The sequence below is a fragment of the Chiloscyllium plagiosum genome, unplaced genomic scaffold, assembly GCF_037043375.1.
Source record: "Chiloscyllium plagiosum isolate Xiang-an unplaced genomic scaffold, Cpla_swu_hap1 HiC_scaffold_35, whole genome shotgun sequence".
Classification (NCBI taxonomy): domain Eukaryota; kingdom Metazoa; phylum Chordata; class Chondrichthyes; order Orectolobiformes; family Hemiscylliidae; genus Chiloscyllium; species Chiloscyllium plagiosum.
In genome coordinates this window covers 47412340-47556518 of record NW_028270173.1, presented here as the reverse complement: position 1 = coordinate 47556518, position 144179 = coordinate 47412340, and the positions used below count along the sequence as shown (strand labels likewise).

The following is a 144179-nucleotide window of genomic DNA, read 5'->3' as shown; positions in this document are numbered from 1 at the left end:
CTGGAGAAACAGTAATGAGGCACAAGGAAATGGTGGGGGAACTGAATAGATACTTTGCATCAGGCTTCCCAACGAAAGGCTCGACCCTCTCCACCTCAGCTCTGTTAATGTAGATAAGGGCATGTCCTCCTCCCTGCTTCAGGAAGTCAATGATCAGCTCATTAGTTTTGCCAACATTGAGAGAGGGAATGTTCTCATTGCACCATGGCACTGAGCACTCTAACTCCTTCCTGTGTTCGGACTCCCCACTGTTTGATACCCATCCTACCACGGTGGTGTCATCAGCAAATGTGCAGATGGCGTTTGTTGGGAATTTGGCAACACAGCTATGGGGGTACAGGGAGTATGGTAGAGGACTGAGTACGCATCATTGTGGGGTGTCAGTGTTAAGGATTATCATGGAGGAGGTGCTGTTATCTATCTTCACTGATTGCTGTCTGTAGGTCAGGAAGCTGAGGGTGGTGGTGAGACCTAGCTCTTGGTGTTTTGAGATCGGACTGGAGCAGGTTATGGTGTTTAAGGAGGAGCTGTAGTCACAGGTGTCCTTACTGTCCAGGGATGAGTGTCGGGCTACGGACCTGTTTTGCTGGTAGGAAAATTGGAGGGGATCAAGGGGGAGACTAGAGTTGGTGTGAGTCATAACCAGCCTCTCGAGCACTTCATGATGATGGAGGTCAGAGCCACTGGGCAGTCCACATTAAGGCACATTGTGTGGGTTTTCCTTGGCACTAGGATGATGGTGGTCTTCTTGAAGCAGTAACATGGATTGGGAAATGGTTAATATAACACCCCTGTTCAAAAGCAAAAGAAATAAATACTTGGCCCTTTAGCCTGCCCTTGGTCATTGGTGAGATTTGAGAGTCTATAATGAAGGATGAGAATGTGGAGTATTGGAAGTGAAGGTAAAGTAAGGCTGAGCCAGCATGTCTGACAGATCCGTTAGAATTCTTCGAGGAGGTAATGAGCAAGTTTGACAAGGAGAGGCAGTGAATCTATTTGGATTTCTAGAAGACCTTTGACAAGGTGCCACACAGACGGCTGCTCAAGACAACAAGAGCCCACCCTGTTAGGGGCAAGGTACTGGCACGGTTACAGGATTGGCTGACTGGCAGAAGGCAGAGAGTAGGGATAAAGGGATCTTTTTAAGGATGGTAGAATTCTGTAGGACTCAGTGTTGGGACCACAACTGTTCACGTTGTACAATAAAAGGATCTGGATAAAGGTAAACAATCAGTGGAGATATAGCCCAAAGAGAGAGAAAACCAGTTGTACAGACAAAGGAGTGGATAACAGAGCCTGGGAGAATGGGTCACTGCTAATGGGGATTATTAATGGCTTACAAGGGTGTGTGTGTGTGTGTGTGTAACATGGAGAAAGGTACTCAAGCCTGAAATTGTTAAACTCTGTATTGAGTCCACACGGCTGCAGGGTTCCCAAGCAGAAAATGAAGTGCTGTCCTTCAAGCCACTGCAGCAAGCCTGAGACAGAGATGTTGTCCAGGGAACAGGGTGATGTGTTGAAGTGATAGGAACTGAAATCTCCAGGTCGTTTCTGTGACTCGAGCATGGGGTTGTGTGGAGCAGTCCCGCAGTGTATGCTTTGTTTCCCCAATGGAGAGGGGACCACAGTCTCAGCAGTGAATACAGTGAGTGGAATGCTTCACCTGGAAGGTGTGTTTTGATTCTGGGATACGGAGGACAGTGGAAGTAAATGGGTAGTGTTAAGACGGACCCGCGGGGTCCCGTCTTTGCGTGTTCTTTCGGAAGGAGAGACTCACACTGGCAACTATGGTTAGACGCAGACAGCAGTTTATTCACAGAATCTTAACTGGTACAACGAATCTACAAGCATGCATTTGTTGGAGAAGGCGTTCTCCCTTCTCGTTCAAACTTGACACAATTATACTTCGCGCTGCCTGGAGTCCCCGGTCAGTTCGCCTTCCCCATTGGTCCATTCATCTGCGCGCGCTGGGGATCCGTCCTCCTATTGGCCGCATCGAAGTGCCTGTCCAGCTCCTGCTGTGCTTGACAATGGCTCAGCCATCCCCGGGAGCGGTTCCGATACCGTATTCAATAGTTCATTGTTTCAAGGAATTACTATGCGTCTGACAGGCTAGCCATTTTCAATAGTTTCAGTTTAACTAAATTGACAATTACACTTATCAACTTTAGACTTAAATAGAGCCATTCACACTTAACAGTTACAGGTTCCGATAGAGCAATTCACACTTGTCTAACAGTTACAGATTCCGATCGGTTTCTTTATTAATCCCGAGTTTCGATGGGGCAATTGATACTGGCTGGTATTTACAGGCTCCAAGATTTAATTAACATTATGCATATCCCTTACAAGCTCCAGCCAGGTAGTCATGCAGTCGCCAGCAGCAGCTCGCTTGGCTGTTGTTAACCATTTCAGGGCTGGAACTAGAAGTGTCTGTTGCAGAACTAGTGTCACCCTCGCTAGCCCTACATTAAACACCCCAGTGAAATCTCCCCAACAGTAGGTGACATATCTTCTGCCATTGCAGGGAAAGGTGCTGTGGGGCTGTGGGGGGAGGGGGATGCAGAGGTCAGTGGGGGGATTGGGGAGGGGGTTGGGAGTGAAGAAGGAATGGACCAGGGTTTCCCAGAGGGAATGGTCCCTGTAGAAGGTAGGGAAGGGTCAGGCAGTGGAATGTGGGTTTGGTGCTGGCATCCTGCTGGAGGTGGAAATGGCAGCTAATGATCCTCCGGATGTAGATGGTGGTGGGACGGTGGGTGAAGACAAGGGAGACCCTATCACTGTTGTGGGAAGGGGGGGGGGGGGGGGAGGCGGTGAGGGCCGAAGTGTGAAAGATGGGTCAGACCCGGCCAACTGCCCTGTCAACCATGGTGTTGGGAATTCCTCGGCTGAGGAAGAAGATGGACATTTCTGAGGCCATCTTGTCGAAGCTGGCATCATTCAAACAGATGCAGTGGAGACAAAGTCGCTCAGAGAATAGAACAGTCTTTACAGGAAGCAGGATGTGAGGATGTCCAGTCAAGGTACCTGTGGGACTCGGTCGGTTTGCAGTGGGTATTGTCACCAGGCTCTCCCAGAAATGGAAACAGGTGTTAAGGAAGGGAAGGGAGGAGTCAGAGATGGACCAAGTGAGGGTGAGAGCAGGGTGGAAACTGAAAGGGAAATTGATAAACTTGATAAACCAATTCTGGATAAGAGAGGGAAGCAGCATTGGTGATATCATTGACCTACCGGAGAAACAGTTGTGATGGAGGCCAGAATAAGAGTGGGACAAGGAATGTTCCAAGAGGCAGGCATGTGGATATGCCTGGTACACATACCTTAGACCTGAAGAAAGAGTTGAGAGAAGTTGTAAGGATGGGCTTGGCCAGGAGGAGGTTGGTGATGGATGGAGATGGTTCAGACCATTTTACCAGGAAGACGCGGAGAGCCCTGAGACCATCCTGATTGGGGATAGATGTGTAAAAGGGGATAATACATCCAAGGTGAAGAGGAGGTAGCCAGAGCCCATGAACTGGAAATTCTAAACTGACATAAAGCAGAGGAATGGCAGGTGTAAGGGGGAAGGGACTGGATAAGGGCAGATCACAAAACAAAGTTGAGGAAGGATAAGGTGAATTGGCCATACTAAATTGCCCGTAGTGTTAGGTAAGGGGTAAATGTAGGGGTATGGGTGGGTTTCGCTTCGGCGGGTCGGTGTGGACTTGTTGGGCCGAAGGGCCTGTTTCCACACTGTAATCTAATCTAATCTAATCTAATCTAATCTAATCTAAGATGGTTCCTGTGCAGCTGGAGCAGTGAGTCTGCCCAGGCAGCCCAGTGTGGGGATTTTGGGAAGGAGGTAGAAGTGAGATGTGTGGAGTTAGGAGACTATGAGCTTGGATACACAGAGGGTGAGATTCTTGGATTAGATGAGGTTGGTGACCATTGTGGACACAATGCACTGTTGTGCCAATGGTAGAGTCATGGGTCAGGGGGAGATAGGAGGAGGGACCAGAGAGCTGGTGCTCATCCTGTGCAATGTAGAGATCAGTACACCAGGCAACAACCACAGGTCTGAGCCAGCATGAGGCGCTGCTGTTGGACAGAGGTTGGGAATGTGCATATGACAATGTATGACACTGAGTGTGGATCTCAGGAAATGATGAGAACAGCTGTCAGGGGCCCGTTGAACAGCACAGAGATCCCTGTGATGCTGGATGGATTCAACACAAAGGATGGAACTGGAGTTGGAATCCACGTGGGGGGAGTCTGAGCCGGAGGCAGTCCCTGGGAAATATGATGTGATTGTGGATAGGGGTTTTCACAAATACCTTGTCAAACCCCAGGAGTGACAGCAACATTAACGGTGGTGAACAAGAAATAAGAAAGATTGGAATGGAAATCCTGTCAGAGAGAGGAGCAGCACTTCTTCAAATTGGCCATAACTAGAAGAGACGTGACAGTGAGTTAAACAGTTTAAAAAAAACCTGAATTAACTGTGTGCGGATGCTGGAAATCAAACAAAAACAGAAATTGCTGGGAAAACTCAGCAGGTCTGACAGCATCTTTTGAGATAAATGTCGTGGGGGATGGGGATGGATAAACAATAGGTGGAAATAGTCTAAAGAGAGAGATAAACAGTTAGACAAACAAAGGTGTGGATATGGTTAGTCTGGGAACATTAATAGCTGCTACTGGGACTATTTGCATCTGACAAAGGATTATGTACAATAGCAGCTGATGTGATAACAAGGCCTGGTATGTGGGGGTGGGGAAAAGTGACATTTAGCTTGGATCCATTTATGTATCTGAGACATTTTCACTCTCTCAGAACCCTGTTTCACCCTCCCAGACTCTTAAACCTGTCAAAATAATTCCTTCCCCCCCCCCCCCCCCCCGAAGTGATTGCCTCGTGTCTGTCCAGGCTGGTTGATGTATTTTTTTTGTCTTTATTGCACATTGACAGAATGCATACTGGCTGCAAGTTATGTGACAGTCCTTTAATGACTGTCCATTGCTTATGTAGAGTCATGCCGTTTATTGTATTTTTCAACTTCACCAAAACTAATTTGGAACTCAGGTTTTCATAATTTACCTTATGTGAAAATTAACACCCTTGCTAGTATGCTACCATGATTTTAAAGATTATATAACATTCTGTCGTTTTCAGATCACTCATTCTTGAAGTTTTTTTTAAAAAATAATGACAAGATTACTAATTAATAATTTCTTCTTACAAAATACTAGATCTAGAATAACACATCCTCTCATTGGCCCTCCAACACTGTGTTTGAGAAAACCACCCGATAAAGACTCCACAATCTCGTTCTTCACAGCTTCGGCGTTCAACTGTGTTGTGTTTTCTCATTATATATGCGGATAGAAGTCACCCATGGCAACTTAGATGTCCATGTGACATAACACTCTCATGTCCTGATGAAAATCATGCCACACACCCCCACCGCTATTTGGTGGCCTCTAAATGAATCTAACTAACGTCTGCTGCCCCCCTGCTATCTTTTAGCAGCATCTGAACAGATTCCACATACCACTCCTGATCCGAGCTGTTCCCTTGGTCATCCATTCATCGCATCCCGTAATACTGTTCTAACACAACCTCCCTTTACAACTTGTCATTTGTTCCAAATCTTCGAATTTCCTTGACTATTCACTTCCCAGTTCTGCTAAACATGTGACCTTTGTTTGTGTAATAGCAATAGCTCATAGTGAGCTCTATTCGAGCCTTTTGCTTGATTGCCTTGCTGTGAATGTTCCATCCATTCAGGGGGAGTGCTATTAACTTTACCTTTTTGACACCATTTCACTTTCAGACCATGCTCGATGTTCAGCTCTCTGTCCTGACTTCTCGTCTTCCTTCCCTTTGTTCTGCTTCCTGTTATCAAAATTACTTCCTCCCAATTAGGTTTGTATCCCCGAATGAGCTGGTTTAAACCCACACCAACAACTCTCGGAAATCTCGCTGTGGGGATATCAGATCCGGCACAGTTAAAGGTGTAATCCGCCCAGCAGCTGCTCGCGGAACATTTACACTTCATTGTTCTTTACACTACCGCTATTCAAGTATAATTTGGTTCCAAATTTTATTAATTAAAAACCACTATCTCCCTGCCCACACTCCATATCCAACGAAGAGAAGTTACACAGCAATGGCTGGTCTACCTACCCAGAAATCCCCGCGGTTGAGAACTTCCCCTATACAGGCCACAACAGGGATGTACGCAGACGCAGTAACGCTCTCACTCTGGAGCATGCGCATTGTGACAGAGGGCTGGGTGATGCTGGTGGTGAGGATGTGGGAACGAGAAGGTGAACCTTGGAGCCGGAGGGTGGATGGGGAAATGGTTCAAAACATTTATTAAAGGCTGCAAACCTCGATTAAAGTCCTGCCTCCGACCGAAGGAAGGGCAGGAAAAAGGAGTAGACCCTGAATGGTCACTGTCAGGGGAGCACGGGAGCTCAGTGGTTAGCGCTGCTGCATTACAGCTCCAGGGACGGAGGTTCGATTCCACACTCGGGACCATTGTCTGTGTAGAGTTTCTCTGTGGGTTTCCTACCACAGACCAAAGATGTGCAGATTAGCTGAATTGGCCATACTTTAAATTACCCACAGTGTTCAGGCCGTGGGGAATGGGTCTGGGTGGGATGCTCTTTGAAGGCTCAGTGTGGACTAAATGGAATTCTATGAGTTTGAAAAGCCAGCAAAAGCTGACAGTCTCTGGGAATATTCAAGTTTCCAAAGAATCCAGTTAAAAGTTTATTTCTTACCTTTTTTTGTTGTATTTGAATAAAGTGTCTGCATGCTTCACTTATGGTTGGCTGCTGGTGTGTAGTCCTTTCCTGATTACACTGAAAAATACCCAGGTAAGGAAATTTTGCTAATTTTTCCCCAAGAACTTGAACAATTGGGGCATTGAGTTAATTGCTTTTGCCATCTTGAAATATTGTTAATAGTTTTTGATGGCTTGCTAACAGTGACCTGTTTGAATTGTTTACTTTGGGGACTGAGTGTCCACCTTTTGAAACCAGAGTATGCACCTAATCTTCTGATTTATTGAGGCATATCTGCCCCATGTGGTGACTTGTTTGGAAGGAAATATTGAGTTGCCCTTTACACTTTGTAAAGCAGTCTTGAATCTCTCTACTTTTGAGTTGTCTGGGCTTGAATCTTTGCAAGGACCTGTTTGGGCAAAATTGTCTGTGTCTTGACTTCGGTGTTGCCACCATACCTTGGTTTTTGGCCAGTGTTTCTGCCCTGTTTATTTCAGTTGCTCTGATTGTATTTCTGGCTTTCTTTTCTTTTTTAATGACTTTAGTTTTCTTGAACAATAGCAGGCTACTAAATCTAAGATGGGCAGATTTTTATTGAGCAAAAGTATCAAGATTTTAGTATATAGATTTAGGCCATAGGCCAGCCATGTTTTATTGAGTGATGGAACAGCCTCGAGGGGCTGAATGGCCTCTCCCTGTCCTCAGTTTATATGAGCTGCAGATTTGGAAATATTGCATTTGATCCTTGCCTCCAAATCACTGATGTATATTGTGAAGAGCTGGAACTAAATACAGATCTTTGTGTTATCCCATGAAGCACAACCTGCCAACATGAGAATGACCTGTATCTCTGATTCTGTCTGTTTGCCAATCACTAATCTGTGCCAGTCCTATCCAATATATTTAATCTTTCTAACTAGCCTGCACAGAGGACTTCATCAAACATATTCTAAAAATTAAGTTTATTCACATCATTGGCTCTCTTAAAATTCTGTTTTAAGGAAACTCCAACGATTTTGTCCAACACAGTTTCTCTTTTGCAAATCCACACTGACTATGCCCAAACCGTTCTTCAACACCTAGGTGTGTATTATCCCATCCTCCACAATAGATTTATATGGTGTGGAGGTGCCGGTGTTGGACTGGGGTGAACACAGTCAGAAATTAGACAACACCAGCTGATAGCCCAACAGGTTTATTTGAAATCACAAGCTTTCAAAGTGTAGCCCCTTTGTCAGGTGAAGTGAGTGAGAAAAACACAGAACACAGTTTATTGGCAGAGAAATCAAGGGCAGAGAAATCAGATCATAAAAATGGTGTGAGTCAAGTGTTGCACAGTCGGCCTCTGCAGGTGACGAAGAGTAGTATACAGTGGGAGTAAAGTGTCAACAGCTGAATAACAGCTGAAAGGATAACCTCTAATCAGTTTAAATGAGATAGAGAGATAACTACAAAAAAAAATAAAGTGGTGCTGGACACAGCCCAATTGACTGGAGTAACAGAGAACACAAACGGAAGCTACTGGAAAAGCACAGCAGGCCCGGCAGTATCTGGGAAGAAATCGCAGAGGAAGGATCACCGGACCCAAAACGTTAACTCTGAATCTTTTTCTCAGATGCCGCTAGACCCACTAAGCAAACCCCCTCCTCATTTACAGTATCCGTAATTCTTTTGGTTTTGTTTGACTGGAATAATATGATCGGTGTAAGAATCGCATGTTACAGGTCTAACAAAAGTAATAAATCTAAAACTATATGACGTAATTAAGATAGAGAGATCATAATTTATCAAGGTGATTGTGTCAAAACAGGACAGAAAGGAAGGTTTTACAGATACAGAACTGTGTGGTGGGCTCACATGTAAATGACATGAACCCAAGCTCATGGTTGAGGTCATCTTCATGGGTATTGAACTTGACTATCAGTTTTTGCTCATTGATTCTGTAGATTTGTAGCATTTTTTCCTGTTACTGATGTCGGCCTAACATGTTTGTAATTCCTTATTTTCTCTCTGGCTCCCTTCTTAAGTAATAATGACATTCACTCATTTCCAATCAGCAAGAACAGACAATAAAAATGCATCAATTATCCCTATAGCCATCTCCTTCAACATGTTGGGATGAAGACTATCAGGTCCGAGAGATTTATCCATTTCCAGCTGCATTAATATCTCCAGTATAACCATATCATCTCTCAAATTTCTGGAGATCTCTGGTATCTTGCTTATTGAAAATATATATAAAGCTTCTCTGCCATTTCTATATTCATCAATATAAATTTTCTGTAATATATTCAACTTTATTTCAGTCGTGTTTTCTGTTTACATCTCTATGTAAGCTTGTACAGACTATTTCCATATTTAAGTTGCTAAATTATGTTAAAGTTCTATTAGTTTATCAGACTCTCGGGTCTCTGTCATTGTATTCTATGAACCTTGCAAACCTGAGAATTGCTGCTATTTCTGGCAACTTTACAGATCATTCCTTTTAGTGCAAGGCAACTCTGAACTTTATTTGTTAACCTCCGTTGACTGGCTTTTTTTCCCAGTTTTTGCAGCATGAACAAATGGATAGTTGCTGTAAGTCATGTGACCAAGCTTTTCAAATAAACCCATCCATTACTTTGTACAGTCATGCCTTATAAAGTCTTTTTCCAATTCACCTGAACCATTTGTTACTCTTGCCTCCTTCATTTCCTTAATTAGAATGAACTTCTTCACTTTTAAATATAACGTAACAGTGTCTGAGTGACAACTCCATTTGGGTCTTGAAGAATGAGATTACTTATTAGCATTTTTGCGTTACAAAATACTGGATCAAAAATGACACATGATCGAGTTGGTTAACCAAGATATTGCTGGACAACCTCATCCCAAATACATTCCGTTGAGGTGAGGATTAGCGCACCAAGTAACTTCTAACTTCCCAAAGCCTAGCCACTATCTGCAAGGCACAAGTCAGGAGTGTGATGGAATACTCTACACTTGTCAGGATGAGAAAAGCTCAAAGAACACACAAGGAGCTTGAAGCCATCTCTCATAAAGCAACCAGCTTGATTGGTACCTAATCCTCAAATATCCACACTCTCCACCACCCACTTAGTTACATCAGTGTATACTAGCGATAAGATTCACTACAGAAATTTGCCAAAGATCCTGAGACAGCACCTTCTGAACCCATTACCACTTCCTTTCAAAAGGAGAAGAGCAACAGATGCATTCCAAGCAACAGATACTTAGGATCACCACCACCTATAGTTTCCCCTCCAAGCCATTCTCCATTCTGTGTTGGAACTATATCACCGTTACTTTATTGTTGCTGAATCAAAATCCTGTAATTCCCTCTTCAATGGCATAATGGCTGTAACTAGAGCAGATGGACTGCTGATGTTCAAGAAGGCAGCTCACAACTATCTTTTCAAGGGTAGCTAAGGACAGGCAGTAAATTCTGGCCCAGCCAGTCTCACTCTCATCCATGAGCGAATTGAAATAAAATATTGTCCTTCCCTGCATTATGCATAATTAGTTTACCCAGTGCATATGCAGATTGAAGTCACCCAGCTGTATTGCCCATGTTAGAACATAATTTCATCTCCTGATTAATACTACACCCCACACCATTACTACTGTTGGTGGCAAATAAACAAATCCAGCTGATATTGCTGCCCCTTCCTGTTTCTTAGCTCCACCCAGACAGCTGACACACATTTACTCTGCTGAGCTGAAATCCTCCCTCATTACTGTATTGATCCCATCTATTATTATCAGTACAACACCACTTCCTTTTCCTTCTATCTGCCTTTAAATATTGCATTCCCAGTCCTGGTTACCATGCAGCCATTGTTTCAGCAGCAACATTAGATCATACCCATGATCTTTATTTGTGCCTTTAAATTGATTATATTGCTGTGAAAGCAGTGTGCTTTTAGGTCAAGTGCCTTTAACTTTAGATTTTTGACATCATTCTATTTTCAAACCTTAATTAGTGCCTCTACTTTGTTCTCCTACCTGCTATTCTTCCAAGAATCTTTTTGCTATCCTTTTGCCAACTTCACTGCTTTCTAATTTGGGTTACCCCTCAAGTTTCCTTTCCCTGACAAGGTGGTTTAAACCCACCCCTATCAGCAGGAACAAATCTCTGAGAGAATATTGGGTCAGGTCCCATGAAGCTTTCACCCATCCAGCTTGACCAGGTTCCACGTGCCACAGAACCAGACTGAATTCCTCAGAAATCTGAAACAAAGACTGAAATATCAACCCTGGCTGATATTTTTGCATCATTTTTAGCCATGGGTGAGGTGCTGGAAGATTGGAGGGTCGGTGTTCACTAGTGTTGACATAACCTCCAAAGCTGAAAACTTAGACTTTTGTTCACCATCAATATTCCATTCCATTTCTGTTGAAAGGTAATCAACACCATTAGTAAATGTTGTTTTTCTTGCTCCACAGATCCTGTTGACTTCAGCTGAACATAGCCAATATTTTCTATATTTGTTTCAGATTTCTAGTGTCGGGGTGGAATGACCAAATGATTCACTCGACACCCAGGAGTTCACTGCCAGCACCAAAGAGTTTATTCCATTGGGGAAGAAAAACAGCTGACAATCCAAAGAAGTCTTCACTAACAAAGGACAATGTACATTTTTATACATTTGTTTCATCCGGCCTTTAACGCTTACAAACTAATTGTTAATTAATTACATATATTTTCAATTAAGGTAATTGTCTGTCTAAACAGCTACAGATGGACATGCTTGTGGTCAGCCCCCAGTCCTCCATGGTCTCATGATGTTTCCCAGACTCTCCTCACTCCCTTCTTGGGACTTTTCACAATGGGCACTGTATTCAAGTACATTCCCGCCCAGATATTTGTCAGCTGCACCATGTTAACTGTAAATTAATTGGATATTCACCTATCATTTAAGGACTTTTTAAGTTCCTCATTAACCTCATTACATGAAATGCAAAAAATATTTTTTACTAGTTGTTATAATATCAGTTCCAATGAAGTTATATGGTTTCCACCTAATGTTAGAATTCTTTAGCTACTGAGTTGTGAGCAGTTTCTTTCTCGCCGTGTTTATGAGACACCCTGATCTTTACCCTTGGGTGTCTTACAATATGTTCATTTAACCTGCATTCTAGTTTCTGTACCTGTTCTCCCTGTAATGATATAGAGGCTGCTTTTACTCTCTGACACTGGTTTTCCCTCATGATTTTATTTGGATCTTTCCCCTTAATGTTTTCAGTGTTTTTTTGGTATATAGATGAATATATAACCACTTCAGAATACATACTGATGATTATTTGAAGGATCTTAACGAAAACCTACTATTAGTATTGTAACAGATTGATTAAATAATTCAAGACAGACTCACTAATTAAGTGTTAAAATTTCTTATCTATGTCTTATGGTTAAACAACTGCAGCTGCATATTCTATCTCAGTTCTGGTACCTTGGGTCCACAGAGCGACGAGGTTGTGCAGGCTACATTCAGCAAATATTTTTCCAAGCTCTCAGACAACTGTCAGCCATGTTCTGCTGTTTCACTCAGGTGTAGTCATTGGCCGTTTTGTGCTGCTCAGTCATGGTTACCCGAACAATCCCCCTTTTGATAAGAGCCACCATCCAAAGACTCTTAAACCCAATTTAGTGAACAATTTATCACTTGGTATTACTCGCCTCATTTGTGCTCACCACTCATATGATTTGAAGAATCCATGTCACTTAAATCAAATCAAATTGCCTGGATGTAGATGTCTTCCACGGTTTTTATTGTTCCTTTAGTAAGGTGGAAGCATTTTCTTCAGCCAGACATGCCAAGTGAATGATCTTGGCACTGGATACCATCAAAGTTTATGCCCAGACAATATTCCAGCAACAGCAGTGAAGACTAAGCCTCCAGAATGAGCCATGCACCTAGCCAAGCTGATCTAGTGCAGCTACAACATTAGTATTTACCAAGAATGTGGAAAATCATCCAGGTAGGTCCTGTGCACAAAACTCCACCCTGTTTCCACCCTGTAATTCTACTCTCAATCATCAGCAAAACTATAAAACGTGTCATTGACAATGCCATCAAGTGGCACTTTCTCCACAATAACCTTCTCACTCAGTTTGGGTTGCACTTGGCCCATTCACCTCCTACTGTCATTACAGCCTTGGTACAAAATGGACAAAAGAAAATTCAAGAGGGAAAGTAAGGATGACTGCCAATGATTTCAGTGTTTTATTTGACCGAGTGTAACCTTAATGAGTCCTGTAAAACTAGTCAATCGGAATCGGGGAAAACTCCCCACTGGTTGGAGACACATCCCGCACAATAAATAATGACTGTAATTGTTAAGAATCACTCACCATATCCAGAAGACATCACTGTATGAGTTCTTCAGGGTGGTGTACTTCGCCCAACCATCTCCAGCTGTTTTGTCAATGATTTCCCCCCCTCCCCCCATCATAAGGACAGAGGTGGGGGTGCACAATATTCAGCACAATTCATGATATTTCAGATACTGAGCAGTCAAAATGCAGCAAGGCCTGGACATGATCCCAACATCTACTATTCAGTAGCAAGTATCATCCAGCTGACACATGTTAGACAATGACCATGCAGCTAGTCACCCCAGCTCCAAGCCTGCTGACTGCTGTCCCACCACACTCTGGGCCGGTAGCCAGTGGGCCCAGAACAGGGGCAACTCGTGGGCCCACAGTGGGGAAGCCAGCAGCCCAGAGTGAAGTGGGGACAGTAGCCAGTGGGCCCAGGGCAGGGGCAACCAGCCTCTCTATTGTGGGGAGGCCAGTAGCCCGGAGCAACGATGGATACTGGTTGGTAACCAGTGGAAAGCCCTTGTGGAAAGACTAATGTCTATCTTATTAGCTTTGTTTTGTATTTTCCTGATTTATATTATGTATATCTCTAATGGAGTATAACGTTTTTTTTATTTTCTCTTTTTTGTACTAAGATTTGTACCTAAGCTGGCGCGGTGTGTTGGTGACATTGTACACTTTACACTGAACCCCTGGTCTTTTGTAACTTGAACACACAGGACAATAAACCTAATTCTAGTCCGATTGAAAAGACACAATGTAAAATCCTTAAGGAACAATAAGATTGACTTTTCAAAATCTCAGTCTAAAACCTGAAACTGTACTTTCCCTATTCAAATGCTGACTCGCCTATCATGTACTTGTACTATTTTCAATTTGTATCTGTTTTATTTTAGCTTCAGAGAAGAAATTTATTTAATAATTCCATAACAATTTTCTTATTCTTGAGTTATCTGTCCATACTGCACACAGCGATGATCAGTGCCATGGATAGGGCAAGGAGGAAGGTCATGAATGTATCTAAAGAAAATCAGGAACTAACTTCAGAAACAAATAGTAACGATCACACATTCCTAAAATATCAGTTTCGGGAGGTTAAACACTACATTAACATTTCTACTCAGTTATTCCTATCGTTACATGTTATGATTTTACTCTTTCAAAAATGTTTCTGGCAATGTTGTCCTTTTGTAGGATTTTATAATCTACGATAAATAAATTGTTTAACATTCTATTTTGAAATAATTATTGCACTGGTTTAGAATGTTAATTTCATGGTGAACAAAGGCTTGAATTCTGTTTGAAAGTGTTTGAACATAATTGGATTTCCCATAAAGTCTGAACAAATGGTCCTCACTTCCATTAGTTAACTAAACTTTATCAAGCAATCGGGTTTGAAACTATCCAAAATTTAATCAGCAATTAATCACTTTACAAAAAAAAAGAGTTAATACAACTTCATGTAACCTTTAATAACAACTAAATTCTTGGTTAAATCTCCGCAAAGAGTAATTGGAGGATGGGTGTCTCACTTTACCAAGTAATGTTTCACAATACTATTTGAGTATTATGTGTTTTAGTATGTTTCAAACTCATGCTTCATGCCAAACATCACTTCATTAGTGAACATCTTATTTCCCCGAAAAGACCACTCCCTCTGTGACTCCCTCGTCAAGTCCACACCCCCCACCAATCCAACCTCCACTTCCGGCACCTTCCCCTGCAACCGCTAGAAATGCAAAACTTGCACCCACACCTCCCCCCTTACTTCCCTCCAAGGTCCCAAGGGATCCTTCCATATCCACCACAAATTCACCTGCACCTTCACACACATCATTTATTGCATCCGCTGCACCCGATGTGGCCTTCTCTATATTGGGGAGACAGGCCGCCTACTTGCGGAACATTTTAGAGAACACCTCTGGGACACCTGGACCAACCAACCCAACCACCCCATGGCTCAACACTTCAACTCCCCTTCCCACTCCACCAAGGAAATGCAGGTCCTTGGACTCCTCCATCGCCAGACCATAGCAACACGACGGTTGGAAGAAGAGCGCCTCATCTTCCGCCTAGGAACCCTCCTACCACAAGGGATGAACTCCGATTTCTCCAGTTTCCTCATTTCCCCTCCCCCCACCTTGTCTCAGTCAAATCCTTCGAACTCAGCACCGCTTTCCTAACCTGCAATCTTCTTCCTGACCTCTCCGCCCCCACCCCCACTCCGGCCTATCACCCTCACCTTGACCTCCTTCCACCTATCGCATTTCCAACGCCCCTCCCCCAAGTCCCTCCTCCCTACCTTTTATCTTAGCCTGCTGGACACACTTTCCTCATTCATGAAGAAGGGCTCATGCCCGAAACGTCGATTCTCCTGCTCCTTGGATGCTGCCTGACCTGCTGCTCTTTTCCAGCAACACATTTTCAGATCTTATTTCCCCCCTCCACCTTGGTGACTGGGCCATGATAGCTCCCAGTTAAACAATGCCTTGATTTTGAAAATTTTCATACATGTTTTAAAATCCCTCCATGGTCTCACTTCTCTCTGTCTCTGTAACATCCTCAAGCCCACAACCCTTCAGGGTCTCTGTACTCCTCCAACTCTGGCTTCTTCAAGTTGCCTCTGTCTTAGTACCTCCACCAACAAAGTGTGTCTCTCCAACTCACTGGACCCTGAAGTAGGGAATGCCCTTCCAGAACATCTCTATCTCATTCAATCTTGTTTTAAGATGCTCTAAAACCACCTCTTTGACCAAGCGTGCAGTCACTTGAACAAGCGTGCAGTCACCTGAGGGCATCAACAGCTAGGCCAGCATTTATTGGCCATTCCTAATTGGAATAATTCAGAAGCATTCATCAAAAATGGTTTCATCAACATCACCTAGTAGCTGCTTAAGTGATTTGGTCTTAAATTGTGTTTGCTAATTATTCTTCTGAAGTGTCTACTTCATCAAAGATACTATATAAATGCAAGATATTGTTGTTGCTTAGATATATTTTCGAGGGTGTGATGTGCTTACCATTGCTGAGACAAATAACAGCTGGATTGTAAATCAGACGCTCTGCCCCTAAGCTAATGTGAAAGGTGATGTTTCGAAGTTAGGTATGCAATTTGCGTCACCCTATTAGTTATCAATAATATGGAGGATGCATACTGTGTATATTATAAAATATAACCGACAATTATAAATGTAGTGAGGCAGCTCAGAGAGCCACAGACTGCACTGAAAGGATGTGACTGACTTTGTACTTTGTGTCATGCAAATTGGATCCAATGTGGAAATTTGTTTTACAATTTTTAGACAGTAAATATGCAAATAGGAAAACAGTCTTTTCCTATTTATATCATTAAGCTGACTATAAATGCTGATAATTGTGGTTAATCATCAATAAATAATTGTTCGTTGTTGATTGAATTCATTGCTAATAATTTCACGAGATTTTCACTCAGCAGCTTGTGGGTCCTCGTGTCAGCAGTTTTTGAGGGTCAGTTCAATGCGACCTGGGAGAGGTAAGGCCATTCATGGGTCACAGGTCAGTATCAGTCACTGCTAACCCTCGGCTGGCTGGGAATCCCATGGACCCCAGTGTTCTTCCTGGTACTGAGCCTAATTCAGGACACAGTCACAGGGGAGACACTCAGACCCTGGGGGAGGGAGGGGAGTGCAGAGAGAGAAATAAAGAGTTGTGGTGTGGGGTCTTCATGGAGTGGATTAATGACAGAGAGTGGTGTGGGACGTTTAGTTCCAGAGGCTCCAGTATGGGAGTTGATGGTGAGAGTCTGGTACAGAGAATCCAGCATGGAGATTCAGCTGGTTCCCTGCAGTCATGGGAGAGCCCATCTCCCCAGTGATCCTCATGGAGCATTCCATGTGCTGGAGGCAGACCCACAATGTCATTAGGGAGGAAGGGAATTCCAAGATTTGGAGCCAGTGACAGTGAAGGAATGGATGGTCAGGATGGTGAGTGGCTTTGAGGGAACTTGCAGATGATGGTGTTCCTCGGTGAAGCTACAGAACAGGCCGAGGTGTGCAGAAACAACAGGAGCAGCAGAGACAGAGCTCAATGATTCCACAACCAACAGATCAGATCTGCTGTCCTACCACATCCAGTCATGATCATTCAACAACTCAATGTAGGAGGAGGAGGCTCCACTTGGGTTGTTGGATTCCTGCTCCAGGGACAATCCCGATGTACCGTCACCTCCCCCAGTTGGAAGGACTGAGCCATATGTTTACTGTGAGAGGGGGATCCCAGGGTCCTAGTACTGTCCTGATGCTCTTTGAGCTGGTGGGGGAGGCCTCTTCTCAGCCCCAGCCTTACTGGCACAGAGCCTGAACCTCAGCCTGGCTGTGCTGGAGCTTCCCCGTCACTGGGACCGGGTCATCACTTAGCACTTGTTCCATTTTTCTGCTTCTGCAGCTTCACATCAAACAACGGATCAAATTTCTCAACAAATAGGGTGCAGTCTCCAAAGATTGTTGTGTTACTGGTTTTTCCAGTTTGTAAACAGAAGCTGTTTCCCCTCAGAGTGTTTAATTCCCAGTCCCTGATTGGAATAGGGACAGTGTATTCCCAGAATGTTGCTGATCCTTTCCTTTACCTCCCTGTGTTTTCCCTGAGTCCCTCCCGATGAGTACAGAATTCAGCTTTCCATTCTGTCTCTCAGTTCTGCAGCTCAGGATGAGGACAGGAACTTTCCTGGGATTTTATGAGAGGGGGTTAACAGTGTTTCATGAGGCAACTGGTCTCTCACCAGTCTGGGCCTCTCACCAGTGTAACAATCCCTGAGAGACTGGGAGCTCAGGTTGATAGCTGTCCCTGGAAGGCAGGGAGATGAGCAGATTCTTCATCATCTCCGGACTGCTATTGAAAGCAACCAGGAAGATGGTAAAAGGAAAAGGCTCCCAGGAATGGACTCCCAGTGGGGGCAGGGTGCCAGATGAAAGGGTGATGAGTGATTGTGTTGATAAGCAGTATTCCTAATCAGGGGCAGGGGCAGGGTGCATTTATATAGCAGCCAAGGACTACATTGTGCTCATTGCTGTCTGGCCTGTGTTATACAATGTTCACTGACACTGATCCTGAGAGTGAATGAAGCTCGAGTCTATAAAAAGAGAGGTTAAACAATCACAACTACAGCCAGTACGTCTGGTCAAGCAACATGGCCAGCATCACTGGCATCACAATTAGCATTGCTGGCTGCATGACTGGTATTGTTGGTACCATGTATTACTGTCACCACAGACATTGTGACTGATCATGCCCAGTCACACAGATACCCTGGGCCGTATTTCCTGTGTTACATCCGTTATTACTGATATACTGGCACCCATGACCACGTCCATCTCAAAGGGCAAGGGTAATAGATCGATGGTAACACTACCATCTGCAAGTTCCCCTCCAGGCTACTCATCATCCTGACTTGGAAATGTATCCAGGATGAGGAGGAACCAGTGTGGGGCGGGGATGGACAAAGTTAAAAATCACACAACACCAAGTTATAGTCCCAAGTTATAGTTTATTTGGAAGCACTAGTTTTCAGAGCGCTGCTCCTTCATCAGGAAATATATCGCCGTACCTTCCCTGTCACTGGGTCAAAATCCTGGAATTCCCTCCCAAGAGTATTGTGGGTCTACCTATAGCACATAAAACATGGAACATAGAACAGTACAGCACAGTACAGGCCCTTCGGCCCATGATGCTGTGCTGAACATTTATCTTAATCTAAGATCAACCTTAAAAATCACACAACACCAGGTTAGAGTCCAACAGGTTTATTTGAAAGCACTAGCTTTCGGAGCGCTGCTCCTTTAAATGGTGGTTGTGGAGCAGGACCAGAAGACACAGAATTTATAGCAAAAGGGTTACGGAGTTGTACTGACATATTAAACAAACTTAGATTAAGTCTTGCATCTTTTAGGATGGGACATGTTGGTTTCAGCTCTTTGATATACAAATTCGAAAACTTTGAAGGTACATTCTCAAGGTAGCTTCAGTTTATCTAACAATAGACGTTATCCCAGCTCAGACAATGTATTAAAGGTGTGAACTTAAAGTCTGTCCCTGTGTTGAGTCAGTTTTATTTCTAAAGTGGGACTTTTAGATTCTGACATGGATTTATGCAGTTTTTGAGCAAAAAAAAAAGTAATTCTGCAACTGCAGATCCACTCCATAAATGTATATGTGCGCACATGCAGGAGAGAGAGTGGGTGTGTGTATGTGAATGTGTGCATGTGGGTGTGAGTGTATGTGAAAGACTGTGTGTATATGTGTGTGTAGGTTTGGTCAAGTGTGTGTCTGAGTGTGAGAGGGTGTGTGCATGTGGGTGTGAGTGTATGTGAAAGAATGTGTGTATATGTGTGTGTAGGTTTGGTCAAGTGTGTGTCTGAGTGTGAGAGGGTGTGTGCATGGGGCTTTGTTTGGAGGAAATGTTAGATTTTCACTCCCCTCCCCCACCCCCCCCCAGCAGCCTGGGCCAGGCATTAAGTGAAAGTGCGATATCTTCGGGGTGTGGGTACATTTTATTTTGTTCCAAAACTGCAGACTTACAGACATTGTCAACCATCCAATTCTTAACACACATTGATTAAACCTCACTTTGTGCTTCCTGGTTAGTTTGGGGAAGGCTTGTTGGGGAGTTGGATGGTCTTAACTCCCCCAGTTCACATTGAATTGAAGCCCAACATCTGCTCATTCCAACAGCCACAAGCTGCTGAGTGAATGAATTAAACCTTTCTTGTGAAATTCATTAATGAAAAAAGTGGACAAATCAACCACTGACAATTATTTATTAATGACACACTACAATGATCAGTATTTGCTGACACTGACTCCCCCCTCCTCCCCAACCCCCTCCAGCCAGTGTGTCCAAAGGCAGCACCTGTCAGAAGGAAACATTGACAATGCAGGTTCCTCTCCATCTGTCCCAGCCCAGAGGCTTGTGTGCTCAGCCCTGGGTGAAACATTCAGCTGGTGAGCCTGCCCTTTCCTCCCTCCAATAGCTGCTGGGACACCAGTCAGTGCAGTATTCCTGACTCCCAGCAGCTGCCCAGCCCCCTCTTCACACTCATTCAGATCCTTCGAAAAGGATGCACGGAAGCACGGATGGTGTTTCCATGTTCACACTGGAACACGAGAATCCCGCTATTCCTTAATGAGACTCCTGGAATGTCCTGGAGTGGATCCCAGGAAACCCACGAGGTCAGGATAGGACAGAAACAAGGTAATTGCTTCAGTGAGTGAAGGGGAGGGGAATTAGACTGGCAGGTATTAACAGTGTCCGGGAAGGTGAGGCAGGGCCAGGAGGAGACTGAAATCAGTCTGACAGCATTTAACAGTGTCTGGGAAGGTGGGACAAAGTCTGGAGGGGAGTGAAATGGGACTGTCAATTGGACTGCTACAGCTGTAACAGTATCTGTGAGGGTGAGACAGGGCAAGGAGAGGGATGAAATTAGTCAGACAGGTTTCAAAGGTGTGTGGGAGGGTGTGACAGGGTCAGGAGGGGAGGGGAATTAGTCTGACAGGGTTTAACAGTGACTGGCAGGGTGGGACAGGGTCAGGAGGGGAGGGGAATTAGTCTGACAGGGTTTAACAGTGACTGGGAGGGTGGGACAGGGTCAGGAAGGGAGGGGAATTAGTCTGACAGGGTTTAACAGTGTCTGGGAGGGTGTGACAGGGTCAGGAGGGGAGGGGAATTAGTCTGACAGGGTTTAACAGTGTCTGGGAGGGTGGGACAGGGTCAGGAGGGGAGGGGAATTAGTCTGACAGGGTTTAACAGTCTCTGGGAGGGTGGGACAGGGTCAGGAGGGGAGGGGAATTAGTCTGACAGGGTTTAACAGTGACTGGGAGGGTGGGACAGGGTTGGGGGGAGGGGAATTAGTCTGACAGGGTTTAACAGTGACTGGGAGGGTGGGACAGGGTCAGGAGGGGAGGGGAATTAGTCTGACAGGGGTTAACAGTGACTGGGAGGCTGGGACAGGGTCAGGGGGAGGGGGATTGGTCTGACAGGGTTTAACAGTGTCTGGGAGAGTGGGACAGGGTCAGGAGGGGAGGGAAATTAGTCTGACATGGTTTAACAGTGTCTGGGAGAGTGGGACAGGGTCAGGAGGGGAGGGGAATTAGTCTGACAGGGTTTAACAGTGTCTGGGAGGGTGGGACAGGGTCGGGGGGAGGGGGATTAGTCTGACAGGGTTTAACAGTGACTGGGAGGGTGGGACAGGGTCAGGGGGAGGGGAATTAGTCTGACAGGGTTTAACAGTGACTGGGAGGGTGGGGCAGGGTCAGGAGGGGAGGGGGATTAGTCTGACAGGGTTTAACAGTGTCTGGGAGGGTGAGACAGGGTCAGGAGGGGAGGTGAATTAGTCTGACAGGGTTTAACAGTGACTGGGAGGGTGAGACAGTGTCAGGAGGGGAGGGGAATTAGTCTGACAGGGTTTAACAGTCTCTGGGAGGGTGGGACAGGGTCAGGAGGGGAGGGGAATTAGTCTGACAGGGTTTAACAGTGTCTGGGAGGGTGGGACAGGGTCAGGAGGGGAGAGGAATTAGTCTGACATGGTTTAACAGTGTCTGGGAGGGTGGGACAGGGTCCGGAGGGGAGGGGAATTAGTCTGACAGGGTTTAACAGTGTCTGGGAGGGTGGGACAGGGTCAGGAGGGGAGAGGAATTAGTCTGACAGGGTTTAACAGTCTCTGGGAGGGTGGGACAGGGTCAGGAGGGGAGAGGAATTAGTCTGACAGGGTTTAACAGTCTCTGGGAGGGTGGGACAGGGTCAGGAGGGGAGAGGAATTAGTCTGACATGGTTTAACAGAGGCTGGTAGAGTGGGACAGGGTCAGGAGGGGAGGGGAATTAGTCTGAAAGGGTTTAACAGTGACTGGGAGGGTGGGACAGTGTCGGGGGGAGGGGGATTAGTCTGACAGGGTTTAACAGTGACTGGGAGGGTGGGACAGGGTCAGGAGGGGAGGGGAATTAGTCTGACAGGGGTTAACAGTGACTGGGAGGCTGGGACAGGGTCGGGGGGAGGGGGATTGGTCTGACAGGGTTTAACAGTGTCTGGGAGAGTGGGACAGGGTCAGGAGGGGAGGGAAATTAGTCTGACAGGGGTTAACAGTGACTGGGAGTGTGGGACAGGGTCAGGGGGAGGGGAGTTAGTCTGACAGGGTTTAACAGTGTCTGGGAGGGTGGGACAGGGTCAGGAGGGGAGAGGAATTAGTCTGACATGGTTTAACAGTGTCTGGGAGGGTGGGACAGGGTCCGGAGGGGAGGGGAATTAGTCTGACAGGGTTTAACAGTGTCTGCGAGGGTGGGACAGGGTCAGGAGGGGAGAGGAATTAGTCTGACAGGGTTTAACAGTCTCTGGGAGGGTGGGACAGGGTCAGGAGGGGAGAGGAATTAGTCTGACAGGGTTTAACAGTCTCTGGGAGGGTGGGACAGGGTCAGGAGGGGAGAGGAATTAGTCTGACAGGGTTTAACAGTCTCTGGGAGGGTGGGACAGGGTCAGGACGGGAGGGGAATTAGTCTGACAGGGTTTAACAGTGTCTGGGAGGGTGGGACAGGGTCAGGAGGGGAGAGGAATTAGTCTGACAGGGTTTAACAGTGTCTGGGTGGGTGGGACAGGGTCAGGAGGGGAGAGGAATTAGTCTGACATGGTTTAACAGTGTCTGGGAGAGTGGGACAGGGTCAGGAGGGGAGGGGAATTAGTCTGACAGGGTTTAACAGTGTCTGGGAGGGTGGGACAGGGTCAGGAGGGGAGGGAGATTAGTCTGACAGGGTTTAACAGTGTCTGGGAGGGTGGGACAGGGTCAGGAGTGGAGGGGGATTAGTCTGACAGGGTTTAACAGTCTCTGGGAGGGTGGGACAGGGTCAGGAGGGGAGAGGAATTAGTCTGACAGAGTTTAACTGTCTCTGGGAGGGTGGGACAGGGTCAGGAGGGGAGGGGAATTAGTCTGACATGGTTTAACAGTGTCTGGGAGAGTGGGACAGGGTCAGGAGGGGAGGGGAATTCGTCTGACAGGGTTTAACAGTGTCTGGGAGGGTGGGACAGGGTCACGAGGGGAGGGGAATTAGTCTGACAGGGTTTAACAGTGTCTGGGAGGGTGGGACAGGGTCAGGAGGGGAGGGGAATTAGTCTGACAGGGTTTAACAGTCTCTGGGAGGGTGGGACAGGGTCAGGAGGGGAGAGGAATTAGTCTGACAGGGTTTAACAGTCTCTGGGAGGGTGGGACAGGGTCAGGAGGGGAGAGGAATTAGTCTGACAGGGTTTAACAGTCTCTGGGAGGGTGGGACAGGGTCAGGAGGGGAGGGGAATTAGTCTGACAGGGTTTAACAGTGTCTGAGAGGGTGGGACAGGGTCAGGAGGGGAGGGGAATTAGTCTGACAGGGTTTAACAGTGTCTGGGAGGGTGGGACAGGGTCAGGAGGGGAGGGGAATTAGTCTGACCGGGTTTAACAGTGTCTGGGAGGGTGGGACAGGGTCAGGAGGGGAGAGGAATTAGTCTGACAGGGTTTAACAGTCTCTGGGAGGGTGGGACAGGGTCAGGAGGGGAGGGGAATTAGTCTGACAGGGTTTAACAGTGTCTGGGAGGGTGGGACAGGGTCAGGAGGGGAGAGGAATTAGTCTGACAGGGTTTAACAGTGTCTGAGAGGGTGGGACAGGGTCAGGAGGGGAGTGAAGAAGTTTCACATCAGTCTACAGAGAGAAATTGCCATATCATTGACTAAATTATGAAGAAGCTGAAACAGAGATGTCCAAAGCTGAGAAAATAAAAAAAGAATGTTCGAAATGGAAAGAAATATAAAATGACACACTCTGAAACATTCACTCACTCATTGGACCCAGGATTCATTCACCCTCAGCATTTACGAACCACATTCACACAGCACAGTGCAGAGGGAGTCAAGGGTGAAGGAGTCATAGAGTCATAGAGTCATCGTGATGTACAGCATGGAAACAGACCCTTCGGTCCAACCCGTCCATGCCGACCAGATATCCCAACCCAATCTAGTCCCACCTGCCAGCACCCGGCCCATATCCCTCCAAACCCTTCCTATTCATATACCCATCCAAATGCCTCTTAAATGTTGTAATTGTACCAGCCTCTACCACTTTCTCTGGCAGCTCATTCCATACCCGTACCACCCTCTATGTGAAAAAGTTGCCCCTTAGGTCTCTTTTATATCTTTCCCCTCTCACCCTAAACCTATGCTCTCTAGTTCTGGACTCCCCGACCCCAGGGAAAAGACTTTGCCTATTTACCCTATCCATGCCCCTCATAATTTTGTAAACCTCTGTAAACCTTTTTACTCAGAGAATAGTAAGGGTATGGAATGCTTTTCCTGCAACGGTAGTAGATTCGCCAACTTTAAGTACATTTAAGTCGTCATTGGACAAGCATATGAACGTCCATAGAATAGTGTAGGTTAGATGGGCTTCAGATTAGTATAACAGGTCGGTGCAACATCCAGGGCCGAAGGGTCTGTACTGCGCTGTAATGTTCTATGTTCTATGTTCTATAACATCACCCCTCAGCCTTCAACACTCCAGCAAACACAACCCCAGCCTGTTCAGCCTCTCCCTATAGCTAAAATCCTCCAACCCTGGCAACATCCTTGTAAATCTTTTCTGAACCCTTTCAAGTTTCACAACATCTTTCCGATAGGAAGGAGACCAGAATTGCATGCAATATTCCAACAGTGGCCTAACCAATGTCCTATACAGACACAACATGACTTCCCAACTCCTGACCAACAAAAGAAAGCATACCAAACACCTTCTTCACTATCCTATCTATCTGTGACTCCACTTTGAAGGTGCTATGAACCTGCAGTCCAAGGTCTCTTTGTTCAGCAACACTTCCTATGACCTTACCATTAAGTGTATATGTCCTGCTAAGATTTGCTTTCCCAAAGTGCAGCACCTTGCATTTTGCTGAATTAAACGCCATCTGCCACTTCTCAGCCCATTGGCCCATCTGTTCAAGATCCTGTTGCAATCTGAGGGAACCTTCTTCGCTGTCCACTTCACCTCCAATTTTGGTGTCATGCAAACTTGCTTACTGTACCTCTTATGCTCACATCCAAATCATTTATGTAAATGACAAAAAGTAGAGGACCCAGCACCGATCCTTGTGGCACTCCACTGGTCACAGACCTCCAGTCTGAAAAACAACTCTCAACCACCACCCCGTGTCATCTACCTTTGGGCAAGTTCTGTATCCAAATGCTAGGTCTCCCTGTATTCGGAGAGATCTAACCCTGCTCACCAGTCTCCCATAGGGAACCTTGTCGAATGCCTTACTGATTCCATCTACCGCTCTGCCCTCATCAATCCTCTTTGTTACTTCCTCAAAAAACTCAATCATGTTTGTGAGACATGATTTCCCATGCACAAAGTCCCTAATCAGTCCTTGTCTTTCTAAATGCATGTGCGTCCTGTCCCTCAGGATTCCCTTCAACAACTTGCCCACCACTGAGGTCAGGCTCACCAGTCTGTTGTTCCCTGGATTGTCCTTACCACCTTTCTTAAACAGTGGCACCACATTAGCCAACCTCTAGTCTTCCGGCACCTCACCTGTGACTATCGATGATACAAATATCTCAGCAAGAGGCCCAGCAAACACTTCTCTAGCTTCCCACAGAGTTCTCAGGTACACCTGATCAGGTCCTGGGGATTTATCCACCTTTAACCGTTTCAAGACATCCAGCACTTCCTCCTCTGTAATCTGGACACTTTGCAAGATGTCACCATCTATTTCCCTACAGTCTATATCTTCCATATCCTTTTCCACAGTAAATACTGATACAAAGTACTCATTTAGTATCTCCCCCATTTTCTGTGGCCCCACACAAAGGCCGCCTTGCTAATCTTTGAGGGGCCCTATTCTCTCCCTAGTTACTCTTTTGTCCTTAATATATTTGTAAAAACCCTTTGGATTCTCCTTAATTCTATTTGCCAAAGCTATCTCATGTCCCCTTTTTGCCCTCCTGATTTCCCTCTTAAGTATACTCCTACTGCCGTTATACTCTTCTAAGGATTCACTCGATCTATCCTGTCTATACCTTACATATGTTTCTTTCTTTTACTGAACCAAACCCTCAATTTCTTTAGTCATCCAGCATTCCCTACACCTACCAGCCTTCCCTTTCACCCTGACAGGAATATACTTTCTCTGGATTCTCGTTATCTTATTTCTGAAGGCTTCCCATTTTCCAGCTGTCCCTTTACCTGCGAACATCTGCCCTCAATCAGCTTTCGAGAGTTCTTGCCTAATACTGTCAAAATTGGCCTTTCTCCAATTTAGAACTTCAACTTTTAGATCTGGTCTATCCTTTTCCATCACTATTTTAAATCTAATAGAATTATGGTCGCTGGCCCCAAAGTGCTCCCCCACTGACACCCCAGTCACCTGCCCAACCTTATTTCCCAAGAGTAAGTCAAGTTTTGCACCTTCTCTAGTAGGTACATCCACATACTGAATCAGAAAATTGTCTTGTACACACTGAATAAAGTCCTCTCCATCGACACCCTTCACACTATGGCAGTCCCAGTCTATGTTTGGAAAGTTAAAATCCCCTACCATAACTACTCTATTATTCTTACAGATAGCTGAGATCTCCTTACAAGTTTGTTTCTCAATTTCTCTCTGACTCTTAGGGGGCCTATAATACAATCCCAAAAAGGTTATCATCCCTTTCTTATTTCTCAATTCCACCCAAATAACATCCCTGGATATATTTCCGGGAATATTCTTCCTCAGCACAGCTGTAATGCTATCCTTTATCAAAAATGCCACTCCCCCTCCTCTCTTGCCTCCCTTTCTATCCTTCCTGTAGCATTTATATTCTGGAACATTAAGCTGCCAGTCCTGCCCATCCCAGAGCCATGTTTCTGTAATTGCTCTGATATCCCAGTCCCATGTTCCTAACCATGCCCTGAGTTCATCAGCCTTCCCTGTTCGGCCCCTTGTATTGAAATAAATGCAGTTTAATTTATTAGTCCTGCCTTGTCTTTGTCGGCCCTGACTGTTTGACTCGCTTCTGTTCTCAACTGTACCAGACTCAGATTGATCTCTTTCCTCACGATCTCTCTGGGTCCCACCACCCCCTCCCCCAATCGTACTTGTTTAAATTCTCTTGAGCAGCTCCAGCAAATTTCCCTGCCAGTATATTAGTCCTTTTCCAATTCAGGTGCAATCTGTCCTTCTTGTACAGGTCACTTCTACCCCAAAAGAGATTGCAATGATCCAAAAATGTGAATCCGTCTCCCATACACCAGCTCCTCAGTCATGCATTCATCTGCTGTATCCTCCTATTCCTGCCCTCACTACCTCGTAGCACTCGGAGTATTCCAGATATAACTACTCTCGAGGACCTCCTTTATAAATTTCTGCCTAATTCTCTGTAATCTCCCTACAGAATTGCATCCATTTCCCTTCCTATGTCACTGATTCCAATGTGGACAATGATCTCTTGCTGGACCCCTGTCCCCCATGAGAACATTCTGCACCCTCTCTGAGACATCCTTAATCCTGGCACCAGGGAAACAACACACCATTCTGATTTTTCGCTGCTGGCCACAGAAACGTCTGCCTGTACCTCGGACTACAGAATCCCCTAACACAATTGATCTCTTGGAAGCCGATGTACCCCTCGTTGCATTAGAGCCAGTCTCAATACCAGAAACTTGGCTGTTCGTGCTATGTTCCCCTGAGAATCCATCACCCCCTACATTTTCCAACAGCATACCTGTTTGAAATGGATATATCCACAAAATACTCCTGCATTAGGTGCCTACCTCTCTTACCCTTCCTGGAGTTAACCTATCTATATGATTGTATCTGAGACATTCCCTCCTTCCTATAACTGCCATCCATCACATACTGTTGCTGTTCCAAATTCCTTATTGCTTCTAACTATTTCTCCAAATGATCCATTCCATCTGATAAGATTCGCAGCCAACAGCATTTATGGCAGATATACTCCACCATAAACTCTCTTTATACTCCCACATCTGACAAGAAGTACTTATCACTCTATTAAAGGCCATTTTTGCTCCTTCGCAATCTACAGACACAGAAAATAACACCGACTTATTCCTCTACAAACACTGCCCGGGTTAAATTAATAGTTATGGCTTATATTTTAAGCTTAATCAAGAGACATATCTCCAAAAACATATAATCAAGAAAGAACCCACTCTACTCACTACTGCAGATTCTCTGTCAGCCACACTTAAAACAATGATTAACTTATCTGATTCTGTGCTGTAAACTTCGCTCAACAGATCCTCCAAGATTAATTGTGAATCTCACTGTTTGATCATTTTCCCAGATGCACTTTGATGTCCAGCGATACACAAATTCAAACATCAAAGGCACTAACTGTGCAGGTTCTCTCTCTCTCTCCTGCACTGTCCTCACCATGTGCTTCCTATGTCTGTTCTTCTCCCTTTTAAGTTCAAGTCTTAGATAGATAGTGTTGTGATTAGCTAGGGAGTCAAAAGTTATGAGGAAATGCAGATTATCCATCATCCTGTTGAATGGAGACAAGGCCAATGGGCCCAACAAGTCCATCCCTACCCTCTAAACAATAGCATGCACAGTCCCCTATCCTATTACTGACTAACACACCTACACATCCCTGAACACAAGGGGTCAGTTTTACATGACCAATTCACCTAACCTGCACATCTTTGGACTGTGGGAGGAAACCGGAGGAAACCCACGCAGACACGGGGAGAATGTGCAGACTCCACACAGACAGTCGCCCGAGGCTGGGATTGAACTCAGGTCCCTGGCACTATGAGGCAGCTGTGCTCGCCATTGAGCCACCCACATCAACATCAGCCCACATTAGGGGCTGTACCTTCAGTTAGCTGGGCTTTCACCAACTCCCTCCCTACACCTTTCCATCTGTCTCTCATAAGCTCTTTCTGAAAAAGGGTCATTGGACACATAACCTAAACATTGTTCTCTCTCCAAAGATGCTGCCAGACCTGCCGAGTTTCTCCAGCAATTTCACCTTTTGTTGATCCCACTCTTGTAACCTGCCCAAACATGTTGTTTCTCAGCCCATCAATCTTCCCAATCCGCCTGATGGCAGTCTGTGAGAGAGGGGAATCCTTCACAGTGAGGACATCCTGCAGAAGGCAATGTCAGAGCACTGCAGCCTTTTCCCCGGGAGTAACCAGGGACCCTGTTCATCCTGTGGCTACCCCTCAGCAACACGGAGGGTGGAAAATGAGAAAATGTGGCTTGGTAGCATCCTCTGTTCGGTCAAATACTCCTTGAAGAGACAGGAGATGTTTAGCACTGCCTGAAGGGGACAGTATCGATGTGTGTAGTTGTTACTGACTGTAACCTGACTGAGAGACATCTTCCCAGAAACTGTTGACGAGTGACTGCTTATCTCTTTAATTGGATGTTCCTCTGAGACTAACCAGATCTCCGCTTCTGCAATCAGGAAATGATCGAGGATCAACATGAAATGCTGCATCGCGAAAGTTGTCTTTGATGATTTCCGGTTTATTAACAGCTGTTGAGCTATTTCTCCTCGGAGTAATCAATTCCCTGTTTAGGAAACAGGGTCACTATATTCCCAGAATGTTGCTGATCCTTCTGTCCATCTCCCTGTGTTTTTCCCGGGTCTCTCTCGGTAAGTACAGAATTCAGCTTTCCATTCTCTCTCTCTCTCTCTCTCTGTGTCTGGGGTGAATGTGAATCTCTTGGTGGGAGTTTGAAATGGGAGATGTTTGATCAGCCGCCTGTTACACAGCCAGCCTGATCTTTCAGACCACCAGGAGGCTGGAAGAACACAGCAAGCCAGGCAGCATCAGGAGGGACACAAGTGGACGTTTCGGGTGTAATCTCTCTTCAGGAATGGAGATAGAGATGGGAGGAGCTGCAGTTACAGGAGGGAGGGTTATGGGTGGGGAGAGGGGCAGAATGGTGAGGTGAATACAGGTGGTGGGTATGACCTGGTTGGTCGATGGGAGGGATGAATCTGGTTCGTAACTGGAAGGAAGGCTGAGGTTGTTGAGTCCTCCTTGGCTGTGGGCTGCCCCAATGGAAGTGTCGTTCCTCCAGTTTGTGGTCTGATTCACTGTGGCAATGGAGGGGGCCAAGGGTAGACATGTTGGAGAGGGAGTGGGAGGGGGAACTGAAATGGGCAGTGACTGGGAGGTCAGTTCGGCCTTTACAGGCCTGGCTGAGATGCTCCACCACCAAGAATATCTTCCCCTCCCCACCCCTCTCTGTCTTCCGTAAGGACCATTCCCTCTGTCACTCTTTGGTTTGTGCAACTTCTCTCCCCACCAACTCCCTAACCTCACCGCCCCATACCTTCCCCTGCAACCGTACAATATGCAAAACCTGCCAGTACACTACTTCGCTCACCTCCATCCAGTCCTTCGGGGTGAGACAGAGATTCACCTACCTCTCCTCCAACCGAGTTTACTGTAAGGAGTGCTCCTGCTGTGATCTTCTATACATTGGCAAGACCAAACGTAAACTAACAGCACAACTCACCGAGCATCTCAGCTGGGCCCATAAGGACCAGCCTGACCTCCAGGTCATTGCCCATTTCAATTCCCCTTCCCACTCCCTGTCCGACATGTGCATCCAGAGGGAAAAATGGTGGCCTGGAGTTCTGACGCTGTGAGGTACGAGGCCAAGAAAGAGAAGAGGAGGAAAGAAAGGCTAAAGGTGAGAAAAAGGAAAATGAACAGATGAAGCTCTGGCTGAGGTATCCCACTCTGCCGCCATCTTGTTTAGAATGTTGTGGATGTAGTGCCAATCAAGCAGCTGCTTTGGATGGGGTTATGGACCAGACCAAATCCCCCCAAAATATTTTAAGAAGGTATCCTAGACCCCAGCCTTTTCTTATTTTAAATGGAAATATAACATGTTGTGTTCCAGATGAAACTTGATTGATCAATCTACTCAATGTTAAGCAAAAGGCTTTGGTTAAAATACGACAAAAGAAAGATGAATTTTGAGTAACAACTCTATTGGAAAACTTCACAGAATAATAGATACACTATCTATTACTAATTAACTATTCCAATGTAGTAGCATCCCATACACACACCCCTTGGCAAAAAGGCAAATTATCTGTCTCCCAGGTAACTCAGCAGCAGAGAGAAACCCCAGCTTTCAGCTGAAACTGAGAGACAGAAAAGATATCTGCTACTTCTTCAAAACTCCAGCAGCCTCTGTCAAATCTAAAAGCTAAAAATAACTAGCAATTTTGGTCTGTGACAGCTAGCCACACCCAGCCAGGCTGCTTCTATTGTTCCAACTTTTAAAAAACCCAAGGCCCCCCAAGTTGTATAGTTTATGGATCTTCACTAGCCAGCTTGGTACCTGTGCCCTAAAGCCTCTCTTTAAAAAAAAAGCAAAATAACCTCTTAAAGCCACAATGTCATCATTATGGTGTCAAGCTTCTTGAGTGTTCTTGGAACTGGACTCATCCAAACAAGTGGGGAGTATTCCATCATACTCATGGCTTGTGTCTTGTAGATGATGGACAGGCTTAGGGGAGTCAGGTGGTGAGTTACTCACCAAAGTATACCTTGCCTCTGACCTGAACTTGTAGCCACTGTGTTTATATGGCTGTGGTCAATGGTAAGCCCCACGATGTTGATGTGGATGATTCAGGTGAGGGTAACACCATTGAATCTCAAAGGATCGTGTTTAGATTTGTATCTTATTGGAGATGGCATTTGTGTGGTGTGACTGTTACTTGCCACTTGTCAGCTCAAGCCTGGATATTGTCTAGATCTTGTGGCACTTGAACACTGACTGATGAACAAAAGCGTAATCAGCTGCGAACATCCCCCCTTCTGACCTTATGATGGAGGGAAGGCCATTGATGAAGCAGCTGAAGATGGTTGCCCCTGGGACACAACCCTGAGGAACTCCTGCAGAGATGTCCTGGATTTGAGATGACTGACCATCAACAACCATATCAATATTCCTGTGTGCCAGGTCTGACCCAAACCACTGATACACATTGATTCCAGTTTTGCTAGGGCTCCTTGATCCCACACTTGGTTTAGTGCAGCCTTGAGTTCAAGGGCTGTCACTCTCACCTTCCCTCTGGAATTCAGCTCTTTAGTCCATGTTTGATCCAAGGCTGTATTGAGGTCAGGAGCTGAGTGGCCCTGGCAGAGCCCAAACTGGGCGTCACTGAGCAGGTTATTGCTGAGCAGGTGCTGCTTGATAGCACTGTTAATGACCCCTTCCATCACTTTACTGATGATCGAGAGGAGGCTGATGGAACGGTTATTGGCCAAGTTGGATTTTTGTTCACTCTGATTTTTGGGTGTCGGACATACCTGGGCAGTTTTTCACATTGTCGATAGGTGCCTGTATTGTTGCTGTACTGGAACAACTTGGCTAGGGGAGCACACGTCTCCAGTCCTATTGCTGGCATGTTGTCATAGCCTTTGCAGTATCCAGTGCCTCCAACCATTTCTTATTATCGCCTGAAGTAAATCAACCTGGTTGAAGTCTGCGATGCTGGGGACGACTGGAGGTGGCGAGATGGAACAGCCACTTGGTATTTATTGCTGAAGATTGCTGTGAGAGCTTCAGCCTTACCTTTCGCACTGATCTTCTGGGCTCTTCCATCATTGAGGATGGGGCTATTTGTGCAGCGTCCTCCTCCGGTGAGTTGTATAATTGTCCACCATCATTCACAACTGGATGTGGTATGAATGCATTATGGCTGTTGATTGTGGGTCACTTAGCTCTGCTGATCACTTGCTGCTCATGCTATTTGGCGCAAGGAGACCTGTTTGGTAGCTTCACCATATTTGGCATGCAAGGAGACCTGTTTGGTAACTCCACTATAATTGGCATGCAAGGAGACCTGTTTGGTAACTCCACTATAATTGGCATGCAAGGAGACCTGTTTGGTAACTCCACTATAATTGGCATGCAAGGAGACCTGTTTGGTAGCTTCACCAGGTTGACACCTTTATTTTTAGAAATGTCTGGTGCTGCTCCTGGCATACCCTCCTGCACTCTCCATTGAACTAGGGTTGATGCCCTAACTTAATGGTGGTGTGACAGACCAAAGAGGCTGCAAATTCTGAGTAGGTGTGGAATACGATTCTGCTGCTGTTGATGGCTCACAGTGTCTCCAGGATGCCCAGTTTGAACTCTGTCCCATTTAGCGTGGGGATATTGCCACACAACATGATGGAGGTTATTCTCAACATGAAGTCTCCACAAAGACTGTGCAGTGGTCACTCTTACCAATACTGTCAAGGACAGATACATATATGGCTGGCAGATCAGTAAGGATGAGGTCAAGTATGTTTTTCCCTCTTGTTGGTTTCCTCATCACCTGCCTAATAGCTATCTCCTTTGGGACCTGAACCAGCTCAATCAGTGGTGCTGCTGCCAAGCCACACTTGGAGGTGGACATTGAAATCCCCCGCCCAGAGGAAATTATGTACCCTTGCCACCTTCAGTACTTCCTCCAAGTATTGTTCAACGTGGAATGGGGTTCTCAGACGAGCTGAGTTTCTGGGTTAACAGACTAGCAATATTACCACTTGCATCGCCTTCCCTTCGATGTTCACTAGGTGTGCCCCAGGTCACTATTCCAGGCTGCTGACAGGCTATGTTCCAGTTAGTAATAGACCCGGTGTGTCCCAGGTTACTGTTCCAGGTTAGCAATAGAGTCATAGAGTCATAGAGATGTGTAGCATGGAAACAGACCCTTCGGTCCAACCTGTCCATGCCGACCAGATATCCCAACCCAATCTAGTCCCACCTGCCAGCACCTGGCCCATATCCCTCCAAACCCTTTGCATTCATATATCCATCCAAATGCCTCTTAAATGTTGCAATTGTACAAGCCTCCACCACATCCTCTGGCAGCTCATTCCATACACGTACCACCCTCTGCGTGAAAAGGTTGCCCCTTAGGACTCTTTTATGTCTTTCCCCTCTCACCCCAAACCTATGCCCTCTAGTTCTGCACTCCCAAACCCCAGGGAAAAGACTTTTCCTATTTACCCTATCCATGCCCCTCATAATTTTGTAAACCTCTATAAGGTCACCCCTCAGCCTCCAACGCTCCAGGGAAAACAGCCCCAGCCTGTTCAGCCTCTCCCTGTAGCTCAGATCCTCCAACCCTGGGCAACAACCTTGTAAATCTTTTCTGAACCCTTTCAAGTTTCACAACAGTTTTCCAATAGGAAGGAAACCAGAATTGCATGCAATATTCCAACAGTGGCCTAACCAATGTCATGTACAGCCACAACATGACCACCCAACTCCTGTACTCAATACTCTGACCAATAAAGGAAAGCATACCAAACCTGTTCCAGGTCAGTGATATACCCGGTGTGTTCCAGGTTACTGTTCCAGGTCAGTGATATACCCGGTGTGTCCCAGGTTACTGTTCCAGGTCAGTGATATAATCGGTGTGTCCCAGGTTACTGTTCTAGGTCCGTGATATACCCGGTGTGTCCCAGGTTACTGTTCCAGGTCAGTGATGTACTCGGTGTGTCCCAGGTTCCTGTTCCAGGTCAGTGACATACGCGGTGTGCCCCAGGTTACTGTTCCAGGTCAGGGATACACTCGGTGTGTCCCAGGTTACTGTTCTAGGTCAGTGACATACTCAGTGTGTCCCAGGTTACTGTTCCAGGTCAGTGATATACTCGGTGTGTTCCAGGTTACTGTTCCAGGTCAGTGATATACCCGGTGTGTCCCAGGTTACTGTTCTAGGTCAGTGACATATTCGGTGTGTCCCAGGTTACTGTTCCAGGTCACGGATATACTCGGTGTGTCCCAGGTTACTGTTCCAGGTCAGTGATATACTCGGTGTGTCCCAGGTTACTGTTCCAGGTCAGTGACATACTCGGTGTGTCCCGGGTTACTGTTCCAGGTCAGTGATATACCCGGTGTGTCCCAGTTTACTGTTCTAGGTCAGTGATATAGACGGTGTGTCCCAGGTTACTGTTCCAGGTCAGTGATATACTCGGAGTGTCCCAGGCTCCTGTTCTAGGTTGGTGACATACTCGGTGTGTTCCAGGTTACTGTTCCAGGTCAGTGATATACCCGGTGTGTCCCAGGTTCTTTTTCCAGGTCAGTGATATAATCGGTGTGTCCCAGGTTACTGTTCCAGGTCAGTGATATACCCGGTGTGTCCCAGGTCAGTGATGTACTCGGTGTGTCCCAGGTTACAATTCTAGGTCAGTGACATACTCGGTGTGTCCCAGGTTCCTGTTCCAGGTCAGTGATATACTCGGTGTGTCCCAGGTTACTATTCTAGGTAAGTGATATACCCGGTGTGTCCGAGGTTCCTTTTCCAGGTCAGTGATATAATCGGTGTGTCCCAGGTTACTGTTCCAGGTCAGTGACATACTCGGTGTGTCCCAGGTTCCTGTTCCAGGTCAGTGACATACTCGGTGTGTCCCAGGTTACTGTTCCAGGTCAGTGATATACTCGGTGTGTCCCAGGTTACTGTTCCAGGTCAGTGACATACTCGGTGTGTCCCAGGTGACTGTTCCAGGTCAGTGATATACCCGGTGTGTCCCAGGTTACTGTTCCAGGTCAGTGATATACTCGGTGTGTACAGGTTACTGTTCCAGGTCAGTGATATACTCGGTGTGTCCCAGGTTACGGTTCTAGGATAGAGACATACTTGGTGTGTCCCAGGTTACTGTTCCAGGTCAGTGATATACTCGGTGTGTTCCAGGTTACCGTTCCAGGTCAGTGACATACTCGGTGTGTCCCAGGTTACTGTTCCAGGTCAGTGATAAACTCGGTGTGTCCCAGGTTACTGTTCCAGGTCAGTGACATACTCGGTGTGTTCCAGGTTACTGATCCAGGTTGGTGACATACCCGGTGTATCCCAGGTCACTGGTCCAGGTCAGTGATACACTCGGTATGTCCCAGGTTACTGTTCCAGGTCAGTGACATACTCGGTGTGTCCCAGGTTACTGTTCCAGGTCAGTGATATGCCCGGTGTGTTCCAGGTTACTGTTCCAGGTCAGTGACATACTCGGTGTGTCCCAGGTTACTGTTCCAATTCAGTGATATAGCCGGTGTGTCCCAGGTTACTGTTCCAGGTCAGTGACATACTCGTTGTGTCCCAGATTACTGTTCCAGGACAGTGATATACCCAGTGTGTCCCAGTTGACTGTTCTAGGTCAGTGATATAGACGGTGTGTCCCAGGTTACTGTTCCAGGTCAGTGATATACTCGGAGTGTCCCAGGCTCCTGTTCTAGGTGGGTGACATACCCGGTGTATCCCAGGTCACTGGTCCAGGTCATTGATACACTTGGTGTGTCCCAGGTTACTGTTCCAGGTCAGAGACATACTCGGTGTGTCCCAGGTTACTGTTCCAGGTCAGTGATATGCCCGGTGTGTTCCAGGTTACTGTTCCAGGTCAGTGACATACTCGGTGTGTCCCAGGTTACTGTTCCAGGTCAGTGATAAACTCGGTGTGTCCCAGGTTACTGTTCCAGGTCAGTGACATACTTGGAGTGTCCCGGGTTACTGTTCCAGGTCAGTGATATACTCGGTGTGTCCCAGGTTACTGTTCCAGGTCAGTGATATACTCGGTGTGTCCCAGGTTACTGTTCCAGGTCAGTGACATACTCGGTGTGTCCCAGGTTACTGTTCCAGGTCAGTGACATACTCGTTGTGTCCCAGAATACTGTTCCAGGACAGTGATATACCCAGTGTGTCCCAGTTGACTGTTCTAGTTCAGTGATATAGACGGTGTGTCCCAGGTTACTGTTCCAGGTCAGTGATATACTCGGAGTGTCCCAGGCTCCTGTTCTAGGTTGTTGACATACTCGGTGTGTCCCAGTTTACTGTTCTAGGTCAGTGATATAGACGGTGTGTCCCAGGTTACTGTTCCAGGTCAGTGATATACTCGGAGTGTCCCAGGCTCCTGTTCTAGGTTGTTGACATACTCGGTGTGTCCCAGGTTACTGTTCCAGGTCAGTGATAAACTCGGTGTGTCCCAGGTTACTGTTCCAGGTCAGTGACATACTCGGTGTGTTCCAGGTTACTGATCCAGGTTGGTGACATACCCGGTGTATCCCAGGTCACTGGTCCAGGTCAGTGATACACTCGGTGTGTCCCAGGTTACTGTTCCAGGTCAGTGACATACTCGGTGTGTCCCAGGTTACTGTTCCAGGTCAGTGATATGCCCGGTGTGTTCCAGGTTACTGTTCCAGGTCAGTGACATACTCGGTGTGTCCCAGGTTACTGTTCCAGGTCAGTGATAAACTCGGTGTGTCCCAGGTTACTGTTCCAGGTCAGTGACATACTCGGTTTGTCCCAGGTTACTGTTCCAGGTCAGTGACATACTCGGTGTGTCCCAGGTTACTGTTCCAGGTCAGTGATATACCCGGTGTGTCCCAGGTTATGTTCCAATTCAGTGATATAGCCGGTGTGTCCCAGGTTACTGTTCCAGGTCAGTGACATACTCGTTGTGTCCCAGATTACTGTTCCAGGACAGTGATATACCCAGTGTGTCCCAGTTTACTGTTCTAGGTCAGTGATATAGACGGTGTGTCCCAGGTTTCTGTTCCAGGTCAGTGATATACTCGGAGTGTCCCAGGCTCCTGTTCTAGGTTGGTGACATACTCGGTGTGTTCCAGGTTACTGTTCCAGGTCAGTGATATACCCGGTGTGTCCCAGGTTCCTTTTCCAGGTCAGTGATATAATCGGTGTGTCCCAGGTGACTGTTCCAGGTCAGTGATATACCCGGTGTGTCCCAGGTCAGTGATGTGCTCGGTGTGTCCCAGGTTACTATTCTAGGTCAGTGACATACTCGGTGTGTCCCAGGTTCCTGTTCCAGGTCAGTGATATACTCGGTGTGTCCCAGGTTACTATTCTATGTCAGTGATATACACGGTGTCTCCCAGGTTCCTTTTCCAGGTCAGTGATATAATCGGTGTGTCCCAGGTTACTGTTCCAGGTCAGTGACATACTCGGTGTGTCCCAGGTTCCTGTTCCAGGTCAGTGACATACTCGGTGTGTCCCAGGTTACTGTTCCAGGTCAGTGATATACTCGGTGTGTCCCAGGTTACTGTTCCAGGTCAGTGACATACTCGGTGTGTCCCAGGTTACTGTTCCAGGTCAGTGATATACCCGGTGTGTCCCAGGTTACTGTTCCAGGTCAGTGATATACTCGGTGTGTACAGGTTACTGTTCCAGGTCAGTGATATACTCGGTGTGTCCCAGGTTACGGTTCTAGGACAGAGACATACTTGGTGTGTCCCAGGTTACTGGTCCAGGTCAGTGACATACTCGGTGTGTCCCAGGTTACTGTTCCAGGTCAGTGATAAACTCGGTGTGTCCCAGGTTACTGTTCCAGGTCAGTGACATACTCGGTGTGTTCCAGGTTACTGATCCAGGTTGGTGACATACCCGGTGTATCCCAGGTCACTGGTCCAGGTCAGTGATACACTCGGTGTGTCCCAGGTTACAGTTCCAGGTCAATGATATAATCGGTGTGTCCCAGGTTACTGTTCCAGGTCAGTGATATACCCGGTGTGTCCCAGGTCAGTGATGTGCTCGGTGTGTCCCAGGTTACTATTCTAGGTCAGTGACATACTCGGTGTGTCCCAGGTTCCTGTTCCAGGTCAGTGATATACCCGGTGTGTCCCAGGTCAGTGATGTGCTCGGTGTGTCCCAGGTTACTATTCTAGGTCAGTGATATACTCGGTGTGTCCCAGGTTACTGTTCCAGGTCAGTGATATACTCGGTGTGTCCCAGGTTCCTTTTCCAGGTCAGTGATATAATCGGTGTGTCCCAGGTTACTGTTCCAGGTCAGTGACATACTCGGTGTGTCCCAGGTTCCTGTTCCAGGTCAGTGACATACTCGGTGTGTCCCAGGTTACTGTTCCAGGTCAGTGATATACTCGGTGTGTCCCAGGTTACTGTTCCAGGTCAGTGACATACTCGGTGTGTCCCAGGTTACTGTTCCAGGTCAGTGATATACCCGGTGTGTCCCAGGTTACTGTTCCAGGTCAGTGATATACTCGGTGTGTACAGGTTACTGTTCCAGGTCAGTGATATACTCGGTGTGTCCCAGGTTACGGTTCTAGGACAGAGACATACTTGGTGTGTCCCAGGTTACTGGTCCAGGTCAGTGACATACTCGGTGTGTCCCAGGTTACTGTTCCAGGTCAGTGATAAACTCGGTGTGTCCCAGGTTACTGTTCCAGGTCAGTGACATACTCGGTGTGTTCCAGGTTACTGATCCAGGTTGGTGACATACCCGGTGTATCCCAGGTCACTGGTCCAGGTCAGTGATACACTCGGTGTGTCCCAGGTTACAGTTCCAGGTCAGTGACATACTCGGTGTGTCGCAGGTTACTGTTCCAGGTCAGTGATAAACTCGGTGTGTCCCAGGTTACTGTTCCAGGTCAGTGATATAGCCGGTGTGTCCCAGGTTACTGTTCCAGGTCAGTGATATACTCGGTGTGTCCCTGTTTACTGTTCTAGGTCAGTGATATACTCGGTGTGTCCCAGGTTACTGTTCCAGGTCAGTGACATACTCGGTGTGTCCCGGGTTACTGTTCCAGGTCAGTAATATACTCGGTGTGTCCCAGGTTACTGTTCCAGGTCAGTGATATACTCGGTGTGTCCCGGGTTACTGTTCCAATTCAGTGATATACTCGGTGTGTCCCAGTTTACTGTTCTAGGTCAGTGATATAGACGGTGTGTCCCAGGTTACTATTCCAGGTCAGTGTTATACTCGGAGTGTCCCAGGCTCCTGTTCTAGGTTGGTGACATACTCGGTGTGTTCCAGGTTACTGTTCCAGGTCAGTGATATACCCGGTGTGTCCCAGGTTCCTTTTCCAGGTCAGTGATATAATCGGTGTGTCCCAGGTTACTGTTCCAGGTCAGTGATATACCCGGTGTGTCCGAGGTCAGTGATGTACTCGGTGTGTCCCAGGTTACTATTCTAGGTCAGTGACATACTCGGTGTGTCCCAGGTTCCTGTTCCAGGTCAGTGATATACTCGGTGTGTCCCAGGTTACTGTTCTAGGTCAGTGACATACTCGGTGTGTCCTAGGTTCCTGTTCCAGGTCAGTGACATACTCGGTGTGTCCAAGGCTACTGTTCCAGGTCAGTGATATACTCGGTGTGTTCCAGGTTACTGTTCCAGGTCAGTGACATACTCGGTGTGTCCCACGTTACTGTTCCAGGTCAGTGATATACCCGGTGTGTCCCAGGTTACTGTTCCAGGTCAGTGATATACTCGGTGTGTCCCAGGTTACGGTTCTAGGACAGTGACATACCCGGTGTATCCCAGGTCACTGGTCCAGGTCAGTGATATACCCGGTGTGTTCCAGGTTACCGTTCCAGGTCAGTGACATAATCGGTGTGTCCCAGGTTACTGTTCCAGGTCAGTGATAAACTCGGTGTGTCCCAGGTTACTGTTCCAGGACAGTGACATACTTGGTGTGTCCCGGGTTACTGTTCCAGGTCAGTGACATACTCGGTGTGTCCCGGGTTACTGTTCCAGGTCAGTGATATACCCGGTGTGTCCCAGGTTACAGTTCCAAGTCAGTGATAGAGCCGGTGTGTCCCAGGTTACTGTTCCAGGTCAGTGACATACTCGTTGTGTCCCAGGTTACTGTTCCAGGTCAGTGATATAGACGGTGTGTCCCAGGTTACTGTTCCAGGTCAGTGATATACTCGGAGTGTCCCAGGCTCCTGTTCTAGGTTGGTGACATACTCGGTGTGTTCCAGGTTACTGTTCCAGGTCAGTGATATACCCGGTGTGTCCCAGGTTCCTTTTCCAGGTCAGTGATATAATCGGTGTGTCCCAGGTTACTGTTCCAGGTCAGTGATATACACGGTGTGTCCCAGGTCAGTGATGTACTCGGTGTGTCCCAGGTTCCTGTTCCAGGTCAGTGATATGCTCGGTGTGTCCCAGGTTACTGTTCTAGGTCAGTGACATACTCGGTGTGTCCCAGGTTCCTGTTCCAGGTCAGTGACATACTTGGTGTGTCCCAGGTTACTGTTCCAGTTCAGTGATATACTCGGTGTGTTCCAGGTTACTGTTCCAGGTCAGTGACATACTCGGTGTGTCACAGGTTACTGTTCCAGGTCAGTGATATACCCGGTGTGTCCCAGGTTACTGTTCCAGGTCAGTGATATACTCTGTGTGGACAGGTTACTGTTCCAGGTCAGTGATATACTTGGTGTGTCCCAGGTTACGGTTCTAGGACAGTGACATACTTGGTGTGTCCCAGGTTACTGTTCCAGGTTAGTGACTTATCCGGTGCATCCCAGGTCACTGGTCCAGGTCAGTGATACACTCGGTGTGTCCCAGGTGACTGTTCCAGGTCAGTGATATACCCGGTGTGTTCCAGGTTACTGTTCCTGGTCAGTGACATACTCGGTGTGTCCCAGGTTACTGTTCCAGGTCAGTGATAAACTCGGTGTGTCCCAGGTTACTGTTCCAGGTCAGTGATATACCCGGTGTGTTCCAGGTTAATGTTCCAGGTCAGTGATATACTTGGTGTGTCCCAGGTTACTGTTCCAGGTCAGTGATATACCCGGTGTGTTCCAGGTTACTGTTCCTGGTCAGTGACATACTCGGTGTGTCCCAGGTTACTGTTCCAGGTCAGTGATAAACTCGGTGTGTCCCAGGTTACTGTTCCAGGTCAGTGATATACCCGGTGTGTTCCAGGTTAATGTTCCAGGTCAGTGATATACTTGGTGTGTCCCAGGTTACTGTTCCAGGTCAGTGATATACCCGGTGTGTTCCAGGTTACTGTTCTAGGTCAGTGATATACTCGGTGTGTCCCAGGTTACTGTTCCAGGTCAGTGATACACTCGGTGTGTCCCAGGTTACTGTTGCAGGTCACTCATATACTCGGTATGTCCCAGGTTCCTGTTCCAGATCAGTGACATTCTTGGTGTGTCCCAGGTTCCTGTTCCAGGTCAGTGATATACTCGGTGTGTCCCATGTTACTGTTCCAGGTCAGTGACATACCCGGTGTATCCCACGTCACTGGTCCAGGTCAGTGACATACTCGGTGTGTCCCAGGTTACTGTTCCAGGTCAGTGATATACTTGGTGTGTCCCAGGTTACTGTTCCAGGTCAGTGATATACCCGGTGTGTTCCAGGTTACTGTTCTAGGTCAGTGATATACTTTGTGTGTCCCAGGTTCCTGTTCCAGGTCAGTGACATACTCGTTGTGTCCCAGGTTCCTGTTCTAGGTCAGTGACATACTTGGTGTGTCCCAGGTTACTGTTCCAGGTCAGTGATATACTCGGTGTGTCCCAGGTTCCTGTTCTAGGTCAGTGACATACTTGGTGTGTCCCAGGTTACTGTTCCAGGTCAGTGATATACTCGGTGTGTCCCAGGTTCCTGTTCTGGGTCAGTGACATACTCGGTGTGTTCCAGGTTACTGTTCTTGGTCAGTGATATACCCGCTGTGTCCCAGGTTACTGTTCCAGGTCAGTGATATACCCAGTGTGTCCCAGGTTACTATTCCAGGTCAATGACATACCCGGTGAGTCCCAGGTTCCTGTTGTAGGTCAGAGATATACTCGGTGTGTCCCAGGTTCCTGTTCTAGGTCAGTGACATACTCGGTGTGTCCCAGGTTACTGTGCCAGGTCAGTGATATACTCGGTGTGTCCCAGGTTACTGTTCCAGGTCAGTGATATACTCGGTGTGTCCCATGTTACTGTGCCAGGTCAGTGACATACTCGGTGTGTCCCAGGTTACTGTTCCAGGTCAGAGATATACTCGGTGTGTTCCAGGTTACTGTTTCAGGTTAGTGACATACCCGGTGTTTCCCAGGTAACTGTTCCAGGTTAGTGATATACCCGGTGTGTCCCAGGTCACTGTTCCAGGTCAGTGATACACTCGGTGTGTCCCAGGTTACTGTTGCAGGTCACTCATATACTCGGTATGTCCCAGGTTCCTGTTCCAGATCAGTGACATTCTTGGTGTGTCCCAGGTTCCTGTTCCAGGTCAGTGATATACTCGGTGTGTCCCATGTTACTGTTCCAGGTCAGTGACATACCCGGTGTATCCCACGTCACTGGTCCAGGTCAGTGACATACTCGGTGTGTCCCAGGTTACTGTTCCAGGTCAGTGATATACTTGGTGTGTCCCAGGTTACTGTTCCAGGTCAGTGATATACCCGGTGTGTTCCAGGTTACTGTTCTAGGTCAGTGATATACTTTGTGTGTCCCAGGTTCCTGTTCCAGGTCAGTGACATACCCGGTGTATCCCACGTCACTGGTCCAGGTCAGTGACATCCTCGGTGTGTCCCAGGTTACTGTTCCAGGTCAGTGATATACTTGGTGTGTCCCAGGTTACTGTTCCAGGTCAGTGATATACCCGGTGTGTTCCAGGTTACTGTTCTAGGTCAGTGATATACTTTGTGTGTCCCAGGTTCCTGTTCCAGGTCAGTGACATACTCGTTGTGTCCCAGGTTACTGTTCCAGGTCAGTGATATACTCGGTGTGTCCCAGGTTCCTGTTCTAGGTCAGTGACATACTTGGTGTGTCCCAGGTTACTGTTCCAGGTCAGTGATATACTCGGTGTGCCCCAGGTTCCTGTTCTGGGTCAGTGACATACTCGGTGTGTCCCAGGTTACTGTTCCAGGTTAGTGATATACTCGGTGTGTTCCAGGTTACTGTTCTAGGTCAGTGATATACCCGCTGTGTCCCAGGTTACTGTTCCAGGTCAGTGATATACCCAGTGTGTCCCAGGTTACTATTCCAGGTCAATGACATACCCGGTGAGTCCCAGGTTCCTGTTGTAGGTCAGAGATATACTCGGTGTGTCCCAGGTTCCTGTTCTAGGTTAGTGACATACTCGGTGTGTCCCAGGTTACTGTGCCAGGTAGGTGACATACTCGGTGTGTCCCAGGTTACAGTTCAAGGTCAGTGATATACTCGGTGTGTCCCAGGTTCCTGTTCTAGGTCAGTGACATACTCGGTGTGTCCCAGGTTACTGTTCCAGGTTAGTGATATACTCGGTGTGTTCCAGGTTACTGTTCTAGGTCAGTGACATACTCGGTGTGTCCCAGGTTACTGTGCCAGGTCGGTGACATACTCGGTGTGTCCCAGGTTACAGTTCAAGGTCAGTGATATACTCGGTGTGTCCCAGGTTCCTGTTCAAGGTCAGTGACATACTCGGTGTGTCCCAGGTTACTGTTCCAGGTCAGTGATATACTCGGTGTGTTCCAGGTTACTGTTTCAGGTTAGTGACATACCCGGTGTGTCCCAGGTAACTGTTCCAGGTTAGTGACATACCCGGTGTGTCCCAGGTCACTGTTCCAGGTCAGTGATACACTCGGTGTGTCCCAGGTTACTGTTGCAGGTCACTCATATACTCGGTATGTCCCAGGTTCCTGTTCCAGGTCAGTGACAGTCTCGGTGTGTCACAGGTTCCTGTTCCAGGTCAGTGATATACTCGGTGTGTCCCATGTTACTGTTCCAGGTCAGTGATATACCCGGTGTATCCCACGTCACTGGTCCAGGTCAGTGACATACTCGGTGTGTCCCAGGTTACTGTTCCAGGTCAGTGATATACTTGGTGTGTCCCAGGTTACTGTTCCAGGTCAGTGATGTACCCGGTGTGTTCCAGGTTACTGTTCTAGGTCAGTGATATACTTTGTGTGTCCCAGGTTCCTGTTCCAGGTCAGTGACATACTCGTTGTGTCCCAGGTTACTGTTCCAGGTCAGTGATATACTCGGTGTGTCCCAGGTTCCTGTTCTAGGTCAGTGACATACTTGGTGTGTCCCAGGTTACTGTTCCAGGTCATTGATATACTCGGTGTGTCCCAGGTTCCTGTTCTGGGTCAGTGACATACTCGGTGTGTCCCACGTTTCTGTTCCAGGTTAGTGACATACTCGGTGTGTTCCAGGTTACTGTTCTAGGTCAGTGATATACCCGCTGTGTCCCAGGTTACTGTTCCAGGTCAGTGATATACCCAGTGTGTCCCAGGTTACTATTCCAGGTCAATGACATACCCGGTGAGTCCCAGGTTCCTGTTGTAGGTCAGAGATATACTCGGTGTGTCCCAGGTTCCTGTTCTAGGTCAGTGACATACTCGGTGTGTCCCAGGTTACTGTGCCAGGTCGGTGACATACTCGGTGTGTCCCAGGTTACAGTTCAAGGTCAGTGATATACTCGGTGTGTCCCAGGTTACTGTTCCAGGTCAGTGACATACTCGGTGTGTCCCAGGTTACTGTTCCAGGTCAGTGATATACCCGGTGTGTCCCAGGTTACTGTTCCAGGTCAGTGATATACTCGGTGTGTACAGGTTACTGTTCCAGGTCAGTGATATACTCGGTGTGTCCCAGGTTACGGTTCTAGGACAGAGACATACTTGGTGTGTCCCAGGTTACTGTTCCAGGTCAGTGACATACTCGGTGTGTCCCAGGTTACTGTTCCAGGTCAGTGATAAACTCGGTGTGTCCCAGGTTACTGTTCCAGGTCAGTGACATACTCGGTGTGTTCCAGGTTACTGATCCAGGTTGGTGACATACCCGGTGTATCCCAGGTCACTGGTCCAGGTCAGTGATACACTCGGTGTGTCCCAGGTTACAGTTCCAGGTCAGTGACATACTCGGTGTGTCGCAGGTTACTGTTCCAGGTCAGTGATAAACTCGGTGTGTCCCAGGTTACTGTTCCAGGTCAGTGATATAGCCGGTGTGTCCCAGGTTACTGTTCCAGGTCAGTGATATACTTTGTGTGTCCCAGGTCACTGTTCCAGGTCAGTGACATACTCGTTGTGTCCCAGGTTACTGTTCCAGGTCAGTGATATACTCGGTGTGTCCCAGGTTCCTGTTCTAGGTCAGTGACATACTTGGTGTGTCCCAGGTTACTGTTCCAGGTCATTGATATACTCGGTGTGTCCCAGGTTCCTGTTCTGGGTCAGTGACATACTCGGTGTGTCCCACGTTTCTGTTCCAGGTTAGTGACATACTCGGTGTGTTCCAGGTTACTGTTCTAGGTCAGTGATATACCCGCTGTGTCCCAGGTTACTGTTCCAGGTCAGTGATATACCCAGTGTGTCCCAGGTTACTATTCCAGGTCAATGACATACCCGGTGAGTCCCAGGTTCCTGTTGTAGGTCAGAGATATACTCGGTGTGTCCCAGGTTCCTGTTCTAGGTCAGTGACATACTCGGTGTGTCCCAGGTTACTGTGCCAGGTCGGTGACATACTCGGTGTGTCCCAGGTTACAGTTCAAGGTCAGTGATATACTCGGTGTGTCCCAGGTTCCTGTTCTAGGTCAGTGACATACTCGGTGTGTCCCAGGTTACTGTTCCAGGTCAGTGATATACCCGGTGTGTCCCAGGTTCCTTTTCCAGGTCAGTGATATAATCGGTGTGTCCCAGGTTACTGTTCCAGGTCAGTGATATACCCGGTGTGTCCCAGGTCAGTGATGTGCTCGGTGTGTCCCAGGTTACTATTCTAGGTCAGTGACATACTCGGTGTGTCCCAGGTTCCTGTTCCAGGTCAGTGATATACTCGGTGTGTCCCAGGTTACTATTCTATGTCAGTGATATACACGGTGTGTCCCAGGTTCCTTTTCCAGGTCAGTGATATAATCGGTGTGTCCCAGGTTACTGTTCCAGGTCAGTGACATACTCGGTGTGTCCCAGGTTCCTGTTCCAGGTCAGTGACATACTCGGTGTGTCCCAGGTTACTGTTCCAGGTCAGTGATATACTCGGTGTGTCCCAGGTTACTGTTCCAGGTCAGTGACATACTCGGTGTGTCCCAGGTTACTGTTCCAGGTCAGTGATATACCCGGTGTGTCCCAGGTTACTGTTCCAGGTCAGTGATATACTCGGTGTGTACAGGTTACTGTTCCAGGTCAGTGATATACTCGGTGTGTCCCAGGTTACGGTTCTAGGACAGAGACATACTTGGTGTGTCCCAGGTTACTGTTCCAGGTCAGTGACATACTCGGTGTGTCCCAGGTTCCTGTTCCAGGTCAGTGACATACTCGGTGTGTCCCAGGTTACTGTTCCAGGTCAGTGATAAACTCGGTGTGTCCCAGGTTACTGTTCCAGGTCAGTGACATACTCGGTGTGTCCCAGGTTACTGTTCCAGGTCAGTGACATACTCGGTGTGTCCCAGGTTACTGTTCCAGGTCAGTGATAAACTCGGTGTGTCCCAGGTTACTGTTCCAGGTCAGTGACATACTCGGTGTGTTCCAGGTTACTGATCCAGGTTGGTGACATACCCGGTGTATCCCAGGTCACTGGTCCAGGTCAGTGATACACTCGGTGTGTCCCAGGTTACAGTTCCAGGTCAGTGACATACTCGGTGTGTCGCAGGTTACTGTTCCAGGTCAGTGATAAACTCGGTGTGTCCCAGGTTACTGTTCCAGGTCAGTGATATAGCCGGTGTGTCCCAGGTTACTGTTCCAGGTCAGTGATATACTCGGTGTGTCCCAGTTTACTGTTCTAGGTCAGTGATATACTCGGTGTGTCCCAGGTTACTGTTCCAGGTCAGTGACATACTCGGTGTGTCCCGGGTTACTGTTCCAGGTCAGTAATATACCCGGTGTGTCCCAGGTTACTGTTCCAGGTCAGTGATATACTCGGTGTGTACAGGTTACTGTTCCAGGTCAGTGATATACTCGGTGTGTCCCAGGTTACGGTTCTAGGACAGAGACATACTTGGTGTGTCCCAGGTTACTGTTCCAGGTCAGTGACATACTCGGTGTGTCCCAGGTTACTGTTCCAGGTCAGTGATAAACTCGGTGTGTCCCAGGTTACTGTTCCAGGTCAGTGACATACTCGGTGTGTTCCAGGTTACTGATCCAGGTTGGTGACATACCCGGTGTATCCCAGGTCACTGGTCCAGGTCAGTGATACACTCGGTGTGTCCCAGGTTACAGTTCCAGGTCAGTGACATACTCGGTGTGTCGCAGGTTACTGTTCCAGGTCAGTGATAAACTCGGTGTGTCCCAGGTTACTGTTCCAGGTCAGTGATATAGCCGGTGTGTCCCAGGTTACTGTTCCAGGTCAGTGATATACTCGGTGTGTCCCAGTTTACTGTTCTAGGTCAGTGATATACTCGGTGTGTCCCAGGTTACTGTTCCAGGTCAGTGACATACTCGGTGTGTCCCGGGTTACTGTTCCAGGTCAGAAATATACTCGGTGTGTCCCAGGTAACTGTTCCAGGTCAGTGATATACTCGGTGTGTCCCAGGTTACTGTTCCAGGTCAGTGATATACTCGGTGTGTCCCAGTTTACTGTTCTAGGTCAGTGATATAGACGGTGTGTCCCAGGTTACTATTCCAGGTCAGTGATATACTCGGAGTGTCCCAGGCTCCTGTTCTAGGTTGGTGACATACTCGGTGTGTTCCAGGTTACTGTTCCAGGTCAGTGATGTACTCGGTGTGTCCCAGGTTACAATTGTAGGTCAGTGACATACTCGGTGTGTCCCAGGTTCCTGTTCCAGGTCAGTGATATACTCGGTGTGTCCCAGGTTACTGTTCTAGGTCAGTGACATACTCGGTGTGTCCTAGGTTCCTGTTCCAGGTCAGTGACATACTCGGTGTGTCCAAGGTTACTGTTCCAGGTCAGTGATATACTCGGTGTGTTCCAGGTTACTGTTCCAGGTCAGTGACATACTCGGTGTGTCCCACGTTACTGTTCCAGGTCAGTGATATACCCGGTGTGTTCCAGGTTACTGTTCCAGGTCAGTGACATACTCGGTGTGTCCCACGTTACTGTTCCAGGTCAGTGATATACTCGGTGTGTCCCAGGTTACGGTTCTAGGACAGTGACATACCCGGTGTATCCCAGGTCACTGGTCCAGGTCAGTGATATACCCGGTGTGTTCCAGGTTACCGTTCCAGGTCAGTGACATAATCGGTGTGTCCCAGGTTACTGTTCCAGGTCAGTGATAAACTCGGTGTGTCCCAGGTTACTGTTCCAGGTCAGTGACATACTTGGTGTGTCCCGGGTACTGTTCCAGGTCAGTGACATACTCGGTGTGTCCCGGGTTACTGTTCCAGGTCAGTGATATACCCGGTGTGTCCCAGGTTACTGTTCCAAGTCAGTGATAGAGCCGGTGTGTCCCAGGTTACTGTTCCAGGTCAGTGACATACTCGTTGTGTCCCAGGTTACTGTTCCAGGTCAGTGATATACTCGGAGTGTCCCAGGCTCCTGTTCTAGGTTGGTGACATACTCGGTGTGTTCCAGGTTACTGTTCCAGGTCAGTGATATACCCGGTGTGTCCCAGGTTCCTTTTCCAGGTCAGTGATATAATCGGTGTGTCCCAGGTTACTGTTCCAGGTCAGTGATATACACGGTGTGTCCCAGGTCAGTGATGTACTCGGTGTGTCCCAGGTTCCTGTTCCAGGTCAGTGATATGCTCGGTGTGTCCCAGGTTACTGTTCTAGGTCAGTGACATACTCGGTGTGTCCCAGGTTCCTGTTCCAGGTCAGTGACATACTTGGTGTGTCCCAGGTTACTGTTCCAGTTTAGTGATATACTCGGTGTGTTCCAGGTTACTGTTCCAGGTCAGTGACATACTCGGTGTGTCCCAGGTTACTGTTCCAGGTCAGTGATATACCCGGTGTGTCCCAGGTTACTGTTCCAGGTCAGTGATATACTCTGTGTGGACAGGTTACTGTTCCAGGTCAGTGATATACTCGGTGTGTCCCAGGTTACGGTTCTAGGACAGTGACATACTTGGTGTGTCCCAGGTTACTGTTCCAGGTTAGTGACATATCCGGTGCATCCCAGGTCACTGGTCCAGGTCAGTGATACACCTGGTGTGTCCCAGGTGACTGTTCCAGGTCAGTGATATACCCGGTGTGTTCCAGGTTACTGTTCCTGGTCAGTGACATACTCGGTGTGTCCCAGGTTACTGTTCCAGGTCAGTGATAAACTCGGTGTGTCCCAGGTTACTGTTCCAGGTCAGTGATATACCCGGTGTGTTCCAGGTTAATGTTCCAGGTCAGTGATATACTTGGTGTGTCCCAGGTTACTGTTCCAGGTCAGTGATATACCCGGTGTGTTCCAGGTTACTGTTCCTGGTCAGTGACATACTCGGTGTGTCCCAGGTTACTGTTCCAGGTCAGTGATAAACTCGGTGTGTCCCAGGTTACTGTTCCAGGTCAGTGATATACCCGGTGTGTTCCAGGTTAATGTTCCAGGTCAGTGATATACTTGGTGTGTCCCAGGTTACTGTTCCAGGTCAGTGATATACCCGGTGTGTTCCAGGTTACTGTTCTAGGTCAGTGATATACTTTGTGTGTCCCAGGTTCCTGTTCCAGGTCAGTGACATACTCGTTGTGTCCCAGGTTCCTGTTCTAGGTCAGTGACATACTTGGTGTGTCCCAGGTTACTGTTCCAGGTCAGTGATATACTCGGTGTGTCCCAGGTTCCTGTTCTAGGTCAGTGACATACTTGGTGTGTCCCAGGTTACTGTTCCAGGTCAGTGATATACTCGGTGTGTCCCAGGTTCCTGTTCTGGGTCAGTGACATACTCGGTGTGTTCCAGGTTACTGTTCTTGGTCAGTGATATACCCGCTGTGTCCCAGGTTACTGTTCCAGGTCAGTGATATACCCAGTGTGTCCCAGGTTACTATTCCAGGTCAATGACATACCCGGTGAGTCCCAGGTTCCTGTTGTAGGTCAGAGATATACTCGGTGTGTCCCAGGTTCCTGTTCTAGGTCAGTGACATACTCGGTGTGTCCCAGGTTACTGTGCCAGGTCAGTGATATACTCGGTGTGTCCCAGGTTACTGTTCCAGGTCAGTGATATACTCGGTGTGTCCCATGTTACTGTGCCAGGTCAGTGACATACTCGGTGTGTCCCAGGTTACTGTTCCAGGTCAGAGATATACTCGGTGTGTTCCAGGTTACTGTTTCAGGTTAGTGACATACCCGGTGTTTCCCAGGTAACTGTTCCAGGTTAGTGATATACCCGGTGTGTCCCAGGTCACTGTTCCAGGTCAGTGATACACTCGGTGTGTCCCAGGTTACTGTTGCAGGTCACTCATATACTCGGTATGTCCCAGGTTCCTGTTCCAGATCAGTGACATTCTTGGTGTGTCCCAGGTTCCTGTTCCAGGTCAGTGATATACTCGGTGTGTCCCATGTTACTGTTCCAGGTCAGTGACATACCCGGTGTATCCCACGTCACTGGTCCAGGTCAGTGACATACTCGGTGTGTCCCAGGTTACTGTTCCAGGTCAGTGATATACTTGGTGTGTCCCAGGTTACTGTTCCAGGTCAGTGATATACCCGGTGTGTTCCAGGTTACTGTTCTAGGTCAGTGATATACTTTGTGTGTCCCAGGTTCCTGTTCCAGGTCAGTGACATACCCGGTGTATCCCACGTTACTGTTCCAGGTCAGTGATATACCCGGTGTGTTCCAGGTTACTGTTCCAGGTCAGTGACATACTCGGTGTGTCCCACGTTACTGTTCCAGGTCAGTGATATACTCGGTGTGTCCCAGGTTACGGTTCTAGGACAGTGACATACCCGGTGTATCCCAGGTCACTGGTCCAGGTCAGTGATATACCCGGTGTGTTCCAGGTTACCGTTCCAGGTCAGTGACATAATCGGTGTGTCCCAGGTTACTGTTCCAGGTCAGTGACATACTTGGTGTGTCCCGGGTACTGTTCCAGGTCAGTGACATACTCGGTGTGTCCCGGGTTACTGTTCCAGGTCAGTGATATACCCGGTGTGTCCCAGGTTACTGTTCCAAGTCAGTGATAGAGCCGGTGTGTCCCAGGTTACTGTTCCAGGTCAGTGACATACTCGTTGTGTCCCAGGTTACTGTTCCAGGTCAGTGATATACTCGGAGTGTCCCAGGCTCCTGTTCTAGGTTGGTGACATACTCGGTGTGTTCCAGGTTACTGTTCCAGGTCAGTGATATACCCGGTGTGTCCCAGGTTCCTTTTCCAGGTCAGTGATATAATCGGTGTGTCCCAGGTTACTGTTCCAGGTCAGTGATATACACGGTGTGTCCCAGGTCAGTGATGTACTCGGTGTGTCCCAGGTTCCTGTTCCAGGTCAGTGATATGCTCGGTGTGTCCCAGGTTACTGTTCTAGGTCAGTGACATACTCGGTGTGTCCCAGGTTCCTGTTCCAGGTCAGTGACATACTTGGTGTGTCCCAGGTTACTGTTCCAGTTTAGTGATATACTCGGTGTGTTCCAGGTTACTGTTCCAGGTCAGTGACATACTCGGTGTGTCCCAGGTTACTGTTCCAGGTCAGTGATATACCCGGTGTGTCCCAGGTTACTGTTCCAGGTCAGTGATATACTCTGTGTGGACAGGTTACTGTTCCAGGTCAGTGATATACTCGGTGTGTCCCAGGTTACGGTTCTAGGACAGTGACATACTTGGTGTGTCCCAGGTTACTGTTCCAGGTTAGTGACATATCCGGTGCATCCCAGGTCACTGGTCCAGGTCAGTGATACACCTGGTGTGTCCCAGGTGACTGTTCCAGGTCAGTGATATACCCGGTGTGTTCCAGGTTACTGTTCCTGGTCAGTGACATACTCGGTGTGTCCCAGGTTACTGTTCCAGGTCAGTGATAAACTCGGTGTGTCCCAGGTTACTGTTCCAGGTCAGTGATATACCCGGTGTGTTCCAGGTTAATGTTCCAGGTCAGTGATATACTTGGTGTGTCCCAGGTTACTGTTCCAGGTCAGTGATATACCCGGTGTGTTCCAGGTTACTGTTCCTGGTCAGTGACATACTCGGTGTGTCCCAGGTTACTGTTCCAGGTCAGTGATAAACTCGGTGTGTCCCAGGTTACTGTTCCAGGTCAGTGATATACCCGGTGTGTTCCAGGTTAATGTTCCAGGTCAGTGATATACTTGGTGTGTCCCAGGTTACTGTTCCAGGTCAGTGATATACCCGGTGTGTTCCAGGTTACTGTTCTAGGTCAGTGATATACTTTGTGTGTCCCAGGTTCCTGTTCCAGGTCAGTGACATACTCGTTGTGTCCCAGGTTCCTGTTCTAGGTCAGTGACATACTTGGTGTGTCCCAGGTTACTGTTCCAGGTCAGTGATATACTCGGTGTGTCCCAGGTTCCTGTTCTAGGTCAGTGACATACTTGGTGTGTCCCAGGTTACTGTTCCAGGTCAGTGATATACTCGGTGTGTCCCAGGTTCCTGTTCTGGGTCAGTGACATACTCGGTGTGTTCCAGGTTACTGTTCTTGGTCAGTGATATACCCGCTGTGTCCCAGGTTACTGTTCCAGGTCAGTGATATACCCAGTGTGTCCCAGGTTACTATTCCAGGTCAATGACATACCCGGTGAGTCCCAGGTTCCTGTTGTAGGTCAGAGATATACTCGGTGTGTCCCAGGTTCCTGTTCTAGGTCAGTGACATACTCGGTGTGTCCCAGGTTACTGTGCCAGGTCAGTGATATACTCGGTGTGTCCCAGGTTACTGTTCCAGGTCAGTGATATACTCGGTGTGTCCCATGTTACTGTGCCAGGTCAGTGACATACTCGGTGTGTCCCAGGTTACTGTTCCAGGTCAGAGATATACTCGGTGTGTTCCAGGTTACTGTTTCAGGTTAGTGACATACCCGGTGTTTCCCAGGTAACTGTTCCAGGTTAGTGATATACCCGGTGTGTCCCAGGTCACTGTTCCAGGTCAGTGATACACTCGGTGTGTCCCAGGTTACTGTTGCAGGTCACTCATATACTCGGTATGTCCCAGGTTCCTGTTCCAGATCAGTGACATTCTTGGTGTGTCCCAGGTTCCTGTTCCAGGTCAGTGATATACTCGGTGTGTCCCATGTTACTGTTCCAGGTCAGTGACATACCCGGTGTATCCCACGTCACTGGTCCAGGTCAGTGACATACTCGGTGTGTCCCAGGTTACTGTTCCAGGTCAGTGATATACTTGGTGTGTCCCAGGTTACTGTTCCAGGTCAGTGATATACCCGGTGTGTTCCAGGTTACTGTTCTAGGTCAGTGATATACTTTGTGTGTCCCAGGTTCCTGTTCCAGGTCAGTGACATACCCGGTGTATCCCACGTCACTGGTCCAGGTCAGTGACATACTCGGTGTGTCCCAGGTTACTGTTCCAGGTCAGTGATATACTTGGTGTGTCCCAGGTTACTGTTCCAGGTCAGTGATATACCCGGTGTGTTCCAGGTTACTGTTCTAGGTCAGTGATATACTTTGTGTGTCCCAGGTTCCTGTTCCAGGTCAGTGACATACTCGTTGTGTCCCAGGTTACTGTTCCAGGTCAGTGATATACTCGGTGTGTCCCAGGTTCCTGTTCTAGGTCAGTGACATACTTGGTGTGTCCCAGGTTACTGTTCCAGGTCAGTGATATACTCGGTGTGTCCCAGGTTCCTGTTCTGGGTCAGTGACATACTCGGTGTGTCCCAGGTTACTGTTCCAGGTTAGTGATATACTCGGTGTGTTCCAGGTTACTGTTCTAGGTCAGTGATATACCCGCTGTGTCCCAGGTTACTGTTCCAGGTCAGTGATATACCCAGTGTGTCCCAGGTTACTATTCCAGGTCAATGACATACCCGGTGAGTCCCAGGTTCCTGTTGTAGGTCAGAGATATACTCGGTGTGTCCCAGGTTCCTGTTCTAGGTCAGTGACATACTCGGTGTGTCCCAGGTTACTGTGCCAGGTCGGTGACATACTCGGTGTGTCCCAGGTTACAGTTCAAGGTCAGTGATATACTCGGTGTGTCCCAGGTTCCTGTTCTAGGTCAGTGACATACTCGGTGTGTCCCAGGTTACTGTTCCAGGTTAGTGATATACTCGGTGTGTTCCAGGTTACTGTTCTAGGTCAGTGACATACTCGGTGTGTCCCAGGTTACTGTGCCAGGTCGGTGACATACTCGGTGTGTCCCAGGTTACAGTTCAAGGTCAGTGATATACTCGGTGTGTCCCAGGTTCCTGTTCAAGGTCAGTGACATACTCGGTGTGTCCCAGGTTACTGTTCCAGGTCAGTGATATACTCGGTGTGTTCCAGGTTACTGTTTCAGGTTAGTGACATACCTGGTGTGTCCCAGGTAACTGTTCCAGGTTAGTGACATACCCGGTGTGTCCCAGGTCACTGTTCCAGGTCAGTGATACACTCGGTGTGTCCCAGGTTACTGTTGCAGGTCACTCATATACTGGGTATGTCCCAGGTTCCTGTTCCAGGTCAGTGACATTCTCTGTGTGTCACAGGTTCCTGTTCCAGGTCAGTGATATACTCGGTGTGTCCCATGTTACTGTTCCAGGTCAGTGATATACCCGGTGTATCCCACGTCACTGGTCCAGGTCAGTGACATACTCGGTGTGTCCCAGGTTACTGTTCCAGGTCAGTGATATACTTGGTGTGTCCCAGGTTACTGTTCCAGGTCAGTGATGTACCCGGTGTGTTCCAGGTTACTGTTCTAGGTCAGTGATATACTTTGTGTGTCCCAGGTTCCTGTTCCAGGTCAGTGACATACTCGTTGTGTCCCAGGTTACTGTTCCAGGTCAGTGATATACTCGGTGTGTCCCAGGTTCCTGTTCTAGGTCAGTGACATACTTGGTGTGTCCCAGGTTACTGTTCCAGGTCATTGATATACTCGGTGTGTCCCAGGTTCCTGTTCTGGGTCAGTGACATACTCGGTGTGTCCCACGTTTCTGTTCCAGGTTAGTGACATACTCGGTGTGTTCCAGGTTACTGTTCTAGGTCAGTGATATACCCGCTGTGTCCCAGGTTACTGTTCCAGGTCAGTGATATACCCAGTGTGTCCCAGGTTACTATTCCAGGTCAATGACATACCCGGTGAGTCCCAGGTTCCTGTTGTAGGTCAGAGATATACTCGGTGTGTCCCAGGTTCCTGTTCTAGGTCAGTGACATACTCGGTGTGTCCCAGGTTACTGTGCCAGGTCGGTGACATACTCGGTGTGTCCCAGGTTACAGTTCAAGGTCAGTGATATACTCGGTGTGTCCCAGGTTCCTGTTCTAGGTCAGTGACATACTCGGTGTGTCCCAGGTTACTGTTCCAGGTCAGTGATATACTCGGTGTGTTCCAGGTTACAGTTTCAGGTTAGTGACATACCCGGTGTGTCCCAGGTAACTTTTCCAGGTTAGTGACATACACGGTGTGTCCCAGGTCACTGTTCCAGGTCAGTGATACACTCGGTGTGTCCCAGGTTACTGTTGCAGGTCACTCATATACTCGGTGTGTCCCAGGTTACTGTTCCAGGTCAGCGACATACTCGTTGTGTCCCAGAATACTGTTCCAGGACAGTGATATACCCAGTGTGGCCCAGTTGACTGTTCTAGGTCAGTGATATAGACGGTGTGTCCCAGGTTACTGTTCCAGGTCAGTGATATACTCGGAGTGTCCCAGGCTCCTGTTCTAGGTTGTTGACATACTCGGTGTGTCCCAGTTTACTGTTCTAGGTCAGTGATATAGACGGTGTGTCCCAGGTTACTGTTCCAGGTCAGTGATATACTCGGAGTGTTCCAGGCTCCTGTTCTAGGTTGTTGACATACTCGGTGTGTCCCAGGTTACTGTTCCAGGTCAGTGATAAACTCGGTGTGTCCCAGGTTACTGTTCCAGGTCAGTGACATACTCGGTGTGTTCCAGGTTACTGATCCAGGTTGGTGACATACCCGGTGTATCCCAGGTCACTGGTCCAGGTCAGTGATACACGCGGTGTGTCCCAGGTTACTGTTCCAGGTCAGTGATATACCCGGTGTGTCCCAGGTTACTGTTCCAGGTCAGTGATATGCCCGGTGTGTTCCAGGTTACTGTTCCAGGTCAGTGACATACTCGGTGTGTCCCAGGTTACTGTTCCAGGTCAGTGATAAACTCGGTGTGTCCCAGGTTACTGTTCCAGGTCAGTGATATACTCGGTGTGTCCCAGGTTACTGTTCCAGGTCAGTGACATACTCGGTGTGTCCCAGGTTACTGTTCCAGGTCAGTGATATACCCGGTGTGTCCCAGGTTACTGTTCCAATTCAGTGATATAGCCGGTGTGTCCCAGGTTACTGTTCTAGGTCAGTGACATACTCGGTGTGTCCCAGGTTCCTGTTCCAGGTCAGTGACATACTTGGTGTGTCCCAGGTTACTGTTCCAGTTCAGTGATATACTCGGTGTGTTCCAGGTTACTGTTCCAGGTCAGTGACATACTCGGTGTGTCCCAGGTTACTGTTCCAGGTCAGTGATATACCCGGTGTGTCCCAGGTTACTGTTCCAGGTCAGTGATATACTCTGTGTGGACAGGTTACTGTTCCAGGTCAGTGATATACTCGGTGTGTCCCAGGTTACGGTTCTAGGACAGTGACATACTTGGTGTGTCCCAGGTTACTGTTCCAGGTTAGTGACATATCCGGTGCATCCCAGGTCACTGGTCCAGGTCAGTGATACACCTGGTGTGTCCCAGGTGACTGTTCCAGGTCAGTGATATACCCGGTGTGTTCCAGGTTACTGTTCCTGGTCAGTGACATACTCGGTGTGTCCCAGGTTACTGTTCCAGGTCAGTGATAAACTCGGTGTGTCCCAGGTTACTGTTCCAGGTCAGTGATATACCCGGTGTGTTCCAGGTTAATGTTCCAGGTCAGTGATATACTTGGTGTGTCCCAGGTTACTGTTCCAGGTCAGTGATATACCCGGTGTGTTCCAGGTTACTGTTCTAGGTCAGTGATATACTTTGTGTGTCCCAGGTTCCTGTTCCAGGTCAGTGACATACTCGTTGTGTCCCAGGTTCCTGTTCTAGGTCAGTGACATACTTGGTGTGTCCCAGGTTACTGTTCCAGGTCAGTGATATACTCGGTGTGTCCCAGGTTCCTGTTCTAGGTCAGTGACATACTTGGTGTGTCCCAGGTTACTGTTCCAGGTCAGTGATATACTCGGTGTGTCCCAGGTTCCTGTTCTGGGTCAGTGACATACTCGGTGTGTTCCAGGTTACTGTTCTTGGTCAGTGATATACCCGCTGTGTCCCAGGTTACTGTTCCAGGTCAGTGATATACCCAGTGTGTCCCAGGTTACTATTCCAGGTCAATGACATACCCGGTGAGTCCCAGGTTCCTGTTGTAGGTCAGAGATATACTCGGTGTGTCCCAGGTTCCTGTTCTAGGTCAGTGACATACTCGGTGTGTCCCAGGTTACTGTGCCAGGTCAGTGATATACTCGGTGTGTCCCAGGTTACTGTTCCAGGTCAGTGATATACTCGGTGTGTCCCATGTTACTGTGCCAGGTCAGTGACATACTCGGTGTGTCCCAGGTTACTGTTCCAGGTCAGAGATATACTCGGTGTGTTCCAGGTTACTGTTTCAGGTTAGTGACATACCCGGTGTTTCCCAGGTAACTGTTCCAGGTTAGTGATATACCCGGTGTGTCCCAGGTCACTGTTCCAGGTCAGTGATACACTCGGTGTGTCCCAGGTTACTGTTGCAGGTCACTCATATACTCGGTATGTCCCAGGTTCCTGTTCCAGATCAGTGATATACTCGGTGTGTCCCATGTTACTGTTCCAGGTCAGTGACATACCCGGTGTATCCCACGTCACTGGTCCAGGTCAGTGACATACTCGGTGTGTCCCAGGTTACTGTTCCAGGTCAGTGATATACCCGGTGTGTCCCAGGTTACTGTTCCAATTCAGTGATATAGCCGGTGTGTCCCAGGTTACTGTTCTAGGTCAGTGACATACTCGGTGTGTCCCAGGTTCCTGTTCCAGGTCAGTGACATACTTGGTGTGTCCCAGGTTACTGTTCCAGTTCAGTGATATACTCGGTGTGTTCCAGGTTACTGTTCCAGGTCAGTGACATACTCGGTGTGTCCCAGGTTACTGTTCCAGGTCAGTGATATACCCGGTGTGTCCCAGGTTACTGTTCCAGGTCAGTGATATACTCTGTGTGGACAGGTTACTGTTCCAGGTCAGTGATATACTCGGTGTGTCCCAGGTTACGGTTCTAGGACAGTGACATACTTGGTGTGTCCCAGGTTACTGTTCCAGGTTAGTGACATATCCGGTGCATCCCAGGTCACTGGTCCAGGTCAGTGATACACCTGGTGTGTCCCAGGTGACTGTTCCAGGTCAGTGATATACCCGGTGTGTTCCAGGTTACTGTTCCTGGTCAGTGACATACTCGGTGTGTCCCAGGTTACTGTTCCAGGTCAGTGATAAACTCGGTGTGTCCCAGGTTACTGTTCCAGGTCAGTGATATACCCGGTGTGTTCCAGGTTAATGTTCCAGGTCAGTGATATACTTGGTGTGTCCCAGGTTACTGTTCCAGGTCAGTGATATACCCGGTGTGTTCCAGGTTACTGTTCCTGGTCAGTGACATACTCGGTGTGTCCCAGGTTACTGTTCCAGGTCAGTGATAAACTCGGTGTGTCCCAGGTTACTGTTCCAGGTCAGTGATATACCCGGTGTGTTCCAGGTTAATGTTCCAGGTCAGTGATATACTTGGTGTGTCCCAGGTTACTGTTCCAGGTCAGTGATATACCCGGTGTGTTCCAGGTTACTGTTCTAGGTCAGTGATATACTTTGTGTGTCCCAGGTTCCTGTTCCAGGTCAGTGACATACTCGTTGTGTCCCAGGTTCCTGTTCTAGGTCAGTGACATACTTGGTGTGTCCCAGGTTACTGTTCCAGGTCAGTGATATACTCGGTGTGTCCCAGGTTCCTGTTCTAGGTCAGTGACATACTTGGTGTGTCCCAGGTTACTGTTCCAGGTCAGTGATATACTCGGTGTGTCCCAGGTTCCTGTTCTGGGTCAGTGACATACTCGGTGTGTTCCAGGTTACTGTTCTTGGTCAGTGATATACCCGCTGTGTCCCAGGTTACTGTTCCAGGTCAGTGATATACCCAGTGTGTCCCAGGTTACTATTCCAGGTCAATGACATACCCGGTGAGTCCCAGGTTCCTGTTGTAGGTCAGAGATATACTCGGTGTGTCCCAGGTTCCTGTTCTAGGTCAGTGACATACTCGGTGTGTCCCAGGGTACTGTGCCAGGTCAGTGATATACTCGGTGTGTCCCAGGTTACTGTTCCAGGTCAGTGATATACTCGGTGTGTCCCATGTTACTGTGCCAGGTCAGTGACATACTCGGTGTGTCCCAGGTTACTGTTCCAGGTCAGAGATATACTCGGTGTGTTCCAGGTTACTGTTTCAGGTTAGTGACATACCCGGTGTTTCCCAGGTAACTGTTCCAGGTTAGTGATATACCCGGTGTGTCCCAGGTCACTGTTCCAGGTCAGTGATACACTCGGTGTGTCCCAGGTTACTGTTGCAGGTCACTCATATACTCGGTATGTCCCAGGTTCCTGTTCCAGATCAGTGACATTCTTGGTGTGTCCCAGGTTCCTGTTCCAGGTCAGTGATATACTCGGTGTGTCCCATGTTACTGTTCCAGGTCAGTGACATACCCGGTGTATCCCACGTCACTGGTCCAGGTCAGTGACATACTCGGTGTGTCCCAGGTTACTGTTCCAGGTCAGTGATATACTTGGTGTGTCCCAGGTTACTGTTCCAGGTCAGTGATATACCCGGTGTGTTCCAGGTTACTGTTCTAGGTCAGTGATATACTTTGTGTGTCCCAGGTTCCTGTTCCAGGTCAGTGACATACTCGTTGTGTCCCAGGTTACTGTTCCAGGTCAGTGATATACTCGGTGTGTCCCAGGTTCCTGTTCTAGGTCAGTGACATACTTGGTGTGTCCCAGGTTACTGTTCCAGGTCAGTGATATACTCGGTGTGTCCCAGGTTCCTGTTCTGGGTCAGTGACATACTCGGTGTGTCCCAGGTTACTGTTCCAGGTTAGTGATATACTCGGTGTGTTCCAGGTTACTGTTCTAGGTCAGTGATATACCCGCTGTGTCCCAGGTTACTGTTCCAGGTCAGTGATATACCCAGTGTGTCCCAGGTTACTATTCCAGGTCAATGACATACCCGGTGAGTCCCAGGTTCCTGTTGTAGGTCAGAGATATACTCGGTGTGTCCCAGGTTCCTGTTCTAGGTCAGTGACATACTCGGTGTGTCCCAGGTTACTGTGCCAGGTCGGTGACATACTCGGTGTGTCCCAGGTTACAGTTCAAGGTCAGTGATATACTCGGTGTGTCCCAGGTTCCTGTTCTAGGTCAGTGACATACTCGGTGTGTCCCAGGTTACTGTTCCAGGTTAGTGATATACTCGGTGTGTTCCAGGTTACTGTTCTAGGTCAGTGACATACTCGGTGTGTCCCAGGTTACTGTGCCAGGTCGGTGACATACTCGGTGTGTCCCAGGTTACAGTTCAAGGTCAGTGATATACTCGGTGTGTCCCAGGTTCCTGTTCAAGGTCAGTGACATACTCGGTGTGTCCCAGGTTACTGTTCCAGGTCAGTGATATACTCGGTGTGTTCCAGGTTACTGTTTCAGGTTAGTGACATACCTGGTGTGTCCCAGGTAACTGTTCCAGGTTAGTGACATACCCGGTGTGTCCCAGGTCACTGTTCCAGGTCAGTGATACACTCGGTGTGTCCCAGGTTACTGTTGCAGGTCACTCATATACTCGGTATGTCCCAGGTTCCTGTTCCAGGTCAGTGACATTCTCTGTGTGTCACAGGTTCCTGTTCCAGGTCAGTGATATACTCGGTGTGTCCCATGTTACTGTTCCAGGTCAGTGATATACCCGGTGTATCCCACGTCACTGGTCCAGGTCAGTGACATACTCGGTGTGTCCCAGGTTACTGTTCCAGGTCAGTGATATACTTGGTGTGTCCCAGGTTACTGTTCCAGGTCAGTGATGTACCCGGTGTGTTCCAGGTTACTGTTCTAGGTCAGTGATATACTTTGTGTGTCCCAGGTTCCTGTTCCAGGTCAGTGACATACTCGTTGTGTCCCAGGTTACTGTTCCAGGTCAGTGATATACTCGGTGTGTCCCAGGTTCCTGTTCTAGGTCAGTGACATACTTGGTGTGTCCCAGGTTACTGTTCCAGGTCATTGATATACTCGGTGTGTCCCAGGTTCCTGTTCTGGGTCAGTGACATACTCGGTGTGTCCCACGTTTCTGTTCCAGGTTAGTGACATACTCGGTGTGTTCCAGGTTACTGTTCTAGGTCAGTGATATACCCGCTGTGTCCCAGGTTACTGTTCCAGGTCAGTGATATACCCAGTGTGTCCCAGGTTACTATTCCAGGTCAATGACATACCCGGTGAGTCCCAGGTTCCTGTTGTAGGTCAGAGATATACTCGGTGTGTCCCAGGTTCCTGTTCTAGGTCAGTGACATACTCGGTGTGTCCCAGGTTACTGTGCCAGGTAGGTGACATACTCGGTGTGTCCCAGGTTACAGTTCAAGGTCAGTGATATACTCGGTGTGTCCCAGGTTCCTGTTCTAGGTCAGTGACATACTCGGTGTGTCCCAGGTTACTGTTCCAGGTCAGTGATATACTCGGTGTGTTCCAGGTTACTGTTTCAGGTTAGTGACATACCCGGTGTGTCCCAGGTAACTTTTCCAGGTTAGTGACATACACGGTGTGTCCCAGGTCACTGTTCCAGGTCAGTGATACACTCGGTGTGTCCCAGGTTACTGTTGCAGGTCACTCATATACTCGGTGTGTCCCAGGTTACTGTTCCAGGTCAGCGACATACTCGTTGTGTCCCAGAATACTGTTCCAGGACAGTGATATACCCAGTGTGTCCCAGTTGACTGTTCTAGGTCAGTGATATAGAAGGTGTGTCCCAGGTTACTGTTCCAGGTCAGTGATATACTCGGAGTGTCCCAGGCTCCTGTTCTAGGTTGTTGACATACTCGGTGTGTCCCAGTTTACTGTTCTAGGTCAGTGATATAGACGGTGTGTCCCAGGTTACTGTTCCAGGTCAGTGATATACTCGGAGTGTTCCAGGCTCCTGTTCTAGGTTGTTGACATACTCGGTGTGTCCCAGGTTACTGTTCCAGGTCAGTGATAAACTCGGTGTGTCCCAGGTTACTGTTCCAGGTCAGTGACATACTCGGTGTGTTCCAGGTTACTGATCCAGGTTGGTGACATACCCGGTGTATCCCAGGTCACTGGTCCAGGTCAGTGATACACTCGGTGTGTCCCAGGTTACTGTTCCAGGTCAGTGACATACTCGGTGTGTCCCAGGTTACTGTTCCAGGTCAGTGATATGCCCGGTGTGTTCCAGGTTACTGTTCCAGGTCAGTGACATACTCGGTGTGTCCCAGGTTACTGTTCCAGGTCAGTGATAAACTCGGTGTGTCCCAGGTTACTGTTCCAGGTCAGTGATATACTCGGTGTGTCCCAGGTTACTGTTCCAGGTCAGTGACATACTCGGTGTGTCCCAGGTTACTGTTCCAGGTCAGTGATATACCCGGTGTGTCCCAGGTTACTGTTCCAATTCAGTGATATAGCCGGTGTGTCCCAGGTTACTGTTCCAGGTCAGTGACATACTCGTTGTGTCCCAGATTACTGTTCCAGGACAGTGATATACCCAGTGTGTCCCAGTTTACTGTTCTAGGTCAGTGATATAGACGGTGTGTCCCAGGTTACTGTTCCAGGTCAGTGATATACTCGGAGTGTCCCAGGCTCCTGTTCTAGGTTGATGACATACTCGGTGTGTTCCAGGTTACTGTTCCAGGTCAGTGATATACCCGGTGTGTCCCAGGTTCCTTTTCCAGGTCAGTGATATAATCGGTGTGTCCCAGGTTACTGTTCCAGGTCAGTGATATACCCGGTGTGTCCCAGGTCAGTGATGTACTCGGTGTGTCCCAGGTTACTATTCTAGGTCAGTGACATACTCGGTGTGACCCAGGTTCCCTGTTCCAGGTCAGTGTTATACTCGGTGTGTCCCAGGTTACTATTCTAGGTCAGTGATATACACGGTGTGTCCCAGGTTCCTTTTCCAGGTCAGTGATATAATCGGTGTGTCCCAGGTTACTGTTCCAGGTCAGTGACATACTCGGTGTGTCCCAGGTTCCTGTTCCAGGTCAGTGACATACTCGGTGTGTCCCAGGTTACTGTTCCAGGTCAGTGATATACTCGGTGTGTCCCAGGTTACTGTTCCAGGTCAGTGACATACTCGGTGTGTCCCAGGTTAATGTTCCAGGTCAGTGATATACCCGGTGTGTCCCAGGTTACTGTTCCAGGTCAGTGATATACTCGGTGTGTACAGGTTACTGTTCCAGGTCAGTGATATACTCTGTGTGTCCCAGGTTACGGTTCTAGGACAGAGACATACTTGGTGTGTCCCAGGTTACTGTTCCAGGTCAGTGACATACTCGGTGTGTCCCAGGTTACTGTTCCAGGTCAGTGATAAACTCGGTGTGTCCCAGGTTACTGTTCCAGGTCAGTGACATACTCGGTGTGTTCCAGGTTACTGATCCAGGTTGGTGACATACCCGGTGTATCCCAGGTCACTGGTCCAGGTCAGTGATACACTCGGTGTGTCCCAGGTTACAGTTCCAGGTCAGTGACATACTCGGTGTGTCCCAGGTTACTGTTCCAGGTCAGTGATATAGCCGGTGTGTCCCAGGTTACAGTTCCAGGTCAGTGATATACTCGGTGTGTCCCAGTTTACTGTTCTAGGTCAGTGATATACTCGGTGTGTCCCAGGTTACTGTTCCAGGTCAGTGACATACTTGCTGTGTCCCGGGTTACTGTTCCAGGTCAGTGATATACTCGGTGTGTCCCAGGTTACTGTTCCAGGTCAGTGACATACTCGGTGTGTCCCGGGTTACTGTTCCAGGTCAGTGATATACTCGGTGTGTCCCGGGTAACTGTTCCAATTCAGTGGTATAGCCGGTGTGTCCCAGGTTACTGTTCCAGTTCAGTGATATACTCGGTGTGTCCCAGTTTACTGTTCTAGGTCAGTGATAAAGACGGTGTGTCCCAGGTTACTGTTCCAGGTCAGTGATATACTCGGAGTGTCCCAGGCTCCTGTTCTAGGTTGGTGACATACTCGGTGTGTTCCAGGTTACTGTGCCAGGTCAGTGATATACCCGGTGTGTCCCAGGTTCCTTTTCCAGGTCAGTGATATAATCGGTGTGTCCCAGGTTACTGTTCCAGGTCAGTGATATACCCGGTGTGTCCGAGGTCAGTGATGTACTCGGTGTGTCCCAGGTTACTATTCTAGGTCAGTGACATACTCGGTGTGTCCCAGGTTCCTGTTCCAGGTCAGTGATATACTCGGTGTGTCCCAGGTTACTGTTCTAGGTCAGTGACATACTCGGTGTGTCCTAGGTTCCTGTTCCAGGTCAGTGACATACTCGGTGTGTCCAAGGTTACTGTTCCAGGTCAGTGATATACTCGGTGTGTTCCAGGTTACTGTTCCAGGTCAGTGACATACTCGGTGTGTCCCACGTTACTGTTCCAGGTCAGTAATATACCCGGTGTGTCCCAGGTTACTGTTCCAGGTCAGTGATATACTCGGTGTGTCCCAGGTTACGGTTCTAGGACAGTGACATACCCGGTGTATCCCAGGTCACTGGTCCAGGTCAGTGATATACCCGGTGTGTTCCAGGTTACCGTTCCAGGTCAGTGACATAATCGGTGTGTCCCAGGTTACTGTTCCAGGTCAGTGATAAACTCGGTGTGTCCCAGGTTACTGTTCCAGGTCAGTGACATACTTGGTGTGTCCCGGGTTACTGTTCCAGGTCAGTGACATACTCGGTGTGTCCCAGGTTACTGTTCCAGGTCAGTGATATACCCGGTGTGTCCCAGGTTACAGTTCCAAGTCAGTGATAGAGCCGGTGTGTCCCAGGTTACTGTTCCAGGTCAGTGACATACTCGTTGTGTCCCAGGTTACTGTTCCAGGTCAGTGATATAGACGGTGTGTCCCAGGTTACTGTTCCAGGTCAGTGATATACTCGGAGTGTCCCAGGCTCCTGTTCTAGGTTGGTGACATACTCGGTGTGTTCCAGGTTACTGTTCCAGGTCAGTGATATACCCGGTGTGTCCCAGGTTCCTTTTCCAGGTCAGTGATATAATCGGTGTGTCCCAGGTTACTGTTCCAGGTCAGTGATATACACGGTGTGTCCCAGGTCAGTGATGTACTCGGTGTGTCCCAGGTTCCTGTTCCAGGTCAGTGATATGCTCGGTGTGTCCCAGGTTACTGTTCTAGGTCAGTGACATACTCGGTGTGTCCCAGGTTCCTGTTCCAGGTCAGTGACATACTTGGTGTGTCCCAGGTTACTGTTCCAGTTCAGTGATATACTCGGTGTGTTCCAGGTTACTGTTCCAGGTCAGTGACATACTCGGTGTGTCCCAGGTTACTGTTCCAGGTCAGTGATATACCCGGTGTGTCCCAGGTTACTGTTCCAGGTCAGTGATATACTCTGTGTGGACAGGTTACTGTTCCAGGTCAGTGATATACTCGGTGTGTCCCAGGTTACGGTTCTAGGACAGTGACATACTTGGAGTGTCCCAGGTTACTGTTCCAGGTTAGTGACATACCCGGTGCATCCCAGGTCACTGGTCCAGGTCAGTGATACACTCGGTGTGTCCCAGGATACTGTTCCAGGTCAGTGATATACCCGGTGTGTTCCAGGTTACTGTTCCTGGTCAGTGACATACTCGGTGTGTCCCAGGTTACTGTTCCAGGTCAGTGATAAACTCGGTGTGTCCCAGGTTACTGTTCCAGGTCAGTGACATACTCGGTGTGTCCCAGGTTACTGTTCCAGGTCAGTGATATACCCGGTGTGTTCCAGGTTACTGTTCTAGGTCAGTGATATACTTTGTGTGTCCCAGGTTCCTGTTCCAGGTCAGTGACATACTCGTTGTGTCCCAGGTTCCTGTTCTAGGTCAGTGACATACTTGGTGTGTCCCAGGTTACTGTTCCAGGTCGATGATATACTCGGTGTGTCCCAGGTTCCTGTTCTGGGTCAGTGACATACTCGGTGTGTTCCAGGTTACTGTTCCAGGTCAGTGATATACCCAGTGTGTCCCAGGTTACTATTCCAGGTCAATGACATACCCGGTGAGTCCCAGGTTCCTGTTGTAGGTCAGAGATATACTCGGTGTCCCAGGTTCCTGTTCTAGGTCAGTGACATACTCGGTGTGTCCCAGGTTACTGTGCCAGGTCAGTGATATACTCGGTGTGTCCCAGGTTACTGTTCCAGGTCAGTGATATACTCGGTGTGTCCCATGTTACTGTGCCAGGTCAGTGACATACTCGGTGTGTCCCAGGTTACTGTTCCAGGTCAGAGATATACTCGGTGTGTTCCAGGTTACTGTTATACCCGGTGTTTCCCAGGTAACTGTTCCAGGTTAGTGACATACCCGGTGTGTCCCAGGTCACTGTTCCAGGTCAGTGATACACTCGGTGTGTCCCAGGTTACTGTTGCAGGTCACTCATATACTCGGTATGTCCCAGGTTCCTGTTCCAGATCAGTGACATTCTTGGTGTGTCCCAGGTTCCTGTTCCAGGTCAGTGATATACTCGGTGTGTCCCATGTTACTGTTCCAGGTCAGTGACATACCCGGTGTATCCCACGTCACTGGTCCAGGTCAGTGACATACTCGGTGTGTCCCAGGTTACTGTTCCAGGTCAGTGATATACTTGGTGTGTCCCAGGTTACTGTTCCAGGTCAGTGATATACCCGGTGTGTTCCAGGTTACTGTTCTAGGTCAGTGATATACTTTGTGTGTCCCAGGTTCCTGTTCCAGGTCAGTGACATACTCGTTGTGTCCCAGGTTACTGTTCCAGGTCAGTGATATACTCGGTGTGTCCCAGGTTCCTGTTCTAGGTCAGTGACATACTTGGTGTGTCCCAGGTTACTGTTCCAGGTCAGTGATATACTCGGTGTGTCCCAGGTTCCTGTTCTGGGTCAGTGACATACTCGGTGTGTCCCAGGTTACTGTTCCAGGTTAGTGACATACTCGGTGTGTTCCAGGTTACTGTTCTAGGTCAGTGATATACCCGCTGTGTCCCAGGTTACTGTTCCAGGTCAGTGATATACCCAGTGTGTCCCAGGTTACTATTCCAGGTCAATGACATACCCGGTGAGTCCCAGTTCCTGTTGTAGGTCAGAGATATACTCGGTGTGTCCCAGGTTCCTGTTCTAGGTCAGTGACATACTCGGTGTGTCCCAGGTTACTGTGCCAGGTCGCTGACATACTCGGTGTGTCCCAGGTTACAGTTCAAGGTCAGTGATATACTCGGTGTGTCCCAGGTTCCTGTTCTAGGTCAGTGACATACTCGGTGTGTCCCAGGTTACTGTTCCAGGTTAGTGATATACTCGGTGTGTTCCAGGTTACTGTTCTAGGTCAGTGACATACTCGGTGTGTCCCAGGTTACTGTGCCAGGTCGGTGACATACTCGGTGTGTCCCAGGTTACAGTTCAAGGTCAGTGATATACTCGGTGTGTCCCAGGTTCCTGTTCTAGGTCAGTGACATACTCGGTGTGTCCCAGGTTACTGTTCCAGGTCAGTGATATACTCGGTGTGTTCCAGGTTACTGTTTCAGGTTAGTGACATACCCGGTGTGTCCCAGGTAACTGTTCCAGGTTAGTGACATACCCGGTGTGTCCCAGGTTACTGTTCCAGGTCAGTGATACACTCGGTGTGTCCCAGGTTACTGTTGCAGGTCACTCATATATTCGGTATGTCCCAGGTTCCTGTTCCAGGTCAGTGACATTCTCGGTGTGTCACAGGTTGCTGTTCCAGGTCAGTGATATACTCGGTGTGTCCCATGTTACTGTTCCAGGTCAGTGATATACCCGGTGTATCCCACGTCACTGGTCCAGGTCAGTGACATACTCGGTGTGTCCCAGGTTACTGTTCCAGGTCAGTGATATACTTGGTGTGTCCCAGGTTACTGTTCCAGGTCAGTGATATACCCGGTGTGTTCCAGGTTACTGTTCTAGGTCAGTGATATACTTTGTGTGTCCCAGGTCACTGTTCCAGGTCAGTGACATACTCGTTGTGTCCCAGGTTACTGTTCCAGGTCAGTGATATACTCGGTGTGTCCCAGGTTCCTGTTCTAGGTCAGTGACATACTTGGTGTGTCCCAGGTTACTGTTCCAGGTCATTGATATACTCGGTGTGTCCCAGGTTCCTGTTCTGGGTCAGTGACATACTCGGTGTGTCCCACGTTTCTGTTCCAGGTTAGTGACATACTCCGTGTGTTCCAGGTTACTGTTCTAGGTCAGTGATATACCCGCTGTGTCCCAGGTTACTGTTCCAGGTCAGTGATATACCCAGTGTGTCCCCGGTTACTATTCCAGGTCAATGACATACCCGGTGAGTCCCAGGTTCCTGTTGTAGGTCAGAGATATACTCGGTGTGTCCCAGGTTCCTGTTCTAGGTCAGTGACATACTCGGTGTGTCCCAGGTTACTGTGCCAGGTCAGTGACATACTCGGTGTGTCCCAGGTTACAGTTCAAGGTCAGTGATATACTCGGTGTGTTCCAGGTTCCTGTTCTAGGTCAGTGACATACTCGGTGTGTCCCAGGTTACTGTTCCAGGTCAGTGATATACTCGGTGTGTTCCAGGTTACTGTTTCAGGTTAGTGACATACCCGGTGTGTCCCAGGTAACTTTTCCAGGTTAGTGACATACACGGTGTGTCCCAGGTCACTGTTCCAGGTCAGTGATACACTCGGTGTGTCCCAGGTTACTGTTGCAGGTCACTCATATACTCGGTATGTCCCAGGTTCCTGTTCCAGGTCAGTGACATTCTCGGTGTGTCCCAGGTTCCTGTTCCAGGTCAGTGATATACTCGGTGTGTCCCATGTTACTGTTCCAGGTCAGTGATATACTCGGTGTGTCCCATGTTACTGTTCCAGGTCAGTGACATACTCAGTGTGTCCCAGGTTACTGTTCCAGGTCAGTGACATACTCGGTGTGTCCCAGGTTCCTGTTCCAGGTCAGTGATATACCCGGTGTGTCCCAGGTTACTGTTGCAGGTCACTGATATACTCGGTATGTCCCAGGTTCCTGTTCCAGGTCAGTGACATACTCAGTGTGTCCCAGGTTCCTGTTCCAGGTCAGTGACATACTCGGTGTGTCCCAGGTTCCTGTTCCAGGTCAGTGATATACTCGGTGTGTCCCAGGTTCCTGTTCCAGGTCAGTGATATACTCGGTGTGTCCCATGTTACTGTTCCAGGTCAGTGATATACTCGGTGTGTCCCACGTTACTGTTCCAGGTCAGTGACATACTCGGAATGTCCCAGGTTACTGTTCCAGGTCAGTGATATACCCGGTGTGTCCCAGGTTCCTGTTCTAGGTCAGTGATATACTCGGTGTGTCCCAGGTTACTGTTCCAGGTCAGTGACATACTCGGAATGTCCCAGGTTACTGTTCCAGGTCAGTGACATACCCGGGCAGTCCCAGGTTACTGTTCCAGGTCAGTGATATACTCGGTGTGTTCCAGGTTACTGTTCCAGGTCAGTGATATACCCGGTGTGTCCGAGGTTACTGTTCCAGGTCAATGACATACGCGGAGTTTCCCAGGTTACTGTTCCAGGTCAGTGATATACTCGGTGTGTCCCAGGTTCCTGTTCTAGGTCAGTGACATACTCAGTGTGTCCCAGGTTACTGTTCCAGGTCAGTGATATACCCGGTGTGTCCCAGTTTACTGTTCTAGGTCAGTGATATAGACGGTGTGTCCCAGGTTACTGTTCCAGGTCAGTGCCATACTCGTTGAGTCCCCGGTTACTGTTCCAGGTCAGTGACATACCCGGTGTGTACCGGTTACTGTTCCAGGTCAGTGACATACTCGGTGTGTCCCAGGTTCCTGTTCCAGGTCAGTGATATACTCGGTGTGTCCCATGGTACTGTTCCAGGTCAGTGATATACTCGGTGTGTCCCACGTTACTGTTCCAGGTCAGTGACATACTCAGTGTGTCCCAGGTTACTGTTGGAGGTCACTGATATACTCGGTATGTCCCAGGTTCCTGTTCCAGGTCAGTGACATACTCAGTGTGTCCCAGGTTCCTGTTCCGGGTCAGTGATATACTCGGTGTGTCCCAGGTTACTGTGCCAGGATAGTGATATACCCGGTGTGTCCCAGGTTACTGTTCCAGGTCAGTGACATACTCGTTGAGTCCCCGGTTACTGTTCCAGGTCAGTGACATACCCGGTGTGTACAGGTTACTGTTCCAGGTTAGTGACATACTCGGTGTGTTCCAGGTTACTGTTTCAGGTTAGTGACATACCCGGTGTGTCCCAGGTAACTGTTCCTGGTTAGTGACATACACGGTGTGTCCCAGGTCACTGTTCCAGGTCAGTGATACACTCGGTGTGTCCCAGGTTACTGTTGCAGGTCACTCATATACTCGGTATGTCCCAGGTTCCTGTTCCAGGTCAGTGACATTCTCGGTGTGTCCCAGGTTCCTGTTCCAGGTCAGTGATATACTCGGTGTGTCCCATGTTACTGTTCCAGGTCAGTGATATACTTGGTGAGTCCCATGTTACTGTTCCGGGTCAGTGATATACTCGGTGTGTCCCAGGTTACTGTTCCAGGTCAGTGACATACTCGTTGAGTCCCCGGTTACTGTTCCAGGTCAGTGACATACCCGGTGTGTACAGGTTACTGTTCCAGGTTAGTGACATACTCGGTGTGTTCCAGGTTACTGTTTCAGGTTAGTGACATACCCGGTGTGACCCAGGTAACTGTTCCTGGTTAGTGACATACACGGTGTGTCCCAGGTCACTGTTCCAGGTCAGTGATACACTCGGTGTGTCCCAGGTTACTGTTGCAGGTCACTCATATACTCGGTATGTCCCAGGTTCCTGTTCCAGGTCAGTGACATTCTCGGTGTGTCCCAGGTTCCTGTTCCAGGTCAGTGATATACTCGCTGTGTCCCATGTTACTGTTCCAGGTCAGTGATATACTTGGTGAGTCCCATGTTACTGTTCCAGGTCAGTGACATACTCAGTGTGTCCCAGGTTACTGTTGCAGGTCACTGATATACTCGGTATGTCCCAGGTTCCTGTTCCAGGTCAGTGACATACTCAGTGTGTCCCAGGTTCCTGTTCCAGGTCAGTGATATACTCGGTGTGTCCCAGGTTACTGTTCTAGGTCAGTGACATAGTCGGTGTGTCCCAGGTTATTGTGCCAGGATAGTGATATACCCGGTGTGTCCCAGGTTACTGTTCCAGGTCAGTGACATACTCGGAATGTCCCAGGTTACTGTTCCAGGTCAGTGATATACCCGGTGTGTCCCAGGTTCCTGTTCTAGGTCAGTGATATACTCGGTGTGTCCAAGGTTACTGTTCCAGGTCAGTGACATACTCGGAATGTCCCAGGTTACTGTTCCAGGTCAGTGACATACCCGGCCAGTCCCAGGTTACTGTTCCAGGTCAGTGATATACTCGGTGTGTTCCAGATTACTGTTCGAGGTCAGTGATATACCCGGTGTGTCCGAGGTTACTGTTCTAGGTCAATGACATACGCGGAGTTTCCCAGGTTACTGTTCCAGGTCAGTGATATACTCGGTGTGTCCCAGGTTACTGTTCTAGGTCAGTGACATACTCAGTGTGTCCCAGGTTACTGTTCCAGGTCAGTGATATACCCGGTGTGTCCCAGTTTACTGTTCTAGGTCAGTGATATAGACGGCGTGTCCCAGGTTACTGTTCCAGGTCAGTGACATACTCGTTGAGTCCCCGGTTACTGTTCCAGGTCAGTGACATACTCGGTGTGTCCCAGGTTCCTGTTCCAGGTCAGTGATATACTCGGTGTGTCCCATGTTACTGTTCCAGGTCAGTGATATACTCGGTGTGTCCCACGTTACTGTTCCAGGTCAGTGACATACTCAGTGTGTCCCAGGTTACTGTTGGAGGTCACTGATATACTCGGTATGTCCCAGGTTCCTGTTCCAGGTCAGTGACATACTCAGTGTGTCCCAGGTTCCTGTTCCGGGTCAGTGATATACTCGGTGTGTCCCAGGTTACTGTTCTAGGTCAGTGACATACTCGGTGTGTCCCAGGTTACTGTGCCAGGATAGTGATATACCCGGTGTGTCCCAGGTTACTGTTCCAGGTCAGTGACATACTCGGAATGTCCCAGGTTACTGTTCCAGGTCAGTGATATACCCGGTGTGTCCCAGGTTCCTGTTCTAGGTCAGTGATATACTCGGTGTGTCCCAGGTTACTGTTCCAGGTCAGTGACATACTCGGATTGTCCCAGGTTACTGTTCCAGGTCAGTGACATACCCGGTAAGTCCCAGGTTACTGTTCGAGGTCAGTGATATACTCGGTGTGTTCCAGGTTACTGTTCCAGGTCAGTGATATACCCGGTGTGTCCTAGGTTACTGTTCTAGGTCAATGACATACGCGGAGTTTCCCAGGTTACTGTTCCAGGTCAGTGATATACTCGGTGTGTCCCAGGTTACTGTTCCAGGTCAGTGACATACTCAGTGTGTCCCAGGTTCCTGTTCCGGGTCAGTGATATACTCGGTGTGTCCCAGGTTACTGTGCCAGGATAGTGATATACCCGGTGTGTCCCAGGTTACTGTTCCAGGTCAGTGACATACTCGGAATGTCCCAGGTTACTGTTCCAGGTCAGTGATATACCCGGTGTGTCCCAGGTTACTGTTCCAGGTCAGTGACATACTCGGAATGTCCCAGGTTACTGTTCCAGGTCAGTGACATACCCGGGCAGTCCCAGGTTACTGTTCCAGGTCAGTGATATACTCGGTGTGTTCCAGGTTACTGTTCCAGGTCAGTGATATACCCGGTGTGTCCGAGGTTACTGTTCCAGGTCAATGACATACGCGGAGTTTCCCAGGTTACTGTTCCAGGTCAGTGATATACTCGGTGTGTCCCAGGTTCCTGTTCTAGGTCAGTGACATACTCAGTGTGTCCCAGGTTACTGTTCCAGGTCAGTGATATACCCGGTGTGTCCCAGTTTACTGTTCTAGGTCAGTGATATAGACGGTGTGTCCCAGGTTACTGTTCCAGGTCAGTGCCATACTCGTTGAGTCCCCGGTTACTGTTCCAGGTCAGTGACATACCCGGTATGTACCGGTTACTGTTCCAGGTCAGTGACATACTCGGTGTGTCCCAGGTTCCTGTTCCAGGTCAGTGATATACTCGGTGTGTCCCACGTTACTGTTCCAGGTCAGTGACATACTCAGTGTGTCCCAGGTTACTGTTGGAGGTCACTGATATACTCGGTATGTCCCAGGTTCCTGTTCCAGGTCAGTGACGTACTCAGTGTGTCCCAGGTTCCTGTTCCGGGTCAGTGATATACTCGGTGTGTCCCAGGTTACTGTGCCAGGATAGTGATATACCCGGTGTGTCCCAGGTTACTGTTCCAGGTCAGTGACATACTCGTTGAGTCCCCGGTTACTGTTCCAGGTCAGTGATATACCCGGTGTGTCCCAGGTTACTGTTCCAGGTTAGTGACATACTCGGTGTGTTCCAGGTTACTGTTTCAGGTTAGTGACATACCCGGTGTGTCCCAGGTAACTGTTCCTGGTTAGTGACATACACGGTGTGTCCCAGGTCACTGTTCCAGGTCAGTGATACACTCGGTGTGTCCCAGGTTACTGTTGCAGGTCACTCATATACTCGGTATGTCCCAGGTTCCTGTTCCAGGTCAGTGACATTCTCGGTGTGTCCCAGGTTCCTGTTCCAGGTCAGTGATATACTCGGTGTGTCCCATGTTACTGTTCCAGGTCAGTGATATACTTGGTGAGTCCCATGTTACTGTTCCAGGTCAGTGACATACTCAGTGTGTCCCAGGTTACTGTTGCAGGTCACTGATATACTCGGTATGTCCCAGGTTCCTGTTCCAGGTCAGTGACATACTCAGTGTGTCCCAGGTTCCTGTTCCAGGTCAGTGATATACTCGGTGTGTCCCAGGTTACTGTTCTAGGTCAGTGACATAGTCGGTGTGTCCCAGGTTATTGTGCCAGGATAGTGATATACCCGGTGTGTCCCAGGTTACTGTTCCAGGTCAGTGACATACTCGGAATGTCCCAGGTTACTGTTCCAGGTCAGTGATATACCCGGTGTGTCCCAGGTTCCTGTTCTAGGTCAGTGATATACTCGGTGTGTCCAAGGTTACTGTTCCAGGTCAGTGACATACTCGGAATGTCCCAGGTTACTGTTCCAGGTCAGTGACATACCCGGCCAGTCCCAGGTTACTGTTCCAGGTCAGTGATATACTCGGTGTGTTCCAGATTACTGTTCGAGGTCAGTGATATACCCGGTGTGTCCGAGGTTACTGTTCTAGGTCAATGACATACGCGGAGTTTCCCAGGTTACTGTTCCAGGTCAGTGATATACTCGGTGTGTCCCAGGTTACTGTTCTAGGTCAGTGACATACTCAGTGTGTCCCAGGTTACTGTTCCAGGTCAGTGATATACCCGGTGTGTCCCAGTTTACTGTTCTAGGTCAGTGATATAGACGGCGTGTCCCAGGTTACTGTTCCAGGTCAGTGACATACTCGGTGTGTCCCAGGTTCCTGTTCCAGGTCAGTGATATACTCGGTGTGTCCCATGTTACTGTTCCAGGTCAGTGATATACTCGGTGTGTCCCACGTTACTGTTCCAGGTCAGTGACATACTCAGTGTGTCCCAGGTTATTGTTGGAGGTCACTGATATACTCGGTATGTCCCAGGTTCCTGTTCCAGGTCAGTGACATACTCAGTGTGTCCCAGGTTCCTGTTCCGGGTCAGTGATATACTCGGTGTGTCCCAGGTTACTGTTCTAGGTCAGTGACATACTCGGTGTGTCCCAGGTTACTGTGCCAGGATAGTGATATACCCGGTGTGTCCCAGGTTACTGTTCCAGGTCAGTGACATACTCGGAATGTCCCAGGTTACTGTTCCAGGTCAGTGATATACCCGGTGTGTCCCAGGTTCCTGTTCTAGGTCAGTGATATACTCGGTGTGTCCCAGGTTACTGTTCCAGGTCAGTGACATACTCGGATTGTCCCAGGTTACTGTTCCAGGTCAGTGACATACCCGGTAAGTCCCAGGTTACTGTTCGAGGTCAGTGATATACTCGGTGTGTTCCAGGTTACTGTTCCAGGTCAGTGATATACCCGGTGTGTCCTAGGTTACTGTTCTAGGTCAATGACATACGCGGAGTTTCCCAGGTTACTGTTCCAGGTCAGTGATATACTCGGTGTGTCCCAGGTTACTGTTCCAGGTCAGTGACATACTCGGTGTGTCCCTGGTTACTGTTCCAGGTCAGTGATATACCCGGTGTGTCCCAGTTTACATTTCTAGGTCAGTGATATAGACGGTGTATCCCAGGTTACTGTTCCAGGTCAGTGACATACTCGTTGTGCCCCCGGTTACTGTTCCAGGTCAGTGACATACTCGGTGTGTCCCAGGTTACTGTTCCAGGTCAGTGATATACTCGGTGTGTCCCAGGTTACTGTTCCAGGTCAGTGACATACTCGGTGTGTCCCAGGTTACTGTTCCAGGTCAGTGATATACCCGGTGTGTCCCAGTTTACTGTTCTAGGTCAGTGATATAGACGGTGTGTCCCAGGTTACTGTTCCAGGTCAGTGACATACTCGTTGTGTCCCCGGTTACTGTTCCAGGTCAGTGACATACCCGGTGTGTACAGGTTACTGTTCCAGGTCAGTGACATACTCGGTGTGTCCCAGGTTCCTGTTCCAGGTCAGTGATATACTCGGTGTGTCCCATGTTACTGTTCCAGATCAGTGATATACTCGGTGTGTTCCACGTTACTGTTCCAGGTCAGTGACATACTCAGTGTGTCCCAGGTTCCTGTTCTGGGTCAGTGATATACTCGGTGTGTCCCAGGTTACTGTTCTAGGTCAGTGACATACTCGGTGTGTCCCAGGTTACTGTGCCAGGATAGTGATATACCCGGTGGGTCCCAGGTTACTGTTCCAGGTCAGTGACATACTCGGAATGTCCCAGGTTACTGTTCCAGGTCAGTGATATACCCGGTGTGTCCCAGGTTCCTGTTCTAGGTCAGTGATATACTCGGTGTGTCCCAGGTTACTGTTCCAGGTCAGTGACATACTCGGATTGTCCCAGGTTACTGTTCCAGGTCAGTGACATACCCGGTAAGTCCCAGGTTACTGTTCGAGGTCAGTGATATACTCGGTGTGTTCCAGGTTACTGTTCCAGGTCAGTGATATACCCGGTGTGTCCTAGGTTACTGTTCTAGGTCAATGACATACGCGGAGTTTCCCAGGTTACTGTTCCAGGTCAGTGATATACTCGGTGTGTCCCAGGTTACTGTTCCAGGTCAGTGACATACTCGGTGTGTCCCTGGTTACTGTTCCAGGTCAGTGATATACCCGGTGTGTCCCAGTTTACATTTCTAGGTCAGTGATATAGACGGTGTATCCCAGGTTACTGTTCCAGGTCAGTGACATACTCGTTGTGCCCCCGGTTACTGTTCCAGGTCAGTGACATACTCGGTGTGTCCCAGGTTACTGTTCCAGGTCAGTGATATACTCGGTGTGTCCCAGGTTACTGTTCCAGGTCAGTGACATACTCGGTGTGTCCCAGGTTACTGTTCCAGGTCAGTGATATACCCGGTGTGTCCCAGTTTACTGTTCTAGGTCAGTGATATAGACGGTGTGTCCCAGGTTACTGTTCCAGGTCAGTGACATACTCGTTGTGTCCCCGGTTACTGTTCCAGGTCAGTGACATACCCGGTGTGTACAGGTTACTGTTCCAGGTCAGTGACATACTCGGTGTGTCCCAGGTTCCTGTTCCAGGTCAGTGATATACTCGGTGTGTCCCATGTTACTGTTCCAGATCAGTGATATACTCGGTGTGTTCCACGTTACTGTTCCAGGTCAGTGACATACTCAGTGTGTCCCAGGTTACTGTTGGAGGTCACTGATATACTCGGTATGTCCCAGGTTCCTGTTCCAGGTCAGTGACATACTCAGTGTGTCCCAGGTTACTGTTGGAGGTCACTGATATACTCGGTATGTCCCAGGTTCCTGTTCCGGGTCAGTGATGTACTCGGTGTGTCCCAGGATACTGTTCTAGGTCAGTGACATACTCAGTGTGTCCCAGGTTACTGTGCCAGGATAGTGATATACCCGGTGTGTCCCAGGTTACTGTTCCAGGTCAGTGATACACTCGGCGTGTCCCAGGTTACTGTTCCAGGTCAGTGATATACTCGGAATGTCCCAGGTTACTGTTCCAGGTCAGTGATATACTCGGTGTGTCCCAGGTTACTGTTCCAGGTCAGTGATATACTCGGTGTGTCCCAGGTTACTGTTCCAGGTCAGTGATATACCCGGTGTGTCCCAGGTTCCTGTTCTCGGTCAGTGATATACTCGGTGTGTCCCAGGTTACTGTTCCAGGTCAGTGACATACTCGGAATGTCCCAGGTTACTGTTCCAGGTCAGTGACATACCCGGTGAGTCCCAGGTTACTGTTCCAGGTCAGTGATATACTCGGTGTGTTCCAGGTTACTGTTCCAGGTCAGTGATATACCCGGTGTGTCCTAGGTTACTGTTCTAGGTCAATGACATACGCGGAGTTTCCCAGGTTACTGTTCCAGGTCAGTGATATACTCGGTGTGTCCCAGGTTACTGTTCCAGGTCAGTGATATACCCGGTGTGTCCCAGTTTACTGTTCTAGGTCAGTGATATAGACGGTGTGTCCCAGGTTACTGTTCCAGGTCAGTGACATACTCGTTGTGCCCCCGGTTACTGTTCCAGGTCAGTGACATACTCGGTGTGTCCCAGGTTACTGTTCCAGGTCAGTGATATTCTCAGTCTGTCCCAGGTTACTGTTCCAGGTTAGTGACATACTCGGTGTGTTCCAGGTTACTGTTCCAGGTCAGTGACATACTCGGTGTGTTCCAGGTTACTGTTCTAGGTCAGTGATATACCCAGTGTGTCCCAGGTTACTGTTTCAGGTCAGTGATATAATCGGTGTGTCCCAGGTTACTGTTCCTGGTCAGTGATATACCCGGTGTGTCCCAGGTTACTATTCCAGGTCAATGATATTCCCGGCGTGTCCCAGGTTACTGTTCCAGGTCTGTGATATACTCGGTGTGTCCCATGTACCTGTTCTAGGTCAGTGACATACTTGGTGTGTCCAAGGTTACTGTTCCAGGTCAGTGACATACTCGGTGTGTCCCAGGTTACTGTTCTAGGTCAGTGATATACTCGGTGTGTCCCAGGCTACTGTTCCAGGTCAGTGACATACTCGGTGTGTCCCAGGTTACTGTGCCAGGTCAGTGATATACTCGGTGTGTGCCAGGTTACAGTTCAAGGTCAGTGATATACTCGGTGTGTTCCAGGTTCCTGTTCTAGGTCAGTGACATACTCGGTGTGTCCCAGGTTACTGTGCCAGGTCAATGACATACTCGGTGTGTTCCAGGTTACTGTTCCAGGTCAGTGATATACTTGGTGTGTTCCAGGTTACTGTTTCAGGTTAGTGACATACCCGGTGTGTCCCAGGTCACTGTTCCAGGTCAGTGATACACTCGGTGTGTCCCAGGTTACTGTTGCAGGTCACTCATGTACTCGGTATGTCCCAGGTTCCTGTTCCAGGTCAGTGACATTCTCGGTGTGTCCCAGGTTCCTGTTCCAGGTCAGTGATATACTCGGTGTGTCCCATGTTACTGTTCCAGGTCAGTGATATACTCGGTGTGTTCCAGGTTACTGTTCCAGGTCAGTGATATACCCGGTGTGTCCTAGGTTACTGTTCTAGGTCAATGACATACGCGGAGTTTCCCAGGTTACTGTTCCAGGTCAGTGATATACTCGGTGTGTCCCAGGTTACTGTTCCAGGTCAGTGACATACTCGGTGTGTCCCTGGTTACTGTTCCAGGTCAGTGATATACCCGGTGTGTCCCAGTTTACATTTCTAGGTCAGTGATATAGACAGTGTATCCCAGGTTACTGTTCCAGGTCAGTGACATACTCGTTGTGCCCCCGGTTACTGTTCCAGGTCAGTGACATACTCGGTGTGTCCCAGGTTACTGTTCCAGGTCAGTGATATACTCGGTGTGTCCCAGGTTACTGTTCCAGGTCAGTGACATACTCGGTGTGTCCCAGGTTACTGTTCCAGGTCAGTGATATACCCGGTGTGTCCCAGTTTACTGTTCTAGGTCAGTGATATAGACGGTGTGTCCCAGGTTACTGTTCCAGGTCAGTGACATACTCGTTGTGTCCCCGGTTACTGTTCCAGGTCAGTGACATACCCGGTGTGTACAGGTTACTGTTCCAGGTCAGTGACATACTCGGTGTGTCCCAGGTTCCTGTTCCAGGTCAGTGATATACTCGGTGTGTCCCATGTTACTGTTCCAGATCAGTGATATACTCGGTGTGTTCCACGTTACTGTTCCAGGTCAGTGACATACTCAGTGTGTCCCAGGTTACTGTTGGAGGTCACTGATATACTCGGTATGTCCCAGGTTCCTGTTCCAGGTCAGTGACATACTCAGTGTGTCCCAGGTTACTGTTGGAGGTCACTGATATACTCGGTATGTCCCAGGTTCCTGTTCCGGGTCAGTGATGTACTCGGTGTGTCCCAGGTTACTGTTCTAGGTCAGTGACATACTCAGTGTGTCCCAGGTTACTGTGCCAGGATAGTGATATACCCGGTGTGTCCCAGGTTACTGTTCCAGGTCAGTGACATACTCGGAATGTCCCAGGTTACTGTTCCAGGTCAGTGATACACTCGGCGTGTCCCAGGTTACTGTTCCAGGTCAGTGATATACTCGGAATGTCCCAGGTTACTGTTCCAGGTCAGTGATATACTCGGTGTGTCCCAGGTTACTGTTCCAGGTCAGTGATATACTCGGTGTGTCCCAGGTTACTGTTCCAGGTCAGTGATATACCCGGTGTGTCCCAGGTTCCTGTTCTCGGTCAGTGATATACTCGGTGTGTCCCAGGTTACTGTTCCAGGTCAGTGACATACTCGGAATGTCCCAGGTTACTGTTCCAGGTCAGTGACATACCCGGTGAGTCCCAGGTTACTGTTCCAGGTCAGTGATATACTCGGTGTGTCCCAGGTTACTGTTCCAGGTCAGTGACATACTCGGAATGTCCCAGGTTACTGTTCCAGGTCAGTGACATACCCGGTGAGTCCCAGGTTACTGTTCCAGGTCAGTGATATACTCAGTGTGTCCCAGGTTCCTGTTCCAGGTCAGTGATATACTCGGTGTGTCCCATGTTACTGTTCCAAGTCAGTGATATACTCGTTGTGTCCCCGGTTACTGTTCCAGGTCAGTGATATACCCGGTGTGTCCCAGGTTACTGTTCCAGGTCAGTGACATACTCGGAATGTCCCAGGTTACTGTTCCAGGTCAGTGATATACCCGGTGTGTCCCAGGTTCCTGTTCTAGGTCAGTGATATACTCGGTGTGTCCCAGGTTACTGTTCCAGGTCAGTGACATACTCGGAATGTCCCAGGTTACTGTTCCAGGTCAGTGACATACCCGGTGAGTCCCAGGTTACTGTTCCAGGTCAGTGATATACTCGGTGTGTTCCAGGTTACTGTTCCAGTTCAGTGATATACCCGGTGTGTCCTGGGTTACTGTTCTAGGTCAATGACATACGCGGAGTTTCCAGGTTACTGTTCCAGGTCAGTGATATACTCGGTGTATCCCAGGTTACTGTTCCAGGTCAGTGAAATACTCGGTGTGTCCCAGGTTACTGTTCCAGGTCAGTGATATACCCGGTGTGTCCCAGTTTACTGTTCTAGGTCAGTGATATAGACGGTGTGTCCCAGGTTACTGTTCCAGGTCAGTGACATACCCGTTGTGCCCCCGGTTACTGTTCCAGGTCAGTGACATACTCGGTGTGTCCCAGGTTACTGTTCCAGGTCAGTGATATACTCGGTGTGTCCCAGGTTACTGTTCCAGGTTAGTGACATACTCGGTGTGTTCCAGGTTACTGTTCTAGGTCAGTGATATACTCAGTGTGTCCCAGGTTACTGTTTCAGGTCAGTGATATAATCGGTGTGTCGCAGGTTACTGTTCCTGGTCAGTGATATACCCGGTGTGTCCCAGGTTACTGTTCCAGGTCAGTGATATACACGGTGTGTCCCATGTACCTGTTCTAGGTCAGTGACATACTTGGTGTGTCCCAGGTTACTGTTCTAGGTCAGTGATATATCTGGTGTGTCCCAGGTTACTGTTCCCTGTCAGTGATATACTCGGTGTGTCCCAGGTTACTGTTCCAGGTCAGTGATATACTCGGTGTGTCCCAGGTTACTGTTCCAGGTCAGTGACATACTCGGTGTGTCCCAGGTTACTGTTCCAGGTCAGTGATATACTCGGTGTGTCCCAGGTTACTGTTCCAGGTTAGTGACATACCCGGTGTGTCCCAGGTTACTGTTCCAGGTCAGTGACATACTCGGTGTGTCCCAGGTTACTGTTCCAGGTCAGGGACATACTCGGTGTGTCCCAGGTTACTGTTCCAGGTCAGTGATATACCCGGTGTGTCCCAGGTTACTGTTCCAGGTTAGTGACATACCCGGTGTGTCCCAGGACACTGTTCCAGGTCAGTGATACACTCAATGTGTTCCAGGTTACTGTTCCAGGTCAGTGATATATTCGGTGTGTCCCAGGTTACTGTTCCAGGTTAGTGACATACTCGGTGTGTCTCAGGTTACTGTTCCTGGTTAGTGACATACTCGGTGTGTCCCAGGTTACTGTTCCAGGTCAGTGATAAACCCGGTGTGTCCCAGGTTACTGTTTCAGGTCAGTGATATACTCGGTGTGTCCCAGGTTACTGTTCCAGATCAGTGACATACTCGTTGTGTCCCAGGTTACTGTTCCAGGTCAGTGATATATCTGGTGTGTCCCAGCTTCCTGTTCCAGGTCCGTGATATACTTGTGTGTCCCAGGTTACTGTTCCAGGTCAGTGATATACCCGGTGTGCCCCAGGTTACTGTTCCAGGTCAGTGATATGCTCGGTGTGTCCCAGGTTACTGTTCCTGGTCAGTGATATACCCGGTGTGTCCCAGGTTACTGTTTTAGGTCAGTGACATACTCGGTGTGTCCCAGGTTACTGTTCCAGGTCAGTGATATACTCGGTGTGTCCCAGGTTCCTGTTCCAGGTCAGTGATATACTCGGTGTGTCCCAGGTTACTGTTTCAGGTCAGTGATGTACTCGTTGTGTCCCAGGTTACTGTTCCAGGTTAGTGATATACCTGGTGTGTCCCAGCTTCCTGTTCCAGGTCAGTGATATACTTGTGTGTCCCAGGTTACTGTTCCAGGTCAGTGATATACTCGGTGTGTCCCAGGTTACTGTTCCAGGTCAGTGATATACTCGGTGTGTCCCAGGTTTCTGTTCCAGGTCAGTGACATACTCAGTGTGTCCAGGTTACTGTTCCAGGTCAGTGACCTTTTCGGTGTGTCCCAGGTTACTGTTCCAGGTTAGTGATATACTCGGTGTGTCCCAGGTTACTGTTCCAGGTTCGTGACATACTCGGCGTGTCCCAGGTTACTATTCCAGGTTCGTGATCTTCTGTTGAACAATCCAATCCCTGGATTGTATCCCAGCCTCTCCCCTGTGTCTACACTGACTCCATCAAGTATCTGAGTGAGTCTGATTCTGTGTTTACTCCCTGTTCTGAGAGGCTACAGCAGCTAATTCTGTCCCAGTTGTATCTGATTCTGTTTATTATATCAGACAGGATTCTGATAGTGTGATAAAGTACTGAATTATTGAAGATTGTCGCTATTTGGATGCGGCCTCCCTTTTCCCTCATGTTTATTTGCCTGTTCCTGAAGTGTGCCTTCCAGACATTAACATGTTTAAAGTGGTTTTCATGATAGTCTCTGACATCAGTGATTTTCCTGAGTTTTGTGGTGGTGTTATTATGGTCAGTGCAGGCTGTTGTTGTGATGTTGTTTCTGACGGTGATTAGTAATCAGCTCCTTTCTTTGATTTACAGCTACTAACGACCTTACTGTGATTTACACAATTGTTTCTGGAATTAATGATTTTCCTGAAGCTACAAGCACTGCAATGGTCAATGGAGTTACAATAAGTTATCGTGACAGCAAAACCCATCGATGCATCCCCAGGCAGCAGTTCATCAAAAAATATTTTGACATGAAATCCTGGGATTACATCACAGACCTTGTGATCGAGCATACAGAAATGGCAAACAAAACTCTGAATGTGATAACGAAGAGGACAAACCAGACATCAGGTAAGAACAGGCGTGTCAGAAATTCCCTGTTTGTTGTCCCTTTTCATCACAAACCCTAATCCATTCCCCAGCACTGACTGCTGGGCTCCAGGGCTGGGTAAGATATGTCTTTGTTCTTCTCCTGTTTCCTTGAACCTTTTTTCCATCACCTGCTCAGCCCTGACATTTACCCCACTCCTCACATCCTTGGGTATTGAAGAATGGGAGCCATTGGGAGCTTACGGAAGCACCAAACTGTTTTACGTACTTTCAGCAAAATTTCTTGGCCTTTGTGCTCCGTTCCTGTATTTAAAACACTCATTGAAAGCTTAGGTTTCAGTTTGACTCACTTTATCACCACAGCCGACTCAGACAGTGACACAACTTCATAGAAACATTGAAGGTAGGTGCAGGGATAGGCCATTTGTCCCTTTGAGCCTACAGCACCATTCAATATGATCATAGATCATCATGCAATCTCAGTGTCCCATTCCTGTTATTTATCCTGCATTGTGTGATAAATATTTTCTCATTTTGATTTAAACAAATCAGATTTACTAATGCCACAGGGACATGTAATAGGACAGCAAATTATTGCACATACTGGAAACCTGAAATATAAATTCAAAATTCTGGAAATCCCCAGCAGGTCAGGCAGTATCTGTAATGAGAAAAAGAGAGTCAAAGCTTCAGGTTCAAGATCTGCACCAATCCTGAAGAAGGGTCTTGCTTCTCCCTGCACAGATACTGAGAGACTTGCTGAGCATTGTCAACACTTGCCATTTTCTCCTGGAGCAAAAAAACCTCTTTGTCCATCCTGCAAAAAGCCATCAGAGCTCCTCATTCTCCAACAGCAAGAAACCCAGAGGCAGCTGCTTGGGGTCTCGTTTAGCACAACTTTAAATTTTAATTTTATATCATGTTAATGTATGAAGTAAACATTCACAACTTTCTCAGCAATCAAACTAGACAAAGCAATACATTGATAGCTTTTTAAAAATTAAGTAATTGATAAAAATAACCAATGAAATGTGTGAAGGTGCAGAGCGAACTAAAAATCTTTCTAGTCTTTTTGCTTAAGAAGCAGAGCTGGAAGGGGACAGCCTGAGGCTCAGATCTGGGTCATCAGGGAGGGGGGAGGAGATTCAATAAGGAGTTGGGTTTAAGTAACACTGAGTTTACATTCTCCTCTGGTGGTGCACTCTCTGAGCTGCTGTAAATGGAATTCATACAAAAGAAGGTGTAGGAAGTGGGTTTCCCTCCCAACTGGGTTTTCTTCCCCTCCTGGTCCAGGGTTCACACAGTGGGTCACACACCAACAGTCCCCTACTCCCACATTATACCATTGTGAAGGAGAAGGTTGATTTGGGAGATGGTTGACTCAGACCCTCACACCAGCCAGAAACAGTCAATTTTTAATTTTCATGAAATAGTTTGTACGTGGTCAGGTCAAGTGCAAATGAAAAAAATAGTTTTGGTAATTTATTGGAAATGTATTTAATAAGAGCACTCTAAGTGTATCACAGAAATATAATACTTCTCACCACTGGTGACATGGTGGCTCAGTAGTTAGCATTGATGCCTCACAGCACCAGGGTCCCAGGTTCGATTCCTGTCTGTGTGGAGTTTGCACGTTCTGCCCGTGTCTGTGTGGGTTTCCTCCAGGTGCTCCCGGTTTCCTCCCACAGTCTAAAGATGTGCAAGTTAGGTGAATTGGCCATGCTAAATTGCCCATAGTGCCAGGTGCATTAGTCAGAGGGAAATGGGTCTGGGTGGGTTACTCTTTGGAGGGTCAGTGTGGACTTGTTGGGCCAAAGGGCCTGTTTCAACACTGTAGGGAATCTAATCTAATCAAAACACAGAAAGTGAGGAATGAAGAAATATAAAGAGCTCATAAAGAAACTAATTGGATAAGGATCATTCCTATTATTCATGAACTACATACTATTGGTAGTTCAGATATTTCCCAATCAGTAATCATATAACCGTGAATTGAGAACAGGAGGGACATAAAAGAGAAAGATTTGAATGGTCACAGTCCATTTGTGGAGGCTGACAGTGTGGTAACAGACAGATATTGACTGCATTCCCCCAGAATGCAGCCTGTGATTGAAATAAATGACAACACGGACTAGAACAATCACTCCAGGACAGTGGGAATGTGAACGCTGGAAGTTTGACCCGGATCAGAGAGCCCGTTCCTTATCTGCTCCAGGTTGAGGGGTGAGGCAGCCACTGGAGAAAGGGGCAGTGCTGCCTGAGTCTGGGACCCTCTGACAGCACAGGCCCTGGGGATTAGCACCGTGTGTAACCCCCCTCACCCTGGGCCTGATACGAGATCCCCAATCTGCTTTGATCAGACTGCATTTCTCAGTTTCAGTTCACAATTAATCACTGATGATTGATCCCTGTTTGGTCACTGACAGGAATTCACACTCTCCAATGGATGCATTCTGTTGAGGTCAGTGATGGTGGCTCTGTGAAGAGATCAATGAGATTTGGATTCAATGGAAAGGATTATATCAGTTTAGACCCAGACAGAATGAGATGGATCGCAACCAATCACTTTGCAGTGATGACGAAAGAGGAATGGGATTCCGATGAATCCTGGAACAATTACTGGGAAACACAGCTGCATGGAATCTTTGTTGAGCATTTAAAGAGATATCTGGAAGCTGGAAAGGAATATTTCAGAAGGAAAGGTATGTATTTCAGTTTTGCTCCATGTTCTGATCTAACCTCACTGATCTATGAAACCGTTCTCCCATTCCATTCAGTGTCTGTCTGTTGTTTGTGGTTTCACCCTTTCCCATCACAGTTCAGCCTGAAGTGTTCATCTCCAGGAGGGAGCCCAATCGTCAGGACAAGCCGCTCACTCTCTCCTGCCTGGTCACTGGGTTTTATCCTGTAGACATCGAGGTGACCTGGCTAAGGAATGGAGAGGTCATGTCTGAGACCCAATCCTCGGGGGTTCGACCGAACCACGATGGGACCCATCAGATCCAGAAAGAGATTGAGATCAATGCTGGGGATGAGGATCAATACTCCTGTCAAATTGAACACAGCAGCCTGGCAGAGGCCCAGCTCTATCAGTGGGGTAAGGGACTGGAATGTGTCTGTGTGTGTCTGTGTGTGTGTCTGTGTGTGTGTCTGTGTGTGTGTCTGTGTGTGTGTGTGTGTCTGTGTGTGTGTGTGTGTGTGTGTGTGTGTGTGTGTGTGTGTGTCTCCTGTCTGTTCCACCATTCATTGAGGTTGCTCTGATCTGTCCCTCACTCCCTTTACCCATTCCTGCTCCATGTCTTTTGCTGCTCTTCCCCAACAAAACCCTCCTGATCTCAGGCTGGAAATATTCAATTGATCCTCAGCACTTACAGCAATTTGGTTAGAAAACTCCAGATTTCCATTAGCATCAATAGGAGGCCTCTGATTGGGCCGTTAACCTGATCTAATGAGGGAGTCCTGACTGACATTAAAAAAAGTATGAGTGTCAGAGGTATTGAGGGTCTGGCAGCTGAATCTGAATTAGGTACTACTAAAGTCTAGGACTGTTCTTGTGTAAATAAAGGGTGACTTGGTGAGTGAATGCTAGCTTCTGTAGGGTTATTTCAGTGGCAATGGGAGTAAAGCATGATCATGAAGAAACTTGCTCTCAACAGGCACCTTTCAGTGAGGGAAGCATTTGGTACATCATGCCTTTGTTTGGGAAACTTGACTCGTTCGATCCTGCCATCGAGGACTGGGCCCAGTGTGTGAAAATAATGTGGCATATTTTCTGGGCAAATGGCATTGTGGCAGGTGAAAAGCAATGAGTAATTCTCCTGACAGCGTGTGGAGCTGCAGCTTTTTCTGTTATTAGGATTCTCGCTTTCCCAATGGCACCAGGTACTAAAACCTTTCAAGCATTGATAGGAATAATTAAGGAATATTATGAGCAAAAGCCTCCTCTAATTCTGAGATGCTATCATTTTTATTTGGCAATTCAAGAACCAGGGAAATCCACACTGGGATATCTGACTAGGTTAAAAAGACTGGCAAAAGTATGTGAAATTGGTTTAACCCTTAATGAGATGCTAAGAGAATGGTATGTGAAATTACTGATGTAACTATGATGTAATACTGATATAACTATGATGTAATTAATGATGTAACTATGCAAAAACACCTACTGGCTGAATCCCAACTGCACTTCAAGCAGGTACTACAACTGGCTTTATCATTGGAAAATGCAGCAAGTGGAGCTTATGAGTTACAGGGTATTCCAATGGAATTGGACACCCTCGACAGTCCGACTGAACTGAGAGGACACCACCTGGGTGTATGCAATTGCATAGCCTCACTCAGGACATATCGATCAGAGATACTTGAGGTTGGCTCATAGTAAAACTCTAAACCAAGCCTCAACAAACAGTTAAAATGTTGATCAGGATCCTGGCCATTAAGGCATTGCAGTTTCTGTCGGTGAGCGAAATAAATTATAGCCCCATATCCAGGTTGGTATCCTGAAAAATCCACCTATATCTGGTTTGGAACAGTTAAATTGCATCGCAACATCAAAATCAGAACCAACCAATTTAAATGTCTGGTTAACTGGTCATTCTCTTCTGCTGGAGGGCGATCTGAGTGCAGCTGGATCAGTGATCACAGAACCAATCTTTAACAAGATTCACTCTGAATTCCAACCCTTAACTTTGCACAAGATCTTGGCCAGACTGAGAACGTAAACTGAGGAAGCTTCAGAGAATAGGGGTACAACTTCAGTTCCGCTCTTTCACGGAAGGCAGCTGGTTCAGTGACCAGTGATTGTGCTAAAAGCTTCAAATCCAAGCTGAATGGGGAGAAATCAGTTGTGAGAGATTCACCCCGAATGGCTCAATATGTTTCAATTAGAAAATGGCTGCTTGAGTGAAATTCAATTTAATTACCTGGAGGTCATCCAGGAAGATCTAGGGGTTATCAGAGGAGCCAGGCCACCTGGCATGTTGACCAGGAATCAATCCCATGATGCTGTAAGGCCTGCCCAGTGCCATTGGCCTTACAGGCAAAAGTCAAGGCAGAAATTAAAAGGCTGGAAAGTGAAGGAATTATCAAACCAGTCCAGTTTGTGGAATAGGCAGCAGTGATTGGAATGGTTCTGAAGCCCAGTGGGTCGGTTTGCCTTTGTGGGGATTTTAAACAAAGTGTAAACTGCTTTTGACAGCAGAATAGATAACCAGCCCCTCAGGATTTGTGCACAACGTTGGTGCAGGATGGGAGTTCTCCTTCACAAAGCTGGACATGAGCCACACTTACTTGCAATTGTGATTAGACCAGGTTCCCAGACATATGCTCCAATTAATATCCATCAGGGATTGTACCAAGATACAAGACTGCCATTTGAGGTATTGTCAACCTGTTTGATCTTTCAGTGGACAATAGAGAACATCTTGCATGGTCTACCCCAGGTCGCCATTTACTTAGATAGTAAATTAGCCAATAACAGCGAAAACTAATAAGGAGCAGTCAGAGAACTGGATATAGTCCGAAGGTGGTTTTCCAAGGCAGGCATTGGAAGGGAAAAAAGGCATAAAAAGGGAAAAATGGGTATGCCAAATGATCTACTTGGGATACAGATTTGACAACTCTGGGCTACACCTGTTGGAAGATAAAGTGAGGGAGATCAAAGGTGCTCTGGTTCCTACGTCTGTCCAGGAACTTACGTCATACCTTGGGCTGGTAAATTATTTTGGAAAGTTTGTACATAACCTGGCCTCCGTCCTGGCAATGTAACATCAACTCGTGACAGAAAGGATCAGCCTGGGAAATGGTTGCAAACATAAGACCGAGCTTTCAATGAAGGAATGATACAACTGTCATCCTCGAAGGATTGGCACTCTATGATCCCAAGAAAGATCTAGTATTGACATGTGATGTTTTCCCGCACAGCATTGGAGTTGTATTAGCTCATGGTGACTCAGTGGAGAGGAACATCCAAGAGCATATACATCCAGGACTTTGGCCAATGCAGCACGTAAATACACCCAGATACAGAAGGAAGGATTGATGGTCATATTTGGAGTCAGGACATTCCACCAATACCTTTATGAATTAAAATTTGTGATAATCATGGACTACTTGGTGTGCTTAAAGAAGACAAGGCAGGGCCACCCTGTAATTTTGGGCCACCATCAGTGGTGGGTTCTAATACTAAGTGCTTACAATCGCAAGCCAGAACACCGACTGGGAGGCTGAGTAGCGAATGTGGATGCATTGAACTGCCTACCATTAGCAAATACACCACTGGGTAGCACCCCCAATGGAAAAGTCTATAATGGTATTAAACTTTCTGGACAAGCTCCTAATCAGAGCTGACTATCAGGCTTTGGACACAGAAAGATCCAATCCCTTCAAAACGGAAATAACTTGTACTTATGAGGGAAACCAAAAAGCAGTTGATATCCTTTGAATTGAAAGATTTTTGGACCCAGAGATACCAGCTCACGGCAGAGGATGGAATATTGTTAGAACTTGTTAGAGAAAGTGTGATTATCCTGAGTAAAGGCCGCTGCCAAACTCTAGCTGAACTCCACCAGGGATCTCTAAAATGAAATGCGCGGGGAGACATCGCATGTCAACACTAGATCTTTCTTGGGCTCACAGAGTGCCAATCCTTAGACAATGACAGTTGTTTCATTACTTCATTGAAATCTCGGGCTTATGTTTGCAAGCAAGTTAAAGTGTTCAGCCATAGTGCATGTTTAGAGCATTTCAGAGAACATCTCTGACACACACACACACACACACACACACACCACCCTGTGGCTGAACACTTTAACTCCCCCTCTCACTCTGCCAAGGTCATGCAAGTCCCTGGGCCTCCTCCACTGCCAAACCCTAACCACCCGATGCCTGGAGGAAGAACGCCTCATCTTCCACCTTGGGTCCCTCCAACCACACAGGATCTTTGTGGATTTCACCAGTTTCCTCATTTTCCCTCCCCATATCTTAATCTCAGAAGCAACCTTCCAACTCAGCACCGCCCTCTTGAACTGTCCCACCTATCCATATTTCTTCCCACATATCCACTCCGCCCTCCTCTTCAATCTATCATCTTTGCCCCCACCTTCATCTACCTATTGCATTCCCAGCTTCCTTCCCCTCACCCAACCCCCCCTCCCATTTATCTTGGGCCACAAGCCTCATTCCTGATGAAGAGCTTACTCTCAAAAAGTTTATTCTCCTGCACCTCAGATGCTGCCTGACTGGCTGTACTTTTTCAGTGCCACACTCTTCGACCCTGACCATTGAAGGCAAGATGCCATACGCCTTCTTTACCACCCTCTCTACTTGGGTGGTCACTTTCAGGGAGCTATAGACTTGAACCCCAAGATCCTTCTGTCTATCAATGCTGTTCAGAGTCCTGCCATTAACTGTATCCTTTTCCTTAACGTTGATCTCCCAAAGCACAGCACCTCACAATTACCTGGATTAAACTCCATCTACCATTTTCCCGCCCATATCTGCAACTGATTTATATAAATGATGAAAAGCAATGGAGCCAGCACCGATCCTTGTGGCACACCACTGGTCACAGGCTTCCGGTCCAAAAAGCAACCCTCTTAGACCAACCTTTGTTTCCCACCTTGAAGCCAAGTTTTATATTCAGTTAGCTAGCTTCCTCTGGGTCCTATGTGATCTAACCTGACTAACCAGTCTACATGCAGAACTTGGTCAAACACTTTGCTGAAGTCCATATGGACATCATCCACCCCTCTACCTTCACCAATCTTCTTTGTTATTTCTTCAAAAAACTCAGTCAGGTTACAGAGACACAATTTCCCATGCACAAAGCCATGTTGACTATCCCTAATCAGTCCTTGCTTTCCTAATGCATATAAGTCCTATTCCTCAGAATCTCCTCCAACTATGTACCCACCACTGACGTATGGCTCATTGGTCTATAGTTCCCTAGCTTTTCATAACAGCCTTTCTTAAATAGTGGCACCATATTAGCCACTCTGCAGTCTTCTGGCACCTCTCCCTTGGTTATTGATGATCCAAACATCTGAGCGAGGTACGCAGCAATCTCTTCCCTAGCTTCCCACAGAATTCTGGGTAACACCTGATCAGGTCCTGGGGATTTATCTATCATTATACATTTTAATCTTCAGTACCTCTTCTGTAATGTGCACTGTTTTCAAGACATTACTATTTATTTTCCCAAGTTCCCTTGCTTCCATGCCCCCCTTCATGATACGCACTGACACAAAATATGTGATTAGTATCTGACTCATCTCTTATGATTCCACACATAGACAGCCACATTGATCTTTAAGGTGCCCTATTCTCTAACTATTTACTCTTTTGCCAAAACGTACTTTTAGAGTCTCTTTGGATTCTCCTTAACTGCATTTGCTAAAGCTGTCTCATGTCCCCTTTTTGTCCTCCTGATTTCCCTCTTAAGGATACTCCAACTGCCCTTATACATTTCTTGGGATTTACCCAATCCCTGCTGTCTATACCTGTCTATGCCTCTTTCTTTTTCTTGACCAGAACCTCAATTTCTCAAGTCTTCCAGCATTCCCTACATCTACCAGCCTTGTCCTTCTATTATCATGCCGTGGTCAAACCCCTCTGTTACGTAAAAAGAATAACAATTTATTTTCCTAACTCTAATAGTGAACATTAAACCAAAAAAAATTCACATATCCAAACCCCCCTCCCCGCTTCTCTTAATTTCTTCCGATCTGACCCCAACTCTACAAAAAAAAGCTATTCCAATAACACACTTATTAAACATTACATTAACTTAATCTCAAGACCACTTACTCTCTATCTTCTTCGGTGTCTTCAGTCTTCCCTCTGCTGATCTCCCTGGGGTTGTCTTCTTTCTTTGTTACTGCGAGGATGTTTCACATGCAAAGGTATCGTTGATAGACACTGTTTCTAATTTCTTTGAGAGCAGGATGTCAGATGGGCAGTTGCTCCGCGGATTGATGGCAGTTGCTTTCTGATAAATTTTCAAAACTCCCATGTTTTATAGCTTCCATGACACACTAAATTCTTATAATTTGATTGGTTTCCAGGTGTCAAAACAATAAACTCAAACTCAATTGGGTTTTTAGTATCCTCGGCACAATTTAAACTGATCAGTTAAATTCGAGTTGTTGTCAAAACAGCAAGCAAAGCTCAGGGTAGACAGGCAGGAGGCTGGAAGAACACAGCAGGCCAGGCAGCATCAGGAGGTGGAGAAACCAACATTTCAGGTGTAACCCTTCTTCAGGTCAGGGGCTGGGTGTAAGGGGAGCTGCAGGTAACTATTTAACAGCCAGTTGCTGCATGTATCTATTTTGGAACAGCTCGTCTCCCAGTCTTTCCATTCAGGCAGCTGAGCCTGCTCTTGAAGTTTACTTCAAACTTCAGAAAACACTTTCTATTTTAAAGTGAACAGACAGGCTTTTGACTTTGTAACACTTCACACTAACAGGAACATACTGTCTCTGGACCCTCATTATCTTATTCTTAAAGGCCTCCCACTTCCCATTCATCCCTTTACCTGCAAATAGCCTCCCTCCAATCACCTTTTGCAAGTTCCTGTCTGATACTGTCCAAATTAGCCTTACTCCAATTTAGAACTTTAACTTTTTGATCAGTTCTATCCTTTTCCATCACTACTTTAAAACTAATAGAATTATGATCACTTGCACCACAATGCTCCCCCTGGACACCTCATTCACTTGCCCTACAATTTTTCCCAACAGAAGTTCAAGTATTACTCCTTCTCCAGTTGGTACATCCGCATATTGAAGAAGAACATTTTCTTGGACATACTTAACAACTTCCTTCCAATCCAAGCCTTTAACACAATGACAGCCCTAGTCTAGTTTGGAAATTAAAGTCTACTGTTACCATCCGAATATTCTTACAGATATGAGATCTCCTTACACATTTGGTTTTCAATTTCCTGCTGCCTACTGGGGGCTATAATACAATCTCAACCAGGTGATCATCTCCTCCTTATTTCTCAGTTCCACCCATATAACTTCACTGGTCAATCTCCCAATATATGCCTCCCTAAGTACAGCTGTAATGTTATCCTGAACCAAAATCTTGTCCTCCTCTCTTGCCCTCCCCCCCTTTCTATCCTTCCTGCAGCATCTATACCTTGGAACATTGAGATACCAGTCCAGTCCATCTCTGAGCTATGTCTCTGTAATAGCGGTGATACCCTAGTCCCATGTTCCCAACCATGCCCTAAGTTCATCTGCCTTACCTGACAGACCTCTTACATTGAAGTAAATGCAGTTTATCATTCTGACCTTGGTCACTGCCAAGCTCTTGCCTGTTTTGACTATTTGAGCTGTTCCCCTTACCTGCTGTACCAGCCTCAGCCCTTTCTCTTTACTCACTGTTACTTTGATTTGAGCCATCCCCTTACTAGTTTAAAGCCTCTGCAGTCGCACGATAAAGCCTCCCAGGTAGCACAAGTAACAGACCACAATTTACAAACCAGAAATTTTGTCATGTTTTTAAAATGGGATGAGATTCTTCAGGTAAGGACAGCTTCATACCACCCAACGTTGAATGGCCTGGCAGAAAAAGCAGTCCAAACTTTAAAGGCTGGCTTGAAAAACAGACTACCCTCTTGATAGTTACCAAGGTGTCATGGTTCTTATTTGATTATGGGATTACCCCACATGCAACAGCAGAGTTGGGACCAGCAGAGTTGCTAATGGGTAGAAGACTATCCACCAGGTTGAATCTGATCTTCCCAGACCTGTGGGAGTCGGGTGTAATGGCCTCAGGAACACCAATGCTGGACACAAGTCTCCATCAAACAAGAGAAACTGTTTGATGCAGGGAATTAAGGATCAGACCAAACCCCTGCAAAATATTTTAAGAAGGCAGCCTGGAACCTAACTTTATCTTATTTTAAAGGCAAATGTAAAGTGCTGTGTTCCAGATGCAATTCGATTGGTCACACTACTCAGCTTTAGGCAAAACACACTTTATCGATCACTTGAGCTAAAATATAGCTAAAGAAAGTGGAATTTAGAATCCCATAAATCTCAGAAAAATTACCAAATCAATAGACACAGTACCGATTACTAATTAATGATTCAATGTAGTAACATCCCATAAACAGACCCCTTGGCAAAGTTCAGAAAATAGATTTGTCTCACAGGTAACTGCAGCAAGCCAGAAGGAAAAGCTTCAAGAGAAAGCTCAGAGAGAGGAGCAGCAAGGGGACATTTACTGTCATTCCAAGCCTGTTGAGACTCCAAAAGTAACTGATGCTGAATCGCAAAGCTAAAAAACTACAAATTAGAAATCTAGGTCCGAGAGCTGGCCACACCCATCCAGGCTGCTTCTATTGTTCCGGCTTTAAAAAACCCAAGGCCTCATAAGCCAGTCACTTCACTGGCTTTCCAACCAGACAACTCGATACCTCTGCCTTACAACCTCTCTTTAAAAAGAAACAGGACAAATTAACCTCTCAAAGTCGCAGTATCATCACAGTAAGGGGAGGAGGTTTGGTGTAAGAATGATGGAAATGGCCCTATATGGGAAAGAGGCATGCTCCATGTGAGATCAGGACCAGTGATGTCGAAAGGTCAGGCAGGTGCGATGGTCCTGAACCAGCGCAAGGTCCATTTGAAAGTTGTAAATTTGTAAACAATGCAGGAGCAAAACGTACACAGACCCTTTGAGCAGTCAGAAAGGCTGCCAGAACCCATGGGTTCCCTATCTCTGTCAAGCATTGTTGAGAGTTTAGAATCTGAGATGGACATGATGGAAGGAGCCAACTCAATGCCTTTGCCACTGGAAGAAGAAAATAAAATCCTGCCAAGGCACTCCTGGCACAAGAGGCAAGCTCCTATGCATTCGATGCTGGCGTTATTATCTGCTGAACACGGAAGAAGCTGTCCCAGTGTTAAAACGCCCCAGGATGCTCTCCAAGGAAAATGGCTGGCCTATGTTCTCGGACTCAGAGGGGGAGGGAAGTTGTGATGTAACAAGGCTAGCCAGCAGGACCTCAGAGAACATGAGTTGCCTGATTGATCCAGCCCCAATCAAGGAGCCCTGGCTGACAAATAAAAAGGGAAGTGTCAGAGATGATGACACTCTGCTTGCTACCTGACTCTGAAAGAGTCAATCCTAAAGTCAAGGACTGTTCATATCCAAATAAAAGGTGACTTGGTGAAGGATACCATCCTCTGTGCAGTTATGACATCGATCCCATCAATGAGATCTGGAGTGCAAAATGTATTGAACCAAGTCCATCAATTCCCAATGGGTGGGTTAAACTAAACTGTCCCCAACCAACACAGACCAATCAACACAGACCAGGAACAGAGATAATCCTGATATTATTCCAATGTGTTTCAGAAATCCCAGAAAACAGTGTGGTACGTTCCCATCTTCTACTTTTGATTGGATTAATCGCTGCAATGGCTACAATATTTGGAATAATCATCTGGAAAAGGCCCTGGAGAGGTAAGAATCAGAGAGTGGGGAATGTAGAACTGAGGGGACTGGGTGAGTGTGGGGGAGTCTCCAGTACTGGGAGTACAGGGCACTGTGGGGAATGGAACTGATTGAATTCCCACACACAGATACACACGTACAAACACAACTTGTTCCCTGTTTGATCGTCCTTTGTGTGATTGGACCCGACCAGACACTTCACAAACACTTACATCCTCACTGACTGAATGTCAATGGGATGGGAGAGATCTCCAGAATCTCCATAAGGTGTAAGGATGGAGGGGAGTGTGGGAATGAGGATTTCTGACACAATCTCCATTCCCTCACACTTGTTGTGTTCTCATTCTCTGAGAATGGATTATTCCCCATCCTAATGGACATTTATTTTGTTTCTGCAGGTTCACTGAGTGGGACCTACACAACAGCTCCCAGTAAGTGACTGAGGGGACAGAGTGTTGGGAATGATGGGAGAGGGATTGGAAGGTGTAGTGTTACATTCTCCTGGATGGGACAGTTCTTCATGACTCTCTTATCCTTCATGACCCTCTCATCCCTCTCTTCCCCAACTCCATACCCCCACAACCTCTCCTTCCAATCCTCACCCCTATTTTCTCATTCCCTACTCCCTCTCCCTCCACTCCTTCACCCATAATTCCTTCTGCACTGTGCTGTGTGAATGTGGTTAGTCAGTGCTGAGGGTGATTGAATCCTGGGTCCAGTGAGTGAGAGAATATTTCAGAGTGTGTAACTTTATATTTCATTCCATTTCAAACATTCTTTTTTATTTTCTCAGCTTTGAACGTATCTATTCCAGCTTCTTCATAATTTCGTCAATGATATGTCAATTTCTCTCTGTAGACTTATTTGGAAATTCTTCACTCTCCTCCTGACCCTGTCCCACCCTCCCAGACACTGTTAAACCCTGTCAGACTAATTCCCCTCCCCTCCTCACCCTGTCCCACCCTCCCAGACACTGTTAAACCCTGTCAGACTCATTTCACTCCCATCCTGACCCTGTCCCACCCTCCCAGACACTGTTAAACCCTGTCAGACTCATTTCACTCCCATCCTGACGCTGTCCTACCCTCCCAGACACTGTTAAACCCTATCAGACTCATTTCACTCCCATCCTGACCCTGTCCCACCCTCCCAGACACTGTTAAACCCTGTCAGACTCATTTCACTCCCATCCTGACCCTGTCCCACCCTCCCAGACACTGTTAAACCCTGTCAGACTCATTTCACTCCCACCCTGACCCTGTCCTACCCTCCCAGTCACTGTTAAACCCTGTCAGACTCATTTCACTCCCATCCTGACCCTGTCCCACCCTCCCAGACACTGTTAAACCCTGTCAGACTCATTTCACTCCCACCCTGACCCTGTCCTACCCTCCCAGTCACTGTTAAACCCTATCAGACTCATTTCACTCCCATCCTGACCCTGTCCTCTCCTCCCAGACACTGTTAAACCCTGTCAGACTCATTTCACTCCCATCCTGACCCTGTCCCACCCTCCCAGACACTGTTAAACCCTGTCAGACTCATTTCACTCCCATCCTGACCCTGTCCCACCCTCCCAGTCAATTTTAAACCCTGTCAGACTCATTTCACTCCCATCCTGACCCTGTCCCACCCTCCCAGACACTGTGAAACCCTGTCAGACTCATTTCACTCCCATCCTGACCCTGTCCCACCCTCCCAGTCAATGTTAAACTCTGTCAGACTCATTTCACTCCCATCCTGACCCTGTCCTACCCTCCCAGACACTGTTAAACCCTGTCAGACTCATTTCACTCCCATCCTGAGCCTGTCCTACCCTCCCAGACACTGTCAAACCCTGTCAGACTCATTTCACTCCCATCCTGACCCTGTCCTACCCTCCCAGTCAGTGTTAAACCCTGTCAGACTCATTTCACTCCCATCCTGACCCTGTCTCACTGACCTTTAAAACCTTTTCAGACTAATTTCAACCCTCTCCTGGCCCTGTCTCACTCTCCCAGATACCGTTACAACCTGCCAGTCCAATTTCACTCCCCTCCTGACTCACCCTCCCAGACACTGTTAAACCCTGTCAGACTCATTTCACTCCCACCCTGACCCTGTCCTACCCTCCCAGTCACTGTTAAACCCTGTCAGACTCATTTCACTCCCATCCTTACCCTGTCTCACCATCCCAGTCACTGTTAAACCCTGTCAGACTAATTCCCCTCCCCTCCTGACCCTGTCCTACCCTCCAGTCACTGTTAAACCCTGTCAGTCTCATTTCACTCCCATCCTGACCCTGTCTCACTGACCTTTAAAACTTTGTCAGACTAATTTCAACCCTCTCCTGGCCCTGTCTCACTCTCCCAGATGCTGCTACAACCTGCCAGTCCAATTTCACTCCCCTCCTGACTCACCCTCCCAGACACTGTTAAACCCTGTCAGACTAATTCCCCTCCCCTCCTGACCCTGTCCCACCCTCCCAGACACTGTTAAACCCTGTCAGACTAATTCCCCTCCCCTCCTGACCCTGTCCCACCCTCCCAGACACTGTTAAACCCTGTCAGATTAATTTCACTCCCCTCCCCATCCTGAAGAGATTGCCTTGTGTCTGCCCATTTCTGACCTTGTGGGTTTCCTGAGCTCCACTACAGGTCATTCCCGGAGCTTCATTTAGGAATAATGGGATCCTCCTGTTCCAGTGTGAACATGGACATCCTTCCATATCACAGCAGACACACAGAATTACAGCTCATTGCTCACACCCAGTTGATTCAGGATTGAGATTGACTTTTCCTGAAAATGTGTTTCCACAGATTGAGCAGTGGATTCCAGATCCCCAGGTTTGGATCCTGATTCTGCAAGTGAGACCTTCTCAAGTCGTGTTTCCATCCTGTCTCAGAAATGTGAGCAGTGTCACCGTCAGAGGGATCTTCATGGATGGTTCCTCCCTCACACTTTCTCATCTTCCCTGTCTTCAGTGGGTCAGTGATTGACCTGAAATGTAGCAATGTCCTGAACTCCCTCTGAGCGAGTTTTTGTATTGTCGGACGTGAATCATTTCTGCACTTTATGCAACGAAATTTTAACTTTTATGTTAAAGTCTCTATGAATTTTGTAACTGTCTTATTGTTATATTGATATCTCTCTCACTATTTAACTTCTACTCTTCCATTTTTATTCTCATCTATTTTATGCTGAACTGATCTATTTTGCACTTTACGTAAACAGCGTGATCAAATGTGAACTTTTATGTAAACTTCCTTTATTTTATTTGTTCACAATCATGTATTTATGGCAGCAAACATCTGTCATTATTTATCATCAACAATTAACTGCAGAGACTGATCATTGCAGTTGCCAATCAATAAATTATTGTTGATCATTGATTTGTCTGAATTCATTAATGATTTCACAAGAAAGGGTTAATTCATTCACTCTGCAGATTGTGGATCTTGGAATCAGCAGTGTTTGAGCTTCAGTTCAGTGTGAACTGGGAGGGGGTTATGACCATGTAACTCCCCAGGAAGCCTTCCCCAAACCAAGCAGGATGTACACAGTAAAAACCGACAGAACTGTACATGCTGTAAATCAGAGCTGAAAATGTGTTGCTGGAAAAGCGCAGCAGGTCAGGCAGCATCCAAGGAGCAGGAGAATCGACGTTTCGGGCATGAGCCCTTCCTCCATGATGTAAATCAGACACAACAATGGAAATGGCTGGAAAAGCTCAGCAGGTCTGGCAGCATCTGTGCAGAGAAATCAGAGTTACTATTTTGGGTCTGGTGACCCTTCCTCAGAACTGTTCTGATTTACATAGAACATAGAAGAATACAGCGCAGTACAGGCCCTTTGGCCCTCGATGTTGCGCCGATCCAAGCCCACCTAACCTACATTAGCCCACTATCCTCCATATGCCTATCCAATGCCCGCTTAAATGCCCATAATGAGGGAGAGTCCACCACTGCTACTGGCAGGGCATTCCATGAACTCACAACTCGCTGAGTAAAGAACCTACCCCTAACATCTGTCCTATACCTACCCCCCCTTAATTTAAAGCTATGCCCCCTTGTAATAGCTGACTCCATACGTGGAAAAAGATTCTCACTGTCGACCCTATCTCAACCCCTAATCATCTTGTACACCTCTATCAAGTCACCCCTAAACCTTCTTTTCTCCAATGAAAACAACCTCAAGTGCCTCAGCCTTTCCTCATACGATCTTTCTACCATACCAGGCAACATCCTGGTAAACCTCCTCTGCACCCGTCCCAGTGCCTCCACCTCCTTCCTATAGTATGGCGACCAAAACTGCACACAATACTCCAGATGCGGCCGCACCAGAGTCTTATACAACTGCAACATGACCTCAGTACTCCGGATCTCAATTCCTCTACCAATAAAAGCCAGTACGCTATATGCCTTCTTCACCGCACTATTTACCTGGGTGGCAACTTTCAAAGATCTGTGTACATGGACACCAAGATCCCTCTGCTCATCCACACTACCAAGTATCCATCCATTAGCCCAGTACCCCATCTTTTTATTATTCTTACCAAAGTGAATCACCTCACACTTAGCTACATTGAACTCCATTTGCCACCTTTCTGCCCAGTTCTGCAGCTTATCTATATCCCGCTGTAACCTGCCACATCCTTCCTCACTGTCTACAACTCCTCCGACTTTCATATCATCCGCAAACTTGCTCACCCAACCTTCCAACCCCTCCTCCAGGTCATTTATAAACATGACAAACAGCAATGGTCCCAAAACAGATCCTTGCGGAACACCGCTGGTGACGGCACTCCAAGATGAACTTTTGCCATCGACGACTACCCTCTGTCTTCTTCCAGCCAGCCAGCTCCTAATCCAAACCTCCATCTCACCCTCAATGCCATACCTCCGTATTGTTTGCAGTAGTCTACCATGGGGAACCTTATCAAACGCCTTACTAAAATCCATATACACCACATCTACCGCTTTCCCCTCGTCCACCTCCTTCGTCATCTTCTCAAAGAATTCAATAAGGTTTGTGAGGCACGACCTGCCCTTCACAAAACCATGCTGACTATCCTTGATCACATTATTCCTATCCAGATGTTCATAAATCCTATCCCTTACAATTCTCTCTAAGATTTTGCCCACAACAGAAGTGAGACTCACCGGCCTATTGTTACTAGGGTTATCCCTACTCCCCTTCTTGAACAAGGGAACCACATTTGCTAGCCTCCAATCTTCTGGCACTGCTCCTGTAGACAATGAGGACATAAAAATCAAGGCCAATGGCTCTGCAATCTCCTCCTTTGCTTCCCAGAGAATCCTATGATAAATGCCATCAGGCCCAGGGGACTTATCTATTTTCACCCTTTCCAGAATTTCCAACACTTCTTCTCTACATACCTCAAAGCCATCCATTCTACTTAATTGTGACTCAGTACTCACATTGACAACAATGTCCTGTTCCTGATTGAATACTGACGAAAAGTATTCATTCAATGTCTCCCCAATCTCTTCAGCCTCCACACGCAACTTCCCACTACTATCCTTGACTGGACCTATTCCTACCCTAGTCATTCTTTTATTCCTGACATACCTCATTTCTTTGATTTCTCTTCACAGATGCAGCCAGACCTGCTGAGCTTTTCCAGCAATCTCTGTTTTTGTTCAGGATGTACAAAGTGATGTTTATTTAATATGTGTGTTTCAGAGTTGGATGGTTGATAATGTCTGGGAGTGTTCATTCCCCGGGGGTCACGAGTGTCCTTTTGGAAGGATCTGAATGAGTGTGAAGAGGGGGCCAGGCAGCTGCTGGGAGTCAGGAATACTTCACTGACTGGTGACCCAGCAGCTATTGGAGGGAGGAAAGGGCAGGCTCACCAGCTGAATGTTTCACCCGGGGCTGAGCACACAAGCTTCTGGGCTGGGACAGATGGAGAGGAACCTTCATTGTCAATGTTTCCTTCTGACAGGTGCTGCCTTTGGACACACCGGCTGGAGGGGGAGGGGGGGAGGGGGGAGTCAGTGACAGCAGCTGAGGCTCTGTCTCGCTCCCCTCTGTGACCCGGGTCTCAGTGCCACCTCCAGGTCCCCTGTCCACTCCTCAGCTGCTGTCACACCCACCACTCCCCCACTAGACACACACACACACATAGAGACACACACACATAGAGACACATACTCAGCAACACAGACACACACTCATACACCAAGAGACCATGTATCCAATGCTAACATCTGTCAGAAAAAAATATTGACAACAAATACTCCCACCTCAGTGAGTGTTGTTTGTGTCATGCAGTGGTTTTTGAGTTTTATTGGTGAAACTCTAAGAAAAACATAAGTGGTCGTGTGATGATGGCAAGTCAGTGTTTACAATATAAAATTTGCATTTCACAAATGATATCTCTTTTTATCTAAAATACGTTAAATGTGTCAACTATCATTTGCAGATAAAACTTAATTACTAGATACAGTTCACAAAAACAATTCATCAACAAAACTGTTCCTTGCAGTCTGTCCCACTTTCCCCTGAAACCTTCCCACCTGGTGTGGGCACAAGTTGGTGATCTTGGTTGTTTGAGCGAAAGCTGCTTCTTGTTCCTGCCCCAGTACCACTGGCCCTCCTCAGGAGTGAGCTTGTACATTGGTTCACAGTCTCATGACAAATTAGACAAGAACTTTCCTGTGTGGTTTATGTGACCAACACAACACTGCACACTTCTCACATCTGTTCATCCCCATGTCTTTGTTACAGCTCTCACCTTGTCAGGATCAGGGTGAAATCCTCTCACTAACGAACATTTCCTGTGCATTCGACTTCAGTTTTCTTCACCTTTTTCTTTTTCAGCTTCCACTTCATCTGTCAGGACCCCTCCGCAGTCACATTACATTTTAATCAGAGTCTGTGCAATGGCTTCTTTCACTGTCTTTCCACATCGAGATATGAGCAGCTAATCCACAATAATATCCACTGTCAGAAGATCCCTGATGTTCTCATGCTGTCTGCTTTGATGCTGTTCTGGAACAATCATTGAAACCCTTTGGATCTATGCAGCCTCTCAGATTTCCAGGTGTTTTTTCCCCATGGCTGCGATGCTGCAAATGCTTTCTGTAGGAGTTGTCCCTTTCTTGATAACTCCCCTTTTTCCCAGCTCGACTATCTTTCCTTTCAGGTTGGACAGGAGGGCAACTGGATCTCTCCTCAGCAAATGCTGCACTGGTCTCACACTCTCATCCTCTTTGAGATGATATGTGTTGCCAATCTAAGCTTTAGACTTGCTTCAGCTGGGATGAATGGATTGTTACTCAATGTCTACGATCTGGATCAGCTGGTCATTATTGTGACAATCACATTGGTTTCTCAGCTTCATTTGTCCTCTTGGGAAGACTGATGTTTCATGAGATGGTCTCAAATTTACCTTTGATGGATTCATTTTCAGGTCATAAATAGAGCCACTTGACACATGTCTGTGAAGGTTATGATGTTGCATGAATCACTGGCGCCTGTCTGACAGTTCACATTCACCTGATGCTCTCCTTCTGCAGTCATCATTCTAACAAGAACAAACCATTTGTTACCTTGAGACCCAGTGATGCTGACAGGTTATATGGTTTAGAATGACCCGTTTAGAATCACCATCTGACATGTCTCCAGCAATAATCAGTTTGGGCCTGCTTTTCCTCTTTTGAGCTGAAGACTTGTGTTTAAATTGAATCAGATTCTTGCGTGTAGACCACAAATTTCCCAACACTTGATGTCCTTCCTTTTCTTTGCTGTGTTGTCCTCTGCAACATTTACATCCTGTCCACTGGACTTGATGTTTCTGCTGGCCCTTCAGCAAATACTTCTTGTTTTTCCCATTATGCTGTTCTTGTTTACCGGGACAGAGTCTCAGCATAATGCAAAACCTTGTCTTTGTCCGCTAATCCTCTCCAACTTTGATTGACAACCTCAGAGCTTCTGCACATGGCAACAGATTTCTCGAGCAAGGTTTTCCTCTCTCAGAAGCTGCGCTGTCATGGTGGGACCTCTCAAAAGACATTCTTATCTCCAACAAGATTAGTTTTCAGTTATCCAGACTTTGAGATTCCAGCCAGCTACCTCAATGCCATCACCGTACTGATCCATATTCTTTGTCTCCTTCAGGGATCTGATGTCCAGCACAGCTCCGTTCTGTATAATCAGTCATGGAGTGCTCAAAGAATAGCTTCAAGGCTTTCAAATGTCTCCAGCCTGATATTTCTGTCCCCAGTGAGGTCTAGAATGTAGTCCAGCTTGTAGATGTAGCTTGGACCTGATGGGATGCATCCCAGCGTATTCAAGAAGTAGCCACAGAGATAGTGGATGCACAGAATCTTCTGGAAATTACTCAATTCTGGAAAAATCCCAGAGGATTAGAAAACTGCCACTTTTACTTAAAAAAGAAAGGAAACATAAAATGATATCTTTTGGCTGGTCAGTTTGATGCCTGTTATTGGGAAAATGAATCTAGAAATAAACAGCATGACCAAGCAGAATCAGCATGGCATTGTGAAGGGGAAATCCTGCCTGAAAAATAAATAGAAATCTTTGAGGAAGGAACAAGCAAGATAGATACAGCGGAAGCAGTGGGTGAAATGTCTGGATTTTTGATAATGGCCCACATGAGGCTACTTAATAAGATAAGAGCCCATGATGGTGGAGGTAGTATATTAGCATTGATAGAGGATTAGCGAATGAATTAAAGAGAGAGAGTTCCAATAAAGGCAGCGTTTTCACAATAGCAGCCTGTAACTACTGCCACAGGGATCAGTGTTGGGGCCATAACTATTTACAAAAGATACTAATGACATGGAAGAGAAAAGTGAATGTAATACAGTCTGGTTTGAGGATGATACAAAAAGATGTGGGATGGCAAGTGACGAAGATGACATGAAGTGTCTGCAGAGGGATATAAGAGATTGACTGAATGGGCCAACACTTGGCAGATGGAATGTAATGTGGAAAAATGTAGGTTTTGCACTTTGTCAGGACAAACTCAGGGACTGAATATCATTCAAATGGAGAAAGCCACAGGAAAGAGGGATTTCAGGGTCTTCACCCCAGAATCACAAAAAGCTGGTGTTCAGGTTCAGCCGGAAGGCAAATGGAATATTGGCCTTGACTTCAAAAGGATGGAGTGTAAAAGTAAGGAGGTTTTGTAAAAACTATAGATTGGGCACTGGTCAGACCCAGTGGGAAGACGGTGAACAGGCTTTGGCCCTTTATCAAAGGAAGGATATCCTGGTAGTGAGGGCAGTCTGAAGAAGGTTCACCTGGCTGGTCCTAGATATGGAGGTTCAGTCTGATGGGGAGAGCTTGAGTAGATTAGCCTGCACTCATTGGAACATAGAAACATGAGAGGTGGCCTTTCCCCAGTGGAGGGGAGTCCAAAACTAGAGGAGAGAGGTATAAGAGGGGAAAGATTTAAAGGGACCTGAGGGGCCAGTTTTTCACACAAGGGGTGGTGGGTATATGGAACCAGCTGCCAGAGGATGTGGTAGAGGTGAGTACAATTACAATATTCAAAAGACATTTGGACAGGTACATGGACAAGAAAGCTCGAGGGGAATACAGGACAAACACAGACAAATGGGATTAATCTAGTTTAGGAAACCTGGTGGTGGGCATGGATGAGTTAGGCTGAAGGGTCTGTTTCCATGCTGTATGTTTCTACAACTCTCTCTGATTCTAGGCCTTTTTAAAATTTTTTATTTCAAAAATATACTTTATTCATAAGATATTTTGATAATCTGTACAATTGGTTATGCCATACATACGTAAACATTTTCCCGAAGGGTCTCAAGGACACTACGTGCTGACCACTTCCTGATGGACTTGTGGTCAAAGGTGTTTTTCTTCATAAACTTCTCCACGAAGGACAGGTGATACGGAACGGTCCAACTACTTGGAGCGTTCCGCGGCAGCGAGGCCAGGCCCATCCTTCGCAACACCGGGGACAGGTAGAACCTCAGTACGTAGTGACACTTGGTGTTTGCGTACCGGGGATCCACGCACAGCTTGATGCAGCCACACACAAAGGTGGCCATCAGGGTGAGGGTGGCATTGGGTGTATTTTTTCCCCCGTTGCCCAGATCTTTATACAGTGAGTCCCTTCGGACCCGGTCCATCTTTGACCTCCATATAAACTGGAAGATGGCCCGGGTGACTGCAGCGGCACAGGTTCTGGGAATAGGCCAGACCTGTGCCACATATAATAGCAATGACAGTGCCTCACACCTGATGACCAGGTTTTCTCCCGCGATGGAGAGCGACCGTAGCTTCCATCTGCCCAGTTTCTGCCTCACTTTGCTGATACGCTCCTCCCAAGACTTGGCACACACCCCAGCGCCCCCGAACCAAATACCCAGCACCTTTAGGTGATTGGTCCTGATGGTGAAGGGGATCGAGGATTGGTCGGCCCAGTTCCCGAAGAGTATGGCCTCGCTCTTGCCTCGGTTTACCTTGGCCTCCGAGGCCCATTCGAACTGGTCACATATGCACATGAGTCTGCGCACGGACAGCAGACCCGAGCAGATAACGGCGACGTCATCCATGTACAGGGAGGCCTTAACTTGCAGGCCCCCGCTGCCAGGAATAGTCACCCCTCTCAGGCTCGCATCCTTCCTGATGGACTCAGCAAATGGCTCTACGCAGCACACAAACAAGGCAGGAGAGAGAGGGCAGCCCTGCCTGATTCCAGATCTGACTGGGAAGCTATCTGATTCCCACCCATTGATTGAGACTGCACTGACTCTCGGCCTGCTCCAGAAGTAACTCTCAGACCATGGGCCCTTCAGGACCCCACTCTGGAGCTCAGGGACACCTGGTACTTGCCTTGCACCAGCCAGGTCACTGTGTGCAGGGATAAACAGTGTCTTCCATATGCAGACACACAGATCTTAACACATAACGCTGGATACACGGGGAAATGTACAAGTTTAAACGGATGCAAAGAGGGATGATCCACCCGGATAGAGATGAGAGTTCAGGGTCTCACATGACCAGCTTTTATAATTGGATAGGGATCACTGTCCTTTCTAATGAAGAGTGGGAGCGGGGCTGTCGGATGGAGAATGAGGATTTCCCTCCCAATTCAGCTGCAGCACACGGTCTGTGCTTTCACCTCCTGGAGCGATCCCTGTTCCTGATGTGGGCAGCGTCTCAAACCTGCAGCTCTTGGTGTCAAACCCCTGTGTGTCTGCCTTTCAGGATCCCGGGAACTGGGGATAGGCTCACGGTTTCATATTTAATTGGGTGTTTTTTTCTGATACGAACCAATCATTCCCCTCTCTGTTTGAGTTGGAGGAAATGATCACATTTCCATCGAACTTGGAGAATGGACTCACTGCAGACGTTTTTCTTTGTCATTTCCAGTCCATTATCAGCAGCTTTTACCCCAATCCGTTTTTGATGGGAATAACGACAGTGGATTCCCAGAATGTTGCTGATCCTTCTCTCCATCTCCCTGTGTTTTTCCCGGGTCTCCCGGTAAGTACAGAATTCAGCTTTCCATTCTCTCTCTCTCTCTCTGTCTGGGGTGAATGTGAATCTCTTGGGGAGAGTTTGAAATGGGGGATGTTTGACCAGCCGCCTGTTACACAGCCAGCCTGATCTTTTACACATTGAAGGCAGCACAGTCTGGGAGACTGATGGGATTTGTGTCCAGGTGTCCTGACAGCAGGATGTAGAAACCCCGAGATCAGAGAAGCTCCGAGCAAAAGGGAAATGGTTCCAATGGAGAATTTTAATTTTCACATCGATTGGGAGAAGCCAGACAGCTTCATCATTCCTGGTCTAAAGTCTTGTAAACCCTGCGGGGAGGAGAAGGAGACTCCATGTTTAACCCAGCCCAGGCTCAGTTGTGATGCCCTCATGTAAGGAGTGAGTGTTGTGGATGGGCTAACAATTAAGCAGGCCGTGAGTCAGCAGTTACTCACTGCAGAATTCCCAACATCTGACCTGCTTTTGCATACAGTATACATGTGGTTCATCCACTTCAGTTTCTGGACACTCAGTGATTACAACACCATTGAATGTCAAAGGGAGATAGTTACATTCTCACCGGTTTCAGTTGGTCAGTACATGAGGCCTGTGTGTGCTGCCAGTATAACTCGCCACTTACTAGCCGAAGCCTGAATATTGTCACAAGTGTGGCACTAGAAAAGCATAGCAGGTCACGCAGCATCCGAGGAGCAGAAGAGTTAATGGTTCGAGCATAAGCTGTTCCTGAATATTGCCCAGGTGTTGCTGCATTTGGTAATGGATGGGTTAAGTGCCTGAGGAATCACAAACAATGCTGAACATTGTGCAATCATCAGTGAACATCTCTATTTCTGACTTTATACTGGACAGAAGGTCCCTGAGGAGCTCTTGTAGTGATGTCCTGGAGCTGAGATGCCTGACCTCCAACAACTACAACCATTTTCTCCTGTGCCAAGTATGACTCCAACCGGCAGAAAGTTTTCCCCCTGATTCCCACTTTGCCAGGACTCCTTGATGCTACACTTGGTCAAACGTGGCCTAGATACCCAGGGCTGCCACTCTTGCCTGCCCTCTGGAATTCAGCTTTTTTGTGCATGTTTGAACCAAGTCTATAATGAGGTCAGGAACTCAGTGGCCCCTGGAGAAACTAAACTGGGTGTCACTGAGCAGGTTATTGCTGCTTGATAACACTTTCTATCAGTTTACTGATGATCGAGAGTAGGCTGATGGGGGTGGTTAATTCACTGGGTTGGATTTGTCCACATTGTCACATTGAGGCTCGTGTTGGAGCTGTACTGGAACATCTTGGTTAGGTGTGTAGGAATTTTCTGGGGCATAAGTCTTCAGTACTGTGTAGATGGTTATTAACCCCTTCTTTAACTGATATTTGCAGACACCGACTCACTGACTGTGATCGACACGGCAGTCTCTGGCATTAAGAATTTTCCAGAAGTGACTAACATTGCGATAGTCAATGGAGTTCAACTCAATTATCATGGCACTAATGTTCATCAGCAGTTCATGGTGGACTATTTTGATGCAGAATACTGGCAATATCTCACAGGTCTCAGGAATACACGATCAGACATGGCAAAGGAGAATCTGAATACAATGATGAAAAGTACAAACCAGACATCTGGTAAGATCGGTGATATGGAATTTCTGAATGGTAATGTTGACTGTGGTGTAGGTGGTGTCCCTCTGGGTTCTGTATCAGAAGGTTGTTTGGTACAAAGCCCCCACCCCAGGGCATAAACACAGCAATTACACTGAACATGCCAGTTCAGGCTTTACAGAATGCTGTGCTGTTGAAGTTGCTGTCTGTCAAATGAGATGCTGAACAGAGTGTCCGTTGGCTTTATATTGATGAACCTTTGAAGAAGAGCAGGGAAGTTATCCCTAACACCCTGGTCAGTATCAAACTTCAATTTTCATCATTTGCAAGTATGTAGGAGCCTTCCTGTGTCCAAATTATCTCCCACATTGCCTCCTTTTAAAACAATTACTAAAGGTAATGAATTACATCACACTTCAGCATTCCTAGAGATCACGAAACTTGCTTTTTAAAAACAAACTTAATTTTATTTGTTCTTTCCAATGAGTAACAGGCAGGTACTGAGCCTGAGTTATATTGTTCCTTGTAACATTTCTACATTCCACATGTGACACAGTGTGAGCCAGAGGTATGCATTTATGAAATGTGTCATACTGATGAAGATCAGGAGTTGGTTTACGATTGAGTGAATGGGAATCTGGTGAGATGGGTGTGATCCTCCAGGAATGGGCAGCTTGTTGGGTCTCAATGTCTGTTCATACATAAGGTTGGGGGGAGGGAGACATTGCTCTTTCCCAATATTACAGAATGGGCAATGTGAATCCAACAGGCAGTGTGAGAGGACAGTGAGAAGCTCTGTAGGAAATATCTGAGAGATAAAGCAGTGGAGATGATCAAATCCATACCCCAGCACTGACCCCTGGATCACCCCATTCAGGCCACCCGCCAGCACTGACCCCTGGGTCACTCCACTCAGTCTATCCCCTAGATCACCCCGCTCAGTCCGTCTCCCAGTGCTGACCCCTGGATCACCCCACTCAGTCCGACTCCAGCACTAACCTCCTGATATCATTCATTACTGGAGTATAATTTCCAATTCTATTTGATACTAGATTACCCTCCCCTCAGATCAGGCAAGTTGTCATTTATTTGCAAAAAATTTAATACTATTTCCTGTTTGATCACCGATGGGAATTCACACGTTTCAATGGATAACAATTGTTGAAATCACTGATGACGGCGATATTAAGAGATCGATGCGACTTGGATTTTATGGAAAGGAATACCTCAGCTTCGATCAAGGTAGAATGAGATGGATCACAACCAATCACAATGCAGTGAAGACTAAAGAGAAATGGGATTCTGATTAATTCTGGAACAAATATTGGGAAACACATCTAGGGCAAGGGTTTGTTCGGGATTTAAAGAGATATTTGCAAGCTGGAAAGCAGTATTTTGGAAGGAAAGGTGTGTATTTCAGTTTTGTTCCATGTTCTGATCTAACCTCACTGACCTGTGAAACTGCTCTCCCATTCCATTCAGTGTCTGTCTATTGTTTGTGTTTTCACCCTTTTCACATCACAGTTCAGCCTGAAGTGTTCATCTCCAGGAGGGAGCCCAATGGTCAGGACAAGCCACTCACTCTCTCCTGCCTGGTCACTGGGTTTGATCCTGTAGACGTCGAGGTGACCTGGCTAAGGAATGGAGAGGTCATGTCTGAGACCCAATCCTCGGGGGTTCGACCGAACCACGATGGGACCCATCAGATCCAGAAAGAGATTGAGATCAATGCTGGGGATGAGGATCAATACTCCTGTCACATTGACCACAGCAGCCTGGCAGAGGCCCAGCTCTATCAGTGGGGTAAGGAACTGGAGTCTGTGTGTCTGTGTGTATCCATGCAATTTTTTTTACAATGCATAAACTTTTAAAATTTATGAAAATCCTTTGATAGCTCTTTCTGAGATTGACCTTAGATTTTCTTGGACTCACACTTCCTCGGATTGGGTAAAATGATAGTGGGTGGAATTCCCTCTTTTAGTGAGGAGGGGAGGTGATGACGTGGTGGTATTATCACGAGACTATTAATCCAGAGACCTGAGTAACATCCTGGTGACCTGAGTTTGTATTCTATTTGTTAGATGGTGGAAGTTGATTTGAATGAAAATCTGGAATTAAGAGTCTAATAATGACAATGAAACCATTGTTGTGTAAACCTGTTTGGTTCATGAATTCCCTTTTGGGTGGAAATCAGCCGTTCTCACCTCCATGTGACTCCAGTCATACAGCAGTGTGGGTAACTCTCAACTGCCCTCTGACCAATTAGGATTGATTTATAAATGCTAGACCAGCCAGTAAGACTGCTGTTTCTGATTTATAGAAACTACGTAAAGTTGAATGTTAGAGGGTTGATCAGTAAGTTCTCAGATGATATGAAATGAGTGTGGTGGGACATAGTGAGGAGGATAGCCTTCGATTACAGGAAGATATAGATGTTCTGGTCAGGTGGGCTGATCAGTGCCAAATGGAATTCACTCTGGATAAGGCGAAGGTGATGCCCTGGGGCAGGACAACCAAGGCAAGGGAATACTTGATGGATCCTGGGAAGTATTTGCCGCGTGTATCCCCCTTAAAATTTTCACCTCTCACCTTGAATATGTGACCTCTCGTTATTGAATCCTTCAGCTTGGGAAAAAGCTTATTCCTATCCACCCTGTGTATACCCTTCATGATTTTGTAGACCTCAATCAGGTCCCCCCTCAATCTCCTTTTTTTCTAATGAAAATAAACCTAACCTACTCAACCTTTCTTCATAGCTAGCACCTTCCATACCAGGCAACATCCTTGGAAATCGTCTCTGCACCCTTTCCAAAGCATCCATATCCTTTTGGTAATGTGGCGACCAGAACTGTGCACAGTATTCTAAATGCGGCCGAACCAATGTCTTGTACAATTTTTACATGACCTGCCAGCTCTTATACTCAATACCCCGTCCAATGAAGGCAAACATATTATATGCCTTCTTGACCACTCTATCCACCTGTCCAGCCACCTTCAGGGTACAATGGACCTATACATCCAGATCCCTCTGCCCAACAACTCTTCCCAAGGCTCTTCCATTTACGGTATAGTTCGCTCTAGAATTAGACTTCCCAAAATGCATCACCTCACATTTGCCTGGATTGAACTCCATCTGCCACTTCTCCGCCCAACTCTCCAGTCTATCCATATTCTCCTGTATTCTTTGACAGTCTCTATGCTTTCTGCTACCTCACCAAACTTCGTATCTTCTGCAAACTTACTGATCAGACCAACTCTGCCCTCTTCCAGATCATTTATGTATATCACAAACAACAGTGACCCCAACACTGACCCCTGTGGAACACCACTGGTCACCTTTCTCCATTTGGAGAAACTCCCTTCAACTACTACTCCCTGTCTCCTGTTGCTCAACCAGTTCTTTATCCACCTCGCCAGAACACCCTGCACACCATGTGACTTCACTTTCTCCATTAGTTTACTACGTGGGAACCCTATCAAATGCCTTACTAAAGTTCATGTGTATGATATCTACAGCCCTTCCTTCATCTATCAACTTGGTCACTTCCTCAAAGAACTCTATTAAGTTGGTAAGGCACGATCTCCCCCACACAAAACCATGTGGCCTATCACTGATAAGCCCATTCTTTCTAAATATAAATGGATTTTATCCTTCAGTACCTTCTCCAGCAAGTTTCCCACCACTGACATCAGGCTCACTGGTCTGTGGTTACCCGCAATATCCCTACTATCCTCCTTGTACAGGGGGACAACATGAGCAACCCTCCAGTCCTCTGGCAGCTCACCTGTGTTTAAGGACGCTACAAAGATATCTATCAGGGTCCCAGCTATTTCCTCTCTCACCTCCCTCAGCAACCTGGGTTAGATCCCATCCAGTCCTGGAGATTTGTCCACCTTAATATCCTTCAGCCTACCCAGCATATCTTGCCTCTTTATGTCAACGTGATCCAGAGTAAACAAACTTCTCTCTCTAATCTCATGTCCCTCTCCTCAGTGAACACTGATGCAAAGTAATCATTGAGAATCTCACCCATTTTCTCAGGTTCGACACACAACCTTCCTTCCTTATCCTTTAGTGGACCAACCCTTTCTCTAGTTACCCTCTTGCTTCTTATATATGAATAAAAGGCTTTGGGATTCTCCTTATTTCATGACCCCTTTTAGCCCGCTTGATTCCTCATTTAAGATTGTTCCGACTCTCCCGATATTCCTCCAAGACCCGTTCTGTTCTAAGCTGCCTGGACCTTATGTACACTTCCCTTTTCCTCTTGGCTAGTTGCATGATTTCTCCGATTATCCACGGTTCATGAATCTTGCCTTTCCTATCCCTTGTTTTCAAAAGGACATGCCTATCCTGCACTATCTTTAACCTGTCTTTGAAAGCCTCCCACTTCTCAAATGTGGACTTCCCTTCAAATAGCTGTGTCCAATCCACATTTCCCAGCTCCTGCCTAATTTTGATGTAATTGGCCTTGGCCCAGTTTAGTACTCTTCCCTTAGGACCACTCTCATCTTTGTCCATGAGTATTCTAAAACTTACAGAATTGTGGTCACTATTCCCAAAGAAAACCTCCCACTGCAACTTCTACCACCTGACCTGGTTCATTCCCCAACACCAGATCCAATATGGCCGCTTCCCTTGTTGGACTATTGACATACTGCTCCAGAAAACTTTCCTGGATGCTCCTTACAAAATCTGCCCCATCCAGACCTCTGACACTAAGTGTATTCCAGTCAATTTTGGGGAAATTAAAATCTCCCATTATCACCATCTTGTTGCCTTTACATCTTTCTATAATCTGTTCACCTATTTGTTCTTCTACTTCTCGCTCACTGTTGGGAGGCCTGTAATACAGCCCCAACAATGTAACTGAGCCCTTCTTATTTCTCCGCCCCACCCATAATGCCTCACTACCTAAACCTTCTGTAGTGTCCTCCTTTAGCACAGCCGTGATATCATCCCTGACCAGCAATGCAACTCCTCCACCCGCCTTTTACTTCCCTCCCTGTCCTGTCTGAAGCATCTATATCCTGGAACATTTAGTTGCCAATCATGCCCTTCCTTCAACCAAGTCTCTGTGATCTCAATAATGCCATACTCCCAGGCACCAATCCAAGCCCTAAGTCCATCTGCCTTACCCACTATACCTCATGCATTAAAGTATCTGCACTTCAGGCCACCCAGTTCTTTTGCATTCATCTGCTGTCTGCCTACTCTTCCCCTTGGTAATGCTAACTTCATGATCCTTATAGTCTCCAGTGTCCACCTCACTGTCTACTAGTCTTCTCTTCTGGTTCCCAGCCCCCTGTCACATTAGTTTAAACCCTCCCCAACAGCAGTAGCAAAAACACCCCCAAGGACATTGGTTCCAGTCTGGTTCAGATGTAGACCGACAATTTGTAATTGTCCTGCCTTCCCCAGAATTGATCCCAATGTCCCACAAATCTGAACCCCTCCCTCCTACCCCATCCCTCAAGCCACATGTTCATCCTGCCTATTCTTTCATTTCTACCCTGGCTAACATGTGGCACTGGTAGTAATCCCGAGATCACTACCTGTGAGGTCCTCCCCTTTAACTTCTCTCCGAGCTCCCTGAATTCTGCTTTCAGGACCTCATCTCAATCTTTTACTTGTATCGTTGGTGCCTATATGGGAGTCTCGTTTTCAGCCACAGAACCGCTTATCTATTCGCCTTACAATAGAATCCACTGTGACTATGGCCCTACAAGTCTTTTTCCGCCTTTGTGAACAGCAGAGCCCACCAAGGCGCCATGATCCTGGCAACTGTTGCCCTCCCCTGGTGAGCCATCTCCCCCAGCAGTATCCAAAGTGGTATACCTGTCTTGGAGGGAGATGACCGCAGGGGACACCTGCACTGCCTTCCTGCTCTTTTTCTACCTTTTGGTCACCCATTCACTGTCTCCCTCAGCAGTTCTAACCTGCGGTGTGACCATATCACTAAACGTGCTGTCCACGACCTCCTCAGCTTCTCGGATGCCCCACAGTGAGTCCATCCGCAGCTCCAGAGCCATCACACGGTCAAACAAGAGCTGCAACTGGACACACTTCTTCCAAATGTAAGAGTCAGGGACGTCAGCCACGTTCCTGAGCTCCCACATCAAGCAAGAGGCACATGCCACGGGTCTGAGGTCCCCTGCCATTGTAAGCCTTAGCTTTATATCAACTAACTAAAACCAAACAATGCACTTAAATATATGAAAGAAACGAAAGTAAAAGAAAGCCTTACCTTACAGAATCCTTTTCTTCTGGTTAGAGTGGGGGGGGGGGGGGGAGGGAGATACTACACGTGTAGTATCACGGGTTTAGCCGCTGCCCAAATTTATACTAAGTCCTTACTTTCCCGGCAACCTCCTAGTCTCCACCACTACCTCTGCTCTGTCTCCCGCTGCTCTCAGACAGGAAAAAGGCTTTGGGCTTCGAAGGTAAGAACTTATACTGTTCTCTTACTTTCCCGGCAACCTCCTGGTCTCCAACATCACCTCCACTCTGTCTCCCTCTGCTCCCGGACAGGAAGAAAAAGAGAATAAAATGGGTCTGGGTGGATACTCTTCGGAGGGTCGGTGTGGACCTCTTGGGCTGAAGGGCCTGTTTCCGCACTATCAGGAATCTAATGTAATCAAAAAAGATTTACAGGCATGATGTGTCATCAAGATGGCGGTGGAGTGTAGCTCCACATTTTTTTGGTCTTTCTGTTTGTACTCACCTCTTTCCCTGAGCTTGAACAGCATCAGCAGCAGCAAAGTATCCCAGTGTGGACTCGACTGGGCCTAGTGTGGACCTTGTGATGGTGGTAAGTGAGCCTTGCTTACTTACTTTACCAGGGCCGAGCATGGGGAGCTGGCATCAGAATTGGCAGCTGCTACCCAGCGGAGGCGATGTTGGTAGGGTAGGCTCAGCAGCAAAAGATGGCACCTGAGGATCAGTAACTTCGTCATTGGTTGGACCCAGCTCTAGTGATGGAGATACAGTGGTGGGAGGGCCTCATAGTGACATTGGTGAGGTTGGCCAAATGGTGAGAGATGCGATTCTGATGTTGGTGGATCCGGTGCAGGTGGCAGCAAGGCGGTGGCAGAGGAGAATTGGCCCAGATTTACAAGATGGTGCCTGAAGAGTGGCAGTTTCAGCGTTGGTTGGGTCCAGTGTAGAGAGTGGGCGAGGCAGTGGGAGAGGGATCGTGGTGCAGCATCATCGATGATCAGGCCTCATGGACTCTCTTGAAGCTTTAACTCTCATTTTTTTGTTTTTTTTAAAAATAGAATCCCAACAGTGTCGAAACAGGTGCTATGGCCCAACAAGTTTACACTGATCCTCCGAGGAATATCCCACCTGAACCCATTCCCCATTACTCTACATTTACCCCTGACTAATGCACCTAACCTACACATTCCTGAACACAATAGGCAATTTAGCATGGCCACTTTACCTGACCTGCACATCTTTGGATTGGGGGAGGAAACCCATGCAGACAAGGGGAGTATGTGCAAACTCCACACAGACAGTCGCCCGAGGCTGGAGTCGAACCTGGATACCTGGCACTGGGAGGCAGCAGTGCTAACCACTGAGCCACTGTGCTGTCCCCTTGTTCTTAAAACTAATCAAAATGGCCTCAGATTGTGGTGACAGTGAAAAATCTTCTCACTGTATCTTACTGTTTGCTCACTGTAAAATACACATAACAATGAAATCATTCATTCATTCACGTGGTCGGACTAGAGAGGGTGCAGAGGAGATTTACCAGGATATGCCTGGTCTGGAGAGTTTCCGTTATGAAGAGAGATGAGACAGACTGGGATTGTTTTACATACGGCAGAGGAGATCGAAGTGGGAAGGGACATGATTGTGGTGTATAAAATCATGGGGAGCACAGATAAGGCAGACAGAAGAAACATTTCCCTCTGTGGGGTGGAGAGATCAATGAACAGGGCCAATAGATTTTATATAAGTCTGAGAACATCCACATTAAATCTGAGAACGTTCCGAGGAGCGGTGAGGAAAAGTGGGTCGTGGGAATCTGGAACTCACTGTGTGTTTGGATGTTGAAGCAGAAACCCTCATTAGCATTTAAGGAGTATTTAGATGTGTCCTTGTGATTCCAAGGCTAACAAGACTATGGCCAAGTGCTTGAAAATGGGATTAAAACAGTTTGTTGGTTGTTGTTAACTGGTGCGGACGTGATGTGCTGAAGGGTGTCTCTCTCTCTCTGTGCTGCAGCCATTTCTGTCTCTGTGACCCCCACATCCCAGGAGCAAATTAATGAGGTTAATGTGTCCAGTGCTTATCATTCACTCTACTGAATCTCCACTATACCTCCCTCCAGAACAGTCTGTCTGATGTGAGGTTTGATGTTCAGGACACAATGTCATTCTCTGGATAGAGTCTAACCGAAGATGCACTTTGTCACTTTATATTGTAACCCCCTTGAGTTAAAGGCCAACACTCGAATAACTTTGTGTTTTTTAATGGAACATGCATGAGATTTTTATGATGTTTATACATGGCCTTGCTAAATGTACTATATTTAACATCGTATAATTTCACAACAGCAGGAAAGGGTTCAGATTTGTCTTTCTCAGATCTAAAGTGGATGATTGCACACTTCCCCACATTGGATAAAACTGAAGCAGATGGAATTCACTCATTTACTCTGTTACTGTCCCTTCAGTCCGTCTCTCAATCTAGCGCCTTCTGTAAACATGGATATTATCCCCCTAGATTGGGACAACACGTTCTTTACACCACCTTCAATAAGATCTTTAGGGACTTTAGGAGAGTGAACCTGAGTGACGGTCAAACCAATGTTGACCCAACCCCATCAAGTCCCAACGGATAAGTTCTTTTCAATTGTCTTGAATCGACATGAATTGGGAACGGATCCAGGAACAGAGATAATCCTGATGTTATTCAAATGTATTTCAGAAGTCCCGAAAAACAGTGCAGGATATGCTCATCTTGGAATTGTGATTGGATTAGTCGTTGCAATGGCTGCAATATTTGGAATGATCATCTGGAAAAAGCCCTGGAGAGGTAAGAATCAGAGAGAGGGGAATGTGGAACTGAGGGGACAGGGTGAGTGTGGGGGAATCTCCTGTACTGGGAGTACAGGGCACTGTGGGGAATGGAACTGAATAACCCCCACACACACATACACACGTATACACACGTCCTGTCCCCTGTCTGACTTTCCTTCAGGTGATCGGCCCAGTCCAGGGCTAATATTGATCATTAAACCCTTCACACACTCTCACCTCCTCACTGACTGAGTATCAATGGAATGGGAGAGATCGCCAGAATCTCCATAAAAGGTGAGGATGGAAAGGAATGTGGGAACTAGGATTTCTTACAGAACCTCAATTCCCACACACTGTGTTGTCATCCTTTGAGAATGGATTATTCCCCATTCTAATGGACATTTATTTTGTTTCTGCAGATTCCCCAAGTGGGACCTACACAACAGCTCCCAGTAAGTGACTGAGGGGACAGAGTGTTGGGAATGATGGAGCGGGATTTGCAAGTACAGAGTTACATTCCACTGAGTGTTACTCAGGCTGACACATGTGCCACCTTCCTCACTCTGAAGACCCTCAAACTCTCGTCTCTTTTCCCACTTCTTCCTCATTTTCACACTTTTCCCACCCCCCATTCGTCTCCATCCAATTCTTTGCTCTTTCATCTGTTATCCCCATCCGTCACCATTCAGTTCCTGTTCCCTCAGGCCCCAGTGTCCCACTGCCTCACCCTTCACTTCCCCATCCCCCACACTGCACTCCCTAAACCCCACCATCCACTCTCTCCCTCCAATCCCTCTTCCTCCACTCCCTTTGTGCTGTGCTCTCTGAGTCTGGTTTGTTAATGCTGAGGGGAATTGAATCCTGGGTCCTGTGACTGAGCGACAATAACTCAAAATGGTCAAGTTTATATTTTGTTCCGTTTCTCACAGTCTGTCTTTATTTTCTCAGCTTCTGATATCTCTGTTCCAGCTCCTTCATGATTTGGTGAGTGACATTTTAATGTAGCTCCAGTGATGTATAACATTTTCACTCTGCTCCTGACCCTGTCCCACCCTCCCAGACACTGTTAAACCCTGTCAGACTAATTCCCCTCCCCTCCTGACCCTGTCCCACCCTCCCAGACACTGTTAAACCCTGTCAGTCTAATTCCCCTCCCCTCCTGACCCTGTCCCACCCTCCCAGTCACTGTTAAACCCTGTCAGACTAATTCCCCTCCCCTCCTGACACGGTCCCACCCTCCCAGTCACTGTTAAACCCTGTCAGACTAATTCCCCTCCCCTCCTGACCCTGTCCCACCCTCCCAGACACTGTTAAACCCTGTCAGTCTAATTCCCCTCCCCTCCTGACCCTGTCCCACCCTCCCAGTCACTGTTAAACCCTGTCAGACTAATTCCCCTCCCCTCCTGACACGGTCCCACCCTCCCAGTCACTGTTAAACCCTGTCAGACTAATTCCCCTCCCCTCCTGACCCTGTCCCACCCTCCCAGACACTGTTAAACCCTGTCAGACTAATTCCCCTCCCCTCCTGACCCTGTCCCACCCTCCCAGACACTGTTAAACCCTGTCAGACTAATTCCCCTCCCCTCCTGACCCTGTCCCACCCTCCCAGACACTGTTAAACCCTGTCAGACTAATTCCCCTCCTCTCCTGACCCTGTCCCACCCTCCCAGACACTGTTAAACCCTGTCAGACTAATTCCCCTCCCCTCCTGACCCTGTCCCACCCTCCCAGACACTGTTAAACCCTGTCAGACTAATTCCCCTCCCCTCCTGACCCTGTCCCACTCTCCCAGACACTGTTAAACCCTGTCAGACTAATTCCCCTCCCCTCCTGACCCTGTCCCACCCTCCCAGACACTGTTAAACCCTGTCAGACTAATTCCCCTCCCCTCCTGACCCTGTCCCACCCTCCCAGACACTGTTAAACCCTGTCAGACTAATTCCCCTCCCCTCCTGACCCTGTCCCACCCTCCCAGACACTGTTAAACCCTGTCAGACTAATTCCCGTCCCCTCCTGACCCTGTCCCACCCTCCCAGACACTATTAAACCCTGTCAGACTAATTCCCCTCCCCTCCTGACCCTGTCCCACCCTCCCAGACACTGTTAAACCCTGTCAGACTAATTCCCCTCCCCTCCTGACCCTGTCCCACCCTCCCAGACACTGTTAAACCCTGTCAGACGAATTCCCCTCCCCTCCCCACCCTGAAGTGATTACCTTGTGTCTGTCCATTCCTGACCTTGTGGGTTTCCTGGGCCCCACTACAGGTCATTCCCGGAGCCTCATTCCGGAATAATGGGATTCTCCTGTTCCAGTATGAACATGGACATCATTGTCTATCCTTCCTTATCACAGCAGACACACAGAATTACAGCTCATTGTTCACACCCAATTCTTTCAGGACTGAGATCAGTTTTCCGGGAATGTATTTCTACAGGTTAAGCAGTGGATCCCAGGTCTGCAAGTTTGGATCCTGATCCCTCAAGCGAGACCTTCTCAAGTCGTGTTTCCATCCCGTCTCAGAAATGTGAGCAGTGTCACCGTCAGAGGGATCTTCACAGATGTTTCCTCCCTCACAGATTCTCATCTTCACTGTCTTCAGTGGGTCAGTGATTGACCAGAAATAAGGCAACATCCTGAGGGAACTCAGGGGCAGTTTTTATATTGTAGGAAATTGATTTTGCATCTGACGTTAACAAATTTCAAATGTTATGTAAATCTCTGTACATAAATGTCAGTTTTACATATTCTAATTCTGAGATAAATATCTACAGAAATTTTATAAATCTGATTTATTGTTGAATACTAAAATCTGTCACAACTTATCACCATTGTTTAACTACAATCACCAATGTGTGTCATTTGTAATCACTAGAAGTTATTTGTGAACTTATTGATTTTGATGTTTTTATTAATGATTTCACAAGAACGATTCTATTCATTTACACAGCAGCAGCTTGTGGCTCTTGGAACCAGCAGATGTTGAGCTTCAATTCAATGTGAACTGGGGGAGTGAAGACCATCCAACTCCCCAACAAGCCTTCCCCAAACTAACCAGGGAGCTCAAAGTGAGGTTTGTTCAATGTGTGTTAAGAACTGGATGGTTGAAAATGTCTGTAAGTCTGCAGTTTTGGAACAAAATAAAATGTACCACACCCCAGAAGATATCGCACTTTCACTTAATGCCTGGCCCAGGCTGCTGGGGGGGGTGGGGGGGAAGAGTGAAAATCTACCTTTTCCTCCAAACAAGCACCCATGCACACACCCTCTCACACTCAGATACATACTTGACCATACTTGAGGAAAGGGGTAGGCTCACCAGCTGAATGACCCACACAATCCTTGAGACATTAACAGGAGAGAATTATAAAGTGACCCCTGACCTGTCCACTCTCCAGGAATGGGATTTTAGCTTCAAGTCTATCCTCCAATTGGACATGTTAATGATTATACTGAGGCAATAACTTTTGATAAAAAAAATCATTGCACCTGATCAATCCTGTCAGAATCTTTTAAACTATGTCAGCTATATTTTGGTACAATGTAATTCTCGTTTGAAAAATGATACAGTGCTTGAATAATGAGAATGTAAGAAACGTGAATAAAATGAAAATGGATTTTATTCCTGACACTCTGTTCCCTCAGTCACTTCCTGCAAGTCTGTGTCACACTTATTCCATCTGCAGGAACAAAATCCCCGTCAGTTTGAATGATGTTCTGGTTCCAGCTGACGGTCACCAAGGACAGTCCAATCCTGGAATGAAACCTGGATTCGAGGTGGAATATTTGTAGATCGGGTTACCATGCAGGTTAGTCACTGAAACATATTCACACGAGGCTGCTGATGTTCTTTTACAAAGGGAGTCTATGTTGACACAAGAAAGGAAAAGAAACAACCAAAGCTGTGTATTTTATATATAGTATATATCCGCAGTCAGAAAGGTCTTTGTGCAAATAAGAAAACAGATTCAATCTGTTCCACAGCACGGTTACAGATATTCACTAAAAGGTCAACTCTGTCAGTTTTTATTTTACCGACTCTCCCTTATCCTTGGAATGCTGAGACAGATTCATGACTCCTTCCCAAATCTGCTGGAATGAACCTTTCACAATTCGGATCGTTTCAATCTTTCCAGTTCCAACAACTGACTTTGATCCAAACTCTCCCAGTTGAGAAGTTCCAGAAACTGCAGCCCTCTGGCTCGGGTCTCTGGTTATCCTGAATTGAACTGAAAATATCAATTTCTCGCAAGGAGAAAACTGTTCTCACCCCTGAACTGAGACCTTTAACCTTCTGTTCTGAAGTCAAAACGAAACTATTGACCTTTCTCTCTTTTCCCGGTTTGGCATTAACTCAGCAGTGTCAACTCTTAACTCATTCACACCCAAGGGATTCTGTTTGGTTGCTAGATGAGAATAATAACAAGCTTTTGTAGAATTGATACACAGAGATCACTGTTTTAAATGACTTTCTGACTTCTTTAAAATGATCACCTTTACAAAGTGACCAATATCCATCTGCCTCTATTGTAAAATCCAAATGATAACTCCATACCTGTCAACACATTCAGGGAAAGTCCATTCCCAGAGAGTGGGAACACACAAGTGTGAGGGAATGGAGATTGTGTCAGAACCTGATGGAGATTCTGGACATCACTTCCATTCCATCGATATTCCCTGAGGATGTGAGTGTGTGTGGTGGGTTTGATGACCAACATCAGACTTGTACTAAAGGACATAGCTGTTCGACTGGGTCTGCAGCAGGTAGTGAGGGAACCAACAAGAGGGAAAAACATACTTGATTCCATCTTTCCAATCTGCCAACTGCAGGTACAAATGTCCATGACAGTCTCAGTGAGAGTGACCATCGCACTGTCCTTGTGGAGGCAAAGTCCCACTGTCACATTGGGAATAACCTCCATCGTATTGTGTGGTACTATCACTTGCTAAATGGAACAGACTTGGATCAGATCTAGCAGCTCAAACCTGGGTATCCATGAGGCACTGTGGGCCACCAACAGCAGCAGAACCGTACTCCAGCACAATCTGTAACCTCATGGCCTGGCATAGCCCCCACTGAACCATTAACACCAAGCCAGGGGATCAACCCTGGTTCAATGGGGAGTGCAGGAGGGCATGTCAGGAGCAGTACCAGACATACCTGAAGATGAGGTGTCAATCTGGTGAAGCCACCAAACAGGATGACTTGCGTGTCACATAACATAAGCAGCAAGTGATAGACAGAGCTAAGCGATCCCACAACCTAAGCTCTGCAGTCCTGCCACATCCAGCCAACTCACTGGAGGCTCCACAAATATTCCCACTCTCACTGATGAAACAGCCCATTACATCAGTGTGAAAGATAGGCCTGAAGGTTTCACAGCAATCTTCAGTCAGAAGTGTCATCTCAGCCTCCTCCAGTGGTCCCCAGCATTACAGATACCAGTCTTCAGCCAATTCAATTCACTCCATGTGATATCAAGAAACAGTTGAAGACACTGGGTACTGCAAAGGCTTCAGGCCCTGACAACATTCAGGCAATAGTACTGAAGGCTTGTGCTCGAGAACTTGCCACTCCCCTATCCAAACTGTTCCAGTCCAGTTACAACACTGGCATCTACCCACACAATCAAGAAAAATCCCAGAATATATTTCCTGTGACACCTCAGTTGTTGGGTTTTCAACTGGTTTTCCAAACACAGTAGGTATTACTCCCAGCCGTGGTCCAGCTGCCTCCTTTCCAAGGATAAACTGTACTCCTATTGACCCTCCACCACTTTTCACCAGACTCTCCAACCTCACTTTGAATTTGAATGCAACATATTACCATCTCTTCTGTCAATACAGTAGTCTCCCCCGTACCCAGCGGGGATATGTTTCAGGACCTATCCGCGGAAGCTTGAAACAGCAGATAGGAGCTAGCCCATTCATTTACATGGGAAACTTACCTTCCCGGTAGCCTCCTGGTTCCGGAACATTCCCTTTCATGTGTTCGGGTGGCAGTAACTGAAACCACGGAAACCAGTTCCATGGATACTGGGGTTGCCCCTGTCCTCCTTTTGAATGACATATTCCCTCATTCCTCAGCATCAAAGATTGATGTTTCCTGTTTCCCTGCTCCTCCTCCTGCACAGGAATGTTCTTTAAAGAGATCTGGCCCTTTCTTCTCAACCAACCCCTGACCAGGCTGTACATTCCTACTGCAGCTTTTTAGCTTCCACTGTGATCGATCTCCTTTACTGCTTTAACAAACCTCACTGGCTTCTCCTGTTTTACCACATCCTTCTTCCCAGTGCTTTTCCTAAACCACCAACATTGCAACTCATGTCTCCTTCCTTATGACAGTGAAAATGCCTGAGTTTTTTTTATTTCTCTTCCCCCTTCTTGGGTTTCCTTTTTAACTTGTGGTAAATTGTCGTTATTATCTTCAACCCTTTCCTTTACCACCTGAGGATATCTCTTTGCCCAAATTCTGTCCCTCACAGATTAGATTAGATTAGATTACTTACAGTGTGGAAACAGGCCCTTCGGCCCAACAAGTCCACACCGCCCCGCCGAAGCGCAACCCACCCATACCCCTACATCTACCCCTTACCTAACATAACAGATTGAAATAATCATTGGCCAATTCTGCTGCTAACCTTGTATTTTTAACTCCGAGCCCTTCCATATGGGTTCATGGTGGTTTGTTCTTCCAGACTCCCCTTCCTCCTAGTCACTGATTGGAACAGGGACAGCTGGTTCACCCCACTCTCCAGGATGTAGAAACCCCGAGATCAGAGAAGCTCCAAGCAAATGGGAAACTATTGAAATGGACAATTTTAATTTTGTCAATTGGGAGAAGTCAAACAGCTTCATCATTCCTGGTCTAAAGTCTTGTAAACACTGCGGGGAGGAGAAGGATACTCCATGTTTAACCCAGCCCAGGCTCAGCTGTGATGAAGCCCTTGAAAAGGATGGTTTTCTCTTCAATTTCCACAGCCTAAGAAAACTAGACGGAGCAATTTGGAAGCTTGGCCGGTGTTTATTCATGCATATGCAAATGTGATTCCCTTTCCTGTTGGGAAAAATTGATCTCTTCAAGCTGTTACCAATCAGGGACAATATGCCACTTTTCACACGGACCTTACATTATTCAAATACATCAATGAATTTTAATCCATTCATACAATCCCAGTCAGGTTCCATCTCTGATGTTTGAATCTTAACACCAGGGTACTGCCCAGGAACTGGGATAGGCTGGGCTGGGGAAAGGTAAACAGATGGCTAACTCCTCTGTCTTTAATCCTGTTTTAATGGGACATCTAACCTCATGGACTGGAACATCCTATCTCTTTACTGCCCCTGGGGAAGGTCTTAGGCCGGCAATACTGGATTTCCCATGGGAAAGGAGTCATTTTCTCTGGGCCGAGCATCATTTCATGCATTACGATCCACTGCATTAACACCCACACTGGGCTCTCTGTACATTACACACTCCATTAACGCCCACACTGGCCTCCCTGTACCCCACTCCATTAACCCCCAAACTGGGCTCCCTGTACATGACCCACTCCATTAACACACACACTGGACTCCCTGTACATGACCCACTCCATTACCCTCACACTGGACTCTCTGTACATGACCCACTCCATTAACCCCCACACTGGACTCTCTGTACATGACCCACTCCATTAACCCCACACTGGGCTCCCTGGACAAAAAACATAGGACATTACATTACAGCGCAGTACAGGCCCTTTGGCCCTCGATTTTGCGCTGATCTGTCATACCAATCTGAAGCCCATCTAACCTACACTACTCCATGTACATCCATATGCTTGTCCAATGACAACTTCAATGTACTTAAAGTTGCGAATCTACTACCGTTGCAAGCAAAACATTCCATACCCTTACTACTCTCTGAGTAAAGAAACTACCTCTGACATCTGTCCTATATCTATCACCCCTCAATTTAAAGCTATGCCCCCTCATGCTCGCCATCCCCATACTTGGAAAAAGGCTCTACCTGTCTACCCTATCTACCCCTCTGATTATCTTATATGTCTCTATTAAGTCACCTCCGAACCTTCTTCTCTCCAATGAAAACAGCCTCAAGTCCCTCAGCCATTCCTCGAAAGACCTTCCCTCCATACCAGGCAACATCCTAGTAAATCTCCTCTGCACCCTTTCCAAAGCTTCCACATCCTTCTTATAATGCAGCGACCAGAACTGTACACAATACTCCAAGTATGGCCGCACCAGAGTATTGTACAGCTGTAGCATAACCTCATGGTTCTGGAACTCGATCCCTCTATTAATAAAAACTAAAACACTGTATGCCTTCTTAACAACCCTGTCAACCTGGGTGGCAACTTTCAAGGATCTGTGTACCTGGACATCGAGATCTCTCTGCTCATCTACACTACCAACAATCTTATCATTAGCCCAGTACTTTGCATTCTGGTTACTCCAAGCAAAGTGAATCACCTCACACTTGCCTGCATTAGGCTCTATTTGCCATCTCTCAGCCCAGCTTGCAGCTTATCAATGTCTCTCTGTAACCTACAACATCCTTCGTCACTATCCACAACTCCACCGACCTCGCTGTACATGACCCAATCCATTTACCCCCATACATGGCTCTCTGGAACATGACCCACTCCATTAACCCCCACACTGGGCTCTCTGTACATGACCCACTCCATTAACCCCCACACTGGGCTCTCTGTACATGACCCACTCCATTAACCTCCACACTGGGCTCTCTGTACATGATCAACTTCATTAACCCCCACACTGGGCTCTCTGTACATGATCCACTCCATTAACCCCCACACTGGGCTCTCTGTACATGACCCACTCCATTAACCTCCACACTGGGCTCTCTGTACATGATCAACTCCATTAACCCCCACACTGGGCTCTCTGTACATGACCCACCCCATTAATCGAGGAGAAAGTGAGGTCTGCAGATGCTGGAGATCAAAATTGAAACTTTATTGCTGGAACAGCACAGCAGGTCAGGCAGCATCCAGGGAACAGGAGATTCAACGTTTCGGGCACAGGCCCTTCTTCAGGAATGAGCAGAGAGTGTTCAGCAGGAGAAGATAAAAGGTAGGGAGGAGGGACTTGGAGGAGGGGCGTTGGAAATGTGATAGGTGGAAAGAGGTCAAGGTGAGGGTGATAGGTCGGAGTAGGATGGAGGCGGAGAGGTCAAGAAGAAGACTGCAGGTCAGGAAGGCGGTGCCGGGCTGGAGGGATTCGGCTGAGACAAGGTGGGGGGAGGGGGGATGAAGAAACTGGTGAAGTCCAAGTTCATCCCCTGTGGTTGGAGGGTTCCCAGTCGGAAGATAAGACGCTCCTCCTCCGACCGTCGCGTTGTTGTGGTTTGGCGGTGGATGAGTCCAATGACCTGCATATCCTCGGTGGAGTGGGAGGGGGAGTTGAAATGCTGTGCTACAGGGTGGTTGGGTTGGTTCGTCCGGGTGGCCCAGAGGTGCCCATTAATCCCCACACTGGGCTCCCTGTACATGATCCACTCCATTAACCCCACACTGGGCTCCCTGGACAAAGAACATAGAACATTACATTACAGCATAGTACAGGCCCTTCGGCCCTCGATGTTGCGCCGACCTGTCATACCAATCTGAAGCCCATCTAACCTACACTATTCCATGTACATCCATATGCTTGTCCAATGACAACTTAAATGTACTTAAAGTTGGCGAATCTACTACCGTTGCAGGCAATGCATTCCATACCCTTACTACTCTCTGAGTAAAGAAACTACCTCTAACATCTGTCCTATATCTATCACCCCTCAATTTAAAGCTATGCCCCCTCGTGCTCGCCGTCCCCATACTTGGAAAAAGGCTCTACCTGTCCACCCTATTAAACCTTCCGATTATCTTATATGTCTCTATTAGATTAGATTAGATTACTTACAGTGTGGAAACAGGCCCTTCGGCACAACAAGTCCACACCGACCTGCCGAAGCGCAACCCACCCATTCCCCTACATTTACCCCTTTACCTAACACTACGGGCAATTTAGCATGGCCAATTCACCTGACCTGCACATCTATTTTTTGGACTGTGGGAGGAAACTGGAGCACCCGGAGGAAACCCACGCAAACACGGGGAGAATGTGCAAACTCCACCAGTCAGTCACCTGAGTCGGGAATTGAACCTGGGTCTCTGGCGCTGTGAGGCAGCAGTGCTAACCACTGTGCCACCGTACCGCCCACTGCCACCATGCCGCCCACCTCTCAACCTCCTTCTCTCTAACGAAAACAGCCTCAAGTCCCTCAGCCTTTCCTCATAAGACCTTCCCTCCATACCAGGCAACATCCTAGTAAATCTCCTCTGCACCCATTCCAAAGCTTCCACATCCTTCTTATAATGCAGCGACCAAAACTGTATACAATACTCCAAGTACAGCTACACTAGTGTTTTGTACAGCTGTAGCATAACCTCATGGTTCCAGAACTCGATCCCTCTATTAATAAAAACTAAAACACTGTATGCCTTCTGAACAACCTTGTCAACCTGAGTGGAAACTTTCAAGGATCTCTGTACCTGGACACTGAAATCTCTGCTCACCTACACTACCAAGAATCTTATCATTAGCCCAGTACTTTGCATTCTGGTTACTCCGACCAAAGTGAATCACCTCACACTTGCCTGCATTAGGCTCCATTCACTATCTCTCAGCCCAGCTCTGCAGCTTATCTATGTCTCTCTGTAACCTACAACATCCTTCGTCACTATCCACAACTCCATCGATCTCGCTGTACATGACCCACTCCATTTACACCCATACATGTCTCTCTTGAACAGGATCCCCTCCATTACCCCTGACACTGGGATCTCTGAATATGACACCCTCCATTAACACCCACACTGGGCTCTCTGTACATGACCCACTCCATTAACACCCACACTGGGCTCTCTGTACATGACCCACTCCATTAACCCCGACACTGGGCTCTCTGTATATGATCCACACCATTAACCCCCCCCCCCCCCCCCTCCCCCGCCAACTGGGCTCTCTGTACATGACCCACTCTATTAACCCCCACACTGGGCTCTCTGTACATGACCCACTCCATTAACCCCACACTGGGCTCCCTGGACATAGAACTAGAACATTACATTACAGCGCAGGACAGGCCCTTCGGCCCTCGATGTTGCGCTGACCTGTCATTCCAATCTGAAGCCCATCTAACCTATACTATTCCATGTACATCCATATGCTTGTCCAATGACAACTTAAATGTACTTAAAGTTGGCGAATCTACTACCGTTGCAGGCAAAACATTCCATACCCTTACTACTCTCTGAGTAAAGAAACTACCTCTGACATCTGTCCTATATCTATCACCCCTCAATTTAAAGCTACTCCCCCCCCCACCCCGTGCTCGCTGTCCCCATACTTGGAAAAACGCTCTCCCTGTCCACCCCATCTAACCTTCTGATTATCTTATATGTCTCTATTAAGTCATCTCTCAACCTCCTTCTCTCTAACGAAAACAGCCTCAAGTCCCTCAGCCTTTCCTCATAAGACCATCCCTCCATAGCAGGCAACATCCGAGTAAATCTCCTCTGCACCCATTCCAAAGCTTCCACATCTATCTTATAATACGGTGACCAGAACTGTACACAATACTCCAAGTGCGGCCTCACCAGAGTTTTGTACAGCTGTAGCATAACCTCATGGTTCCGGAATCGATCCCTCTATTAATAAAAGCTAAAACACTGTATGCCTTCTTAACAACCCTGTCAATCTGGGTGGAAACTTTCAAGGATCTGTGTACCTGGACACCGAGATCTCTCTGCTCACCTACACTACCAAGAATCTTATCATTAGCCCAGTACTTTGCATTCTGGTTACTCCGACCAAACTGAATCACACTTGCCTGCATTAGGCTCCATTCACTATCTCTCAGCCCAGCTCTGCAGCTTATCTATGTCTCTCTGTAACCTACAACATCCTTCGTCACTATCCACAACTCCATTGAGCTCGCAGTACATGACCCACTCCATTTACACCCATACATGTCTCTCTTGAACAGGATCCCCTCCATTACCCCTGACACTGGGATCTCTGAATATGACACCCTCCATTAACTCCCACACTGGGCTCTCTGTACATGACCCACTCCATTAACACCCACACTGGGCTCTCTGTACATGACCCACTCCATTAATGCACACACTGGGCTCTCTGTACATGACCCACTCCATTAACCCCGACACTGGGCTCTCTGTACATGATCCACACCATTAACCCCCCCCCTCCCCCGCCAACTGGGCTCTCTGTACATGACCCACTCCATTAATGCCCACACTGGGCTCTCTGTACATGATCCACACCATTAACCCCCACACTGGGCTCTCTGTACATGACCCATCCCATCAACCCCCCACACTGGGCTCTCTGTACATGACCCACTCCATTAACTCCCACACTGGGCTCTCTGTACATGACCCACTCCATTAACACCCACACTGGGCTCTCTGTACATGACCCACTCCATTAATGCCCACACTGGGCTCTCTGTACATGACCCACTCTATTAACCCCCACACTGGGCTCTCTGTACATGATCCACACCATTAACCCCCACACTGGGCTCTCTGTACATGACCCATCCCATCAACCCCCCACACTGGGCTCTCTGTACATGACCCACTCCATTAACCCCCATACATGTCTCTCTTGAACATGATCCCCTCCATTACCCCTGACACTGGGATCTCTGAATATGACACCCTCCATTAACACCCACACTGGGCTCTCTGTACATGACCCACTCCATTAATGCCCACACTGGGCTCTCTGTACATGACCCACTCCATTAACCCCGACACTGGGCTCTCTGGAAATGATCCACACCATTAACCCTCCCCCTCCCCCGCCAACTGGGCTCTCTGTACATGACCCACTCTATTAACCCCCACACTGGGCTCTCTGACAATGACCCACTCCATTAACCCCCACACTGGGCTCTCTGTACATGACCCATCCCATCAACCCCCACACTGGGCTCTCTGTACATGACCCACTCCATTAACCCCCACACTGGGCTCTCTGTACATGACCCACTCCATTAACCCCCACACTGGGCTGTCTGTACATGACCCATCCCATCAACCCCCACACTGGGCTCTCTGTACATGACCCACTCCATTAACCCTCACACTGGGTTCCCTGTACATGACCCACTCCATTAACCCCCACACTGGGTTCCCTGTACATGACCAACACCATTAACCCCACACTGGGCTCGCTGTACATGACCCACTCCATTAACCCCCACACTGGGCTCTCTGTACATGACCCACTCTATTAACCCCCACACTGGGCTCTCTGACAATGACCCACTCCATTAACCCCCACACTGGGCTCTCTGTACATGACCCATCCCATCAACCCCCACACTGGGCTCTCTGTACATGACCCACTCCATTAACCCCCACACTGGGCTCTCTGTACATGACCCACTCCATTAACCCCCACACTGGGCTCTCTGTACATGACCCACTCCATTAACCCTCACACTGGGTTCCCTGTACATGACCCACTCCATTAACCCCCACACTGGGCTCTCTGTACATGACCCATCCCATCAACCCCCACACTGGGTTCCCTGTACATGACCCACTCCATTAACCCCCACACTGGGCTCTCTGTACATGACCCACTCCATTAACCCCCACACTGGGCTTCCTGTACATGACCCACTCCATTAACCCTCACACTGGGTGCCCTGTACATGACCCACTCCATTAACCCCCACACTGGGTTCCCTGTACATGACCCACACCATTAACCCCCACACTGGGCTCTCTGTACACGACTCACTCCATTAACCCCCACACTGGATTCCCTGTACATGACCCACTCCATTAACCCCCACACTGGGCTCTCTGTACATAACCCACTCCATTAACCCTCACACTGGGTTCCCTGTACATGACCCACTCCATTAACCCCCACACTGGGTTCCCTGTACATGACGCACACCATTAACCCCCACACTGGGCTCTCTGTACATGACCCACTCCATTTACCCCCACACTGGGCTCTCTGTACATGACCCACTCCATTAACCCCCACACTCGGTTCCCTGTACATGACCCACCCCATTAACCCCCACACTGGGCTCTCTGTACATGACCCACTCCATTAACCCTCACACTGGGTTCTCTGTACATGACCCACTCCATTAACCCTGACACTGGGCTCTCTGTAAATGATCCACACCATTAACCCCCCCCCCCCTCCCCCGCCAACTGGGCTCTCTGTACATGACCCACTCCATTAACACCCACACTGGGCTCTCTGTACATGACCCACTCTATTAACCCCCACACTGGGCTCTCTGACAATGACCCACTCTATTAACCCCCACACTGGGCTCTCTGTACATGACCCATCCCATCAACCCCCACAGTGGGCTCTCTGTACATGACCCACTCCATTAACCCCCACACTGGGCTTCCTGTACATGACCCAATCCATTAACCCCCACACTGGGCTCTCTGTACATGACCCATCCCATCAACCCCCACACTGGGCTCTCTGTACATGACCCACTCCATTAACCCCCACACTGGGCTCTCTGTACATGACCCACTCCATTAACCCCCACACTGGGCTTCCTGTACATGACCCAATCCATTAACCCCCACACTGGGCTCTCTGTACATGACCCATCCCATCAACCCCCACACTGGGCTCTCTGTACATGACCCACTCCATTAACCCCCACACTGGGCTCTCTGTACATGACCCACTCCATTAACCCCCACACTGGGCTCTCTGTACATGACCCATCCCATCAACCCCCACACTGGGCTCTCTGTACATGACCCACTCCATTAACCCCCACACTGGGTTCCCTAACATGACCCACACCATTAACCCCCACACTGGGCTCTCTGTACATGACTCACTCCATTAACCCCCACACTGGGTTCCCTGTACATGACCCACTCCATTAACCCCCACACTGGGCTCTCTGTACATAACCCACTCCATTAACCCTCACACCGGGTTCCCTGTACATGACCCACTCCATTAACCCCCACACTGGGTTCCCTGTACATGACCCACACCATTAACCCCCACACTGGGCTCTCTGTACATGACCCACTCCATTTACCCCCACACTGGGCTCTCTGTACATGACCCACTCCATTAACCTGCGAACATCTGCCCCCAGTCAGCTTTTGAAAGTTCCTGCCTCATACCATCAAACTTAGCCTTCCTCCAATTTAGAACTTCAACCTTTAGGTCAGGTCTATCTTTTTCCATCGCTATTTTAAAACTAATAGAATTATGGCTGCTGGCCCCAAAGTGCTCCCCCACTGATACCTCAGTCACTTTTACCTTAATTCCCAAGACTCAGTCAAGTTTTCCTCCTTCTCTAGTAGGTACATCCACATACTGAATCATAAAATTTTCTTGTACACAAATTCCTCTCCATCTAAACGCTTAACACGATGGCAATCCCAGTCCATGTTTGGAAAGTTGAAATCCCCTTCCATAACCACCCGATTATTCTTACAGATAACTGAAATCTCCTTCCAAACTTGTTTCTCATTTTTCCACTAACTATTAAGGCATCTACAATCCCAGAAAGGTGATCATCCCTTTCTTATTTCTCAGTTCCACCCAAATAACTCACCTTGATGTACTCCCAGAAATATCCTCCTTCAGTTATACTATCCCTTTTCAAAAATGCTGCTCCCCTTCCTCTCTTGCCCACCCCCCACCGACCCCACCGCTTGCAATCCTTCTCTGACATTTGTATCCTGGAACATTAAGCAACCAGGCCTGATCATCCCTGAGCCACATTTCTGTAATTGCTATGATATCCCAGTCCCATGTTCCCAGCCATGCCCTGAGTTCATTTGCCTTCTCTATTCGGCCTCTTGCATTGAAGTAAATGCAGTTTAATTTATCACTGCTATCTTGTTGCCTGCTATGTTCCTTCCTGCCCCAGCTGTTTGACTAACTCCCTTTCCCAACTGTACCAGTCTCGGCTTGATCACTTTTCTCAATATCTCCCTGGGTGCGCCCCATCCCTCCACCTTACTCATTTAAATCCTCCTGAGCAGCTCTAGCAAATCTCCCTGCCAGTATATTAGTCCCCTTCCAATTTAGATGCAATCTATCCTTCTTGGACAGGTCACTTCTACCTCAGAAGAGATTCCAATGATCCAAAAATGTGAATCCCTCTCCCATATACCAGCTCCTCAGCCACGTATTCATCTGCTCTATCCTCCTATTTCTACCCTCACTAGCTCGCAGCACCAGGAGTAATCAAGATATTACTACCCTCGAGGACCTCCTTTTTAAATCTCTGCCTAACTCTCTATATTCTCCATTCTGAATCTCATCCTTTTCCCTTCTTATGTCGTTGGTTCCAACATGTACAATGACCTCCTGCTTGTCCCTCTCCCCTTTTGAGAACATTCTTCACTCTGTCTGAGATATCCTTGATCCTGAGACCAGGGAGTTAACACACCATTCTGATTTTTCACGGCTGGTCACAGAAACGTCGTCTGTGCCTCTGAACAGAGAGTGTCGTGACACAATCAATTGATTGGAACCTGACTCACCCCTCATTACATGAGAGCCAGTCTTGATACCAGAAACTTGGCTGTTCCTGTTACATTCACCTGAGACTCCATCACCCCTTACATTTTCCAAAACAACATACTTGTTTGAAATGGGAATAGCCACAGGAGACTCCTGCACTTCGTGCCTAACTCTCCTACCTTTCCTGGAGGTAAACCATCTATCTGACCGTATCTGCAGCTTTTCTGCCTTTCAGTAACTGCCATCCATCACACCCCATTGCTCTAGCAAATTCCTCATTGCCTCCAACTGTAGCTCCAACCGATCCATGTGATTCAATAGGATTCGCAACCAAACACATTTCCTGCAAACATAATCATCAGTAACATGAAAACACTTCCTAACCTCCCACATCCGACAGGAAGAGCATATCACTCTACTAAAGGCCATCACTGCTCCTTCACAATCTACAGATCCAGAAAATATCACCGTCTTATTGCGCTGGAAAGCAATGCTCCAGGCCAACTGGGAATGTTTGGTTTATATTTCTAAACATTTAATCAAGAGACAGGTTTCAATTAAACAAATAATCAAAAAAGAATTTACTGTATTCAGTTCTGCAGACTTCCAGCAAGGTTATACATTAAAAATTATGAATGTACCTGTTCCTGTGCTGGTTCCTCCAAGGTCAGCTGTGAATTTCGCTGTTTGCTAACTTTCCAAGACACACTCTGATATCCACAGATACGTGAACTCTTTGTCTGCCTTTCCTCCTTTTAAAAGTGCTGTTGTTTTGACATTTCTTTTCTCCAAAGTTCCAAAACAATGCAACAGCATATACAACAGTAATTGCTGCTCCTGGAATTTGAGAAAATCACCCGAATACCTAAAATACCTCAAAAAAAAAGCAGCTCTTCCAGACACAATTTTTTTTCCTGTCCTCGATCTTGGATTGCCCAGAACAGACCAGATCCTTCTCAACTCTTCCTCTATATAAACCCATCCTGATGCCTTTTAAATACTGTCATTGTACCAGTCTCTACCACTTCCTCTGGCAGCTCATTCCATATTTGCACCACCCTCTGTGTGAAAACGTTGCCTCTTAGATCGCTTTGAAATCTTTTCCCTCTCACTTTTAACGTATTCCCTTTCGTTTTGGACTGCCCTATCGTGGGAAAAAGAATTTGGCTATTCACCTTATCCATGCCCCTCATGATTTTATAAACTTCTATAAGGTCACCCCTCAGCCTCCAACGCTCGAGGGAAAATAGCCCCGTCTATTCAGTCACTCACTACAGCTCCAAAACTTGTAAATCTTTTCTGAACCCTTTCACATTTCCTAAGCAGGAAGTCAAGAATTTAACATAGCATTCGAAAACTGGCTGAATCAATGTCCTGTATGAGTGCAACATGATATCCCAACTCCTGTACTCAATCCACTGACCCATAAAGGCAAGGAGACCAAACACCTTCTTCACTATCCTGTCAATCTGTAACTCCACCTTCAGGAACAATGACTCTACACCCCAAGGTCTGTTTGTTTGGCAACACTCCCCAGCACCCTACCATTAACTGTACAAGTGCAACTGTGATTTACCCAAAATGCAACAACTTTTATTTAAAGTAAACTCCTCAGCCCTGTTTTGGTGTCATCTGCAAATGAACCATTACTGACCATTCCTCCTATCTGCACATCCAAATCATTTATAAAACTGACAGAAGATGGACACAGGTAGTGAGTAACTTAAAGAGATTGATTCTCATCTCCATTCAGCCAGGCTCAGGGGAAGAGATTGCACAGCCCCACGTAGGGAGAGGGTCCTTGTAAATAACACACAGAGTCCGATCATGGGCCAGAGCCTGTGGGAGGCTGACAGAGTGGTCACAGACAGACATGGACTACATCCCCCAGAATGCAGCCTGTGATTGAAACAAATGACCAGAAGGACTGGGCCTGTCGTTCCAGGACAGTGGAAATGTGAGCGCTGGAATTCTGACCCGGATCGGAGAGCATATTGCTTATTTGCTCCAGGTTGAGGTGTGAGACAGCAGTTGGAGAAAGGGGCAGTGCTGCCTGAGTCTGGGACCCTCTGACAGCACAGGCCCTGGGGATTAGCATCGTGTGTAACCCCCTCTCCCTGGGCCTGGTACAGGATAATTTGACCGGATTGTTTCTCTGGTTAAATAATTTGTTAATTATCTATGTCTGTTTGATCACTGACAGGAATTCACACTTTTCAACAGATAACTACTGTTGAGATCAGTGATGACGGCAGCATTAAGAAATCAATGAGATTTGGATTTGACGGAAAGGATTTTATCAGTTTAGAACCAGACACAATGAGATGGATCACATCCAATCCCATTGCAGTGATGACTAAAGAGAAATGGGATTCTGATGAATCCTGGAACAACTACTGGAAAAGAAATCTGGAAGAACTCACTGTTGAATATTTAAACAGATATCTGGAAGCAGGAAAGAATTATTTCAAAAGGAAAAGTATGTATTTCAGTTTTGCTCCATGTTCTGATCTAACCTCACTGATCTATGAAACCGCTCTCCCATTCCATTCAGTGTCTGTCTGTTGTTTGTGGTTTCACCCTTTCCCATCACAGTTCAGCCTGAAGTGTTCATCTCCAGGAGGGAGCCCAATGGTCAGGACAAGCCGCTCACTCTCTCCTGCCTGGTCACTGGGTTTGATCCTGTAGACATCGAGGTGACCTGGTTAAGGAATGGAGAGGTCATGTCTGAGACCCAATCCTCGGGGGTTCGACCGAACCACGATGGGACCCATCAGATCCAGAAAGAGATTGAGATCAATGTTGGGGATGAGGATCAATACTCCTGTCACATTGACCACAGCAGCCTGGCAGAGGCCCAGCTCTATCAGTGGGGTAAGTGACAGATGAAACCATTTAGAGGACACTTTTTCACTTCCTTGTTTGCAACTACCCACCTTGTTCTCTGCGTTGATATGTCATGTTGGTCTCACTGAGTTAAAGATTTCAATTCTAAGTTTGAAAGGGTCACCGAATCCCAAGCTTCCAGAGCCTTTAGGGGATTCCAGATTCCTAAAGACCTGTGAAGTACTCGTCGATTTTACTCCGGAATAATCTCACCAGAATTACAAGCCGATTCCCTTGTATTCCAGGCTTCAGCACAAGTCATGGGCCCAGATTGTCCAGCAGCCAGACACCCTGCGAGAGGAGGGTGTGGACACGTCAGAATTCCTGACTCACGGAATGGGATTGGTCCAGGAAGTTTCAACTTCCAATGGACAATTACCTCAATCCGGAACCATCTGGAAAGATCTCAGGTTCTGAGGTTAGGGATTAGAAGCTTCTTTAACTCCTAGTGTGATGATGCTGTCACTTTAAAAGGTTGTTGGTGTCCTAGTTTTTGTTTGGAAGAGAGGTTGTAAGGCAGAGGCACCAAACATGCTGCTGGTGATGACTGAGGTAAACCAGTTGTGAGGCCTTGGGGTTTTATTTTAAGTTGGAACAATAGAAGCAGTCTGAATGGGCGTGGCCAGCTCTCACAGATCCAGATTTCTTAGTTTGGTTTTTTTCAGTTGCATCAAAAGCCTTTGGGGTCTCAAAAGAGTTGGCAGCTTCAGTGAGTGTCACCTGGCTACTACTCTCTGCATTTATTTCTTGATATTGTTTCCTCTGGGACTGGAGAACTGCATGTAAGAATCTGTGTCTGAATTTACCTTTTTGCCAAGGTGTTTATGGGATGTAACAATTGGAACAGTTAATTAATAATAAGTACTGTATTCGGTTACATTTTTCAATTGTTAAGTTATTCAAAATTCCTTTTTTGTTTTTATTTTAATGACAGCGTTTAAATAAATTGTGTTTTGCTTAACATTGAGTTGTTTGAACACTTGCATTGTATCTGGAACACTGCACTTCCCATCCAGTTTTAAAATAAGAAGCAGTTCAGATCTAGGCTACCTTCTTCAGATATTTTGAGGGGGCCTGATCTGGTCCCTAACAGACTGAGAAAACCGACCATCTCCAAAAGTACTGCTGATCCCTCCATTCACACACAGACGAGGATATCTGGTCAGTGTGGGCAAGTTGGACTGAACACACACACTTGTTGTGTGACTCTTTTAATCTTTGACATCATCCCCTCAAACCTATGACCTGATATTCTGCAACCAACACTTGACCTCTCCCCAGCACCAACACCAGCTCACCGCCTCCAGACGTCTGTCAGACTCGCAGTGCATCACCCTGGACAGACAACTGGGACACAACACAGATCTCTACAACTGGATCCCTAACAAGGCCCCCTCACCAGCCCACTGTGGCACCCAAACCCCATTCCATTGGTACTCAACATCCCCAACACTCACCAGTGAGTTCCCAAACTGCCCCTTGCCCAACCATTGAGGAAGTGCCTTCTGGGTACCTAACTACACCCCTCCAACCATTCACTCACTCCTTCACCTCACCCAAGGCCGATCTACCCCACCAGCACTAGTAAGGACAGGACACAGAGATATTGGGGAGAATGGGAACTGAACTGTCTGGGGAGGTAACCCCCAGGACAGGCACAACACGATGTTTATACCCCTATCAATGGGATCCTTGGTGACTTCACTGGAGAGTGAAATCGGGAGAGGGTCAAACCCGCATTTCAACCAATCCCAACAGCTCGGAGGGTTATAATTGTTCCCAATAAACACAGGGTTAGAAATAAATCCAGGAACATAGAGAATCCTGATATATTTCCAATGTGTTTCAGAAAATCTGAAAAGCAATTGGCTGCATTCCCAACTTGGAAGTCTCATTGCATCAATGGTCATACTATTGGCTGTTATTGTCGGGATAGTCGGAATAATCATCTGGAAATGGTCACGGAGAGGTAAGAATCAGAGAGAGGGGAATGTGGAACTGAGGGGACTGGGTGAGTGTGGGGGGATCTCCAGTACTGGGAGTACAGGGCACTGTGGGGAATGGAACTGATTGAATTCCCACACACAGATACACTCGTATAAACACGTCTCGTTCCCTGTCTGATCTTCCTTTACGTGATCAGCCCAGACCAGGTCTAATATTGATCATTATACCCACTGCACCCAATCAGATCCTCACTGACTGAATATTAATGGAATGGAAGGGATTTTCTGCACCTCCATAAAGTGTAAGGATGGACGGGAGTGTGGGAATGAGGATTTCTGACACAATCCCTGTAAAACCTTCCTTCCTGCCTTGTTTGGGCACCATCACCTTGATAAACTTTGAAGATCTCTCTCCCTTAATGAGTTTGTGCAGTTTTGGATGACTTATTACTTTGGTTTGACCCTCGGCGTGTGACTCTGATACCGATCATGTTATTCCAGGCATTTGGTTTGTCTCCAGTACCACCGTATTTTTAATGTTTTGGAATGATCTCTCTGCCCCATTTAGTGGGATTCTGGGTCATCCCTTCTCTTGTTATCCAGCTGTTGACACTTTCCTCCCACCATCTGACATTTGTGATCACCTGCAGAGACTCCACTCACCCCATTTGGATGATCTTTTGATCTCTCTGCCCATTGATCTCCCTGCTGATAAATTCGGTGTCTGTGAGCTTCTCTCTCACTTCACCTGAGGAAGGGGCTACGCTCAGAAAGCTTGTGATTTCAAACAAACCTGTTGGACTGTAACTTGGGGCCGTGTGTGATTTCTGACTGTGTTCACACGAGTCCAATACCAACACCCCCACATCAATCTCCATCCCCTCACACTTGTTGTGTTCTCACTCTCTGAGAATGGATTATTTCCCATCCTAATGGACATTTATTTTGTTTCTGCAGGTTCACCAAATGGGACCTACACAACAGCTCCCAGTAAGTGACTGAGGGGACAGAGTTTTGGGAATGATGAAGAAGGTAATGGGAGGTGTAGAGTAGATTCCCTACAGTGTGGAAACAGGTCCTTCAGCCCAACAAGTCCATACCGACCCTCCAAAGAGTAACCCACCCAGACCCATCCCGCAACCCTATAGTTACCCCTGACTAACACACCTAACACTATGGGCAATGTAACATGGCCAATTCACCTGACCTGCACACCTTTGGATTGTGGGTAGAAACCGGAGCACCCGGAGGAAACCCACACAGACACAGGGAGAATGTGCAAACTCCGCACAGTAACCCGAGGTGGGAATTGTACCCGGGTCCCTGGTGCTGTGAAGCAACAGTGCTAACCACTGAGCCACCGTGCTGCCCCTATGAGAGTGTAGAGTTATATTTGCCAGGGTGTTGCTCAGGGTGATGGGTCCGTCTCCTCACCATGCTGTTTCTCAGCCAACACTCTCTTATCGTCCTGTTTCTCTACTCCATGTCCCCAGTGTCTCTCCTTCGAATTGTCACCCTCCATTCTCTTCCCCCACTGCCCCTCCCTCCACTCACTCACCCTTAATTCCCACTGGGGGGGGCTCGGAGAGTCTGGTTAGTTAGTGCTGAGGGCGATTAAATCCTGGGTCCAGTGAGTGATAGAGAATATCTCACACTGTCTCATTTTATATTTGATATAACTTCTCACATTCTGTTTTTATTTTCTCAGCTTCTGATATCTCTGGTGCAGCTTCTTCATGATTCAGTAAGTGACATGTCAACTTTTCTCTGACTGAAATTTATTCAGATTTATATTCTCTAGATTTATTTGTAGCATTTTCACATCCCTCCTGACCCTGTCGCACCCTCCCAGACACTGTTAAACCCTGTCAGACTAATTCCCCTCCCCTCCTGACCCTGCCCCACTCTCCCAGTCACTGTTAAACCCTGTCAGACTAATTCCCCTCACCTCCCCGACCCTGTCCCATCCTCCCAGACACTGTTAAACCCTGTCAGACTAATTCCCCTCCCCTCCTGTCCCTGTCCCACCCTCCCAGACACTGTTAAACCCTGTCAGACTAATTCCCCTCCCCTCCTGACCCTGTCACACCCTCCCAGACACTGTTAAACCCTGTCAGACCAATTCCCCTCCCCTCCTGACCCTGTCCCCTTCTCCCAGACACTGTTAGACTCTGTCAGACTAATTCTCCTCCCCTCCTGACCCTGTCCCACTCTCCCAGTCACTGTTAAACCCTGTCAGACTAATTCCCCTCACCTCCCCGACCCTGTCCCATCCTCCCAGACACTGTTAAACCCTGTCAGACTAATTCCCCTCCCCTCCTGACCCTGTCCCACCCTCCCAGACACTGTTAAACCCTGTCAGACTAATTCCCCTCCCCTCCTGTCCCTGTCCCACCCTCCCAGACACTGTTAAACCCTGTCAGACTAATTCCCCTCCCCTCCTGACCCTGTCACACCCTCCCAGACACTGTTAAACCCTGTCAGACCAATTCCCCTCCCCTCCTGACCCTGTCCCCCTCTCCCAGACACTGTTAGACTCTGTCAGACTAATTCTCCTCCCCTCCTGACCCTGTCCCACTCTCCCAGTCACTGTTAAACCCTGTCAGACTAATTCCCCTCACCTCCCCGACCCTGTCCCATCCTCCCAGACACTGTTAAACCCTGTCAGACTAATTCCCCTCCCCTCCTGTCCCTGTCCCACCCTCCCAGACACTGTTAAACCCTGTCAGACTAATCCCCCTCCTCTCCTGACCCTGTCCCACCCTCCCAGGCACTGTTAAACCCTGTCAGACTAATATCCCTCCTCTCCTGACCCTGTCCCACCCTCCCAGTCACTGTTAAACCCTGTCAGACTAATTCCCCTCCCCTCCTGACCCTGTCCCACCCTCCCAGACACTGTTAAACCCTGTCAGACTAATTCCCCTCCCCTCCTGACCCTGTCCCACTCTCCCAGACACTGTTAAACTCTGTCAGACTAATTCCCCACACCTCCTGACCCTGTCCCATGCTCCCTGACACTGTCAAACCCTGTCAGACTAATTCCCCTCCCCTCCTGACCCTGTCACACCCTCCCAGACACTGTTAAACCCTGTCAGACCAATTCCCCTCCCCTCCTGACCCTGTCCCCCTCTCCCAGACACTGTTAGACTCTGTCAGACTAATTCTCCTCCCCTCCTGACCCTGTCCCACTCTCCCAGTCACTGTTAAACCCTGTCAGACTAATTCCCCTCACCTCCCCGACCCTGTCCCATCCTCCCAGACACTGTTAAACCCTGTCAGACTAATTTCCCCTCCCCTCCTGTCCCTGTCCCACCCTCCCAGACACTGTTAAACCCTGTCAGACTAATCCCCCTCCTCTCCTGACCCTGTCCCACCCTCCCAGGCACTGTTAAACCCTGTCAGACTAATATCCCTCCTCTCCTGACCCTGTCCCACCCTCCCAGTCACTGTTAAACCCTGTCAGACTAATTCCCCTCCCCTCCTGACCCTGTCCCACCCTCCCAGACACTGTTAAACCCTGTCAGACTAATTCCCCTCCCCTCCTGACCCTGTCCCACTCTCCCAGACACTGTTAAACTCTGTCAGACTAATTCCCCACACCTCCTGACCCTGTCCCATGCTCCCTGACACTGTCAAACCCTGTCAGACTAATTCCCCTCCCCTCCTGCACCTGACCCACCGACCGAGTCACTGGTAAACTCTGTCAGATTAATTCCCCTCCCCTCCCCACCCTGAAGTGATTGCCTTGTGTCTGTCCATTCCTGACCTTGTGTGTTTCCTGGGCCCCACTGCAGGACATTCCCGGAGCCTCAATGCTGAATAAAAGGATTCTCCTGTTCGAGTGTGAACATGGACATCATTGTCTATCCTTCCATATCACAGCAGACACACAGAATTACAGCTCATTGTTCACACTCAATTCCTTCAGGACTGAGATCAATTTTTCTGGGAATGTGTTTCCACAGATTGAGCAGTGGATCCCAGATCCTCAGGTTTGGATCCTGATTCTTCAAGTGGGACGTTTTCAAGTCGTGTTTCCATCCCATCTCAGAAATGTGAGCAGTGTCACCGTCAGAGGGATCTTCACAGATGGTTCCTCCCTCACACTTTCTCATCCTCACT

General features: G+C 47.6%; 3 protein-coding genes and 1 long non-coding RNA gene across 6 annotated transcripts; all 4 read left to right on the top strand.

Moving 5' to 3' along the window:
* Window positions 1-6285: 6285 nt before the first annotated feature.
* On the top strand, window positions 6286-12141 carry LOC148140777 (uncharacterized). The gene is made up of 2 exons (XR_015753079.1): window positions 6286-6864; window positions 11269-12141. It is a non-coding gene; the product is annotated as an uncharacterized LOC148140777 (long non-coding RNA).
* A 17410-nt stretch (window positions 12142-29551) lies between these two features.
* On the top strand, window positions 29552-99876 carry LOC148140776 (class I histocompatibility antigen, F10 alpha chain-like). Of its 3 annotated transcripts, XM_087979563.1 has the most exons (7): window positions 29552-29746; window positions 83801-84061; window positions 86467-86742; window positions 86859-87137; window positions 96407-96514; window positions 96904-96936; window positions 99304-99876. In XM_087979563.1, exons 1-7 carry the CDS (start codon window positions 29605-29607, stop codon window positions 99306-99308), a joined length of 1104 nt encoding a protein of 367 aa, XP_087835689.1. In that variant the 5' UTR covers window positions 29552-29604; the 3' UTR covers window positions 99309-99876. The 3 variants fall into 3 exon arrangements, with proteins under 3 accessions (XP_087835689.1, XP_087835690.1, XP_087835688.1); XM_087979564.1 differs by lacking the exon at window positions 96904-96936; XM_087979562.1 differs by lacking the exon at window positions 99304-99876 and having other exon boundaries at window positions 96904-96944.
* Window positions 99877-107860: 7984 nt separating this feature from the next.
* On the top strand, window positions 107861-121792 carry LOC148140775 (putative HLA class I histocompatibility antigen, alpha chain H). Its single transcript, XM_087978921.1, has 7 exons — window positions 107861-107992; window positions 109380-109625; window positions 111126-111404; window positions 118540-118647; window positions 119051-119083; window positions 119580-119615; window positions 121067-121792. The coding sequence occupies exons 2-6, from the start codon at window positions 109508-109510 to the stop codon at window positions 119609-119611; spliced, it is 570 nt and encodes a 189-aa protein (XP_087835047.1). The 5' UTR covers window positions 107861-107992; window positions 109380-109507; the 3' UTR covers window positions 119612-119615; window positions 121067-121792.
* A 15712-nt stretch (window positions 121793-137504) lies between these two features.
* On the top strand, window positions 137505-141797 carry LOC148140774 (class I histocompatibility antigen, F10 alpha chain-like). The gene is made up of 5 exons (XM_087979560.1): window positions 137505-137704; window positions 137821-138099; window positions 139961-140080; window positions 141015-141047; window positions 141766-141797. The coding sequence occupies exons 1-5, from the start codon at window positions 137545-137547 to the stop codon at window positions 141795-141797; spliced, it is 624 nt and encodes a 207-aa protein (XP_087835686.1). The 5' UTR covers window positions 137505-137544.
* The last annotated feature ends 2382 nt before the right edge of the window (window positions 141798-144179 follow it).

Coding starts and splice junctions, on each gene's coding strand:
- LOC148140775 (XM_087978921.1), top strand. CDS start 109,508: ATGGTGGACTATTTTGATGCAGAATACTGGCAATATCTCACAGGTCTC. Junction 111,405..118,539: donor GGCCCAGCTCTATCAGTGGG/GTAAGGAACTGG, acceptor AATGTATTTCAG/AAGTCCCGAAAAACAGTGCA. Junction 118,648..119,050: donor CTGGAAAAAGCCCTGGAGAG/GTAAGAATCAGA, acceptor TTGTTTCTGCAG/ATTCCCCAAGTGGGACCTAC.
- LOC148140776 (XM_087979562.1), top strand. CDS start 29,605: ATGATTTCCGGTTTATTAACAGCTGTTGAGCTATTTCTCCTCGGAGTA. Junction 87,138..96,406: donor GGCCCAGCTCTATCAGTGGG/GTAAGGGACTGG, acceptor AATGTGTTTCAG/AAATCCCAGAAAACAGTGTG. Junction 96,515..96,903: donor CTGGAAAAGGCCCTGGAGAG/GTAAGAATCAGA, acceptor TTGTTTCTGCAG/GTTCACTGAGTGGGACCTAC.
- LOC148140774 (XM_087979560.1), top strand. CDS start 137,545: ATGAGATGGATCACATCCAATCCCATTGCAGTGATGACTAAAGAGAAA. Junction 140,081..141,014: donor CTGGAAATGGTCACGGAGAG/GTAAGAATCAGA, acceptor TTGTTTCTGCAG/GTTCACCAAATGGGACCTAC. Junction 141,048..141,765: donor GACCTACACAACAGCTCCCA/GTAAGTGACTGA, acceptor TTATTTTCTCAG/CTTCTGATATCTCTGGTGCA.